This window comes from Heterocephalus glaber, unplaced genomic scaffold, assembly GCF_053883595.1.
Source record: "Heterocephalus glaber isolate CG9 unplaced genomic scaffold, H.glaber_assembly_v1.0 deba00000546, whole genome shotgun sequence".
NCBI classification, from domain to species: domain Eukaryota; kingdom Metazoa; phylum Chordata; class Mammalia; order Rodentia; family Bathyergidae; genus Heterocephalus; species Heterocephalus glaber.
The window spans coordinates 5,868,968-6,012,267 of NW_028258147.1; the positions used below are offsets into that span (position 1 = coordinate 5,868,968).

General features: G+C 42.1%; 4 protein-coding genes across 11 annotated transcripts; 1 reads left to right on the plus strand and 3 right to left on the minus strand.

Annotated features, from left to right (window-relative positions):
* The first annotated feature begins 2,280 nt into the window (after positions 1–2,280).
* Cep41 (centrosomal protein 41) lies at positions 2,281–46,866 on the plus strand. 8 transcript variants are annotated; one of them, XM_021237610.2, is made up of 13 exons: positions 2,710–2,724; positions 17,524–17,635; positions 18,518–18,581; positions 18,976–19,032; positions 28,568–28,615; positions 33,049–33,110; positions 34,307–34,376; positions 39,971–40,115; positions 41,970–42,121; positions 42,515–42,582; positions 43,822–43,936; positions 44,381–44,596; positions 45,282–46,866. In XM_021237610.2, exons 4-13 carry the CDS (start codon positions 19,014–19,016, stop codon positions 45,428–45,430), a joined length of 1,044 nt encoding a protein of 347 aa, XP_021093269.1. In that variant the 5' UTR covers positions 2,710–2,724; positions 17,524–17,635; positions 18,518–18,581; positions 18,976–19,013; the 3' UTR covers positions 45,431–46,866. The 8 variants fall into 8 exon arrangements, with proteins under 8 accessions (XP_004856385.1, XP_021093270.1, XP_004856386.1 ...); XM_021237609.2 differs by lacking the exon at positions 2,710–2,724 and adding an exon at positions 17,069–17,127; XM_021237611.2 differs by lacking the exons at positions 2,710–2,724; positions 17,524–17,635 and adding an exon at positions 2,311–2,484.
* An 8,055-nt stretch (positions 46,867–54,921) lies between these two features.
* Positions 54,922–61,022, minus strand: Cpa1 (carboxypeptidase A1). The gene is made up of 10 exons (XM_004856331.3): positions 60,886–61,022; positions 60,354–60,435; positions 59,671–59,910; positions 59,347–59,448; positions 58,733–58,834; positions 58,431–58,541; positions 57,930–58,020; positions 57,284–57,483; positions 56,765–56,849; positions 54,922–55,193 (listed from the first exon to the last, which is right to left on the minus strand). Exons 1-10 carry the CDS (start codon positions 60,948–60,950, stop codon positions 55,006–55,008), a joined length of 1,266 nt encoding a protein of 421 aa, XP_004856388.1. The 5' UTR covers positions 60,951–61,022; the 3' UTR covers positions 54,922–55,005.
* Positions 61,023–68,907: 7,885 nt separating this feature from the next.
* Positions 68,908–92,873, minus strand: Cpa5 (carboxypeptidase A5). Its single transcript, XM_004856332.3, is given in 12 exon segments — positions 68,908–70,811; positions 71,229–71,316; positions 71,635–71,834; positions 78,748–78,838; positions 79,227–79,337; positions 79,682–79,737; positions 79,740–79,779; positions 80,738–80,839; positions 82,120–82,218; positions 90,479–90,613; positions 91,588–91,669; positions 92,758–92,873. Coding segments are annotated over 12 exon segments (1,308 nt in total). The 3' UTR covers positions 68,908–70,623.
* Positions 92,874–119,653: 26,780 nt separating this feature from the next.
* On the minus strand, positions 119,654–142,278 carry Cpa4 (carboxypeptidase A4). Its single transcript, XM_013076474.3, has 11 exons — positions 142,125–142,278; positions 137,062–137,143; positions 136,520–136,654; positions 134,753–134,851; positions 132,079–132,180; positions 130,681–130,785; positions 129,860–129,970; positions 128,471–128,561; positions 126,526–126,725; positions 125,439–125,523; positions 119,654–121,083 (listed from the first exon to the last, which is right to left on the minus strand). Exons 1-11 carry the CDS (start codon positions 142,190–142,192, stop codon positions 120,896–120,898), a joined length of 1,266 nt encoding a protein of 421 aa, XP_012931928.2. The 5' UTR covers positions 142,193–142,278; the 3' UTR covers positions 119,654–120,895.
* Between the last annotated feature and the right edge of the window lie 1,022 nt (positions 142,279–143,300).

Below are 143,300 nucleotides of genomic sequence, written 5' to 3' on the forward strand. Positions count from 1 at the left end.
TATCTGTATGTCAAGTTCTTTTCCCCTCCTTGGGAAGTTTTCTGCCATCACTTCTGTCAACAGGTTTTTTATGTCATCTGCATTCTCTCCTCTTTCTTCATTGGCTCCAATCAGTCTTATGTTATTCTTCTTTGCATTGTCTAGCAGCTGCTGGATTGATTTCTCGTGTTCCTTTACAATTTTAAAGCAATTTTTCTTTTCCTCCTCACTAATTGCAATTTTATCTTCTATATGTGAAATTCTATCCTCACATTGGTTCATTCTGCTGTGCAGACTTTCAATGGAGTTTTTAATCTCTTGGAAATCTGTTTGTATCTGTTTTATGGATTCCATTTGTTTCCTATGTTGGGATTCCATCACGTTCCTCAGATCCTCTATTTTTTTTATCTGTGTCCTCTCTAGATTTATTAATCATGTCTTGCACCCTGAGCAAAATCTTTGCTGTTGTCTGAGTAATTATTTCTGATTTCATTTTTCCCAGATCCTCTTTTGTTGCCAGTTCAGAGAGTCCAGGTGGTTGAGTATCTGATTGTTCCATCTCGTTTCCCTTTGGGGTTGCTGTAGGTGATCCAGAAGTCTGTTTTTGAGACTTGTTTATGTGTCTTCTCATTTCCACTGGAGGGGGTACTTCTGGCGCCCACATGGCTCACCTTCTCTGCCCTAGGAGCTTAGGATGGCAGTGGGGGGAGCTTCCTTCCAGGTGCTGGGACCGGCTGAGCTTCTCTGCCCTAGGAGCCTGGGATGGAGGTGGGGAGCTTCCCGATATTCCCATATCTTCTGAAATAAAAGAGAAACAACCATACAAAGAAGTATGCCAAAACATGGAAGTATGAAAGTTGAATGGGCTGATGGATCTTATACTTTCAGTTTTGGCTTCTTGACCATCATGCTTTTACTTGATTAATGCATTATCATCCATCTACTCAGCTCTCCAAATTAGAAAAATTATAGTCACATCCTCAATACCTTCCTACTCCTTGCTGTCCTTCCCCTTATCTCTTTACATGTATAGAACTGTAAATTTACCTACACGTCTTTAAATCTTTGTGTCTTTTCCACCACTGTTGAGTTTAGTCCCTCTTTATCTTCCTCCTTCTGTTTATTCCATCAGAATCAGTATAGTTACCCTATCCCTAAGCTGCAGTAGGTAAGCATGTATCCTAAGTAGGAATGTGTTTAGAAGCTTCTGCTTGCTATGCAAAAGCTCCAGATAAATGTCTTCCCCATCACCCACTTTCCAATTTTTTTGCAGCCCCAAACTCTTATTCTAGTAGAAAAGTGACAGACTGGAAATTTTAGAGGGAAGAGTTAAAGAATTGGAAAACACTAAGGAAGTTAAGTAAAACTTGGTAAGTATGAAAGAATAAATGAAAGTGCAAGAGGCAGCTTTGGCTGTAGTTCAAGATCCTGGAGGTCAGGAACTCTGAGTGACAATATGACCCAAAGTGTGGCCATAAGAGTGGGTTGCTGAACTGTCTGAGAGGAGAGAGGCATGTGAGACCATGTGGCTGAATGGGTTACCTGCAAACTTCGACTCAGATATATGCTATTATTCACAAAGAGCTAGTGGGTATGAACACCTCAGGATAACCTTTCTCAGTTCTTGGAAAAACAATTTAGAGCAAAGGACAAAGGGTTACTGTGTTGTTCCTTCCATGTAAAAGGAAATAATAATTTTGATGGATTTGGTGGGACATTTAGGAGCCAAGTCAAACTGTGTGTGTAATTGTTTTGTAAAGGTGCTAGGACTTAATTTTCAGATCTGGAATGAGAACAGGTGGTGGCTGGTGGCAGGAGTCACAATAGTTTCCATGACAACTGGATTGAGTTTTAGTCATCTTCCCATCCTCCACAAAACCTACTGCAGCTTTTCTCCTAAGGTGCTTATTAAATACTTGTTAAATGAATGATGAACCACTGAATGCGGTGTATGCTTTGCAATTAAGGCTGCTGTTCTTTAGCTAGCCTAAAAGCTTTTAAAGCAACAATAATTACTGTATTTACACATGATGTTTTGCATAATTTGCATAATGACTTAACTTGAAAATTAACTATGTACTTTCATTCTTGCTAAACAACCTTGGCCCAATTCATATCCCCTATTGTGGAAGAAGTGGCCCAGGTGTTTGATTAGAATGGTCTTAAGAGAGGGGAAATGGGTTCGGGGTGTTGGGGGGGCGACCTGTACCGCGCTCCCGTATCAGCTGAAACTCCCTTTTCAGCCTCACTCTTGAGCCCCTCCCCCCATCTTGGGGTCTGCGCAGGCGCTAGCCTTCCCCTCCCCCCACGCCGCTCTTCGAGCTCTAAGGATGGAGCGGATTGCCGGCCCACTGCACAAAAGGCCACCCTAGCCGGCGTCCCGCGTTGCCCTTGGGAACCATTGATCAGCGTCTCGCTCTCCTGCGACCCTGTGCGGAGAGTAAACGACGGCCCCATTGGCTGGCCGGGTGAAGACAGGCCAATCGAAGAAGAGGTTATAGTGAGGTAGCTGAGGAAAGTTGTTGGGGGTTAGAAAGCTAGAGTTAGAGGCAACCCGTGAGACTAGAACCCCGAGTGTGGTCGGTTGGAGCAATATGTCTGTCCGGAGACACATTGGGAAACCTGAGGTGAGGGCCAGGTCCGAACCCGAGAGCCGGAGGGGGCGGGCGCACCGGAAAAGACGCCACGTGAGCAGGGACAAACAGCCAGCGACTTCCGCCGCCTGGAAGGCGGGAAGTGGCTGGAGTGAGGAGGGGTCGGATCGCTGGGCCAGGGGCGGGGCGGTCCTGGGGACGTTCAGCTTTGCCTGGTGACTGGCGAGCTTTCGCCTAATACAGGCGAGACGCCAATATTGTATTGTTGCTGCAAGGAGCGAAGTACTTAAAGACACGGCTCCTACCTTCAAAGGGCTTAGCGTTTAGGAGTGACAGTTGCAAACTGGTGAAAAATACAAAGGAAGCTGGGAACACTAAAGGAAGGAAAGAGCCCTCACTTCTGTTGGTGGGAGTACAAGAATTACAGGAATAAGCAGACCAAGCCACTGGAAGAGGGGCAAAATAGAATATTAGTTTCCCTGCCTTTCCATAGGACCTGCTACTTTCTGCATCTCTTTGACCCTTAGTACCCTGCTGCATTTGTGGCGATTTAAAGTCAACAGATACTGTACTCCTACCATGCTGTAGGTGCTAGACATACAGAGAATAAAACGAGGCCTCGGCCCTTCAAGTTCTGTCTAGTGAGGGAGATTCACAAGTAGGATTTGAATACAGTGTGGTTAGGGAGCAGAATGTTACATGAGGAAAGATAGGACCCAACTGAGGGAATGAGAGGAGGGCTGTGGAGAAGGGAGCGGGAGGGGGCGGGGGCGCAGACATGCCAAGGCCATGGATTAATCAGGTGAAGAAACATCCCAGGTAGAACAGTACAGTGTGAGCGAAAGTAGGAGTGTGTGAATTCTCAGAGTTCCCAATAGGAGTCTGTAAGAGCAAGGAGTACGGTTGGGTGGTTCCTTTGTGCTTTATACCCAACAGGAGTTACAATTACTTATCTCTTGGTGAATGCCTGGTACTGTGTTCAGAAAGCTATAAGGGCAAGGCTAGCCTGTCCAGGAGGGTGCCATCAGCAATAAGTAATGAATTCCACCAAAAAAGTCCAACTCAGAATTAGTAGAATGGTGGTCACCAGAAGATGGGAGATGTTCGTCAAAGGGTACAAAATTTCCGTTAGGATTATGTTTTTGAGATCTATTGCCCAACAGGATCACTACAGTGAGAACGTGGTATATTTTAAAATAGCGAAAAGTAAATTTCAACTGTTTTAACACATAAGTGAGGCGATGGATATGCTAATTAGCTTGCTTTAGTCATTTCACATAGTGTGTTTATCACATTGTACCCTATAAATAGAGTATATAAAATTGTGGTTTGTCTTATGGAGATGGAGGAGGTAGGTATAGAGAGTAGCATTTTTCTAGGTATTTATCTTACCTGCTAGTCAGAATTCAAGAAGCTTTTAAAGAGTTTTAGTAAGGGAATGACTTGGTCAGATTTGTGTTTTAGGCAGGTGACTAGCCACATTGTAGAGGCCAGGACTGGAGATAGGGGAGATTTGGTTAGGTAGTTATTTTGATACAGATCTAATCTGAGGCCATTGAATTAAGGACAGAACTGAGAAGAAATATTAAGGGGGTAAAATCATCAAGACTCCATGATTAGATTTTTGGTGTTTTTTGTGGTTTTTTTGGTACTGGGGATCAAACTTGGGACCTTGCGCTTGTGAGGCAGGCGGCGGAACCACTGAGCTAAATCCCTGGCCCAAAACTCCGTCATTAGTTTTGAGAGATGAGAGTATGATGGATGACTTAGGTTCCCAGATTGGATTTGCCATAACTACTCATTGATAAGGTCAAGACTATGGGAGGTAGAGGAAGAATGGTCTTAGGTGTGTAGGGAGAGGATCAGGGAAACCCTATGTGTTATATGTTGTGCCCTAGATGCCTAGCTTACTGTCATGGAGTACAACTTCCAGTAATTCTTGAGAAAGTTCATAAGTATTTTTTAATTTATGTCTAAAATATTAAGGATATCTAAAAATGTTATTCTACTTTCACATTTATCTATGGCATATGAGTTTGCCTGAGTATAGAATTCTTGGTTGGAAATCAACTTGAGAATATTGCTTTGTGGTTTTCTAGCAGCCAGTGTTGCTGTGGAGAAGTCAAAAGCCATTCTTATACTTGGCGACTTATCTCTCCTCTCACAAAGGTATTTCTTGCTACAGTCTATTATGACTTATTTGGTAGCACTAGAAACTTGTGCTTTTCTAGTCTGTAAAATTTTCTTAAATTATTTTGTTGATTTTTCCATCATACTTTCTCCATCCTCTTTCTTAAATTCATTATTCTGATGTTGCACTTGTATGGCTGGTTCTCTAATTTTCTTCACTTTTATCTCCAGTTTTCCTTACCTTTGTCTTTTTGCTTTCCTTGGGAGACTTAACTTTATTTCTAATTTTTCTATTACTTTTAATTTCTGCCACATTTTTAGTTTTTAAGAGCTGTGGTCTTTATCCTAATGTCCTTCAAAAAAACTTTATTTTGAAATAATACATTTGTAAGAAGTTGCAAATATTATACAAAGAGGTCCTGTGTACCTTTCACCCAGTTTTCCCCAATGATTATATTTTATACAAGTATAGTACAATATCAAAACTAGAAATTTGAAGTTTGAACAATGTGTGTATAATTCTATTTTATCATGTGTGTAGATTTAATATAATCACAGTTTATACAAATATAGATTTGCAATCAAGATAAAGAACTCTCCCATTGTCACAAATACCTCCTTCATGCTACCCTTTGTAGTTACATTCACTTTTTTCCCTTTCACCATCAGAACCCCTGAAAACCACAAATGTGTTCTTTGTCTCTACAATTTTTAAATATTGAGATTATTACATGAATGGAATCATGGTATCTGACTGTTTGAGATTGACTTTTTTCTACTCTGGATAGTATCTTTGAGATACATCCATGTAGCAGTAGTTTATTCTTTTCTTATTGCTCATTAGTATTTTATGGTGTGGATGTATAACTGTTCACTCATTCAACTAGCACAGGACATTTTGTTTGTTTTCAGTTTTATGGTATTACAAATAAAAATACAAGCATCTGGATGTAGCTCTTTATGTGGATGTTAATTTTCATGTCATTGGAATAGATACCCAAGAGTGTGGTTGCTGGGTTGTATGGTTTTATTGGAAACTGGAAAACTATTTTCCCGAGAACCTATACCATTTTACATTCCTACCAACAGTATATGAGAAATCCAGATTTTTCAAAATCTTGGCAACCAATCTTGGTATTGTTGATATTTAATTTTAGCTTTTTCTAATGAGTATGAAGTGCTGTCTTATTGTGGTTTTAATTTACCTTTGCCTAATGGACACCAAAGTGGAACATCTTTTTGTGTGATTATTTGCCATCCATTTATCCTCTTCAGTAAAATATTTTTTGTGTGTCTTTTCTTATTTCTTGAATTTTTAAAATAGTTTTTTTTGCTTTCTTTTGTTTCTGTTGTTGGTAACCATATAAATATTTATTGCACAAGTAATCATTAGAATTATATGTCCTTTCTTACTGCATTTTGTTTTTCCAGGAGTTTCTATTTGTCTTTATTTTTATTCTGCACTTTTTATGAATAATATAGGAAGAATTTTCTGTTGTAATTTTGTTTTACATAAATGTTATAGCACATATGATCCTTTGACTTGCTTTTTTTTTTTTTTTTTTTGGTAACAGGGATCGAACTCAGGTCCTTGTGCTTTCGAGGCAGGCGGCAGCACCACTGAGCTAAATCTCTGGCCCCTGACTTGCTTTTTTTCACTTAACAATATATCTTAGAGATATTTCCATGTCAGAAAAATATAACTCAACTTATTCTTTCAACTCTTACTCAAGTGTTTGCTCTAGTTACATCACAGTTTTGTTATTTATTTGTCTTTTGTTTTACTCACTGCATTAGATCCAGTTGTGCTAATGGATTGATATGATTTCACTATGCATACTCTTCAGTTACAGCCAGTTTTGTTTCTTACTACTTTTACCCCCGCCTTCTCCATTCACTGTAGTCATCTGCTCCCATATATTTAATGTGTAACTTTCCAATTCTCCTGCTGTATTTTTCTTATATAACATACATTATTTTGTATGCTTAAGTGTTTTACAAAAACAATATACTGTGTCTTTACAACTTGCTTTTATCATGCAAATTATGTCTGAGATTCAGCCATGTTGATATCTCTAGTTTAAACCTTTTAATTGCTGTAAAGTTAATGTAGCCTGTGACTGTACCACATTTTACTTATCATTCCACCATGGTATATCACTTAAGGTTTTTTTTGGTACTGTGGATCGAACTTGGGACCTTGTGCTTGTGAGGCAGGCGGCAGCACTCACTGAGCCAGATCCCCGGGTTGTTTTTAACTATTTGCTATTGTAGTGGACCTTTGACTAATGAATTTGATTGGTTCCCAAGGGCTGGTTGTAACTCAAGTTGGTTGTTAAGTCAATACAGCTGAGATCTGGATGTTTACCTGGGTACACACTATAGATAACAAGAGGCAGATGAATCTTCCATTAACCTAATTAACCAGTTGTTCATATGTCAGGCAAGTCATAGTTTGAGGGTCCACTGTATAAACACTGATGCAATGAACATTTTCACTCTTTTGACAGTTCTTTATAAGATAATAGTCCTTGGTTGGATAGGGGTTTTACATATAATTCCTCCAAATCTTCTTTTTATCCTATTAACAGTCTTCTGTAGACCAAAAAGTTTTAAATATATTTTAGTTTTTAGATTTTAATATTTTTGTAACAGCTTTACTGAGACGTAATTCACATATCATAAATTCACCTATTTAAAGTATATGATTTAATGATTTTAGTGTATTCACAGAGTTGTGCAATTATCACTACAATTGACTTCAGAAAATTCTCATCACTGCAGAACAAAGCCCAATAGCTATCACTTCCTTTTTTCCTACCCACCCTCAGTGGTGGCAGCCATTATTTTCTTTTAAAAAAATTTTTATTAAGTTTATTGGTACATTTTAGGTGTACATAATGATCACATTCATCATAGGGAATTTGTACCTGTACATGATATATCTTGAGTCTTATTTTTTTCCCATTCCCCTTCCCTCCCTTCAACCCCTCCACCCCTTCTTATTTATAAAAGCTTTGTTTCCATTTTTTCCTTCTTTTCTCATTTTTTTATTTCCCTCCTTTACCTCGCTCCCTTCCCTAGTTCCCCTTCCCCTTTGAACATTTTCTTCCTATTTCCATATTTCAAATATCTATTATACATTTTGGTTCTCATTTACGCTTTCAGTTTCTCACATGGTATTTACACATGTGTGTCCAATTTATTTCACTTACGAGTATGGTCTCCAGGTACATCCATTTAGTTATAAATGTCTCAGGTTTTTCTTTATGGCTGAGTAGTATTCTATTGTATAAAAGACTACATCTTTATCCATTCATCAGTTGATGGGCATTTGGGCTGTTTCCAAGATTTGACTATTACAAACTGTGCCGCTATAAACATGGGTGTGCATATATCACTGTGATATAATGCTTTTAATTCTTTTGGAAAGATACCAAGAAGGGGAAAACCTGAGTCAAATGGAACCTCTAGTTTTAGTTTTTTGAGAAATATCCACACTGATTTCCACAGTGGTTGCACCAGTCTACACTTCCACCAACAGTGGAGAAGGGTTCCTTTTTCCCCACAGCCCCACCAGCATTTGTTATTGGTTGATTTCTTGATAGCAGCCATTCTTTCTGGAGTGAGATGGAATCTCAGCATTGTTTTAATTTACATCTCTTGAATGACCAGTGATGTTGAGTATTTTTTCATATAATTTACTTGCTGTTTGTACTTTATCTGAGAAGTGTCTATTCATTTCAGATACCCAATTTTGGATTGGGTCTTTAAATTTGGGGGATCTGATTTTTTTGAGTTCTTTATATATTCTAGATATTAGTTCTTTGTCTGAGGAACAGCTGGTAAAAAATTTTTCCCACATTGTATGTTGTCTGTTCATTCTGTTGGTGGCTTCTCTTGCTGTGCAAAAGCTTTTTAATGAGATCCCAGTTGTCAATTCCTTATGATAGTTCCTGTGCAACCAAGGTTTTGTTCATAAAGTCTTTTCCTATGGCATTGTCTTCAAGAGATCTCCCTAACCTATCTTCCAGCACATTTAGTGTTTCTGTTTTTTGTGGTTTTTTTGGTACCAGGGATTGAACTTGGGACCTTGTGCTTGCAAGGCAGGCACTGGAACCACTGAGCTAAATCCCCGGCCCTTTCTGGTTTAATATTTAGATCTTTGATGCATTTTGATTTTAGTTTTAAGTGCATAATGAAAGATATGAGTCTAGTTTTAATCTTCAGCAAGTTGAAACCCAGTTTTTCCAGCACCTTGTATTAAAGAGGCTATCTTTCCTCCAGTGAAGGTGTTTGGCTCCTTTGTCAAAGATAAGGTGATTGAGTGTGTCTGGAGTTGTTTCTATATCTTCTAATCTGTTCTATTGATCCTTGGGTCTGGAGGGTTTTTTTGTTTTTTGTTTTTGGTACTGGGGAATGAACTCGGGTCCTTGCGCTTGCACAGCAGGCAGCGAAACCACTGAGCTAAATCCCCGGCCCGGGTCTGGAGTTTTTCTGTTTTTGTTTTTTTGCCAGTACCATGCTGCTTTTATCACAGTAGCTTTGTAGCATAATTTCAAGTCAGGAATTGTGTCCTCACCCCCCCCTTCCCACCTTGTCTTTGTTGCCTAGATTTGCCTTTGCTAGAGCAGATCTCTTCTGGTTCCAAATGAATTTTAGTAAGCAACCATTATTTTCTGACTCTATAGATCTGTATATTCCATAATCATTTCATATAAAAGGACTCAACAATGTGATATTTCACTTAATATTATAAATGTTCATCTGTGTTATTTCATGCATCAGTATTTAATTCCTTTATTGCTTAGTAATATCTGTCATAATGATATACCTCACTTTATCCACTTATCTATTGATGGACATTTGGGTTGTTTCCACTTTGGGACTGTTATAGATAATTCTACTATGAATATTCATATACAAGTTTTTGTGTGAGCATGTATTTTCATTTCTTTTTCTTTTGGTGCTGAGACTTGGAAATGAACTGACTGATGATAGTCCTTTTTTTTCTTTTTTCAGCATGATATCAATTCCTCCAAATGTCTGTTTTTCTTTTGGTTTTATTGGAGATGTTTCTGTTAATCAGCTTAGACTGTCATAACAAAATATAACAGACTAGATGCTTTATGCAACTGAAATTTATTTTTATAGTTCTGGAGCTGGAAGTCCAAGATCACTGTACCAGCTGATTCCATTTCTGGTGAGGGCTGTCTTCCTGGCTTGTAGATGGTACCCTTCTCACTGTCCTCACAGTACAGTGAGGGAAGGATTTCACTGGTGTCTCTTCTTCCAGGGACACAGGATCCAATATCCTATTGGATTAGAGGTAATGTTCTCAGACTTCTTTTAATCCTCAGGTGTTAATTTATGTTTTGGAGTAGGAGATTTTAAAAGATTACTGAGATCTCTGTTGATTGGGAAGAGGCCTGTGATGGTGAGCTTTATTATGGAGTGATCTCTGTAGGCCATGATTTAAGGATTCCCCCTCTCAAATATGTCCCTTCAGCTGTTTCCTTTCAGGCTAGTCATGTTCCTCATAGTAAAGGCCTTCTTAAACTTCTGGTTGGATTAGGCTTGATGGTTAAATATTAACATTAATGTGTATCACCCTCTTTTACCCCTGTCTTCAGTAATGATATATCTCTACCTTCTTCTGTGAGGAGACCTACTACTCCAGAAATGCTTTGGGGGATTTAATTTATAGACATCTGCCAGGATGGGCAAGGACAGTCAATCAGTGGCATAGAGAGGGAAGGGATCCAGAGAGCCATCTGGTTAAGGAACCTTCAACAAGCCACAGTTTTATTTTTGAAACAGGATCTTGCTATATAGTTCAGGCTGGCCTTGAACACATTATGTAACCCAGGCTGGCCTCAAACTGGCAGCAATCCTCCTGCCTCAGCCTCTCCCTGCTGAGATTATAGGCATGCACCACCACACCCGACCCAGCTTCTCCTTCTACTTCCCACTTCTAGAGTGCCTCACAGCATCAATTTCTCAGCCTTTTAAAAACTTTTCTTTTAGCTTTTCCTATTACTCGTTAGTCTTTGGCTGTCTTGAGTACATCAGGGCATTCTCACTTATTTTTCTTCTTTCTAGAGTTCAGGGATCTAGTATTCTGTTACTGTCACATCTCCCACTCTCCCTGTTTTGGGGGGGACTTTCTGTCCTTAAAGTGAATTTTTATTGAGATTTTTAGGAAGGAGCACATTAGATGGATTAGTTCAGTCTGTTCTCTTCACCAGGTAGATCCACAGTGATGGTGCACCTTTTTTGAGCTTTCAGTGATACAAACTGCTCATTGTAGCCCACATGCCATAAATTCACCGCTACTGATATAGTATTTTTTTTAACTTGTTTTCTGGCATACTTACAAGAACACAAGATAGGGACCTTGTCTGTGTTGTCCTACTGCCTGGCATACTGTAGTAGTTCCATAAATATTGGTTGAATGAATAGATAAATGTTATATCTGATAAATGTATATTCTTTCTTCTGAAAGAAGACAATGTGTTCACTGTTCACTCTTTGGAAATTAGAAGCCTACAAATGGAAATTAGCCTAAGTGTTTGGCTTACAGAGAACCTATTGATTGAGAAAATGGAATCCTGGGGAGCAGTTATTAAGTAGCTGACAGAGCATTGATCCCTATGTCATTGGAGAATCAGAGGAGAAAGATATCACTGAAGGCAATGGGGTGGAAACTAAAGACAGTAGGGTTGTATAACAGTGTTGCATGCCATAGGAAGGTCAAGTAAATTAAGGATTGAAAAGTATCATATTCAGCAAGTAGGGGATTTCTGATGTTGGGTAGCTGCCAGAGGAACCTCAGTAGAATAGTGGGGACAGCAACCATTGTAGCAGATCAGAGTAAGCTACAGAGAAGCAATGTGGGTTTGTTGTTCTTGCTCCTCAGGGTTTTACCTAGAAAGGAATAAAAGTGGGTGGTGCTCCAATTATATATTGACTTGTTATAAATCATTCCCATATTTTAATGGCTTAAACCAACAGAAAACATTATTATTTCTCATGGTTCTGAAAGTTAATTTGGTTTAGCTAGGTGGTCCTCACTTGAAATTTCTCATGTGGCTTTGCAGGCAGACAGGGCTGGGCAGGTTATCGTGAAGGCCTCTTTCAGATGTGTAGCTATGTTGGTTGAGACCTCAGCTGAGGTTGTTGGCCATACCATCTATAGATTGTCTTTTCCATGTAGGTTGGCTTTTCTCACACTCAGTGGCTGAGTTCCAAGAGAACCATGTGGAAGTGATATTACCTTTTACCTTCTGGCCTCAGAAGTCCCATCTGGTGTCACTTCCATCATAGTCGAGCCCATTCTGATTCTGGAGAGGGAACATAGATTCCACCCCTCAGTGGAAGGAGAGTAACATCACACTATAAATGGAATGGGAAATTTTCTTGTGACCATCTTAAAAAAATCTGCCACAAATGGTAGCTACTGACAAAGGAGGTTAATATAACTGGGCCAGGTCAAAACTCCCATTTTGAAAAGTTCCCCTTTAAAAGACTTATTTTAAATATAAGCTTCCCTTGAAGCTGGCACCCACTCCCTTTATCCCTTCATTTTTTGGACTGCTTTATAGATAAGTAGAGTGATTCTGAGCAAAAGATATAGTAACTTTAAAAAAATTCCTTTAAATGTAAATCTTATTACATATATTACAATGAAATACAACCTTGTGAGTCCTATTTTGAGAGAGATATGAAGTCAGAAAAGCTTATTCATTTTGAATGATTTGTGATTCAGACAATCTCACTTCTTTTTTAAAATTTTTCCTTCAGAAATCAAAAATCCCATCTTTGACTTTTTGTTCATTGTTCTCCAGTATTCATGTATTCACAAAGTCTTGTCTTTACATAATCTGCCAGAATGCAAATCTGCCAAAATACTGTCTTAGTCATGTAGCTCACAGCTCAATGCCTTCCGTTGTCACTAAGGCCTCATGTAGGCTCCTTGGTCTGCATTCAGGCTTCTCTACTTGGAACCCACCTCTCCATCTCCAGCCTTTACAGCACAGGATTCCACATACCAGGGATTCTGAACACTTGGGGGACTACATACCACTTTGAAAATTTGGTGCAAAACAAGACTCATTGCAGAGGGAAAAAGGCACATACATAAAATTTTGCATATAGTTTGAAGGGACTCATGGTCTTCCTAAAACCCGTCAGGACCCCATATGAAGAACTCTAGCTGAAGTGAGGATGTACAGTGGTTGTGAGGATTAAATGAAATAATGTAGACAAAATACTTAGTCAAATGCCTAACAGTGTAGTAAGTGCCCAATAAATGTTAGCAGCAATTGCCATTCTGTTGTTGTTAGATCTTCCCCAGCAAATAGAACAGTTTGTTTTTTAAATGTGGTGGGGTATTTTTTGTTTTGTTTTTGTGATACTGGGGATTAAACCCAGGGCCTTCAAACTGAGCTATATCCTCATCCCCTCCTTTTTTTTGAGACAGGGTCTCACTAAGGCAGTAGTGGTGGACCTGTGGCATGTGTGCTGCAGCAGACTGTATCATTGAGAGTTCTGAAAGGTTCGCCATCACTGCACTGAGGCACTAAGTTACTGAGGCCAGACTCAAACATGTGATCTTCCTGCCTTGGCCTCCCACAGTGCTGGGATCACAGGCATGTGCCACCATGCCTGCCTTAAACATGCTTTTAAAGTGTCTTTGCTACTAGAATTTTTTCCATTGGCAGTGCTTTTCCTATCCCTCTTCCCCATCTTTTATGAACAGAAGTTCAACCATTACAACACAGCCCAGTGCTTGCTCTCTCATGAATCCTCTCTTCTCACGCCCAGTATTTGAGAAATCTCCTTTCAGACTCCTAGAGCCTCTGAGATCTATGAGGCCCATGTGACACCAAGCATGCATGCTGCATGTTGCTCAGGTCTTTATCTGGCAGATACTTACTGCTGTTTTAGTAGCACTATAACTTGTAGCAGGAACAGAGAAGTATAGGGTAGTCCCCAAGTGCAGAGCATGAGAAGTGTGAATGACACAAAGAACAGTAAAAATCCAGGCAGGGAAGAGACTTTCTTCTCATAGGGCCCTGCAGAGGAGACTTCCTAGGAGATACTTGTTGCTGGGTCTTGAAAGTCAAGTAGTTGAGTAGCTGGAGTAAAGAGGGGAGACAGGGAGAGCATTGTCTTTTGACCTTCCCTAAAGATGTAGCCCTCAAATGGTTTGAACATTTTTGGTTTCTCAAAGAGCCTGTAATAATACCACATATCATAAATCTTTTTTTTAAATATATAGCTAAAGGTCTCCCCTTCCTCTTGGGTTCTAGGCCTCTGCCCATTAGCCCATAACCATTCTCAAATTTCTCTCTTATTTCAAAACAAAACAAAATAACAAAGATTCTTCCTTAACAGCACTCTTGGAAAAACAAAAAGACTATCCTCCCTCCCCATCCCTCCCCCCAGCCCCATGCAACCTGCTGTTTTTGCTTCTGCTGTCAGTTTACTATCACTGCATCTATCAGGGCTGTCAACAAAAGTCCTGATTTGCTCAATCCAAATTCATTTTTCTGTTGTTCTCTCTCTTGACCTGCATCCCCCTCCCCTCTTACCAGGGATCGAACTCAGGATCTTTTACTTGTGAGGCAGGCACGGCACCACTGAGGTAAATCTCTGGCCCTGGCCTGCATTCTTGTTTGCCTGCTCATGCTTTACTTCTTGTCCTCTGACCTGACAGCATTATTCCCTGCTGTCCATTCCCTTTTTCCTGCAGCTCCTCTTTAATTTTCATGACCCACTTTCTTATAGCCTTTTCTGAGTCTCAGCCAACATGCCTCTTCTCTACATGGTCTTCAGCATTGGGGGTTTTCTTCTCTTAGAGTGGTTTTGGCCAGTCCCATGACTTCATCTGTTATCCACATGCTGATAATTCCCACACTCTTTTTTGGTAGCCCAGATCTCTATCCTAATCTCCGTATAGCCAGCCGGGAACTTCTATTTTGGATAGCCTATAGATATTGCTACTCAACACTCCTGAACTGCACACATCATGTTTTTTCCAAATATGCTTCTTCCTTAACTCCTGTTTTGGAATCACGGTACCATCGTTCTCCTTAGGTTACATTGATCTTCCACTTAAAAGATTTCTTTAAACCATTTCTTCTTTTTCATTTCTATGGCCAATTTCTTGTGACTATAGATCCTCTTGATACAATAGCTTCTCAACTTATTATTGTGTCTTCCTTCTTGACTGCATTCATATTCTCCATTTGTTACCAGTGATCTTCCTAAAACAGAAATATAATCCTATTATTCCTTCCTAAACCTTTAATGACTTCCTATCATCTTCTCTGGAGTTCCTCAAATTCAGCACTGGTGACATTTGGGCTGGCTGTTTCTTTGTTGTAAGAGCTGTCTGTTCGTTACAGAATGTCCAACACCATGCCCCAAATTAAATGCCATTTGTGGCCAACCAAAATGGTTCCAGAAATTGACAAATGTCCCTGAGCCCAGAAGTGGCAAAATTGTACCTGTTTGAGACCCACTGATCTACTGGATAAAATTCAAGTTTCTCAGCATGTTTACAAGGCCCTTTGTGATCTGCCTCTGGCTTTCTGTCCTGCATCATTCATCCTCATATGCACCAATGCTCTAGGTCTCCAATTACTATTAGGTTCTTAATGCTGTCTCCTCATTCTCTTGTCTCCATACTTTGCCCATGATTTTCTTACTGCCAGGCCCTGTTGCTCCCATCCACTACTACTTTTGCTTGACTAACCTCCTGAATCCTTAGAATGTGGCTCAGAAGGCACCTTTAAGAATCAGTCTGTGACCTCAAATCTAGAATAGGTACCGCTCTTATGTGCTGCTGTCACTTCCCTGCTTCCCTCTCTATTCATTGTGCAGCTTGACATCTTCATATCCAGCAGTCAGTGAGAGCCATGGCAAAGACTGTTTTTACCTCTGTGTCCTTCCTAGTAGACACTCAGTAAATGTTGACTAATGAATGGTTGGTGCTCAATTAAGTCTTTGTTGAACAAATGAATACTCCTCCTTGAAACAGCTGCTTTTCAGGGCTCCTTCACTTTCCACCATTTCAACCTGTTTATGTCATTGAAAGAAAGCCAGTTGGTTAGTAGGTCAAGAAGCATTCATCCCAAAAGCAGGAATTTTAAAGAAAAAGATATGGCTCTTCCATAACATCTCTGGCGTTCTGCTGGTAGTGGAGCACAAAGAGCTTTATGTTGTGATTGTTACTAGAAAGTCAGGAATAAGAAATGGGACTGCAGTGGGGACAGGGAAAAGAAGCACTACATTTTTCTCTTGCAGCATGTGGATTTCTCATTAGTCCCATGTAAGGGAAAACCAGGGAGGGAAGGGCTCATGGCTGCAGCTGTCCACACTCTCCCCTCATCATTCTGCCGCCACCATACCTGGTCCCTAGAGACACCCTCACTTCTTAGCTATTTGGGTTCAGTATGGACAAATCCCCTTGGTTCAGCAGAGACTAGTCTGGAGTTTTTCAAAAGAAACTTTGCTAGGAAACTAGTGGAAAAACCAAAACAAAAGTAAAAACAGGAAATATAGTATAGAAATGATAAAAATGCAGAGTGCCTCCCCCCAGGTCCCTCAGTCTAAGATAACTGAAGTCTAATATTAGCTTTCCTTGACTCAGTTTACTGTTTGTTTGTTTGATTTTGCTGTGATATTGTTTCCCTCTGGGGAACTTCTCCTAAGTCTCCCTTTCCAGTCTATGTATTTTTCTTCTTTTACTTAACCTTTTCCATAGTCCTCTAGAAAAGGAATGGGAATTGGCATTGCAGTCAGTTTCTCTTAATAAACAGCAGGTTACTGCTTACAAGGAAAAATGAGCTTTCCAATTTTTCTAAGGGTAAAACAGTTAAAGGCTTGCAAACACAAACTGAGGACCAGTGCTGAGTATTCATAATATGGGTTTTACTTGCTAGTGTGAAGTGAAAAACACAGACACTGTCATGAGTTTTTAAAAGACAGTAAAGAACAGACCTTTTTACTTTAGGATTTTTTTTTTTTTTTTTTTTTACCTTTTTGGTATTAAAATAGCAGATGGTGAGGTTGGGGATATGGCTCAGTGTGGAGCACTTGCGTAGAATGCACATACCAAAAAAAAAAAAAAAAGCAGATGGCTTATGTTTTTATATATCAATTTAAAGAGAAATTTAATTTTAAATATATATAAATAATAAACTTCATCCTAACAAAATAGCAGATGGTAGTTGTGAGGTTTTGCTTGTTGTTGTTGTTTTTTAAATGTCCTTACTTGGCAAAATTAAAAGGTGATAACTCTGCAGGTGCCTCCAGTTTTTAAAAATTCTTCTTGGTCTTTGAAATCCAAAACTCTCGTCAAGAGATATTTTGTACAACCCAGAAGTATCTTATGCTGATTTTATGCTTTGAAAAGGTATTTATAATTTGAAGAGGTATTTTAATGTGAAAATGGTTTATTTTCTAGTCCCCCTGACAGGGCATACTGTAGTTAACTGTTTTCAAATGCAAGTGATGCAATTTTTTAAGTTTGATATTCTCTCCTAAGGGACCAGATAGTTACTGTGATGCAATCCTCATTCAGATATTCATTTATTAACTGAATATCAATAAATATACTTAGCATGTACTAGGTTCTGGGTAAATACAAATACGAGTAAGTTATTGTCCCTGTCTTCAAGTAAATCCTAGACTAGGGAAGAAGATCTAATTGTAGACAGTGGGACAGGGTGTCATACTCTGGAGATAGAGGGAAAGAAAGTACCTAATTCCACCATGGACAGCTTTACAGAGAAAATAAATTTTACTTAAGGACAAGATGAGGAAAAGCATTCTAGACAGACATCTGCCAGGACTGGAAACATTAAGGGAACATTCCTGACCACTTCAGCATAGGAACATGTGCAGAAGATGATGCTGGAAAGGTAGTACCCAGTTTTAATTTCCTATTCCACAGCTACCTGTACTGAACGTAAGGTTTTCATACTTATAGACCAGAATAAAGTTTAAGCGAGAAAGCTATGTTATGTCATGTCTTATTCCCTCCCTTAATGGCTTTTGCACTTGCTGTGGGAATTTAATGTGGGTGAATGTCTTCTGCTTGAATTCAAAGAGTTAACAATCAAAGCACAGCACAATGGAGACCTGACCTAGGCATTTTTATCAACTATAAACTTACCTTGAACCTGACATGAATCTCAGGTCCCACAAGAGCATATGTGATGGCAGTGACATCAATGGAGCCCTGGACTCAGGGAGACAGCATGAGAGTGTGCCAGAGGTGGCTGGCCTGACAACATCTGGAGCACTGTGCTCAACTCTAGATCCCACCTACTGTTTTTACATTTGCTATAGATAAAATGTAGAGAGTGTTCAGAGGAGATGGCCCAGAAGCCATTATACAAAGAGTGACATTACAAAGAAGAATTTATTGTAACAGATTTCTTGAAGCAGAGGCAGCTGTCTTATTCTCACTTGTAAGGGTGGATTGAAAGGAAATTGAGGGGTTTCCTTTGGCTCAATGTAAGAGATAATTTTTGAAGAGTTTTTCTTATCACAGTGCTCTTCAGTTATTTTGATAAAATGTGGAAATGTTTTGACAGAAACAAGATAAGTACATTCACCTGCCAAAATGCCATGGAAGAGACCTATTGTGAAAGGGACAGTTGGCTCTTTAGAGTTCTTTCCATCTTTAAAGTCTATGAAATATATCACTTGTTCTATTTTTTAAGTGTCTGACTCTTTACTGATTTTGCCACCCTTGCCTTTATATTAACCCAATTCATTTTGAATTTTCTTATTTTTAGTATTTGACCAAAAGGATACCACAGAATCCAAAGTATCGGCATATCAAGTCAAGACTGGACACTGGTGAGTAAAGATTAGAAAATTAGATGTTTAAAAAAATCCAATAACTAATTATTGTTAAGAAGCAGCCCATCAAACCTGGTATAATCACAGCTAGAAGTTTCTCACTATCTTACCTAATGTCTTTCTGGGCTTGGGATTTACCTTTGGAAGCTGGTTTTTTTGTTGTTTTTTTTTTTGGAGAAAATTTGCATTTACATAATTTATTTTTCCTTACCACATAAGAAATAATATAAATTGAAAAAATGAAATCCTAGAAATTGAAAAAATTGTTCAATAAGTTGCAAGGTTGATGATAAATAAATAGCAGGAGTCATGCTCTATTTTGGAGCACTTTAAATATATTCTTTCAAACTGGCAGTAATACATTATACATATGTATGTTTGTTCAATTCAGTGTTTGCAGAGTGCTGGCTACATGGAAAGCTGTGGATCATGGGAGAAAGGAAGATAGGTGTGGATTGTGGCTTCTGCAATCAAAGACCTTAGATTCAATTGGAGACAGGCAGACTTGATTGAGTAACCAAAATACCAGACAAAATTTAATCAGTGCTGTCCAGGTGAAATTCAATTTGAGTGTCTTCTTGCTTCTTTCCAGGCTGTTCCATCTTTCAATATAAGGACTTCTGCCCAAATTCTAGCAGATTTGTAGTCTTGTGAGGTTTGAGTTATTTATGATTTTTTCAATCTCTTAAAGCTTTCTGAAGAAAATCCACCTGAAGAAAAACCATTAAAATGGTTTTGCTAATGCTAGTATGCCTTTAGCAATACTGAATTTTCCACTATTGTACCTCACAACAATGGAGGACAGTAAAGGAGGTTGTTGATAGAGTTCTCTGCTAGATAAAATGGCCCCCACAACCCTGCATCCTAAAATGGCCCCTGCCTACAGGAAATGAGTCACTCCAGAGAGCACGAAGACCTGCTTTTTCCCACCTCGCCCCCAGTCATAGCCAATCATCTGTCACCTCCACACTCCCTCAGCCCTTACAAACCTCACCCCACCAACCCCTAGTTGCTGTTCTCGCCATTGTTCAAGATAGCCTGGCACCTCTGTCCCTTAATAAAAGCCCTGCTTTGGGTGTTTGTGTTTCGGCTCACTTTATTTCTCAGTTGTTGCCTTTGTTTAAATCATCTCATTTGCTTTCTTTCCCTTTCTCATTATCTTCTCAAAATCATTATCTTCCATTATGCATGTTACCTCAAATAACACAGACTTTAAATGTTTTGGATGCACCACATATGCAGTTACTATGTCTTGGTACCTTTCTTTCAAATATTTCTATGCCATACAGATATATATATTTATCCTTGTGAATATCCTGTTTGATGGGCAGGTGAAAATATTATCACTCTTTTAGAGAAGGAGGAAATTGTGGCCTGGAGATTTTGTGATTTACTTGGGAGTTCAATAAAGGAGATAAAACTAAGATTGTTTGCAGAGTGAGGAAGTCAGTAATGGTGAGTGGGTGCTGAGTCTTGTGTACTGTCTCTTAGACTATACTATACTTGTGTTTCCCTTAACCTTGTTTCTTCTGCCACAGATACCCTCAACTCCTCCAACTGTATCCAGCTCCCCTTAATAGGAGTGGTAACCCATCCTTCTGAAATAAGTTGTTCTGGGAGTTAAGCTCCTAGAATTGAAATGCCATGGTTTCTGAGGAGCTGGGATACAATTTTAAAGACAACTATATGGGAATGAATTTCTTTTGAAACCTTTATATTTTCTTAAAATTAAAAATCTCAAGAGCTGAGGTTTGTTTTAGATACCTAGATTTGTCTGTGCCTTTGTAATTTTTTTTCCAGGAAATTAAATTGGTATTTATGCACTCTCTTCATTCTTTTCAATTCCTCAATTTATAACCAAAACTTGACTCAATAATGATGTGTGAGACTAATTTCAATTTTTTAAATGTTGAGATACTTATATCTGCTTTTTATAATTCATGTTAAATACATTTATCCTCTTATATCCTGGGTCTTAAGCTACTTTTTTGTTAAACTTTTTATTTTGAGATAATTATAGATTCACATATATTTTGTAAAAAATGATAGAGAAAGGAATTAGGAGTGTAGCCCAGTGGTAGAGTGGTTGCCTAGTATGCCCAATTCCCAGCACCAGAGCGGGGAATAAAAATGAAAAATAGTGATACAGGGAAATTCCATATACCATTTGTCCATTTTTCCACAGTGGTAACATCTTGCAAAACTATACTGCATATCACAACCACAATAATTGACATGATACATACAGTCAAGATACAGAACATTCCCATTACCACAGAGATCTTTTACGTTGTCCTTTTCTATCATTTTATTGTTCACAAATGCTATATAAATGGAATCACATAGTATGCAGCCTTTTGGATTGAGATTTTTTACTCAGCATACTTCTCTGAAGAATCATTCAAATTGTGCTTATATCACTAGTTTGTTCCATTGTATTACCCACTAGTATTCCATAGCATGACTGAACTACAGTTTAACCATTTACCTGTTGAAGAGCATCTGTGCTATTTCCACTTTGGAGCTGTTCCAAATAACGATACTATAAACATTCATTATAGTTTTTTGTGTAAGGATATCTTCATTTCTTTGAAATAACTACCCAGAAGTATAATTGCTGGGTCGTGTGGTAGTTTACTTTTTTGTTGTTGTTGTTAAGAAACTGCCAAACCTTTTTCCAGAGTGGCCATCCCATTTTACATTCCCATCAGCAATAGTGGATGAGTAATCCATTTTCTCCACATCCTTGTTTGTTTGTTTATTTGTTTGTTTTGTCTTGTTCTGTTTAGCCATTCCACAAGGTTTCAGTGACATATCATTGTAGTTTTAAATTCTCCGATGGCTAGTGTTGAACATCTTTGTAAGTGAATATTTATTTTCTGTACATATCTTCTTTGGTGAAAAGCCTATTCAGTTATTTTAGCTGTTCTGATTGGGTTGTCTTTTTAATTGTTGAATTTTAAGAGCATTTTTAGTCCTTTGTCAGATATGTGGTTTGCAAGTATTTTTTTCCCCAGCCTATAACTTGTCTTTTCATCCTCCTAATAGGGTCTTTTGGAGAAAAAAAGTTTTTAATTTTAGTGAAGTCTTTTTATCAATTTTTCCTTTTATGGACCATGGTTCTGTTGTCAACTTTGAGAATTCTTTACCTACCCTATATCCAGGTGATTTATGTCTAAAAGTTTTATAGTTTTAGGCTTTACATTTAAGTCCATGGTATATTTTGAGGTGGTTTTTTTATATAAAATGATCAAGACTAACTTTTTTGATTATACAATTGGTCTAGCACCATGTTTTGAAAAGGGTTACTTTTCCTGCATTGAACTGGCCTGTTCATCTTTTTCAAAAGTCAGCTGGGCATATATATGTGGGTCTGTTTCTGGGTCTCTGTTATGTTCCCTTGATCTATATGTCCATTCCTCTGCCAGTACCACACAGTTTTGATTATTGTAGCCATATAATAAATAGGATACTTAAAATTGGTGAGACTAATTAGTCCCACTTTATTTTCCTTTCAAAAATTACTTTAGGTATTCTCATTCCTCTTGTTTTCACACACAAATTTTAGAATAATCTTATTTATGTTTACAAAAAATTGCTGATTTTGATAACAGTTGTCTATCAGAGGAAAACTGACATCTTTACTATGTTGACTAATCATTAATCTACTTTCCATATCTAATGATTTGCCTATTCTGAATTTTTTATATAAGTGGAATCACATAATATATAGCCTTTTATTATCCATCTTCTTTGACTTAGTAAATGTTTTATGTTGTAGCATTGCCAAATAATATTGTTATGTAGATAGTATATATTTTGTTTATGAACTTATCAATTGATGGTTGTATGGATTGTATACACTTTCTCACCATAGTGCTGCTGTTAACATCAATGTATACAAGTTTTTGTGTGAACATGTATTTTCTATTCTCTTGGGGTATGTGCCTAGGAATGAAACTTTTGGTCATGTAGTATGCTATGCTTAATTTTTTGAGGCACTACTAAACTGTTTTCCAAAGCAGCCACACCATTTTTCATTTCCATCAGCAATGTAGGAGGGCTCTATTTTCTCCACATCCTTGTTACTGTTCATCATTTTGATGATAGCCATCATTGTGGGCAGAAGGTAGTGTCTCATTATGGTTTTAATTTGCGTGCTCCTAATGATGTGAAGTACCTTTATATGTGCTTATTAGTATTTGTATGTCTCCTATAGAGAAATGTTCACTTAAATCATTTGCCCATTTTTAAATTGGCTTATTTTTCTTATTATTATAAGAGTTATTTATTCTAGCTACTAGACTTATCAGAAATATGATTTGCAAGTATTTTCTCCCATGCAGTGGGTTGTCCAGGGTTTTTGTTGTACTTAGCTGGAGGAATGGAAAAAGTACATCTGTCCATCTTCTTGGAACCAGAAGCCTTCCAAACTAGTTTTGTAATAGCTTTCGGAAGGGCCAAAATGTGCCTCATTGCTTAGAGCTCAAAGTATTTTTAAGTTGGTGTGGGAGAGAAATCTTGTTCTAGTGTTTGATTTGTGTGTGTGTTTCAATTTAGAAATTATTTTAAAGTTAACTTAGGAGACAAATCTTATATTTAATGTTTGTGTTTCCATGCATTTTTGTGACTTACCTCTCTTGTTTGGTTAGAGAAAGTTTTCCACTTGGTGTGCAGTGGCTATGGCTTATGCACTAAGATACAGAGCCCATCAGCTTTTGCTAGCTAGCATTTGTGCAAATATCATTGTTCTTTCTCTGTGCCACGTGGTGAAGAAGGCAAGGAGTCCTGCTTAAAAAAAAACACAAGAGAAACCTTACAGCTCAAGTAAGAGTAAGGAGTTCTCATCTATGGAATGTGTTTAAGCTCTGCATTCAGAGCAGTGGAAAAGGCACAGGAATGAGTGAACATTTCCCATTTCTACGCTAAACAAATGGGTCTTTTATCTTCTACCAAACAGAGAGCAATTCAGAGTTAATCATGAGAAATCAAGAATTTCATATTTCCAGTCTTGACCCAAATCACCTTTGGCTGAGTTCTTCAAAGATCGATACAGTATTATCCTCGTGGGTAAAGATTATTTTCATTTCTATACTTCTGACTCCTCTTCTCATAGGCTCTGCTGTACATTGATGTATAGCCGTGGCTAGAAATCTCAGAATTATTTTGAACTTCCAATATTTCTTTTGTTCCATAGGTGCCTGAGCACATCTTCTCACTCCCCAGCATTGCCAGACTGTGTCATGAGTGGATTATGAAGCCCCTACCAGTGTTTTGTTCAGGCACCACCGCAGGGTTCTTGTGTATTTTCAAGCACCCTCTCTGGATTTCTGTTCTGCTGCGCTGCAGGCTGATTAAGGGACACTTTTTGAAACCACAAGGCTCTCTCCTTTATTAGTGCCTTCAACTCTTTTGTCAGCTGCTTTTTCCTCTCACTTCAATCTAATTTTACATTTCTTTAATGTTCCAATTCTATAGATTTTCTCCACTCAATCTTTTCTAGCTTATTTTTATTTTTGTAAAATTTACCTTCCTTTTATCTCTACACAAACTAGTTATTTCCTGTTTTCTTCTTTAGTCTTGGCTTTTTCTGAATATTCCCTAATAGCCTTGATCTTAAGCACTCAAACTCATTACAGACTAGGTACATTTCATTTTTATTTGGTATTTGATTCTGTCTGTTACGTCAAAGGAAGGAATGTACGTGAAAGGCTTTTACAAACCAGAAAGCATTACACACACGTATAACTTATTGAGATTAACAAAGGACCACTATGCCTCCTTTCATGCTTTCTGCTTCTTCTGAGCCAAAAGAACTTCTTCATAGAGGAGGGAAATATTGAAGAAAAATAAAGCCGTGGAGTTGTTGCTTAGCAACGGAGTTCGTGCTGTATAAATCTTACCCACTTTATATTACTGCTGTTCAGAATTACTTGCTTTTTTTACAGACTCAGTACAAATAGTGTTATTAAATTATGGAAACACAATGGAAAAAACCTAATGAATGAGTCATGCAGTTAATCGATTGTACTCTATTTTTGCACAGAACTATTGATATAGTAGATTTATTTCTTTCTCTTGATTCTAATTGTAAAACTTTTGTTACATATCTTTCATTGCAATTTAAGTTATAAACACGGAAGAAACTAAAACCACCTTATATATGTCTAGGTTGCCTGTGTCAATATGGGTAGTCAGTAACATAACTACTTTGTTCATAGTTTAAAGAAAATCACATGTGTAGAAATTCAAGCCAAACATCATGTAATTATTTATGTTATAAAATAACTTGCTGTAAGGATTTTTTAAATAGTATGTTTCATTCAGCAAGTATTTTTGAATGTCACCTACACTAGACAGTGGGAGAGATAAAGATGGTATGTTTCTGTGTGTGAGTGTGCATGAACATGCATTTGCACAGATAAATAATCTTGGGCTTTTCACCAAATAAGGTAGCTAAGACAATCCAGTCTGGTAAATGCCTTGTGAATGGTAGCTGAGTGCTGTACGAGTTGGGAGAAGGGAAAGGTCACTTCCTGCTGGGTGAGCTAACATGGCGATATGTTAGAGAACCAAAGGCTAACGGAGTTTGTCAAGATGAGTAATTAAGGCAACACTGAAGTAGTAGGTAAGTTGTTGGCATCTTTAGTGCTAGAGCAAGGAGTTTAATTTGTAAGCAATGGAGAACCACTGAGTTTTTTTTCTTTTCAATCAGTCTTATCTAGGAAAATTTGGCAATAATGTTTAATTTCAAAAAATATCTTAAATTAATTCCCTGATAGTCTTTTAGTCAACTTTTGTATAAAACAAAGATGCTTATGAAGAAGTGAATTATTGACTTGTTTTAGTCTTTTTAAATGGTAGAAACTATTTTCTGCCTCAATTAGGTACAGTGAGATAAGGCACTTAACATATAAATGTGTAAATAGGATAAAATGTCACTTCTCATACTTTGTAAAATCATTTTTAGGGATTTTTTTGTGTTGATTGGGGTCAGTCATCCCACTGTCTTATTTCGCCAGTAGAAGCAATGGAGAAATCCTCCTCTCTTTTTCTCTTCCATATTTGGATAGAATCAATGTCTATAATGAAAAAAAGCTTATTAATCACCCTCTTTGGATTGTTCATAATTTTGCCAGATATGTCATAACTACAAAAGATTTTCTTTCTCTGACTTCTCCTGTAGTAGGAAAAACAAATAATAAGTGGTACAGCTTACCTCAGTGTCCTGTGAGGATCTCCTGATACGACATGGAATGCTGTGTCAATACATAGAAAATTCTGGTAGTTAATAAGATTAATTTTATGCACTGTTAGTAAAAACTGCTAATGCTTAGAACTGTAATATTTTAATAATGCAGATGTATAAAGTTGGCTGTTGTTTTTTATTCCTAAGGGAATTTACAGTATCATATGATCCCCAGTAGTTACAGTTAAAGAAGTAGTACTTCCTATGAATTTGCCTCATAATGAATCATGTTTTAAAGCAAGACAAGGGCTAAGGACATAACTCAGTGGTAAAGCGCTTCATTGCGTGCACAAGGGTTCAATTAGAAATAATTGTAATACAACTAGAAAAGCCAGGTGTTTTTTGCTTGGAGGAATGAAATCCTGGCTTATATACTCACTTGCTATATCATTGGACAAATCAGTAATCTTTTTTGTTATTGTTGTTATTGTTTTTCAGTTTTCTTTTTTTTTTGTTTTTTTGTTTTGTTTTTCAGTGTTCTGACTATACCATTTGAAGCTTCCCTAGCCAAAAGAAAATAATGGCCATGTCAACAGCATAAGGGACATAGGGAGGGACACATAACCAAACATTACTTAATTTTTAAAATTTTTTTTTTTTTTGAGACAGGGTCTTGCTTTATAGTTCAGGCTGGCCCTGAACTCATCATGTAGCCCAGGCTGGCCTCAAACTTGCAGTGATCTTCCTGCCTCAGCCTCCTGAGTGCTGAGATCACAGGTGTGCACCACCACGCCTGGCTCCAAATATTACTTTATAAATATTTTAAGAATAATATTGTGGGAAGCTGAATAGCATGCTAATTTGCTGTCTTCCCTCATTATATTGACCAGGCAAGTCTTGTGTGTCCAGGAAAAATTCATGGATTTTGCTGTAGATCTAGGATACAATGAATCTCCCTTTCTAGTCCTGATACAGAGAGTATAGAAGGTATAATAAAAAAAATGCAATGAATGTTAAAACTTTTATTACAGTAAAAGACACATTGTCATTAATGCTCTTCAGAATACTCCTCCTTGCTTCAAACACACGTACCTGTGATTCTTGTCACTTTCTGAAGCAGTTCTGGAAGTTCTCTTCCGTGAGTGTCTTTTTTTGTGCTGTTGTAGCTGCCTTGATGTCCTGAATTGAACCAAAACCTTTAGCTTTCCTGGTCATTTTGACTTGGGAAAAAAGCCAAAAGTCACAGTGCCAGATACAGCGAATAAGGTGGATGACGACACACCATAGTGTTTTCACAAGCCTGCCTTTCCGTCGGGTGGCACTTGGCAGCAGCACTCACTGTACTTTTTTTTTTTTAATCATGCCTCATAAAGACACAAAAGAGGACTTACAGAACCGCTTCAGAAAGTGACAAGAACGATGAGATAAGTGTGTTTGAAGAAGAGGGGAGTACTTTGAGGGGAATTAATGGCAATGTGTCTTTTACTGTGATAAATTTATTCACCATATATATATATATATATATATATATATATATATATATTTTTTTTTTTTTTTGGTACTGGGGATCAAACTCGGGTCCCTGCGCTTGCACAGCAGGCGGCGAAACCACTGAGCTAAATCCCTGGCCTATTCACCATATATTTTAATCACCCTTGTTTGTCTTAAAATGAAACAAACAAAACATCCAAACAGTACGTTTTCATTCCATGATGAATTCATGGTAAAAATTTAATAATGACAAAGCAAATGTTTTGTTTTCTTTTTGAAAATATATTTTGAGTTCAGAGAAAGTATTTTTCTTTCTCTGCTTCTGACCCAGACATGAAAAAAAGTTAATAGTCCTTGAAAACACCAGTTCATGCTATTAATAAGAAGCTTTTTTTTTTTTAATCCAAAATTGGGCTGAATCTAACTACAGCCTCTCAAGGCTTAAAGTTAGAAGCACAATTTTAGAAATGAGAAATTACTTTGAATGTTTTCCTTTGGCCATATGTTTAGGTGCCAGAGAGAGAACTGAGTCAGATTACAGCACGCCCAGTAAAATATAATAGCCCCTGCCTTGGGAAATAGAATTTAATTCTTTCGAAAACCAGAATGATCCTGGCCTAGTTTTAAAGTATGAAAACGCTCCAAACCACATTGGCTAGAACCTAGTATTGTAGAACCAGGCCACAAAACACGAGGGCTGGAGACTCTCCACAATGGTGGAAATCTGCTGTCATTTCCCAGCGATCAAGTCCATGGTGAATACTAGTGTCCAGATTGTGTGGTCTAGTTCAGGCTGCAACATCAGTATGAAGAGTGAAAGCCCACATTCAGGAAACAGGAGGGAACCACAAAGACAAAGTCAACAGGAAAGGGTTGCTTGTGTAGCCACAAAGGCACATTTTAAACATTCAAAGAGCTTTGCTTCTTTCTTCCTTTTCCTCTGTTATCTTTGACACAAAAAAATTATGGAGGTGGGGGAGGTATATGGAGGAAGAAAGCCTTGACTCAAAAAGGAGGGGGGATAAATCATTGGTATTGCCTGAGACTGCTAAATCATATTTTTATGCACCCCAGTTTAAACACATTTGACGGAAACATTTCTTCATTTCCACATCTTCTGATGATGCTGTCTAATCCCCAAAATTGTTTGTTATATGTGGCCCTTTTGCCTACAGTCCACAGTTTCATGGGAACATAGTGAGGAAGCTTAGGGATTATAGTACTTGTTCTCCAATCCATTTTCACGGTGGTGCTCATTTTCTTCCATTTAAAGCATATCTAAAATTCCCTATTTTCTTTTTAGGTAACAGTATGACGAAATATATTGAGAAGCTAGAAGAGATTAAAAAAAGTGAGTAACACCATTAATGGCTTGGGAAAGTGGAGTTCGGTAATATCCTATTAGTTGATTTTCAGCTAACCACCATACTCTACTACTGACATGCACAGAGAGCTGCGGGAGTCAGGTGAGCCTGGCAAGTGTCCAGAAGGATGTGAGAGACGGCACCCTCCTAGCCAGCTCCTAAGATTGTGGCCTGTGCATCTGAATTTTGCCCAACTTCTATCCCACAGGGGATTGATGTTGGAATGCAGAATGAGGTCTGGGAGAATGAACTCTGCTTAAGTGGTCAGAATCCAAGCTTTGAGTTTCCTTGTTCTATAGCCTTTGTGGCCTTTTTGAAGGTACTTAATCTTTCCTTTCTTCTTATTTGGTCTGTACTTGGATATGACAATAATATCTCTCTTCATAACATTCTTACGAGTATAAATTAGAGTGTATTCACAAAAGACTTAGAGGTATGAGGAAGAAAGAGCTTATTCTTAGTATTCTGTATTATCTATTCATTGCAGTCTGTTTTCTTTTAATTAAAAATAGTATTTCATGCAAATCCTTTTTAAAAACAAATCTTCTGTAGAGATACCTTACTAGTGACTGAGGGCATTGCCCTTACACAAAAATCATAATTTTTTAAGCTGTGTTCAAAATTGTGTAAAATGTACATACCAAGGCCAGGATTAAAGAAATAAAAACATCTGTTTTCTCAGATGGATTTGCTCCAGTGTTAAGTAGGAGAAACTAGTGCTAGGAGAGAGTTTAGCTAATGATAGTGAGGAGGTATTCTGATTATGGTTTAGGACTTGACTCTGGCAGTGTACACCTTCTTGGAAGAGAAAATTCTAAATCTAGAATATGCAAGAATTTTTTTTTTTTACACAGCATACTTTTCAATTTAAAATGATGTTTGTTTTGAATTGGTATGTGGGGAAACCCCATACAGTAGATATGCTATTTGCCACGTCCAGCTGTAAGAGTTAGTACCCTAGACACTTTTTAAAAAATGTGTAATATCACAGGCTCCTTCTCTTTTTATTATGTATTTTATATCATTATTATAAGTATGTATAAATTAAATGTATATGAAATATAAGAAATTTCCAAACTATGAAAAAAATCTGATTTACTTACCTACACTTTACTCTTGTCATCCTTCATTCATTCAAGGCAGGCAATATCCAGCCGGCCTGCTTCTGTTTAGGTTTGTGGTCTCTTTTGCCTCCTTTCTGTGTAGCTGAATATGAACTCACATTACCATCACCAGAAATTTGTTCCAAAAAAATATCCCATTCTACTCAGATTGGCGAAACCTTACATAAAACATTTCTTAAACATACAGTGTGATTTCTTGAATATCTAAACCTTAAGTGGAGATTATCTTCCAGAAGTACCACCCTTGGAATAGAATCCTTGGGAACACCACTCACCTTCCTTTTTTAGAAGTTGTGGGCTTCCTTGTAGGAAGGCAGGAGGTTCTCACCTTGATCACATACTTGTGCTCATTCTGACAGAATTACTTTATATTCTAGCTTGGCATCTGCATTTGTGGAGCCATTTCCTTCCCTTTCCCTGTTTTCTGGTATAAGTGTTCTTTTGGGTCAAAAGGGAGAAGAACATTGCCTTGTTTCATGACACCCTAGACCCATGACTTTGCTCGCATTACCTCAGATGCCACGTCTGTCTGTGAAATCACAAACCTTGTTGTGTTACTTCCTTTGATTTGTCTTCCACTGTGAGCCCAATTTCCCTTTTCTTTGCTAATAACACATTTTAACAGAACCTTGAAAATGCAGAAATCCTTTGTAATCTGAACATTCTTTCAACTCTACCTGGGGAAAATAGACACTCTATCTATTGACCATTTACAAAGCCTATTCTTGGTACCTGGTGGTTAGATGACACTAGTTGGACCAAGTATGAAACATCCTAGATAGTTAGGTCTCTGTCCTTCCAGTAACTCGAGAGAGGTAGGCTGAGACCCTAGGCTCACTGGAGAAGCAAACCTTGATAGCATATCTGAGCAGGGAGCCTCTGTCTCCTACAGAGTCTGAGAGAAGCACAGTAGCAGAAGCTCCATTCTTAAAGCTCTGTTTGCTCTTGCAGAGACAGACTGACAGAGCCTTCCAAGTCATCCTGTTTATAAAATTTAAAACTTGCTGTAAGACGTCTAGTTTAATCTTTTATCTCTTGAGTAATAATGTCAGAAAGTCCTACTGATGGCTGCCCTTCTAAACCAGAACCAGGTACGTGGTGTTCAGGTTGCGTTGTACAGGGGGCTGCAAGTGTTTGTGCAGAGGATAGAAGGAATGCCAATCCTTAGAATGTGAATGTAGCAAAGCCTGGTGTTTCTTATAATCTCTGTTTAGTTCAAAGGGATTTTAATCTGTGCATTTTATACTTAGAAGTATTTCAAATATGTAACCATACCACAAAAGAATATCAATGGATAACTGTCAAAGTACAAACTACGTGAAAGCTATCAACTGTTTCCATAGGCTGCTTCATTGCCATTTGAATTTACATAAGTGACTTTTGGTGGGCAAATTGATGGCACTTGAGGGGAACACTATAGTTATTCACTTGTACTTTTTGAAGCCTCTGCTTAGCCTACTTGGATCTATATCCTGACTCTGTTGTCTCTAAGTTTATTACGTTATTGTATCCAGAAGAAGCTGCTCTAAGAATTTTCTAGAAGTAATAGTTTATTTTGCAAATTGCTCTATTCAAGACATTGTAGGACAGAGAAATTTTAATTCCCTGCAAGAAGGGGACATGTATCAAATGAAAGTCTTGCCACATTTATAGAAGGGTAGTTTAGGGTAATATCATTTTCTGACTCTGAATATTAAGGTACTTGGTTAACCAAGCTTACATTATCCTCCAAAGTAACCATCAGGCTGGTGCTGGTTTTTTACAGGATTCATGGAACTGATTAGTAATACCAAGTAAATAATCTTAAATACCTTTAATCCTTTCTTTTGTTGCTAGGAGTCTTGGTTTATGAGACATTTATGCCATGAAGGCTGTAGCAATTATCCAGCTAACCTTTAGTAATTCTGAGATAATGAGCCAGTATTTTAAAGAGTGCTGGGCACCAGTATGCACCCTAACAGAGGAGGGAAGGATAAAGGTGAGCAGAGTTTAACATTGAAAACTCATTAAAATTGGCAGTCATCCTTAGAAAAGTTTAAAGAAGCTAATTTTGTTTTTGGTACTGGGGATCGAACTCAGGACCTTGCACTTTCGAGGCAAGTGTCGGCACCACTGAGCTAAATCCCTGGCCCTAAAGAAGTTAATTTTTAACATGCCTCTCTGAGACAGATTCTTGCTTAAGTGAGATTGGTTCAGTTTTTAATAACTTTTAATGTGACGTAAAGAATTATGAACATAAGTATAGACGTACCCCCCATTTGAATTATAACTCAAAACTGCAAAGATAGCATTTAATAAGTATTGGTGTTTTAGGTTTATTACCTTTTTAAAAATTGTAGTAAAAGCAGAAACAAAATTTGCCATCTGAACCATTTTTAAGTGTACAGCTCAGTAATAATGTGTTCTTAGCGTTAATATTCTTTCTTTTTTTTTACTTTTTTTGAGACAGGGTCTCACTGTGTAGTCCAGGCTAGTCTTGAACTTACTATGTACCCTAGGCTGTCCTTGAACTCACAGCAGTCTTCCTGCTTCAGCCTTCCAAGTGTTAGGATTACAGGTGTGCATCACCAAGCCCAGCTAGCATTAATATTCTTAATGTTAATATTCTTAACATTAAGTAATAGTGTTAAATATATTCTCATTGTTGTGCAACAGATTTTCAGAACTTTTTCATTTTGCAAAACTGATTTTTTGGAGAAGAAACTGATAAGAGATTATCAAAACCAATCAAGCCAATCATAATCTTGTGGCGAGCACACAGGCACACACACCCACTCCAACCCACCCACCCCCACACATATACACACATACACAGTATCCTATGTCTCTAGCACAGTTTGCAGTCACAGGAAAATTTTTGCTCTCTTTTGAAGCCAGCCAGAATAGTAGGGTGTAAACATCTTACCAGCTGTTTGGCCTGGAGCAACTCAGCTTCTCGGGTCTCTGTCCTCATTTGTAAAATGTAGACATTTATTCCCTGCTTTGTTCTGAAAAGGATTTGAGACAGCTTATAAAAATACATACCACACAAAATGTCCACAGTAGAGACAGCTGAGTAAAAGGAAAATGGCAGACAATGCTTCTGGATGGCCAAAATAAAGGGGAAAAATGAAGAGATGATACTACCTGCCTGCCTACTTTGAGCATGTCATGAAGATCAAATAAGTTAATACTGTGTGTATAAAAGCATATGAATGACTTGAAAGATATGCCATATAACTTGATGACTAGAAAATTAACAGCTCTAAGAAAGCAAAATAAATTCAGATAAATATCTGTCTTACCTTGCTTTTCAGATTATAGATATAAAAAAGATGAGCTTTTCAAGAGACTAAAAGTTACCACTTTTGCACAGTTGGTAAGTTAAATGTTCTTTCTATTGGATTAGAAACCATTTTATGCTGCTTTATGTTGACCATTTTTAAATTCAACTCCAAGAACTGTTTGCGGGTCTAGGGGGTTGCTTCTGGTTCTTTGCTTTTCACTTGTAGGAGGATTAATTGGTATGGGGTGTTTATGTTCATACAAGAATGGTGTAAAAAATAATTTTTTTGGCAGTACTAGGGATTGAACCCAGAGCCTTGACCATGCTTGGCAAGCATTCTACCACTGAGCTACACCTTCAGCCTACTCTTTTCTGTGATAAGAATTTGTAAATAAATATGCCCTCTACTTTTAATTCATCAAATTTATGGCTTAGGCTTTATTTTACTTTGTACTTTGTGTGTGCATATGTGTGTAGATTGAACTCAGCAATGGCCCTGGCACCAAGCTACATTCCCAGCCCTTTTTTAAACATTTTATTTTGAGACAGGATCTCACTGATTTGCTAAGCTGCCTAGGAAGTGATCCTCTTGTTTCAGCCTCCCAGAGTGCTGGTATTCTGGACCTAAGGTTATTTAGACACTTTTCTCTGTGGAAACCAAGTGCTTTCCCTTGTTCTAAAACTGGACTTTTTTCCAAATTGTTCTACTGTGAGTTATTTTGTTACTTTGGGCAAATCATTTTCTTCTTTCATTTTAAAATTATGCACAAGAAATCTTTGGCCTGCAAAAAAGAGTTCCACTAGCATAAAGTAGGTTAGATTTGGGGCTTTATGAGCTATGAGAAGTGCTTTAAAAATGAACACTGTATTTAGGTGTAAAATGCTGTCATCAGTATATTCATGGTTATATTTTTTTCTTCATTGCATAGAGAATTGCCAGTACCATTATGTTATTGTAGGTCAATACGGTGTTTTCAAGAAAAAACTGTTGTATTGGACCAGGATATACAAAATGTAGTATTAAACTCTTATTCATGTTTCTTGTCCTAAATTATCCTTTTGGTCTTTTAAGTTTCTGATGGAATGCTTTAAATTAATCTTTTCTTCTGGAATGATCATCTGGAGTATAATTACCACCCTGAAAGTAAAGGGACCTAAGATTCAGTCTCTAGGCAAGGACAATGGCAGTTAAAACAAGAGATCTCTAATGTTTGATGTTTGTAAAAGTGGAATTGCCTCATTAAAAACAAACCTGTACACGTATACACATTTCATTCTTTTTCTATCAGGTCATCCAAGTTGCCTCCCTATCTGATCAAACACTGGAAGTGACAGCTGAAGAGATTCAAAGGCTAGAAGGTAATGAGAATTGAAGGTGTGGGGAAAACAACAGATTGACCATTTGACTGAAGTAGTCACCTTGTGCATTTACTGGTATGTTCCCAGGGACTCAGGACTTTGATATGTCTATTTGTAGTTAGCTTGTTACTCTCAGCGAAATGCTCTCTGGTTCTTTAATTGTTAATTCTTAGTTCTTACCAAAAAAAGCCATGTGGTTTTCTGGCTCTTGAACACATTTAGATTTTAAATTTTTAGATGTGTTATTAGTATATTAATAGTATATTAATATTATTTACTTCTTTTAACAAATATTTTTTACAAATATACATACAAGTCACAGAATTCAGTACTTTGAATCTACAGAGATGAACAAAGCAGCACTGCTTATGTGGGATTTATAGTCATGTGTGTGCACATGCACAGGGGTATGTGTGTTGAGGAAGAAGAATAACAGTGTGACAAAATTACCAGTGCGGCAGAATCAAATAAGGCAAGAACAGAAGGCAGCCACTATTTGTTGAGTATATATTGCTAGGTACTTCATGTGTGCTTTATTTAATCTTCTTAACAACTCTGGAAGGAAGGTACCCTTTACAGGTGAGAAGCCTACACCACAAAAGCTAAATCCCCTTTTCAGCATGCTGTGGCAGTAAGAAATAGACTGGGACACTAGTCTGAGTGTCTCCCACAGTTACAGTGTCTTCTCCACTGCTTCATGAAGGGATTCTAGAAAGTTCTTTTGGAGAAATTCGGATGTTATGCGAATTCTAAGGGAGGAAAGTTGCTTTCCAGTTAGAAGACCAAGGCAGGCTTCCTCAAGGGATTTGAACTGAACCTCAAAGGAGCCTAAAGGAAGAGACTGTTGTAAACCCAGGAACAACCCTGGGAAAGGCACAGAGATGAAAGGACACTATGTATGTTCCGGGAATAGGCTAATCCAGTCTGGCTGAGATCTGAGGGAAGAGTAAGCGCTGGATAGGAGATAAGCCTAGGAAGATAAGTAGGCTCCAGATTTCCTTTCTAAAATACCAAGTGGAAAATAAAACCTCTGTAGTTGTACTCTCATAAAAAGAATACAGACTTCAGGTCTTGATTTTATCCTGAAGTACCTCACAATCAATGTGCGGCTGTTTACCGAAGGGGAGTGTGTTTGTAAGGTTGATGTAGGTCAGGAATTTAACTTCTGATTTCAAGACAAGTTTCTCAGGAAGTCTGAACACTGGTTTTATGGGGCTCAACTGTCATTTCCCTGGGCTGGTTTTTGTTAGGGAGGATAAAGAGAATCTGTAAATGACAGGAATTTATCTTTGACAGATGCCTCTCACACAGCAGAGAAATAAGGATTCTTTGTAACAGAGATAATTGAGTCCCCTCATACAAGTACTTCCAATTTTAACCGGGTTATATAAGCACCTAGATTTGGTTCTTTAATTCATTATTGAAATTGCAGCAACAGAACATATGGGCACATGCAATTTTCTCTTCTGAGATAAATTTGCACAGCAAAATAGGCTCTTGTAAAGTAGGACACCATAATGTGTGAGTAATATTAGTGTTTTTTCTAGTGCTCTACACAGATAATAACTCACTCAGGAGTGCCTGTAGAACAGATTGTATCTGTATACATATTGGCTATCATTGAAGACTTCAAAAATCTCCTTTTACAGTGTTTATCACTTTTCCCTGACTAGAAAGTAAATTAAGAAAACTGTATTAAAATAGGTAATGGAGAAAATTAAAATAAGTAATAATCATTGTTAACATTTTGGTCCATTTCCCCCATCTATCTCCTCACCCCTATCAAATCCATATTCTTTGTGTATAGTTTTGTATTATGCTGCTTTTAATTAACATCTTTTCATATATACTTTCCTGTGTCATTAAATAGACTTCAAAAGCATGATTGTAAAGGTTGTACTGTCATATAATGTACATCCTTGATATATACCATAATTTAATTATTCTCTATTGTTGGGCATCAAAATTTTTCTGATTTTTCACTTTAATAAAATAATGCTGCAATTTATATTCATAAATGCTTGTATGATTCTCATTATTCCCTAAAGATAAGTTACTGCAGATGGTCAAAGGATGGAACCATTATAGATGCTCAGTGCTATTTGCCGTGCTATCTCTAGCGTGGCTGTATCTAGTTGCATTTCCATTGGAAATGAGAGGGCAGAACTGCCTAGCTAATGCTGAATAATTATTATTTTTAAAAATATTTGCCAATTCAGTGGATGGAAAAAATGCTAATTATTTTATTTTTATTTCTTTGATAATGACATTGGGCTGTGTGTGTGCATGCACACGGGTGAATACCGGTTGCACACATTTCTTTCTCTAAAATACTTTTTCTTTTTAAAAAGAATTTACATGCCCTCATTTTTTTCTTATTCATTTGTAAGAGCTCCAAATAATTGTTATCTGTATATGCTGGACACCAATACAACCCTGAAAATGAATGACAAAATTCTTCACTTTTTCTTTCATTATTTGGGACAATTTCCAAGCAACATTATTAAGTAAAACTAAAATAACAAAACAAACAAAAACCCAAAATACAAAAAAAACCCCCAAAACCCCAAAATACAGAGCAGTATGAAAAGAGTTCTGGAAATGTAAAAAGGGAGGAAGTAAAATATATGGAAAATTTGTAATTGTTTTATTTCTGGAAGGGGACATAAATATGGAAGAGGGTCTTGGAGGAGGAGACCTAAGAGCCTGCAGGGAAGAAGACTTCCTTTCCATATGAACAACTTCATCTTGTTTTCATTTTTACCTTGTTCACATCATCTTTTTCCAGTTAAAACATTAATTTTTAAAAAACTGTAATATGGGGCCGGGGATTTAGCTCAGTGGTTTCGCCGCCTGTTGTGCAAGCGCAAGGACCCGAGTTCGATCCCCGGTACCAAAAAAAACAAAACAAAACTGTAGTGTGTTAACCTTTGTTACAGATATTTTCCCCAATTTTTTATTGTTTTTTAAATTTTCTGTTGATTTTTGACATATATGATTTTTCATCTTTACATGATCAAACTTATTAACCTTTACTGTTTTTTTAAAATTATTATTGCTTTAGACTCATAATATCCAAAATAAAGTAAAGTGTTCATCTGTGTTTTCTTCTACTGGTGTATTTGTTTGTTTGGATTTTTTCACATTTAAACCATCTGATATATTTTAGTGTACGATGTAAGGTGACTTTCTAAATTAGATTTTTCCAGATAATTGAGCAATAGTCCCAGCACCATTTATTCAGTAGCTCTGTCTCTACCCACTGATTTGTGATATGGGTCTATTAATGTTTTATTTATATTCTAGGATTTTTTTCCATACTCTATTATATTCCATTATTCTGATTGTAGTCCTGCACTGTTTTGATCACCTGCCTTTTCATTATGAGTACTATTTGATAAAGAAAGTTCTCCAAATTACTCTTTACTTATTTGTATGTGCATGTGTGTTCATGTTTAAACTTTTAAAAATCCTATTTGGATTAGTATTAAGGATAAAAGTCAAATTTGGAAAGAATTAACATCAATTTATTTTCAGTTTTAAAAAAAATTTATTTTCAGTTACTCAGTCAAGAATAAGCAAGGTGTGACACTCTTGTTCATTGAGATCTTCTCTAAGGCCCCTAAGTAGAACTTTTATATGTCCAATAAAGGACTTACATGTTTTTATAGGTCCTTTACAGTTGTATTAGGTTTATTTCTAGGAGGGTATATTTTATAGCTGCAGTTACTGTGTGCCACCACACCCAGCTGTAAAACCAGATTTTTATCATATTATTCTCTAATTGGTGTATAGGAAAAATGTTTTGTTTATTGTCCTTATAGCTTTTAGATATATTATCCCATCTGCAAAGTAAATTTTAATACCTTCTATAATAACTAGGCCTCTTCTATTTCTTTTTTTATTGTATTGGTTAGAACAGCAAAATCAAAATGTTTGATCTCAGTCTTCCTCTACACTTACAAATTATTGTTTTTTACACTTACAAATTATTGAGGAATCCAAAGAGCTTTGGTTTATGTGAATTATATCAATATTTAGCACATTAAAATTTTAAAGTGACAATTTAAACAACATTTATTTATTTGTATTTACTATTTCACTCAAAATTAACAATACTAAACTCATAAACATAAAGGTTGTTGTTGTTGTTGTTGTTGTTGTTTTTAAGGGTTTTTTTGGTGGTTGTACTGGAGGTTGAACCTAAGCCTCATGCATGCATTCTTCAATTGAGTTATATCCCCAGCCCATTAAAGCATATTTTTTTAAAAAATAGCTATATTTCCAAAACAAAATGTTATGGAGAGTGGCATTGTTTCACATATTTTGTGAATCTCTTTCATGCTTGATTTAATAGAAGACAGCTGATTTTGATATCTACTTTTGCATTCAGTCTGTTGCAATATGCTGTTTGGGTTGAAGTATATGAAGAAAATGTGGCTCACATGGACACATAGTTGAAAAGATGAGAAATATTTTAATAGCTATTTCAGATAATTGTGGATTTTTTCTTAGATACTACACTAAAACTTTATGACTAGTCATTTCTTAAAGCCTAGATATACTGTGGAATCTGAAACTATATCAAGGAACTTTTCATAGTCTGTTACATTAAAATCCATTGGTCTGTCTTGCACTTTTAGTGAATCTTCTTTAGCCATGCATGATTTTTTCATCATGCATTGGTCATTTTACTGAGTTATGTAGATCTTGTGTTGACACATTTCTTTATACACTATCAATAAAATCATTTATTCATTTTGGCATCTGTCTTATCAGAAACATCCATAAGTATGGGGAAGCAGCTCCTCATACTTCAGCTCCTGCTGGCAGATGCAGTTTTCAAGATTCTGATTTTTGCTCAAAATTTAATCATTGACAACAAATAACCATCAGATGTTTTCCTTAAAATGACGGGCTCATTTAATTCTATTTTTGAAAAAAAATCTCTGCCAAATGCACAGTCTTAGCAGTCAGTTTTTTTCTTCCAAGTAGAAAAGGTCAGCATCACAAGGGGCTGGCTCAGCTGCAGGCTCAGTAATCACACTAATACTTTTCTTTGTGATACTCACGGTGCTTAGGGATATAGCAAACATCACTGTGTGTGGACTCCTCATTCCATCACACAGAACATTATTAAATAGCCATGTGCTTCAAGGTAAGATCTAGTAAAATTATTAATTATTGTTGCTTTAACAGGGACATTTTAAATGTGACTGCCATATTTACTGTCAGTATATGGATGATGATGAAAAATATGATTTTTAAGAAAGTTTAGCGCCATGCCTTGATTCTTGCTAAGATGCTAGGAATTTTAAACATTATCTCTTTTGTGCTATTAGTGCAGTTATCAACGCAGTAAAAAAAACAAATAACATCTTACAAAAATAGTTTTCACCTTGCAGACCTCCCCCGAGGGAGTGCTTTAGGAACTCCTGGAACCCATTGCATTTTGACAACTTGTGCATTAGTACATCTAAAACAATTTACTTAATAATGGGAATAAGATTTCCTTTTCTTGACATCATTTCAATGAAACAACCTATTAAGTACAAATCCTAAGGTTCAATTTTTTCTTCATTTTGAAATTTTAGATAATAATTCTGCCCCTTCAGACCTGGATGCTGAACTCACTGCCAGGACCAATGGGAAAGGAAGCCCGGATGAGCAGTCACCCAGCCCTGTCCAATTCATCAACAATGCGGGAGCAGGGGACTCTAGCCGCTCCACTCTGCAGAGGTACCATCATCTGATTCAGACTGTCACTGCATTTTACCTTCAAATTAATTGAGAGACCAATTTCAGTGATTTAATTACTATGACAATAGAACTGGCAGTTGTGACATCCCACATTTTAATCCCAGCCTTTCTGCTTTCTCTTTTTATAAGTGTACCCCCTGAATCATTTTCACAGCATTCTTACTGAATTAACATAACAATATTTTAATAGATGAATATTAATTTTCACTCTTCATTTCCACTCTTTTGAGCCCTCCTATATGTAAGTTTATTAGGACTCAGCTTTACAAGCACAGCTTTTTTGTTCAGAGTATGATTTTTGCCCCCTTTTCTTTGTCTTGTGGAGCTCATAATTTCCTTGTCCAGAAACAGAAACTTAATTATGGTGCCACACAGAGTGCTGTGACATAGAACACGTGCAAAAGAGAGTGAAAACAATGACTGTTGCCATTCTTGTTTTCCCATGAACTTTATTCCATGTAGCACTTTCTCACAAATATTAGTTATAAGACTAATATGCTGATATTCAGCATACATCCATCCTTTCTACTTGTGAAATAGTTCTACCAGAGAAACTTGGTTCTACTAGAGAAAAAGTGGCAATTGTCATTACCATTGTACCACTGTATTATTTTTACAGCTACTTTTCTGAAAGGACTCTAAAAATGCATTCAAGAAGAGATCGGTAATAGGACTTCCACTGAGGATACAGTTTCATATCAAATAGATTTTCTTTTCCTTTGGTTCAATAAAATATGCACTCTGTAGCATAGGGTTATAGTGTTCATTGGATTTCAGTGCAGACTTTGATGTGCTGTGATAGGAGAGGAGCTATGGTACATATTAGTCTGAGGTTTAGCATATGTCTTAATATTTTCTAAGAAAGTAACCATCTTCTTATTCCATTTCAGATATTTTACTACCTGCTGTTTTGTTCATAACACCTAGACTTCTCAGTCTTCTGATTCTTGTGTTCCCCGCATTTTCCTAATAATACTAAGATGGTGACTAATATTAATAGTTTAAAGACTATAGGAACAGAACTATTGGTGAATTCCCTCATTTTAATCCTAACTCTTCCTCTGTCTCATTATCTGAGTGCCATTAAATATAAAAGCCTCTTCAGCCTCAACATTAGAATGTGTAAAATGGAAGTAAGTGCAGATAACTATCGAAAGTATTAAAGTTCAGTATCCATATTGAATAGGTCACTGTGTAAGTATAGTCACTTAATGATGGGACATTCTGTGAAATGTGTGTCATTAAATGATTTGGTTGTAGTAGGAACATTACAGAGTGCACTTACACAAACTAAGATGGCTACAATATTACTAGGCATTATAATCATATGGGGCCACCATCCCATATGCTGCCCTTTGTTGGCTAGAATGTCATTATGTGGTGTATGTCTGTTCAGGAGTTAATATAAAATATTATCATTGCTTTATATTGCATATAGTATATATATAGAAGCACCTTTAATTTTTCTTCTCCTATTAACCTTATTTTTTTCCCTTTGCTCTGTTGTCTTATTCTCCTCAAAATCCTATTGTATTGGTGATTTCCCCTCTTTCCCACTCTGAATGCTGGCCTTTCTGCCAGAGATAGGGAGTACCTTACACTTTCTATACCTGGGCCATGTAATGACCTGCACTGCCTGACATGCACTGCCTGAAGGTAAGTGGACATGCGGGTCCCTTCTTGGGGAAATAGGAACCCATCAGAGGAGAGGCAGAACTGAGACACTGTATCCATTTAGCTTTCCTTTTGAAGTGCCTTTTCTGGAGAACCACGTCTGACCTTTAAGCCACCAACCCCCGTCTGCTTTCTACTGACCTGCTTTTTCACTTCCAGTGTCATCAGTGGTGTTGGGGAACTGGATCTAGACAAAGGGCTCATGAAGAAAGCAGAGCCCAACACCAAAGACAAACCTTATCCTGACTGCCCCTTCCTGTTGCTAGATGTACGTGATAGAGACTCTTACCAGCAGGGCCACATTGTTGGAGGTAAGAGAGAAAAAGCTCTATAGTGCCTCACTCCAGGAACACAGCCTGCATATGGGGCAGGCAGGCTTAACCTCAGCCCAGGCTCAACTCTGTGTACTCTTTCCATTATGGAAACCTCTCAAGGTGGTTGCACCTTGTGTTCTGTGTTCTGAAACAGTCTGCTGTGTCCTCAGATGACTTAGGGTCTTAGCACTTAACTGTGTGCAGTAAAATGAAGGTTATCCTTTCTTCATAGTGTCCTGTTTCTTTTCATTCACTGAAGTATTTAGGTTTATGTATAGCTCATTGATTTTGAAAATATATTTACCTCTTAGATTTTAATCCAGCTAGGTATTGGGACCAAGTTGTACCATGAAAGCTAAGGGCTTCCTAAACCTTTTCTTCTCTTTGCAGCTTACAGTTACCCAATTGCAACTCTGTCTAGAACAATGAACCCCTATTCCAATGATATTCTTGAATATGTATCCTTTGTTTTATGTATATGTTAAGGAATTGGATGGCATGAGGATTGTAAGACTCAGACTTACTGGTAGAAAACCATGAAGGACCTTGGCTACTACCTGGGTTAGCATACTTGAGACTTTGTTGCTAAATATCCTGACTTTGAAGCGGATGCTTCCAAACCACACTGCAATGGGACCAAAAAAAACCATTTAGGTTAAGGATTATGATCTGTTGAGAGTCCTAAGACTTAAGTCCCCCAGAATGCTTACCCAAGTAGAATTTAAGTAAACTATTTTCTATTTTTTTCTTCATTTAAAACTTTAATGTTTTCCATTCATAAAATCCTACCTATAGGGCCTGGGATTTAGCTCAGTGGTGCTGCTGCCTGCCTCTCAAGTGCAAAGTCCTGAGTTTGATCCCGGTACCAGAAAAAAAAAATCCTACATGTAGAAAGTAATTTAAATCCTAGAAAAATATAAAAAAGAAAATTTAAATCTTGGGCTGGGGATTTAGCTCAGTGGTTCCACTGCCTGCCTTGCAAGTTCAAGGTCCCGAGTTTGATCCCCAGTACCAAAAAAAAGAAAGAAGTCTCCCATATTCACACAATTGAGCACAAACTCATATTATTGGTATATTTTATTCCAGACTCTCCTGTCTGTGTGTGTGCGTGTGTGTGTGTGTTTGTAAGAAAGTTAAACTCATACTGTATATGTAATTTAGTGTCTTGGTTTTCTTCACTTCATATTATAGTACATTTCCCCATGCTAATACAAGCTCTTTGTGAACTCCAATTTTGATACTCTGTAATAATATCTTAATTTTCAGATTTACTGTATTTTATTAAATCATTCCTTTATTTTGGACATTTAGGTAGTTCCATCTTTTTATTATTGTAAGGAAGATTTCAGCGGATGCATTGGACACGGAAGTTAGGATCTCTCTTTTGTCATTTGTAAAATGGAGATTGTAATATTTATTTTCCAGGATTGTAAGAATAAAAGAACTAAACAGTATAAAGTATGTAACTACTGCTGCCCTGGACCAGGGTATTACTAGTTCATAAATGGCAAGGATACCAGTTCATGTGGTTTCCATAATAGGAAAAATCCAGTACCTACTGGTGTAACCTATAAGAATGGGTCCTTGAGTTTTTCCTGAACTCAGAAGGATGAACCATGACAGCTTTTTGTTCCTTAGGGGTTTCTTATAGTCCAGGAGCATTAGCCCAGTGCCTAGAACCTTAACTCATCTCTTAGAAAAATGCCCACGGCAAGATCATCATTCTGTATGACGATGATGAGAGGCTGGCCAGCCAGGCAGCTACCACCATGTGTGAGCGGGGCTTTGAAAACCTCTTCATGCTTTCTGGAGGTGAGTAAGGTCTCTCTCTGTGTAGGACTTAAAAGACAGCCCTTTGGACACATAAGCCTTCAAACCATCCCATCATCTTTTCCTCTCAGTGCTTGGAATTTAGTGTTCTGGAAAGAGATAGCCATGCTGGCTGAAAGGAACCAGGAGTTATGGAAAACATCCATTAGCTCTATCAGTACATGTTCTTAATTCCTAAAATAACAGTGTTGCTTCAGAGCTCTGCAAGAAAGTTGAAGACTTAAGCAAATGGGACTCTCAGAATCCCATGTAACAACTCACGTTTTCTAGTATGATTTTCTTAATGGTGAAACAGTTAAGAAAATTTCACATCCTTGTGTTGGCCTCAACTTGGTGACCAAAGATTAGAAGACAGGCTTTTCTCCAGCTTTTGGTGTGGCCTTCAGTATATTAATCCTGCTTTTTCTAATGATCTTCTCTATCTAGGTCTAAAAGTCTTAGCTCAGAAATTCCCAGAAGGACTGATTACTGGTTCCCTGCCAGCGTCTTGCCAGCAGGCCTTTCCGCCTGGTTCTGCCCGCAAACGATCCAGCCCCAAGCTGCCACCCACACCAGCTGAGAACAAATGGAGATTTACCCCAGAAGACTTAAAAAAGATAGAATATTATCTGGAAGAAGACCAGGGTCCTGCAGATAATCCTAGTAAGATATTTTGACCTTTGTTTCCTGTGAGGCTTGAGATTTGCAGCTTTGAACATCACCTCATCATAAAGAAAAGCTTCATCTTTTATATTCAAAGCCTTAAAATATCTGAGACTATGTGTGACATAGGTGCAAGGGGCAGAGCTGATCCCTGGTCATGGCAAGATTTAGGCATTGAGCCCAGACATAGAGAAGAGAGTGTATCAATCAAAGTGTGTTTCAGGCAGAGTTAAGGAGCAAAGCATGTGACATTCAGATTCCTTCTTAGGAAGTTTCCTTTTCCTTCTACTGCTTTGCTACTTGTAAGATACTTCTCAGAGCATTCCTAATTTCTCTTCCTACTTATCTTTGGTCCCTTGATTTCTCATCTCTCTTTTTAATTGCCATTCACCCTGTACCCTTCTCTGCCAAGGAAGGGATGAAAGACAGACTAGATTTGTTGAGGATAATGGAGAGGAAGAAATAAAGTGATCTGGGCTTCCCTCCATCCTTTCTCCCTTCCCCAATTGCAAATTGGTCACAAGGATGAGGAGCAGATTAACACTGGCCCAAAGTAGATGCTGCACAGGACTTCATTAGCTTAAAAGTGGTTGTAGACTAGGACTTCATTAATTTAAAAGTTTACTTGGCCAATTGTCCCTGGAATCATTCGTGCACCTCTGCTCCTCTTTCTTGCTCCCTTCAGGCCGGCTGAACAAAACTAACTCCTCGGGGAGAGAATCCAAAGTACCTGGTTCCCGAAGCAGTCATCACCTGCCTGCAGGGGGCCCTGCCAGCCACTCCAACCCCCGCTCCCAGAGCAGTGGTCACCTGCAAGGCAAACCCTGGAAGTAAAAACTGCCTCATTTAGTCAAATAAATGTTTTCCTTCCCGTGGAATCCCTGAGCAGTCCCCAAGTTGGTCGTTTTCGCAAGCTGCTATAGAGGAAAGACCACAGCTGTGGGATAGGCCATCTTCCTTCTCCATGTTCAGCTCCTCTCCCTTTTATCCCTTTTATCTCCCCATCAAGGATTTTGACAGATGACCATGAAACCCAGAGGTGTGATAGGCTCTAGTGTCCTCCGTATTGTTTACAGAATATTTAAGTTTTTTGAAACTGAATAGGAACCCCCACCCCCCCCCCGCTTCCAATACCATCCAGCTTGTTTGCTCTATATCCAATGCTGTTTTGTAAATACTTCAGTCACATCTGCTGGTGTATTCTTCCCAATCAGTTTTTTCATTCACTGTGAATTTCATGAGAGCTGCCCCAGGTGGGCTTGGTGTGGGCAGCTGTCCGCAGGGATGCAGATGCATCTTTGTCCCATCAGCCCAAAGGCCTCGCACCAGGCACAGGCAGCTGTCTAAGGCATGCTCTGCTCAGCATGCTGCAGGCTCTGTTTGGAGTTTGGAAGTGGTGCCTGTGGGCAAGGCTCAGTTTTACAATTTAGTGGAGAAGCTCTACACTTCCTGAATGCTCCCCTTCATTAAATGGTTTCCTGGGGCCAGAAAGGTGTGTGTTCAACTGTCATCACTGCAGGAGAAGGGCCTCACCCAGGAGCACCCAGCCTGTGTTGAGAGCCCCCAGAAGCTCCCACAGCCGTGCCTCACTTGTGGTCAGTATAGCAGTTGTATATTTCCATTGCCCCACTCAGGTCCATCTGCATTAAATGGGTAGAAATTGTGGCCACTTGAAAACATTAGCTTCACTCAGGCAACTGGGGAACACACAAGGTGAGGAGGACTCGAGAGTCCTCTGTCAGGGCTGACAGCCCCTTAAACCCTTGCTTAAAAATACAGTATTAGTCTAATTGAGTAATTAGTGCAATTTCCTGCTTACTTTTCATTCTCATGACTGAGCTGTGATTAGGAGATTGTGATTATAGATTCTGGTTTTGGCCGGAATTTTGAATCAGCATTAATTGAATTGCTAGATAACTGACATTCATTCTGTTTAATTGGGGGAACAAAAGACCTCAGGTAAGGATGAGGAACTTTGAAATCATGCAAAAAGGAAAAGAGCCTTGTTAATTTTTATGGTCTATGATTGTGGCTGTGATAAGGGACTGAGGAATAAATTGTGCTCTTTGTCATGGCAACCAGCTTCTGAAAAGCCAACTGAAAATTGCCTGTCCTTAGGTGGTTACTGCTGCTGGGTAAGATTTGCCTTAACAGTACTATTTCTCACCACCAAAAGAAAAAAATGGCACCACAGTATTTCTAGCACGGGGGCTGTGTTTGTACAAGAAATAAACATAATAAATGTCTCATAGAGACATATGGAAAAATAACTCAGATTCAGCCCAGTTCTGTTTTACAGTGTGTTTATCCTTCTCTACTTGATTTCCAAAGTGCAACATTTTCCAGTGCTTTAGAATCAAACAAACCAGGGACATTGTTGAGAAGTCAAGACGTGCCCAATTTTCCACAAGATTCAAGAATCTTGTATAAAATTCAGCCAACATACACATAGCTTTAATGAGGAGCCTTTCGTGTTTCCCATAAATTTATTGCCTGAGAACTTAGTTCAGCCTTTTTGAGTGCTCTGGCTTTTTATTTTCTTTATGGCATATATAAAAAAAATGCAAACATTTCCACACTTCTCTGGACAAATTTTTAGCCATCTTTGATGCATATACATCTTTAAGGAAAAATGCTTCGCTCTATAACAATGTTCTGGTTATGCCATTTTAAAGTTGAGTAATCAGGAGATTAGACTTCCCTACTGGATTCTGTTTTCAAAGCAATGTCCCCCTTTTTCCTATTTTCCACTCCCATTATCACAGATTAGTGTTTGAAACTCCAGTATATAGAAAGACAGTTTAGCCAAACCTACAAGATTGCTGTGTATTTGCTAGAGAAATCTAGCAGGTTGAATATATTTATGTATGTTACTCCATAGTGCTTTGCCCAGTTGGTGAGGATTTTAAAATTCCAAAAGACCTGTTCTAATTCCACATTTTGTGTGTTAAATGTCACTATCAGACATTTTTTACATGCTCAAGGTATTTCTTTTAATATTCTACTTTACTAGTTTCTTCATTAGATTATTTGACATGTATTATTTAAATGATCACTGATATTTTGTGCAATTATGAATGTTGAAGATTAAAGAACATAGTTCCTAATTTGTCGTTTGCTATTAATGTGCTGAAACCTGCCAACTTTTCTCTTCCTCTCTGTCAAGGTGATTTGAAAGAGCCCCAGGAGACTGGGTGATGGGAAAAATACCTCTTTTTGCTGCTTCTCCCAGAAAGGCATATATATTCTTCGTGTAAATGAATCGGGAGATCCCCGTAGAACAAGAGACGCTGGCTCTCTAGTCAGAAGGCATGGGTTTTGTTTCAGGTCAGGCAGGGACCAATGGCCACCATGAGCAGATTGTATCGTGGATTTCTTGCCACTCTTTTGGGGATTCATCAGCTGCCTTTGTCTGGGGAAGGGAGGTGTTTTATCAAACTGTAACAATAGTCCACTATCCAACAGTGATGGCCAAAGTTTAGTAATATGTTAAATGCCTCAAAATGGTATGTATTTAAGAAAGAAAGGAGTGAAGGAAGGAAAGAGGCAAAGAAACAAGAAGGAAGGGAAGAGGGAAAAAGCTACATTACTCATTTGAAAACACAGAATATCCTGGGCTATAATGATGTCAGATTCAATTGTTGAAAAGTATGAGATGACTCAAAGGTCTCAAATTAATTTTCACTTTTTACTTGAAGGAGAAAGCCAGAACCAGTATGATTGTATTGAACTTGATATAAATCAGAATTAAAAGGGAACAGATAATGTTCATTAGTTGCTGAAGGATGTTTTTTTCCTATAGTACTATTTTTGTTATACAAAAATTCTTGACACTTTAAGCTACTCACCAAGAAAATAGAATAAAACAAAAACCTTCTCTTTTCTAATTCCCTTATGAAACATAAATGAAATCAAGAGTTCTGGGTTGGAAGAAATATGTAGGAGATTTTTGTTGTGTTGGTTTTGGTTTTTATCTTTTGTTTTTGTTGTTAGAGTCTGTCTTTCATGTTACCTGATTTTTTTTATGGGCAGTAACTAATTTCTGTCCACTTGGATTTAAATCCAAGACTACATTCTTGCTGTATTCTGAAGATAGTCATACAGAGCCTTTTGTTGATTCCAAATGTTCTCAGTATTTTTTTTTTAGTACCAGGAATCGAACTCGGGTCCTTGGGCTTGCGCAGCAGGTGGCAAAACCACTGAGCTAAATCCCCAGCCCCTGTTCTCAGTATTTTTAATGTGTGTTTATTATCAAAATTCTTTTAAAGTTGTAATTCCCATAATACTTTTTGTTTCCAGAACCATCAGAAATGGGCTGGGGATTTAGCTCAGTAGTTCTGGCACCTGACTCAAGTGCCCAAAGTCCCGAGTTCAATCCCCGGTACCAAAAAAAAAAAAAAAAAAAGAACCATCAGAAATGTAGATTATAATTTAGCACTTAATTATGTTGGGAACGTTGAATACTTATATGCAGTTCAATTAATTTTAATTAACAAACATGTTTTTCATATAAAAGTAATAAATAAGACATCCTGTGCCTCCAAATTGCTCAGAATACATTTGGGTAGTAATACTTCCTTAGATGGTAGTAATTATTGAAGTTATTACCATGGAGTCCATAAATTGGGACCTGGGCCAGTTATAAAATTTTTGAAAAGGTTATGGCAAAAATCTGTCTGTCTTGAATTCTGACAGAACAGGGCTCAGCGATATATTGTGTGTGTTCACAAAATGCATTTGTCACTCTGTCTCATTGTCTCTCACTCTCTGGTGCTGTTCTTCTTTGTTCTGAATGCAGAAGAAAATTCTCTTCACCTGCATAACCTCCTGCGGCACCTGGTAAAATGCGTGATACACAGAGGTCGCTTATTAAATCCTATTGACTGGTGGACTGTGTAGCTTATTTGTTTTTTTGTTTTGTTTCTTTGTTTGTTTTTTGAGACAGAGTCTTGCTATGTAATTTAGGCTGTACTTGAACTCACTGTGTAACCTAGGTTGGCCTGGAACTCATGGCAATACTCCTGCCTCAGCTTCCTCAGTGCTGAGATTACATATGCACTGCCACACCCAGCCTTCGTTGTTTCAGTATGTCTTCCTTTGAAACTGTTTAGACTAAAAGCTTCCAGACGATGCACATCACCAACTCTGTGACAGTGGCCTTAAATAAGTGTTCATGCATAAACGAACTGAACTGTCAAGACTGAAGTGTGGATATGATCCCGTTGCTGTGGCCACTCAGTGCCAGCCTGCCATTCTGGAAACTCAGAAAGCTTGTTATCTGGGGTACCCTTGTACATCCTGCTTTTTTGGTTAGACATTCACAGCTCTGAGGTTTTGGAGGGAGGTAGTCGGGATGTTACTACCCTAGCTGGCTGCCACCTGCCGGCCTGTCTTCACTATCCCCCTAGTAGCCTTCAGGATTCATCAAGTGCAGGTGGTCCGCAGTCCCCATCTGAGAGAGGCTTATTTTTCTCTTCTGTTTCATATCTTGAAAGTTTCCACATTATAATAGTAGCAAGCATTTAGGGAGAGCTTTCTGTGTGGTAGGCAGTGCTCCTAGATTTTCCATTGTATGTTTTGACTCATTTAATTCTCACAGCAGTCCTATGAGGCAGGCATCTCCATTTTCAGATGAGGAGACTGAGGTCTGGGTGGAAATGAAGCAGTCACCCTTAGACACTGAGTAGATGATGGGAAGCCCGGATCTGGTGGCTGCAGAGCGTGTTCCTGTAAGCACTCACTTCTTCCCTCTCTGGGTAGACACAGCTGTATTCGTTCTTCCTGGGTGAGGTCTCTACCAATGAAAATGTAACTTCCCCTTGCTTTTGGCTTCCATTACCCCCTAGTCACTGAGATTCCATTGAAAACCTTCCTGCTTCCACAAAAGGAAATGAAAATTCGGGAACTGAAGTACCTCTTCCCAGGAATATGTATTTCCACAGTCTGTGTCTGGTGTCCTTTCTTGAAGACAGCTGTTCCAGAGCTTCTGAGGCTAGTTTTGTTTGCCAGTGGACACTTCATGAGCTACTTAAAGAACGAGCATTACAGATTTTTTACTAGATCTAGGAAGGGAAATGTAGGCTGTTTTCCTGATAGGTTGAACATTCAATAAACCATTTTGCTATATGATTTTTGTCTGATCTCTTCTTTCCTGTGGGATGGTGTTTCTGATGTAGACTGAAACATAGATTGTGAGAATTGGCCACAAGCCTGGGTTTCGTGGGGAAATAGAGGCAAACCTCTTTGCCACAGCCCTTTCTCCACCAGGCCCTTCTGAAAATGGAGCTGACACATCTGTGGTTAAGCAGAGACTTTTAATCACAGCCCCCCCCCCCCCCCCGCCAATTTGCCAGTAAACACTCAGCACTCTCCATCCCTGGGATTGTTAGACAATGCTCACAGTTTTAGTTGCCAAATTAATGCAGATCCTGAAAGCTTTGAGAAAGGATTCAGTACCTTTTGAGGATTGTTCAGATTTGATGGGTGGTCTGTGTTTTTCTGATCTCTTCTTTGGCCTGTCCACTGTGAATGTTAAGGTTGACCATATCATTTTTCTCTAAGTAGTGTCTGGGTCTTCGTATGTTCACAGAATGATGTTCTGTAAACCTCCAAGCAAGAGCCCTCATGCATAGTCACATCCGCCTGGTCCCACCTGCCCTTGCAAAAGGATTGCCAGGATGATGACTGGCTGTGCACTGGATGAGGGGTAGGTGAGGTCATATCTGGATTGTATTTGATGGCATTTCAGTTTTAACCTCAGGCTAAAGCCAAAAGCTAGACACGCATAGCTGAGTGTTAATTTCAGAGTCTACCTGAGGATTGTCCTGGGTCACTAGTGGCCCCTTGGCCACATTGAACACCACCTGTGATGGTCTAAGAAAGAAGTAAAATGTGCTCATTTACAAATTAAGATCTTTTAGGCAGATCTTTTGCCAATGGGAGGGGAGCCAGAGATAGGGGGAGGGGAGCGGCAGGGGAATAAAAAAATTAAATATGTTAAGCACATGCATCTACCCTATAAGAGGAATGTAAACATTATGTACTGCAAACATGAACTAATAAAGTTGGAAGAAAAAAAAAAGATCTTTGAGGGCCCCTGGAGAATAGGTGTTGGCACAGTCGGTTCCCATTATTGCAGTGGGAAGTGCATGTGCACAGAAAGTGAGCAGAAAGGGCTCTCGGGAATTCCCACTACCAAGTGCTTAGGAACACCCCCACCAAGGACTGAGGAATCCCTACCCTGGTGGTAACACTGCTGTTTCCCGCAATCTGGAGCATAAATTTTTTTGAAGATAAACTACAGTGTTCTGGGAAAGATGGTGAAATAAGATGCCAGAACAGAAGATATAAGGTTAGACAAATTTTTTAGAAAAGAAGCTGAACAAAGATGGTTATTTAGATGTTTGATGCTGATAGAAAGCTGATGTTTAAAACTTTACAAGCACGTTCATCATCTGGTGTGTTTCAGCTAGCTGCCCCCCACCCCAAGAAAAAGCTGATAGAAAAGCTCATTGGAAGAAATTCTCAAATGTATAGAAAGCAAATCTACCCCCACTCCCCAAAGTAGCCATAGGTATTATTGGGGGATCTGTCCTTTCAGGTATTGGGGGGGGGGTGCGTGTGCGTGCGTGTGCGTGCGTGTGTGTGTGTGTGTTTTAAAAAATGGAATTCATACTATTTTGTAGCAAACTTTTTTTAAAAATTGATGTGTAAGTCCTGCTGTCAAATTTATCCACTTTAAGTGTACTATGAATGATTTTTAGTAAATTTATAGAATTATGCAAAGATTGCCACAATATAGTTGTAACCAGCTTCTTTCTCTTTATCTGCTGTGAACATTTTTCTGCGTGAACAAACCTTCATGGCTTCATGACATACCATCATGTGGATGTGTCCCATTGGTACCCTTGCTGATCATTTTTTAGGGTTTTTTTTCCTTTTTATTTATTTGGCTTTTTACTATTCCAATCTCATGCATACATGTTTTTTAAATTTGTCCAAATATTTTTATAAAATAAATTCTTCCAAGTGGATTTTCTGGGCCAAAGAGGCAATACATTTAAAATTTTGATTTATATTGCCAAATCTGCCTTCCAGAAAGATGGTACAATTTCCCTCCTAGCAGCAGTATATGACTGTTCTTATTCTTCATAGCCTTAATAACCTTGAGTCATTAGTTTATTATTCTTTGCTAATCTGATGAGAGAAAAATAATATTTGTTTTCCTTTAATATACAAGAAATCACTGAGGATCAATATCTTTCATACATTTATTGGCTTGTTCTGTTTCTTTGGTGGGAAAGATTGCCTATTTTTCTTTTAAAGTGTTAATCTTTTTCTTTAAACTTTTTACTTTTAAACCCCTCAAGGTACTAATACTTATTTTCATATAAATTGCAATATTTTCTAAAATTGTCTTTTAGCTATATGTATAAATTTTTAAAAATTTTCCCATAGATTGGGTAAAATATGTGTCTGCTATATGTATTGAAAAAATTTGTATCTACACACAAAATTAAAGCTCTTCCCACAGTTGGACATTTTTAAATAAGTATTAACTTCAGTATCTCCATTTAATATATTTATTATTATTGTTGTTATTACTAAATGTTATGGACTTTTCAAGCAGGGGAGATTAAGTGGTGAACAATGCAATCCTGTGGAAATATGGAACTTGCATTAGTCTTTATTAAACAAATGGTGATCAGCTTCCTACTATGCCAAACTAAGCAGTTAAAATTGGCTTCGCTTATCTATAATCTCTTGTTTTGTGGATGGAGAGGAAATGTTTTCCTAAAGATAACATGAAGAGAATGTTATCAACTCCTTAGTCCATCTTTCTGTTAAGTCCTTTTTATCATATCTCATAAATTTTGGTATGTGGAAGTTTATGTATACTCTGTATAATCGCCTCATAAATATGAGAAAAGGAAAAAAGAGAAACAAAGTCCTCATCCTTTTTATTTTTTAAAGTGTTTGGTAGTCATGGTGGCCATGCCTATAAACTCAGCACTTGGTGAGACAGGAGGATGGTAAGTTCAAGGCCAGCCTGGGCTACAGAGTTCACGGTCAGCCTAAACTACACAGGCAAGACCCTATCTCAATATAACAACAACAACAAATACTTTTGGTAGCAAAAATCACATTAAAATAAAACTCCAAGATGAAAACTCCCTCATGTCCCTTAAAAAGGGGTGGAATCATTTTTGACCTTGGGTCTATTTTAGGTGGAAAAGACAAGAGAGTCAGTAGAGCTGGAGACATCTGAAAATCTGAGCTGGCCAATACAGAGGAAGCCCCATGTTCACCCAGTCCCCCAAAGGGATGGTCAGTTCACCCTCTTCCGCTTTCCCAGCAACTTCCATGGCAGTGACCCCCTGCACCATTTTCATTCACATCCCAAGAAATACAGAAGAAGAAACAAAACGTAGACGTTTGCTTTAAAAAAAAAGTTGGGACACTGCATAGCCCACATATTGTGTTGTTAGCCACTGTGGTACTGTCACAGGCTCAGGATCACCAAGCCAAGGGAAGGAACCCATGGAAGGGGTGGACAGGAGAATGGGAAGGAAGGGGGGGTGTACACCAAGAGGAGCAGAGGAGATGTACTGGGGATGCTTGGAAGGATGTGACAAATGAAAAGGGAACCACTTCAACCCCTAAAGGTAAAGCCTTCATAACACAATTAATAAAATGTCCTGAGCTTGACATATATTCTTTATCTTCAGTAAATGATTTCATTTCACCCAATTATTTTCTGCCAATGTAATTCAGGAGTGGGGGGCCATATTTTGCTTTATAGTAATTTGTTTTATTTGGCAGCAACATCTATTTTGAACAGAGGTGGCCACTAGGATTATTATATTTCATACTCTCAGGTTATTGCTTTTAAAGATGACCAGATAGAACCAGTTGCTAGGCTATTGCACATGCTGAATTCCTTGCTGCCACTGGGGGCTGGGCATTCGATTTGCAGCTGTGGTTGCCGCCCGCTACTAAGATCTGAACAAATTGCCCCACTGGCCAGCTGAGCTCAGGATGGTCTAGCTAAAATAAATGCCACTTCGGGCCAGGGATTTAGCTCAGTGGTTGCACCGCCTGCCTCAAGCAGAAGGACCTGATCCCCGGTACCAAAAAAATAAAAAATAAAAATAAAATAAATGCCACTTGGATAGAACTTCACAGGAAAAGCTTCCAGGGAAGTTTAGGAGTGATCTAGCCCAGCCACCCACACATTTCCAGTGAGGCCTGTGGGAACTCAAACACTCCTGCCCCAGCATGAAAAGCTTGGACACACCACAGTTGTTCCATACACAAGCCCCAAGATTCTGCTCTTTGTGCACTCAAACTTTATTGGGTTGGCTGGGTGGGGCTAGAGAGGAGGAAGAGGAAGGTGCCAAAGGACTGGCTCAGTAGGGGTGATTCAGGGTGTGCTCCATGATGGTAAGAAGTGCCAGCCATGTCTCCTTAGCTGTGGGAATGATTTGTGAGGCTGGCAGCAGGAAGCCATAGCGCCCAGTATCCCGAAGCTCAAAGGTATAGGAGTACTTGATTCCCTGGCTGTAGGTCCAGTCCACAGTGCTTCCACTAGCTTGATCTAGGGCAGGAGTGAAAACAGAGAAAAGCAAGGGTCAACCACTTTGGAAGTATCTGCAGGGGCCAATTTAGAGGCCCAAAGCCTGGGGCCTTGTGTAACACCAAGTGGATTCGGTGTCTACCAAAGTCTGCTCTTGACCAAGCAGCCTGGTTTCCAAGAAACTCCCATGAATCTAAGGCCAAGAGGCCCAAAGAGGAAACCAGAGATGGTTGCCCTATTCACCGGAGGGTACCATTGGGAAAGGCTGTCCAAGTCACCTCAGTGACACCTGTGAATTACCAGAGTTCCCTGTTTGGGTGATAAGATTTGATACCCCCACCCCTACCCCGGGCTCTGGTCTACAGGGTAAAGTACAAAGATTCCATATCAAAGCAAAAGCCCTGTGTCTTTGTTCCATGAGGAAACTTTCCCAGGCTTGCAGGGAATAAGATGTAAAAAAGCCGAAGCCGTTTTCAAATTGAGTTGGGGACCGGGAGCCGGGCCCTATGTTAGAATTTAATTGAATGCAGCACAAAACATTTGAACCAGGGTTGAAACAGCTACTAAAGAAGGCCTAGGATCCAAAATGTGGTCATCTTTGGGTAAGATTGTGACCTTCGCATCCCCTAAAACCTGGCTGCATCAGCCAGGAAGTACACAAGGTAAGAATGCAGGGGTACCCCTCTGGTCACTATACCCACTCCTCCTTCCAGTATTCTGATGCAGCCACACTAGGTTTCTGGCTATTCCCAAACACAACAGGCCAGATCCACAAGGCTGCCTTTATTTTAGAAAGTTCCTTGGCCAAGAGGGCTCTTCCCTAGCTAGATAGCCTCTTGGCTCCCCCTTTAACACTGGCTCAAATTCCCATCTGTCATTGAGGCTGCCCTTCAACCTCCTGCCCCTTACTCCAATATTTAACCTGAACCTTGGTAACTCTGAGATCCCCTTGCTCTGTGCTGGTGTGAGCTTTTCCCCAGCATTTATCACCTAACATATTCTACCGTTTTCTTAAGCTCAGTGTCATACTCCCTCCCTCCTTCCCTCCCTTTCCTAATCTTTGCTTATTTCGTTTACAGCTGTATCTCAGGCACACAAAGCAGGGCCTGGTGCAGATTGGATGCTCAATAAACATTTGCTGATGAATTCCAATTTGATGTAGTAATGCTGTTCCCAGAGGTATCGAATGTACAGTGTAAGTAAGTGGGGAGAAGTTGAATAGTCTATTCCCCAATTAAAGGGCATTGAGAAGTGCTTGTTTGTTTGTTTGGTGGTCCACAAGTTCCAGCAGGATTTTCCACACTACCTGTGCATGAAGCTGAACTTGACCCCAAGATAAGAACAATGCTCAGAGGCTCACAGGCTCTTCAGAAAGTATCAAAAGGCAGAGTTCATGTCAAAAAAAGAGCCACTGCCCACCCCTCCGAATGGTCAAGCCAGCAGGTGCTACACACTGAGGGCCTTTCTGTACACCCATGCCACCAGGTCTGGCATCCTTGGTGACTTCCTTCCATGAGGAATTCTTCCTGTGGCAGGAAGAGCCACCTGGTGTTGGTCCTGGAACTACCCAGAGAGCCCATGTGGCTACTTACAAATTGTTTTGATGATGCTGCCATACTTGAACTTGGTCCCATACAGAGAAGCAAGGGCTGTCACAGCAGACTTGGCCAGCTGATCCTAGAGCAAACACCAAGCAAAAGTAGCCTGAGCTGGCAGGGTGGTCCAGCAGGAGGTACCTGCAGAAGTGCCCCCCTCCACTGCCAGCCCACTTGCCTGCAGGTCAGCCCTGGGCTCAAACAGTGCCATGGTGTTCTGTCCCTACAGGATAACTGGCTGGCACTTCCCTGCCCTTCAGTCATACCACATTTCCAAGTATAGTGCCACAAGTTCAGAATCTAGCCCCTTGTTCTGTCATGTGACAGAAGTGACTTTGTGCCTCAGTTTTCCAAAAAGAAAGTGTAGGTAGTTCACCCTGCCAGTCAGGAGGCCAAAGAAGAAAGGGCATGCCAGGCATACATAGGCTCTCAGCCCTCAAGCAGCTTGAGTGGCTAAAACCCCAAGCAGCCCAAAGCTGCCCTTGGGATGAAGGGCAAGCAGGGACCAGCACCCACCAGCTCTTCCTTGTCAGGGGCAGCTTCATTTTTGTAGCCATAGGGGTAGAGAAGGAGCTGAGAGTAGCTGTGGATGGAGATGAAGGCCTTGATATTTCCATGGTTCTGCACAAAGTCTACGATGGACTTGACCTCTGATTCGGAGTTGGCAAACTTGCCATGGTATGTCTCTGAGCAGGGGTTGCTGCTGGATCCACCATCTGTGGGAGGGGTGAAGGTATAGCTGACATTTCCTGACCCTAGGGTATGGCCTTTGTGGTTCCCATTTCTTTTCATGGAGTTGAGGGGAGGTAGAGCACTGGGAGACCCATCCCTGGATCAGGGAAAGGCCATATAACCTCTCATAATCCTGCCCCCCTCCCAACTAGATTTGTAAGATGGGTCTTTACAGTCTGTGGCCAAGGATGAGAGGAGCTGAAGTGAAGTCAAAAAAGCTTGACATGGGCTTTCCGACCTTAGTTCCATCTGGCTGAGGAACTTGCTCTTTACAGCCAAGGGCCCAGATCTTCGCATGCTGCCTCCAGCTCTGAAAGCCTCAGAGGCAAAGCTGTTTCCCTCTTCCCTCCCCTCACTGCTGGGGCAAAAGTGGATAAAAAGCCATTTTAGGTTGTCCCATCCCTGCCCACAAAGTCACACTGGGCCTTACTCCCAAAGCCAGCATCCCAGTTCCGGTTGGGGTCCACCCCAACACAGGAGGAGCCTGCTGTGAGGGATCGAGTCTTCCGCCACATGCGATTCTGCAGAAGGAAAGGTAACTAACTCAGCTAACTCACAGCACGAGTACCGAATCAGATGTGGTCTTTACTGCGAAAACAGAAGTAGGACTAGAAGGTAAAGTCTGCGGTGGTGAATCTCAAATAGGGCCAAGAATCTCCCTTTGAGACATTTTGCAGTGGTTGAAGACATTTTTGGTTGTCTCCACTGCAGAGTGGGTACTACTGGCATCTAATAGGTAGGAAGTCAAGATTCTGCTAAATACCCAACAGGCACAGGAAGTTCCCACAACAAAGAGTCAACCACATAAAGTGTTTCTAGTGCCCAGGTTGACAATCCCCAGGCCAGGAAGACAGTTGTGTTTGCCCCCGCTTGACCCTTTGCCCTCAGAGGCACATCCTGCTCTCCTTGAGGACAGAAGGGCTATCTAGACCTTGCTGTGGGTGAAGGCAAAACCATCAGGGTTGGTGACAATCTCCAGGAAGATGTCCATGTTGTCAAGAATGGCAGTGAAAGCTGGGTCCTGGCCATAGTCTTCAGTGATCTGGAAAGGGATGAGAGGAGAGTGGGCAGAGCAGGCCAGCCAGATGTCTGCCATGCTACAGCAAGGGATACCTTCCCTGGCTTCCCGCTGTGGTCACTGCTTTGAGGAGGGAAAGGGGAAGCCTGAGCTTCTGTGGGCCCTATACTCAGTGCCCCACCAAATGAGAGCTCTCCTCACCTTTCCAGCCTTACCTTCTTGGCAAACCAGACCCCACTGGCCTGGGTGACCCATTCCCGGGAATGGATGCCTGTGTCAATCCAGATGGCTGGACGATTGTTCCCTCCAGTGCTGAACTGGAGAAGAGGCAGGGAAATGGGCAAGTGGTAACTTCACAGCTGGGGCCTCATCTTACCTTCTGAAAGGGAACCAACCCAGGCCAGAGGCCAGCTGCTTTCTGAGCATCTCAGGTTGAGGATGTGTTTGTGGGGCCATCTCTCAGGTGGGCATGGGGCCAGGGGATAGACTTGGATCCCATAGAGCTTAGCCTCCTGCCCTTATCTCCCACTTGGGGTAAACATGACTCAGTTTGACTTCCAAGTTCCTGCCCCTGCTCAGTTCTCTGTAGAAGGTCACCAACAAAATGTTACACTGGGCTACCCAGGATACCTTTTATATTGTGATACTTGGTTAGAAGAACTTGGGTCCCCTCAAAGTTTAAATCATGTGTGTACATGTGTGCACACACCTAGGCCAGTGTGGATGTTTAGACCTTCAAATATATCCACACAGGAAGTCTGCATAGTTACGATCCTTGAGACTGGGATTTTGTACTTGGGTCCCTGTGTACACACAGGGTGCCCGTTACCTTCAGCACATAAATGGGACGGCCTTCATAAGTGTTGCCAATCTGGATCTTGCTGATGAACTGTGGGTTTTCAGCCACCAGCAGGTCTATGAAGCCATAGATCTGAGATGGGAAAGAAGGGAAGAATGACCTTAATGGCTTCCGGGCACCCAGATGCCTCCTGCAGCAGCTCTGTGTGTGATAGAGCTGTGATCTAGACCATGCTGGCCACCTGGAAACAGAGCAGGGGCCACCCACCCCTAGGCTGGGCCTGGCGCTGGCCTGCATTTGACTAGGCATGATGAAGAGTGTGGGACTTGGAAGTGGCCCCAAGGTCGCCCTCACCTCCTCCAGTGTGTGGTAGGTGGCATAGTTAAAGGTGTTGGTGGAGCGCGCCTGGGCCCGAGCCTTGGAGGTTAACATCTGCTCCTTTTCCTCATCCAGCAGTGACTGTACATCTTTGATCATGGTCTCGTACCTGATCCCAAGAGACTCCAGGAAGACCTTCACAGCCTGGACACTGGTGAAGGGCACTCGGACATCAATGGGGGAGCCAGGGTGGGCAGGGCCTTGCCAGAAGTCCAGCTGTGGAGGACAGGAGCCGGTACTGTCACAATGGGGTGGAGATGGCAGCTGGGACAGCAGGCTGGGACAAAGCCAGCCTTGGAGGTGGAGTTGGTGCCATACAGTCGGGGATGGGGCATGGGTATTGGGGACAGAGAAAGAAGGGGAAACTATGGGGACTGGACAAAGAGCAGTGTGGACAGGGAAATGGCCAGGAAGCAGAACAAAGAGTCTTTAAGACCATAAAACAGAGGAAATGGAAAGCAGGCCCAGCACTTTGTCAGAGGCTCAAGGGCAGCAAGATCTGGGTCTGCAGGGTTGAAGTCATTTCCTAATGGGAATCCATTCTGTGGCTCCTTGCTGGGAGGCTGGGACCCAAGCCAGGAACCAGGTGACTACAGGGAGTCTGGGAAGGGCCCAGCTGGCTCAGGAGGGTCCCCAGAGACCTCCTCCCCTCCTCTGACCTGCAGATGCTCCAAGTCCTCCAGCTCCTTCACCTTCTGCACCTGGGCTTCATCAACTGCAGAGATTCGGAGCACCTGGTGCCTGGCAGAGCGGGAAGGCATTGAGCATCTGAGTGCTCTGCCCTGCTGCCAATGCTCCCCAGGTCAGGGGCAAGCTGTGGCCTGCAACCCCAGGTTAGGCCTGGGTCCTCTGGGCTGAGTAGGTGGAACCACTAGAGGTCTCAGCAGTGGGAGGCCAGGCTCTCCCCAGCATGGAAATTTCTAGGTTTTGTTGCTATACTCATCACAGTGTAGACTACAGTATTTCTCTTTCCCAAGCCATCCAGGCCTCCTCCCTCCCTTCCGGAAAATTCCTCTTTAGAGCTCAGCTTTCTCCAGGGCTGAGGAGACTGTCCTGGGCCCCAACCCCTCCCAGCCTGGGCCCCAGCATGGTGCCAGCCCACATGTCTGTCTGTCTCCTCCAGACACAGTCCAGGGGTGAGTACTCCCCATTTCCCCCCAGGAACTCCCTCCACCTCTCCACACCCCCTACCCCACGAAGTCCTTATTGCCAAAGGCAGCCCCCAGCAGCACAGTCAAAACCAGCAGCCCCAGCATGCTGTAGCCGATCGGAAAGGCCAAACTGAGGCTGAGGCTGTGACTGAGGCCTAGGGCCTTTTAAACCCAGCATGGAGGTCTCCTGGCTGAGCCCGAATGTATTCTCCCTTGCACCTGGATCCGGTCCCATGGGGAGGGTGAGGTGGGAGTTGTAAGCTCTGTCGCTTTCTCACCATCCCTGATAACATGGCAGGGAACAGGGCAGCTGTAGAGAAAGATAAGCCAGGCCTGCCCCGGCCATGGTAGAAAGCAGGGCTGAGGCCTGACAGCTGGGTCTCAGCCTGCTGCCCACAGCTCCAGGCACCTGCAGCTGGACTGTGGTCCTGCTTGCTGCCTGGGCAGTAGAAAAGGGCCCAGAACTCCAAGAGGCCACACCAGCTGGTACCTTATGCAAGATGTCCCTCTCTCCCATGTTCTGAGCACCAGCCTTCTTATTTGTGGGGTAGAGCAAGCTGGTGCCCATTGGCCCCATCCAGCTCCTGTGGCCACTCAGCTCCTCCCTACCGTGGCTTTGTCTAGCCTACCTTGTACAGGGCAAATACTCCTCTAGGGTCCAGGCCATTGAAGGGGAGGGACTTCCAAAGGCCACAGGTGCCTTGTGGGAATCAGGCCATAGCAGCAGCAGCTAGGGCAGGAGCCAAGCTCTCGCCAGCCCCATCCTCCACCCCCACCACTGTAGGTCCCTGGGATCTAGGGTGCCTTTGGTGGGAACTGGAACCAGGTGTCAACTGAATGAAAGGGATGGTAGGAGCAAAGGCCAGACCCATTTGGAGACTGCACAGTGTACAACAGAAACAGGATCACACTGAGGGCAAGTCCCTCTGCTCTGGATGTGGATCTCATTACAAAGACATGTAACCCAAATCTGCCCTAATCCACAGGATTCCTGGCACCACCTGGGTACTCTCTGCTCTGTGTCCAATGACAACCCAGATGGCCTTTTCTGGTTTCCATCTGTCTCCTTACAGCACCCCCTACCTGGCCTACCTTCATATGCCAAACACAGTGACTCCATAATATATGCCCACAGCTCTTTTTGAGCATAACTCTAGGAAGCCATCAAACCCAGAATCCACATTTGGCAGAAGTGATGTTTTCCCTCTGCACCCTGGCTGCCTGTGCTCCAGGCTGGGCAGGGCTCTCTGTCCCCAGCACTTTTGCTGCTGCCTCTTTATCCATATGCTTCTCCTAGCAAGCTTGGCCCTTTGTTCCTTCATCTTTCTGGCCCAGGCATTGAGCTCCACACTACCATGACACCCAGACAGACAGACATTCTTGAACTCGGGGAGCTCATGAGCTAGCACAAGGACAGAGGAACAAGCCAACCTGTTGGTTTTCCATCAGATCACCACAGACCTGACCTCAACACGGGCTTAGATGTGCAAAGGACTTGGAGCTGCTCTCCTCATTGCAGGAGACCCAGACAGCACACTTTCTGTGAAGTGGTATATGGCAGTTAGGATAGAATGTCAACTTGATTGGCTTTGGGATCCACCTGAGGGATGGATAAAGCACATGTCTGGGCGGTTCTGGATGGGTTATGGAGATATGACCTAGGGATCTGTGTCTGATCCCTTGTCCCATCCTCTCTGATGCTGCACCCCTGTTTTGCTTCTGGCCATCATGAACTAAGCAACTTTGTTCAACCATGGTGTTTCTGCTTCTGAACCAGGTAACCATGGACTGAATCCTCTGAACTATTACCAAATTAAACCTCTCCTTCTTTAAGTTGTGGGTGTCTGGTATCATGTCCCAGCAATGGGAAAGCTGACTAAAATATGATATGATAATTGCCACTAGGGCTTCAGAGACACACCCTAGACACTAACAGTGGCTCTAAGGAAGGCTTTACCTTTCACCTGGTTCTTAATGGCAGGATTCTGTCAGGCAGGGAAGGAAAAGGCCACTTATACTACTAAATATCTGGACACAGAACTCACATTTATTTCTCCTCCATTGTTTCTGGAATCTCTAAATTTCCATAGGCCAAGAGCTATGTCCTACCCATTGCTCATACAGTACTTCGTCTCTCAATGCCTTGCAGGTCCTTGAAGTTTTCTCATCTGTTCCTCAGCAGGAATGAAAGTTTGGAAAGCCTCTCACCAGCTTGTGTTAGGAAAACAATATTTCTTTTCTCATTTCCAGATATAAAGCTGCCTTACAATTTTGAATCTCACACACACTTGTTGGGAGATGTCAGCTAGTTCTTGGGCTATCTGTGAATTCCTTCCAGAAAAAACAAGTCCTTCAACAAAGAGGGAGGCCAGGGAAGGGCACAACTCATCAAGAGAGTCTTATTCTGCCTCCAGGCTCAATCAAAGATGTTCAAATGTCATTTAATGTATTTTCTGTGAAGTTGGAAAAGATAAATTCAATACTGCAAGCTGAAACTAGGGTAGGTGCTGGCCAGAAGTTGATGCACAGTAGTGAAAGAACTGGGATCTTGGGTGGAAGCTAAGCCTAATCCCCTGGGCCCCTTCAGAGTACCCCAGGAAGCTGAAATTTACCTCTTAGTAAAGATTAATTTCTGCAGTGTAGCCTGAGCAGGGGCCATGGTTCTGCCTGCCCATCCTATGGGACTGTTTCACATTGGTCCAAAGTAAGAGTGAACACAGGGGCCGTTAGGCTGAAAGCTAGGAACACAATGCCCATGACCCTGAACAGGAACCAAAGCACATTGCTGGTAAATTAGAGGCCTGGTAGAGCAGGCTGACTGCCCACAGCATGCCTCCCTATTTCTTCTTTATCATTTCCCTTTGGCAAGTATGTTCAAGGTTGTGTGTGATACTGTTGTACAAACTGTAAGAGGAATCTGGGAGGATTTGGGGAGCCAAGTGGTAGACAGTTCTCATTTTTCCTGCCTAGTGGTAACAGCACTTCCATTTTCCTTTAGGGGCCACCCCTTCCCTGCTCAGAGGCCACATGATTCAAGAGCCAACAAATTCCATTTTTTCCTCAAACTTTTTCAAGTTGGTTTTCTGTTTCACATTACTGGAAAAAAAGTACACAGGTGATAAAGAGACATTCTTTAACTTCAGAGGAGAGCAAAGCAGGACAGGAAAGGCCTAAGTAGATTGCTACAAGCCCATCAGGTGACCCTGGGCAGGTCAGTTCACTTCCCAGGGCCTCAGTCTCCTGATCTACAAAATGGGGATCTTTCTGAAAGCTGTGATAACTTTGTGGTTCTAGACATTTGAGTTTTTACCCCAAAACAAATCAAACTGTGGATACAGGACTGGGAAGGGCAAAGACAGCCTTGGCACCTTTGTGCAAAAGTCAGAATCATGCTACCTAGTACCTGGGGCCACCCAGTACCTGGTATCCAGGGCAGTGCAGGCTGAGGTGGCCACATCTTGCTGAGACTGCAGTTGTTGTGGGGGCAGAGGTGGTTGCCAGGCTTAGGGGCATCATGGCAGGGGGATCAGGACATGAGTTTCAGTTGGTGGCCTCCTTCAGTTTTGCTTTTATTACTTAGTGCCCAGTACAGCCTATTGGCTTGTTTGCTTTGAGGTTGTAGAACTGTCTCTATAAGGTGGCTTTGTGGAGTTTGTCCTCAGAAGTAGAGGCAGAATTTCTGTCTGGAGGAAGAGCCACCTGAAAAGAGAAGCATTCTAGAATCCAAGGTCTTTAGGAAGTAGCAACCAGAGCCCACATCTCAGAAAGGAGGCCTGTGGCAGAGGGGAACAAATCAGGGACACATATTCATGAGGGCCGATGTGGAGTACTTTGGCTGAGCCTGAGAAAGGAGTGAGAGAAGGGAAATGGGCTGCCCCAGCAAGGTGGGAGCAGACAGAGGCATACTGGGGTCACCCCATGAAGAGATATGTACCACCAACTCCAACACCAGAGACAACCAGTGTTCCACTCAAGTTTTGCATTTTTTTATGTGTTTCCCTTCTGCATCCAGGTACAACTTTATGAAGTGTCCCTCCGGAGGGAGGTGGCTGGGGGCAGGATGGAGATCCACAGAGCTGGGTAGGACAGCAAGAGGCCAAATGCAGATCCCAGGGCAAGAGATTACCATCTGTAAGGATTGTCTCAGATACTCAGAGAAGTTTGGAAGGCCCAATGGGTTGGAGTTGTCCTTTGAAGCACCCACCTCCCCACTCAGAGAAGAATATTATTTACCCTCTAGGTTTGAGATGGAGCAGGCCTGTCCCATTTAGGCAGGCTAGCCAGGGACAAGCCAGGAGGAGGCTAACAGTGTGGCCACTGTGTTTGGGGACAGTTGACAGATCCAGGACGGCAGCCCAGGAAATGGATTTCCTGGCAGTATCCAGGCCTGGCTCTCAAACATCAACAAATGACAGAAACAAATATTTGGAGAGGTGTGGGTGATGTCCTGAAGGACAAATCCAGGTGGCTGCTGGACCTTCAAGGTTCTTAGACGCTTGGTATTTGGGAAGATCCTTGGAAATGATAACATGCCCCATAGATCCATCCCATGGGGTGGCACCTGGTGGCCTCTTGCTTTCTCCTGACACAGCATATCAGTCCAGCCTGTCCAGCTCCAAAGCATATAGAGGCCCCATGCGCCCTGGATCCTCTGATGGCCTGCTCCAGACTGGGCCTTCTTGTTTTTCTGAAGGAAACCTTGAAGTTTTAATATAACTTTTTAGTCAAAGCCATTTTCTTTCTCTCATTCTTCCTTTCTCTCATTGGAGTGGTCAGAGGGGAGACAGAGGAGGCTGGGAGAAGGGGCCAGCACCCCACCAGACTTCTGGATGGCTGCCTTTAGCTGTAACCCTGGGCCTCACTCAGCTGCCTCACGCAGGATGCTCACATTCCACACTGCCTGGCTGGCTTGTTTTCTTAAGAAAGCAGTAACTGCAGTGCATTCACTGTGGTTCTTTATGGCTTTCCATATGTGTAATCGCTCTTTCTCTCCTCAGTTTTTCCAACTTTTTTTTCTTTTAAATAAATGCTCATAAATTTCACTGGTGAAAACGATGAAAAAACATACCTAAAAAGAGCAGTTTGTTGGAAAGAAAGTGAGGGGGAGGGGATATGAAGCAGAATGCAGAAAAAACCCCTCTGCATTATGTACTTAATAGGAAAAAAAACCATTTCAAGTTTTAGGAGAAAGAGAAGATTCCTCTGTCATTTCTCAAACACTTGCCTAAGGCTTGACTGAGCTGGGGTTTGGTGTACTTGAAACCCAGCTATCCTCTCCTGCATCTCGCTGAGGAGACGTAGTAGAGGCCCCTCAGGCTGGGGGGCAGCAGCCAGCTGGCACTAGCTATGACCTCTGGCTTTCTCGATCTCTCAGCTGGTAGGAACATGGGCTTTGTGTAAGTCTCAGGATCCAGAAGCCCCAGGGGATTGGTCTCAAACATCTGGAAAGTTCTATGGCCTATGATTAAAGCAGAAACTGGTTCTGAGGCCCTTTTGGATCATGGTTCCCTGACCTTTAGAGAAGCAGCTGTCGACTCTGTTGGCTGCCTTCCCAATTCCATTCTTCCCTCCCTCCTTATCCACACAAGTCCACTTCTACCTGAGACAGCAATGTGCCCCAGAGTTTCTGTAGAGCAATTCCCCAGCTTCTCTTGCAACTGTGTGTGTGTGCATGACACAGTTCCAACCAATAAAATATAAATTTAAGCTAAACACAGTGGTGCACGCCTGTCATCCCACTATTCTGGGAGGCTGAGGCAGGAGGATCACCAGTTCAAGCCCAATCTGGGCAACTTAATGACTTAGCAAGACCTTGTTTCAAAATTTGAAAATTTAAGGGCTGAAGATGCAGTGAAAAGTCCTGGGTACAATCTACAGTACAGGCAAAAAGATAGATAGATAGATAGATAGATAGATAGATAGATAAAGTCTATAGACTAGGCAACTCAACTGGCTCATGTTTTTGTCTCTTGCTCTTCTTAACTGCCTGGAATTCAATCATAAAATGGAAGAGGAGCAGCTGTTTTGCAACTAGAGGGTCCAAATAATCATGTGTTACATAACAACCACTAACGAAGGTAGTCCCACAAGAAAATAATAGATCTGAAAACTTCCAATCACTTAGTGACCCTGTAGACACCATAAAGTCATTGTAGTACAACACATTATTCACATTTGTGGTGGTGCTAGTGTAAACAAACCTACTGCACTGCTAGTTGTATAAAAGTATAGTACAGGCAATTATGTATGGTGTGTAGTACTTGATAATGATAGTAAATGACTATGTTACTGATTTCTGTGTTTACTACACTATACTTTTCATTGCTGTTTTAGAACGCACTACTTCTACTTATAAAAAAAAGACGTTTACTGTGAACATTGTGCTGTGTTATGTCGGAAGTGGCCTCACACGCCTGTGTTCACAGTCTCTCTGGATTGCATCATTTTCTCTGCTCCATAGCCATGTGCCCTTTGGCTCCCATCCTCACTCAGCCAGCAGGAGTCCTACCTCACAGACTGAGTGAAGGCAATGTGATGAGCCCCATCGCATACCTGGAGACACCTCAGTCACAGTCAGTGCTAGGGAAGAGCTGTGTTCGCAGACAATAGGGAGCCGTCAGAGCCAAATACCCCTGCCTCGGGCCAGTGATTCTCCAGGCTGGCATGAGAATCAGCTACCCTCAATCCCACCAATGATTCTGGATCCTTGCAGGGATGGAATCCCCAAACCATCCTGTAAACAAGTCTCCATGGATGACCCTGTAAACAAGCCATCCGCTGCTGCAGATGGCTCACGATCCACGCTTAGCCAGGTGGTGACATAGTGGTTTTGGTGTTGAACAAACCCAGTCAAAAATCTCCCTCAATTTCTACCTATGTGGCTTTGTATGGCTCTTGAAATGTCTTAAGATCCTAAATAGGGAAGGGTGGAGGGGGAGAAGGGCGCACAGATAATGGGGAAAAAATAAGAACCAAGATACATCATGTACTGGTACAAGCACCCAATGATAAATGTAAATGTATTGTATACCTAAAATGTACCAAAATAAAAGAACTTAAGCAAAAAAAAAAAAAAGATCCTGCTTTCTTTATCTGAAAAATAATATCAGTAATACCCCGCCATGAGAGTGAATTAAAAATGTTTGTGTAGAGGACATAAAAGTTATAATCAGACTCCAGTGTGCAAAGGTACAGCTCCCTTTATTTATCCATAGCTTATATTAATAGCCCATGACCTTGAATTTCCACTAACAGCAGAAAAAGTTCAGACTGGAAATTCTAGCACAACTCATTCAGAAGATTTCCAGCTTAAAAAAAAAAAAAGAGTCTTTTGTGGGAAATGTTAACCAGAATGGGAATTCTTCTGCAGATGATCCAGGTTCTTCAGGGCTTCCACAAGCGCAGCTGGTCCTAGGCATTCACATGCCCAGAGGATGTCCACAGTGCCACCTCAGTGCTGGCTGCATGGCCCCGGGACTTGGCCTTCTTGCCTCCACTCGAGGCCTCCTCATCTGCCAAGCCCCTTGTATCTTTGCTCAGTGCTCTCCACAGCTGCACCACGTGCTGTGCCCGGCCATATGCCTGCCTCAAACATCTGTTGAGCATCTTTCCTCAGCCATTTAATCCGCTGTGTAGATACCATAGTGGATATACTCCTTCCCTGGGGCTTGATCATCTCAGACCACTTTCTTCCACCAACTGGCCCAATAGCTTCTCTCTTTATAGGCCGAATGGAAAGGGGGCCTCTTCTTGCCTCGTTCTGCTTTCTTCCCTGTCTCTCTGTGTCCTCCTAGCATTTGTAATGGGCATGCACAATCCTTTCACACACTCACACACACACACACACACAGTCTGACTCTTCTAAACCAAAGCCTTTCTCTTGAGACTAGTGTTTATTGTTTCCATCTCAGACTCACATAAACCCACTCAGCTCTTCCATTGATGTCTTGCTTCTAGAAGGTGTCTGGCTCCCCTGAGGACACAGCAGGCAGACCCACCATCCCTGCTCCCCCATGCTGGGGAAAGCTGGGGCAGGGAGAAGGCACCTCATCAGGATCTCAGAATAACACCCCTTTAACTCCTTTTCATTTGTTTGATTAATTTTATTGGTACCCTTTAGATTTGCATAATGATAGTATTCATCATAGGGAATTTGTACCTGTACATGATATATCTTGACTCTTCTTTTTTCCTCAATCCCTTCCCCTCCCTTCAATCCCTCTTCCCCTCCTTATTCACAAAAGCTTTTTTTCCATCCATTCTTTTTCTTGTTTTCCTTCCCTTTTCTTTCTCCCCTCCCTTTTCCCATGTTCCCCTTCCCATTTGAACATTTTCTTCCTATTTCCCAATATCTACTATACATTTTAGTCCACATTTATCCTTTCAGTTTCTCACACCAGAGAAACAATTGATATTTAAACATGAGTGTCTGATTTATTTCACTTAAGAGTAGGGTCTCAAGGTGCATCCGTTTAGCTATAAATGTCTCAAACTTCTCCTTCTTTATGGCAGGGTAGTACTCCATTGTATAAAAAAATCACATCTTCTTTATCCATTCATCTGTTGATGGGCATTTGGGCTGTTTCCAAGATTTAGCTATTACAAACTGTGCTGCTATAAACACAGATGTGCATGTATCATTCTGATATGATGCTTTTAACTCTTTCAGGAAAATACCAAAAAGGGGCATAGCTGGGTCAAATGGGACCTCTAGTTTTAGTTTCTTGAGGAAGCGCCACACTGAATCCCACAGTGGTTCCACCAGTCTACACTCCCACCAACAGTGGAGGAGGGTTCCTTTTTTCCCACAGCCCTGTCAATATTTCTTATTGGTTGATCTCTTGATGATAGCCATTCTTTCTAGAGTGAGACGGAATCTAAGTATTGTTTTAATTTGCATCTCTCGAATGACCAGTGATGTTGAACATTTTTTTATATATTTATTTCCGGTTTGTACTTCATCTGGGAAGTCTCTATTCATTTTAGATGCCCATCTTTGGATTGGGTCTTTAAATTTGAGGGGTGTGTGTGTGTGTGTGTGTGTGTGTGTGTTTATATTCTAGGAACAGCTGGCAAAAATTTTTCCCACTGTGTTTTCTTTTCACTCTGTTGGTGGTTGCTTTTGCTAGCACCCCTTTAACTCTCAAAGAGAGCATGCCTGTTTACCTATGGCCTGGCCTGGAGTGGGTGCTAGGTGGTCACAAACCAGTGACTTGGTCATATTCAGTTCTTGGATTAGTGGGGTCCTCTGAGTGGACACCTCGAAATGTGCCCCTGGCACCTCTCCAGCATGGGAAATGAGGCAAGTGGAGGTAGGGGCTGTTTGGACTCACTCCAGAAATGCCCCTACCAGGGGTCTCCCTCTTTAGATCAAACACTGTCCCCTGCAGGGTCATGTTAAATGTCAGTACTGCTGGGACAGTGTGTGTTTTAGTAGCTCCCCAGGGGTGAGATATCTATTCTGGCCCTAAAGACTCTGAAAATGGCAAGGCCTACAGGCCCCTCATTTTGCTGAAGGTAGATAAAGGGGGAGTGGAGAGGGTCCCCAGCATGTCAAGCTGCCTCTGGGGATGCAGAGAAACCCTCTGTCCTCTCTTCAATGCTGAGCCCACAAGGGTTGCAGCCAACACCAGAGGTAGCGGAGCCTGTTAAAACCTGCATTTATTTCCCCGGGGTCTGGGCAAGGGTGTGGGGAGAGCATGTATAACCTGGGTTTTAGGAGGAGCCCCAGGCCTTGAGAAGGAGGCAGGTTTCACCTGCTCTGCCCTCAGTAGTGTTGCTAGTAGGGGTGATTCAGGGTGTGCTCCATTATGGTCCGCATTGCTACCCACGTCTCCTGGGCCATGGGGATGATCTGTGCAGCTGGCAGCAGGAAGCCATAGCACCCTGTGTCCCGGAGCTCAAAGGTAAAGGCATACTTGATGCCACTGTCATAGGCCCAGTCCACAGTGACTCCGCTGGCCACATCTAGAAACAAAAGAGCCCCCAAAATTCCCCCAAAGGAAGGAAAGGATGGGGTCACATGGGTACAGAGGCATCACATGTGGAAAGTGGGCCTTGGGAGCCAAACCTCCACCCAGCCCAGACCACATCACACTTCTTGGCCCAGGTTTCGTCCCAGGACACACCCTACCTCCCATCCCACCTCTCCCCTTGCAGAGAGAAAGGCTGAGGCTCTTCCCCCTCAGGGAACTCTGCTGTAAGCCAGGCCTCAGGAGCTGTGCATTGATACCACCAAGTAGGAGGTGCCTGGGTGCCACCATCCACCCTGTTCTCCAGATGTGACAGGCAGATTTGGCCCAGCCGGGCCACCAATAAGCTCAGACCGCACCTGCCTGACCCCAGGTAGATGTGGCACCTGCAGCAGTAGCCAGGGAGGCTCACTCACAGAGTGAGTGCTGATGCTGCCAAAAATGTACTTGCTCCTGTGCACCTTGTACAGAGCTTTCACTGCATCCTTGGCAAGACTGTACTGCAAGACAACAGCAGAGAAGGAGTGGCTGGGGCTCAAAATAGTTTCCACACTCCCTGCACCCTCAGCAACTGGTGAGAAGTAGAAACTTAGTCCCAGAAGTTGATGATGCAGACAGCTCTTCTGAGAAGGGAAAACAACACCTCCAGCCTTGAACTTGATCTCAGAGAAAAACAAGCTTCCGGTCCTTCCTAGTATGGGATCTAGTGGTCAGACCTTCATTTTGAGGAGTTTGAGCCTGAACCCTCTGGAAATGTGTCAGATACAGATTTTCATAGGAAGAGGTCTCCTCCCCAAGCTCTAAGCAGCCTGTCTTACCAGTTCCTTTTGATTTGAAATAGGTTCCACAGAGTGGCCATATGGATACATGAGCATCTGAGAGTAGCTGTGGATGGAGATCAGAGCCTTGAAGTTCCCATGGCCTGTGACGAAGTCCACAATGGTGGCCACCTCTGGCTCTGACTGAGGCAAGAGCCTGTGGTAAGTCTCTGAGCAAGAGCTGCTGTTGGAACCATTTCCTAGAAGTAAAATAAAACCACTCAAAGGGTTGAAATTCCTGGGTGTGGCACAGACAGTCCTCATAAAATACCCATATGTTCCCTGATGTTTCCCAGCCTCCCTTGCAATTTGGTTCAGGTCATGTGACCACTTCTGACCAATGAAAATGAGCAGAAATGATGTATCATTTCTAGGCTGAGTCTGTTAAGAGCAAGAATGACTTCCCCACACTCTAATCAGTTTGTCTGGGCAGAAGCAAAATATTTTAGATAAAAGCAGCATCCTGGGTCCCTCTGCCACCACTGGAAGAGACCTGCCAAGGAGAGTCACCTGCCCACACTGGATTTTGCATTCATGAAAAAGAACTTTTGTTGTATTAAGCCATTGAAATTTGGAAGGGTATTTGTTACTGCTGCACACCTTAGTCTTATAGATCAGAGATGCACAACCACACTAAGCAACTCTATCCCAGCAAGGAGGCCCCTGGGCTTGTCCTTTGGGTACATCCTGACTGGGGTTCCACTGGAAAGGCAGGCCTGCCTCAGAAGCTACATCCATAGGGCATCTGAGGTCTCTGCCCCAATCCCAGCTTCCCCTACTGAGCAGCAGTGCCTTTGGCTGGCCCTTCTTGAGTTCATTGCTGAGTGCTCAGTCTTGGTGTCATTTAAGCTTTGCCACAGCCATGGCCACAGGAGCTCTATGGACTTGGGGGCTAGGAAAGGACAGAACACATCCCCATAGTTGCCTGAAGCTGATCTGAGAATAAGTGCAAGAAGTCTTTGAAAATTCTTCTTGGGGGGCTATGTGGAGGAAAGGGCAAAGAGGAAATGTGCTTCTAGTTTTTGACAAGTTTAAGTTGTTCCCATGCCCTCTTCATCTCCTTCTTCCCTCTTCCATTCTTCTTGTGGTCCCACCCCAAGGGCCATGTTGTGGAGGGCTGGGCAGGGCTGGTCAAGATTTGTGGGTTATAGACATATGGGGAAGGAGCCATCCCAGCCTCTCTTCCCCCTGCCCCTCCGAAATAACTGCATCTAAGCCTAGGTCAGAGGCTAGGGCTCTTCCCAAGTTCTGAAGCCACTTGATGATACCAGAGCACCCCTTTTTCCCTTGACCAGCAGACCAGCCCAGTGACCAGTTCAGATAAGGCTCAGCAATGCAGCAGACTGGTCCTCTCAAGAGTGCAGGTGAGGGCAGGTGTCGGCAGGTGTCGGAGGAAGGACAGCCTCTAGACTACTCCTGACACCGCAGTTAAACCCAGGCAATCATAAATCCATAAACAAAATGTTCCCACCTGAGTCACCAGCCCAGAGGCCATCCTGTCACTTGAGAGCACATCCCCTCTTGGTTGGCTGTCCTCGCCTGTGCCATAGGGGACTCTGATTAGAAGGGGAGACAAGCCTGCCGAGGACAAGAGGGTGAGGGGCAGCCCCCAGGCTGGTGTGGACCTGGCTAACAGTGGCCCTGTTTGTTGTGTCTGCCCTGAGCTCCTGCACCTGCTCCCCTTGATGAATGACAAATAGCAACAGATGAGCTGAGCAGGGAGGCTGAGAGCTTTGTCTGCATTTGCAGCCCACGCACAAGAACGGTTCCCCTGCCAACGACCAGGTGGCTTTGCCCAAATATGGAGAAACACTTCAGGCCATTAGTTCTGGTCTGAGCTAAGCAGAATAAACTAATCTTCCCCTAACCAAATGGGAATTAGCTGCCTGCCTCTCTGACGTTCACAGTCAAGGTCCTCTGAGCCTGCCTATTTCACAAGTACCTGCTAATGGATTCATTAGCTATTTATTTTTCCTTCTCTAAAAATGTAATTTGTAGCAAAGGGAAATCTCTGGAAGGACATAGTAAATTATTAAAAGCAGTAATCTTTGGGTAGTGGGATTATGGAGGTTTTTGGCCCCTCTGGGCTTTTTTTTCCATAATTGTTTTTTACATTGTATACGTACAGGGATTCCGCGCCCCCGCCCCTGTGGAGAAACCCACAAAAGTTATTTTCTTGTAGAGGTAATTTGTCTTTCTCTGAGCTAGGCTATCTGAAGATCTGTGGACACTGACTGTGGTTGGTGCTGTAGGGCCACCTGGATGCCTACCCAGGACAAACTTCTGGTCATATGAAGGCGGAAATGCCTGACAGTCCTACTCCTTATAGCAGTGGTCCGCAGAGCCCACTGTGTGGGCTAAGGGGGCCTCAATCCTAATGCTTTAGAACGGTACTTAATTTTCAATGAGCACAGGACCACAAGAAGCCAGGTTTTTAGAGCCATGAGGACCCAGATCTAGAACGTTCTTTGCCAACGGGTCTGACCATCAGCTTATGGATCTGCATGTCAATAGCAATAGCACTGTCCCCTCTGGGATCAAACTCCCCCACCCATCCCCACAAAGTGTGGACACCACATCTGGAGGCCAAGGATGGTATGTGTATTCTGGTGACTCTATCTCGGCTGGACCCAGCATCCCACCCATCCAACTATTGCATTTCTGGGGTCCATGTATTGTCTCTGGGCTTTGGGGGTGGAGGGGACATGCTCAGTTTCAACAACTAATCTCCCTTCCCATGGCATGGTGAGGAAGAGAGAATCACAGAAGAACAGCAATGAACTCAAGAGCAAGCTCCCCACACAGCCTCAGCAATGGGCTCATACAGCCCTGCAGACATGCACCATCCTGCCTATCCACCAGCTCAGGGTTGTCGGGAGCAATGCTACATAATTTTAGGGAAAAATCATTTGGTGAGCCTAGTTCTCTTGCCTATAGCACAGCTATGGAATTCCAAGACATAATTCACTTTGGCCTCCGGTCACAACTGAGACCTCAATGATCTGGTGATGCTGTGATTCTCCAGGACAAGAAACATCCTGGGAGCTGAGAACATCCTGGGAGGAACAAACATCTACTCAGTTCCTCATTGTTCTTGGACCTTTACCATCTTGTTTACCAGGATGTACTGAACTCTCCGCAAGTCATTTGTTACATTTGTTTCTCCCGATGTACTGAGTGCTGAATAAAAGGTGCAGTAAGGCGGGGGGGCTTTCGTCTTTGCTGCCCAGAGCAGCACTGATGAGACTGAAAGCTCAAGTTCTTCTCAGTCTCACTTTTCTACCTTTCCTGTAATTCGCCATGTGCTGTCGTGGCTCACAGGAGACTAGGACTTACTGCAGAGGTTCTGGTAACGTCCCCTTCCCTTGTTCCCTACATTTGGCGCCCAACTTGGATGTGAATCGGATCCAGGGTTGAACTCGCCTGTGAGACAAACTTGGAGTAAGAGTGACAGCAGACGGATCTCCCAGGACGATTTCCAGACTCAGACGAAGGACACTGGTGTTAAGTGTGTCCAGCTGGGGGTAATTTTCTATCTTTGCTGAGTTACAACTATGGGTCAGTCTCTGTCATCGGAGCAGCGTAACTTTGCCAACTTACTTAAGTCGCTGTTAAAGCAAGCTATGTACCCAGTACCTAAGGATGCTGTGATAGATTCGTTAAGAGACATACAAATGTACGTCCCATCTTTTCCCCAGGAAGTGACAACTAACTTAATAGCATGGGAACATGTGGGTACCGTTCTCTGTGAGGCCTGGCGAAGGGGTGATCATCTCTCCCCCAGAATGCTCTCCACTTGGGCCTTAGTCCACTCTGCTCAGGTCAGAGTTGCTAGCCATTATATTTGTGATTGAAAACTTTCCTCCCCAACCTCTTAATATTTTAAGTGAGTCCTCTTAGGCAGTTTGGTTGACTCAAAGACTGGAAGGAGCTATGGTCTGCTCTACCTTAGAACCTAAATTATTAAACTTTTTAAGATTACAAAAGGCCATATGTCAAAAAATTGCTCCTGCCTTAGTAACTTGGGGGAGAGGTTTTGCCTGTGTCCTGACAGATAATGATGAAACTTTGTGGCTGCCCTCCCGGAATGTGAGACCGTGGGTCACACTGGTGGAACCGCCAGCATCTTGGAGAATGGGTTATAGCACCCCAGCTAAGAGCGATGAGCCAGCTGCACCTGAGTGACCCATCTCACCAGCGACGACCAACACATCCACAGCGAGGCCCAGTACTGAGATGATGCCCCCAGAGGAATAATAATTATAGATTTATGGTAAAAAATTTATAAAGGGGGGGGACAACTTGAAAATGTTCTTTTTATATTTACAAGTATAAAAGCACTTTCATTCCTTCTGATTCTAATTTCAAGAGATCTGTTAATTGACTACTAAAGTTTTTGACTAGTCATATACAATTATAAATCTAATAATCATAAAAAGGATATTATAATTCAGTTTGGCCAAATATATTTGAGTGCACTCTAATTTTATAAATTGTCTTATATGTCTGTCTGTTGTCTGTTTGTCCATCTGTACAGTTGAGCTCAAATTTTTTTCTTTTCCTTTTCACCTTTTGAAAAAAAAAATTTTTTTCCTTAAAAGATATTCACCTATTATTGGGTTGGCTTACAGATAAATGTTATTAAATTAAAGGCATGCCCTTCTTCCCCCCAGGTTGCTAACTTATCAAAGTGCCACCAAGAAGTGCATAGAGACCGTGGGGACTCCCTTAAGTGAATAAAGAAGAGGCTGCCCAGAAAATAATTATTCTGGTCTTAATTCACTAAAGGGACCCCCTAGTAGTTTTCATAATCTTATGGGAGACACACCTCAATAAATACTATCTGTGTTATTATAAATTGATCACATTGATTATCATTGAAATTTAAATTCTACATATGTTATTATAAAATGTTTATATTGGTTAAGTTCTAAAAATGTTATTGTGATATGTCTACATTGGTTATTTTCAAAAGATTAATTTCTGTGGCATAAACAAAAGAGTGTTATTAGAAAGATATTTTTGGTACCAAACTACATTGAGGAACATAACTGTGATATTGATTACTGGTCCTTTTTTGGTGTACAAAATGTATTCATGCCCTCTAATTGTATGGGTCTTTCAATATATTGTTTATGGTAATAACCTTTTGATTCAGATATTTGCCTTTCTCTTACACTCCAGCCACCTATGATAATAAGCGCACTTGTAGGCTGATATATTTTCCTTAGATGACATCCTATAAAAAGATAGCTACTTAGGGATCCAACCACAAGAACAACCATAATTGGCAATAATAACAGTTTAACTATATTTTTATTCCAAAATGCTTAATATCCAGGTAAAATTATAATAGTTCAGTTCACTACTCCTCTTACAATGCTAACGTTATTGATCTTCTCTTCTGGGTGTTCAACAACCAAGTTTAGAGACCAGAACTAAAAAAGGAACCTGGGCTAAGAAGGCAACCAATATTTTGGCCCTGGCCCTCCAAGGTCAACAAGAATAGCAAAAAGATCCAGGTCATGAGGAACTTTCTCCAAGATCCTGCATCTTTGGTGAGTCACCCAACCTCCTGAGCAGCAGGGAGGTTGCTGAACACCAAAACAGTAAAGGTACAACAAAAAGTGTGCTAAAGGAATGGCACTTGGGGGAAAAAAATCTCCCATGCTTTCGCAGAAGGCAACATGGTCAAGCAAGGCCGTGACACATCCTGATGGCTGACACTGACAGAGGAGCTAAGAGGCTCTATGCATGGTTCCAAGACAGTGTCTGCGGAGACTCAATTGACCTTGTTAGAGAGCAAGAGGTTGATTTTTATTTACTATAGGTCTCACTGTAACTTGGTCTTAAACACCCAGTAGAAAAGTATAACTAAAGACAGTAGTTATTTGAGTTCAACAAAAGTTTTAAGTTTTTAAACCCAATGTTTAAAAAAAAATTGTTAGATTTTTAATCCTTTTACAGCCCCAATTAAGAGAAATTATGCTTATTATAGACAGCTAAGCCAGTCAAACACACTATAGATCCTCGCAATACATAGGGACAAGCCATTGTTGGGTGTGCTTGCTTTTCCTAAAACACCTTCACATAAAACAAAAAGAAAGGGAGAAATGTCGGGAGCAATGCTACATAATTTTAGGGAAAAATCATTTGGTGAGCCTAGTTCTCCTGCCTACAGCCCAGCTATGGAATTCCAAGACGTAATTCACTTTGGCCTTGGGTCACAACTGAGACCTCAATGATCCAGTGATGCTGTGATGCTCCAGGACAAGATTACACCAGCTGAAGACATCCTGGGAGGAACAAACATCTACTCAGTTCCTCACTGTTCTTGGATTGTTACACCTTGTTTACGTGGATGTACTGAACTCTCCCCAAGTCATTTGTTACATCTGTTTCTCCTGATGGACTGAATCAAAGGTGCGGTAAGCTGGGGGCTTTTGTCTTTGCTGCCCAGAGCAGCACTGATCAGACCCAAAGCTCAGCTTCTTCTCAGTCTCATTTGTCTACCTTTCCTGTAATTCGCCGTGTGCTGCCGTGGCTCGCAGGAGATTAGGACTCACTGCAGAGGCTCTGGTAACGTCCCCTTCCCCTGTTCCCTACACAGGGTCACAAAGTAACTGGCCCAAAATCAAAACTAGCTCCAGTGGTAGGAATCTGGCTCCTTCTATTTGGAACTATTACTCTGACCTTCCCACAGGGTAAATTTCAGGTCACAACTCTCAGGGAATAAGTTCAGGGACATTTCCTTGGGTTGTACTCCCTTTAGGGAAGGGCTAGGGACATTTTGGATGTACTGTAAACTCTGGGTTTTGAATGACTGGCAAGACTAGTTTGTACCTCCTGCTTGGTTCAGGATTTGGTCCTTGCAGTTGTCCTCATTTCAAGAGCTGGGAGCTCCCTTAATGATCCATGAAAGCTTGTATATGTGTATATTTGACACGCACATGCAACCCCTGCCATAGCCCAGGGCCAATGCTGGGCACATGTTTGCCTGCCCTGACCATGACGCACATATTTTAGCTAACAGTGTTGTCCTTGCCTCCCAAGTATGAGGCAACCTAACCTGACAGTGTGGGAGAGCCTGCCCAGGACCACAGCTCACGCCACCCCCAAAGCCTGATTTCCAGTTCCTGTTGAGATCCACACCGATACAGGGGACTCCCAGTCTGCTGGACTTGTTCTTTCGCCACAAGCAGTTCTAAGAAAGCCCAGGTCAAGTGACCTCATTCACTGGGTCCACTTCCCAGGGCATGGGAATGCTGGCACTCTGAGGAAAAGCGGTCTGGTGGGGCAGGGAGGAGCAGAGGGAAGAGCCCCCAGGACAGGATGGGGCTGGGCCACGGCTGCAGGTCGGATACACTGTGGTTGAAGTCAAGGTTTAGGGAGAGGCCAGAGTACAAGCTGCCAAGGTGTCCTCTGGGCAATGGGCAGGGGTTGGAGTGCAAGAGGCCATGCTTGCAGTACTGAGCAGTCCTCCTGCCCCCAGCGAGGCTCTATGCAGGGGCTGGCTCCAGAGGCCATGGAGACCTTTCCTTACCCCCTCCCCCGAACTGACTTCTGATCCCCAAGTTCCCACATGTCCTTACCATGCTGTGGGTAAAAGCAAACCCATCAGGATTGGTGACAAGCTCTATGAAGACGTCCATGACTTTCAGTATGTCTGTCAGGACTCGGTCTTTGCCGTACTTGCTAACAATCTGTAAGAAATCTTGAGAGGTATAGGGCCCTGCTAGGATCTCCTTGGAGGTAGAGCAGTACATTTGCACAGCCAGTAGCTGCAGGAAGAGGTGGCATTGGGCCATCCAAAATCAAAGGTTTGAATTTTAAGCAACTGGAAGGCAGAGGATGAACACGGACTCTGTGCTGCAAAAGGCCAGAGCTCCTGGTAGCTGTTCCAAAGGGCAGGCAGGGATAGAGCACCCTGAATTTGAGCGAATGAAGGTTAATTTTTCAACAGGAGGTGACTTAAATATTCAAGCAGGCCCCCCCAGCAATTCCAGCCCCCGTCATGGGTGCCCCTTCGCTGCAGGTCCCTGCTAACCTTTTTGGCAGTCTAGATGCCAGTGGCATGAATGATCCACTCCCGGGAGTGAATCCTGTTACCCAGATGGCGGGGCGCTGAGAGCCTCCAGTGCTGAACTGGGAAAAAGAAACTCTTGCTGGGCTTCCTGGAAGGAGGCCCCGGAGCCATGGACACTGCCTGGGATGGCTCCCTGTGCCAGATATGCTTAGCCCAAGGGGAGATTCTGATTCAGCAGGGCTGCCGGAGGGTCTGAGGCTTGGCATCTCTAACATGCACACTCCCAAGGGAAGGGGATGCTTCTGTGCAAGGACTACTTTCAGTAGCGACGTCCTAGACAACACTGCAGAGAGACTGTGACAGCGTCTGGTGGGGGGATGGAAGCAGAACAGGGGAGGCCAAGGGCCAAGTTAGATGAGGCCATGAGGCTGTTTAGGAGTGTCCAGCTGAGCATGGTTGAGGGCTGCAGGGCTTATCTTTCCTCAAATCTAGCATCAAGTGCCCTGCAGGGCCCAAGGATACCTTTTAAGGCACCTGCTAAGAACTGCTTTCTGGTGTGCTCATCCATCCTGCCTCCTTCATGCCAAGGGCCCTCTAGTTGCCAAGTTTGCTCAAGTTCTTTGTTGGGGGCCCCTGTCAAGGGTCGAGAGGTTTCTCCAGAGACTCAGGCCTATCTGTGGGATGCCCTGAGCCAGATGACCTCAGTCATCATCAAATGAACCCTCTATGTACCTAACTTTACCTATTTAGCAGGTGAAGCAACCAAGGCAACAGGAAGAGCACTGACTCACGCCCACACCCCCAGTCCAGGGAGACAACTGCCACTCTGTAGCTGGAACTCCTTAGCTGCAACTCCTTAGCAACCCTCCCACTACTTCCTGCCTGGTCACCACACTGTCACCTGTCCATACTACAAGGGTGGGTCCCTCAGTGTCACATTTCACTTCAATGTCGCCTGAGGACAGGGATGTACATGCCTTCCTTCTCCTCAAAACTCCCACCCACAACTGCCTCTGTGAGCTCAACCTTAGGCCACAGGCTGTCACTGTAGTCTCTGGGTCGTTCCTGAGCTTCTACCTTCAGGACAAGAATGGACTGGTTTTCAAAGCTGTTGCTAATGTGAATTTTGGAGATGATGTCTGAATGCTCAGTTACAAAGTTGTCGATCCAGCTGTAGATCTGGAAGAAATGAAGTCTGTCAGACTGGTAGGTAATCAGGGAGACAGGTGAACCCCAAGATGCCTCTGATATTCTCCTCCCTATCCTCATCTACTCTCTGCATTGCTTTCCACTCCCTTGGGAGTCTAAACCTTGAAGATGCCCTCGGTGCTCAGGGCAGTGAGTGTGATTGGCCAAATGGCCAGGCCCTCGAACCTGCACAGAAGCACTCACCTTTGCCTGGGAGATGAGCAGGAGCTGAGCCTGCTCAAGTCCCCAGCCAGGGCTTCCATGACTCTCTGTGGTTGGAAATTCTCACCTTCATTATTTGGCCCTTTCAGTCCATTTGACAGATTTACACACACCTTGCAGTGTTGTTTTCTTTATCGTTTTTTTTTTTTTTTTTTTTTTTAGTACCGGGTATAGAACTCAGGACCTTTCGCTTTTGAGGCAGGTGCTGGAACCACTGAGCTAAATCACCAGTCCTATCTTTTTTTTTTTTAATCCCTTTTAGACTGTAAGCCACTCGAAGGCAGAGTTCATGTTTTATTGATCTCTGGTATCAGTAATTAGGCAGCCATTTTAATTCATTCTCTTGTTCTTTCAATACACATAATTAAGCAATATAAGAAAATGGATCCCCTGGTATAGACCTTGTAAAATGGGAAAAATGATGATAATAACAGAGTGGACAATACTGACAATGTTATGTCCTTAACATAAAATTGAGACCTGTGCCTTGCGTTTCCTTCTGGAGTGGTTATCTCTGCTCCCTCCTTTATGTTTTCCTGCACACTGTCCTTTATAAACAAGTCACCATCTGTCATATCTGCCCTAGCTATCTCACTGTGATCATGAATTTTCTCCAAGTGAAGGCAACTCTGATTCTCTAATGTGCCTGGCTTCCTACCCCTTATATTATCAACCAACTACAGGTGAGGCCACCAAACACCAAAACTGGTCATGGAGAAGTCAGTGGATCCCTAACCAGAGGATGTGATATCAAGGTAGCTTCTGCTGACCCTGTTCTGGCCCATAATAGATCCCTGCCCAGTAGTTAGTGTTTTGCCCGATAGACTCTTTATTCTGCTCCATACCACCTAGGGCTGTACTGTTGAACTGAAGTCCCCTCTATCTGTGTGCTGGATTCTGGGCCACTTAAAGCTGAGTGCCTAACAGACTGTCTAATGTCTTCTCAAGTTCACAGCCTCCCATAGACCTCCACTGGTCTCTGTCAGAGTCTGGAATGTAAGGGGATCAGAGGCATGAGAGAGCTTGGAGCTTGACCCAGACAGGCTCACCTCTTCCAGGGTGTGGTAAGAAGAGTAGCTGAAGCTACTGGTGCTGCACTCCAGTCGGCAAGCCTTCACCATGGCTTCCCTCTCCTTATCCAGCAGCTCCTACGAGATGGAACATGCATCAGAAGGGCAGGCAAGGGCTGGATTGGCCTGCCACTTTGGACCCCAGCCTTGGTTGTCTGTGCATAAAGATGGCATTGACATGGGGGACCAAGACACTGTGAAAATGTGCCACATGATGAAAGACTAGTGCTAGGGACTCTTCTGCTGGCTGACTGGCATTCACACTGTCATTTTTCAAATAAGCACAAGATAAGGAGTCTGGACAGCCAGGTTCTAGGTCTGCTTCTGCTACCAACTCATTGTAGAACTAGCTGTGGGCTTAGTTTCCCTAGATTGAAATTTGGGGCAGCAATATCTGTCTTGTTACCTCATAGGACAGAACGTAATAATGGGTATGACGCCATTTTGGAAAGGACATTCTTGGTCTACTGCCAACATTCATTAACATTCTGTTGAATCAGGACCCAGGCTGATTCATGGGCACTGACCCCCAGGGGAGAGCAGAGGATTCCTCTGACTTCCAACACTCAACTCTACCACCTCTTAGAAAGTAGCCTAGACAACTGGTGTCCACACCATTTGGAAAGACAGGTATGGACAAACACAGTCTCAATCATGATTGGTGTCCCAGTGATCTTTCACGTACCATGTCAGCTGTCTTCTAAACACAAATATGAGGGAGCAAAATGCAGTGTTCTGTGTGCCAGTTTGGTGTTGGTAGTCAGCCCTCATATGCACTTCCCAGTGACCATAGAAACTCCCTACATCCTGGATACTTTCCTAGCTTTGGTCACGGTGAGTTGGGCAAGTGTTCTTCACCCAACCTTATAAACTTATCCTGGCACTCAGGGGCTAAGGCACCCCAGGATTCAGCACTGACTGTCCAGTGTGGGAAGTGTCACACAGGATGCTGATCAGCACCCTTGTCAACCCCAAAGTGTCTCTTGTTTACAGCTCCAGGTCACAAGTGAGTCTGGATGATCTTTCTTTTGGGCCAGAGCCTTCTTGTTTACAGAGCATCCTTCTGCTCATGATCTAACTTGATATGGTCAGATGACTAGATCCCAGGTGTTATGGTTTGTGTCTAGATGTACCCTCCAGAGCCTCATGCACTCATAGGTGGGGCTTTTTCAAAAGTGACTGAATCTGGAGTGTGTGACTGATTCATGGTGCAATGCTAGGATTAAGGGTGCTAGGATTAAGAGTAGGTGATTACTAAAACAGCTCACTGATTGGTTTGGCACCACCATAACCCCAGTAGCCTGGATAAAATATAAGGGACAGAAAGAGGTTTGTCTTGTCCTTTGCTTGCTTTGCTACCTTCTGCCTGCCATGAACTGCTTCTCCTTTGCGATGCCTCTTTGCCATGCCACCCTGCCTTGGAGCCAGTCAATTGTGGACTGAAAGCTCTACAAACTGTGGCCCAAATAAACCTTTCCTCCTTTAACTTTGGATGTCAGGTATTTTGTCTCAGCAACAAGAAAAGTAACTAAGACACCAATGCAGGGATTAATTCTTCTTATTTTAGGGATAAAAAGGAAACTAGAGAGATGATATGACTTAATGGCAAAGCTAACTAGTGACAAGTGACAGAGGCGAGATAAGAACCATGTATTCTAGTTTCTAGCCTTGGGTTCCTTGAGGCTAGCTATCAAAGCTAAAGGCCAACAGTGGTAATGTAAACACATAGATATACCTCTCTATATATGGACAGACAGACAGATATAGATATTTTAGAAACAGAGGACACAAATCTGCAAAATGTTAACAACAGCTGAAAAACACCATTGTAGTATTCTTGCAAGTAAAAAGTTTTTTAAGATAATGAAAACCAAGTACCCCTAGGCATAATGAAATAAGACACGAAAATGCCAAAAATATATACACCAAAATGCTAATAATACCTACTAGGATAGAAGAATACAACTTCAAGCAATTATTTTTTCTCTATTTTTTCAGTTTGACAATGTGCTTCACCTACTTCAATGAGTAAGGACTCATGAGTGAATAAATAATGCCAAACCCAAAAACCCTAATGGCTAATGTGAAGCAGCAGCAGTGGGCTTCGATCCTGAGACTGACAGAGTGGGTCCCCCCACCTCCTGCTACAGATGAGGGTCCATGACTAACACATCCCTGAAGGCCCAACCCACTTGCTCATGACTCTCAAGTTCATAGATTTCAAAATGGGACTAGAAATCAGTGTCTGAGGCTCATTTTATTTTATGTTTGAGCACCAATTACATGCTAAGCAATTTTAATTGCAATGTTTTCCATCTGACTGACTAGGCTGGGCATTCCCACTTGGGAAAAGCTGGGATTACTGGTTAAGTTAGACATGCTGGCCACCCCTGACAAGTACCACCCTGGGAAGCTCTACCAGAAGGAATGTGCCTTCTTCTCAGGAATACACTGAAATCTCAGCACCCCACCATGACCGATGTGCCCACCACTATGGGTTGGTTGATGACCAGCTGCGGTGAACAGCTGCAAATACAGCAGCTGGCCCAGGGCACTAGGTTCTGGTGGGGATCTGAGGCAGGGTGGAAGGCAGAGGGAAGAAACTGGGAAGGCAGGACCAGAGGACCCAGTTCTTCGCACATAGCCAGGGAAGCCACAGGAAGGGCTCCCAGGAGGCCATCCTGTGTTCAACAACAGCTTGGAAGCAAATGGAAGGTCTGGCACCACACTGAAAATAACTGCAAACACCCTCCCAAACTTGTGAATGGATATGACACCCTCTTATGAGTTGGGAATGCTTGGCCTCACAGCTGGGCCTCAATTCCAGGAACACTAATCTACTCTGGCTAGAACACTGCACAGATGTTTACTCCCTTCCCAGAGTCAATGGGGGGGGGGGGGGGCTAAGAATGCGGCCTTGCTGTGGGCTCAGGATACCTAATTACAGCCCTGTCAGGCTCCTCAGGAAAAAGCAAAAAAGACCAAGAAACTCAGAAGTTGACCAAGAAACTCAGAAGTTAACCATTTGCCTCCCTGGAAGGCATAACCTAACAGAGACAGTAATACTTTGGGGCCAATTAATTTATGACAAGGATAAGGAAGGAGGGGTGCACTAAGTAAAGAACAGTACTCCAGGGTAGAAGAGAGCAGGAGCCTGAGGGCCTGAAGGTGGAGCTGAGGCCTGGAGCAAGCCGGATATGTCAGCACCGAGCTTCCCAGAAACATAGTGGGGAGCTCCATGGTGCCAGTGTCCTGGCTCATCTCTGGCTTTCTCTTCCTCACCTCACATTTGCGCTGTAGGCAGAGGCAATGACAATGCACAGGCAGGGTTGTTCAGGGAGAGGGGCTGCAGACCTTTAGTTGTTAGAACGGAGCCCCTCAGAGGTCAAGGCTGAAAACCAATGGCTGCACTACCAAAGGGCAAAATTAAAACAACACAAAAACGACAAGGAAGGAGGCAGCTGGCACAAGAGCAGAGAGTGTGGGTCAGCCAGGCTGTCTCAAGTTAGGACACTGTCACTGACTCGGATAAATTACTAACTTCCCTGTGCCTCAGTTCCCCTCATGAAATGATGGTCATGTCATCGCATACTTTAGCACGTACTTTAAATTGTTCTCATGTGGACTGGAAGAACTAAGGCATGTTGCCTGACATGTAGTAAATGCTAACAAATGTTAGCTATGATGCTGATACCAGCGATGGCCACAGGGGCAACAGTGACTGTTGGGGTGACTCCAGGCCGCTGTGATGGAGCCTTACGAGGTATGACAAGGAGATCTGGATTCCTCCAGAGGGAATATGTGTTTGTCCGGTTTGGGTGACAAGTGATACCCCCTTGAGCACTGAGTTAGCACCTGTCCTCATATGGCCCAACCTAGGAACCTGGGTCCGCTTTAATTCTTTTTTTTTTTTTGGTACAGGGGATCGAACTTGGATCCTTGCTCTCGCTCAGCAGGCAGCAAAACCACTGAGCTAAATCCCCCGCTCCTGCCTTCCTGATGCAGCCAGACTCTGCCTCTCCCTTAAGGTCTTGCCCACAATTGCTCCCTTCTTGCCTGACTTCTCCTCCAAGCCTCCCTGCTTCTTCTCTTTAGGGCCAACATCCACCCACACCAGCCCACAGCATTTCTGCTTTAAAACCATTCCATCCAGCAAACAAGTATTTGTTGAGCACATACTTCGGGCACCAGGGCATTCAGCCAACAAACAAAACTGGTTGTGGAGCTCCCAGTCTAGTGGGAAAGGCAGGAAATCAACAAGGGAAAGCAGTAAATTGTATAGGGCATGAGAATGCGGAAAATGCCAAGAAGCGTGAAGCAGGGGGAGGAGTCAGAGAGTTAGGGAAGTAGTGGGGGAAAAGGAGGTGACACGTGAATGCAGTTGTAAAAGCAGTGAGAGAATAAGCCATGCAGATATCTGCAGGGAGGACACTCCAAGGATGGAGGGCCAGCAAGTGCAAGGGCCCTGAGGCAGGAATGGGTCAGGCAAGTTCAAGGAACATCATGGGTCCTTGTGTGTCAGCAGAATAATCAAGGGGTAGAATAGTCCACATTGTTGGACAGGGAATAGATCATATGGAGCCTTGTGATCATTTTAAGGACTTTGGCTTTTACTCTGAGTTGGAGAGAAGCCACTGAAGGGTTTCAGGCAGAGGAGGGACAGGACTGGACTTACAGATTTTCAAAGGATCACTGTAGCTAATCCAACTGAGGGAGAATGGCTTGCAGACTCAGGCTTGGTGTGCGGAGATATATTTTGAGGGGAGAACCTCAGGGATTTGCTGGTGGATTGCACGTGGGTGTAAGAAAAGAGTCAAGAACAACTCCAAGTTCCTTGCCTGGACGACTTGGGGGGATGGCATTGCCATTTCCTGAGCTGAGAAAGGCTGTGGAGGAGGAGATAGGAACTGGGGTGACCTGCAGTGTTTGAGATGCCCACTAGACACCCAGTGGAAATGGTGAGGAGGGGGCCAGATACAGAAATCTAGAGTTCAGGGAGAGGTGCAGGCTGGAGCCAGGAGAAAAAGCAAGTCATGAGGAGGTAGGATGTGTTTGTGCCACATCCCGGGTGAGGGAGCAGGAGAACTACAGGCAAAGGGGAAGCAGGGAGCCAGGACAACCCAGGATAGTGCAGGGTCCTAGAGAGCAGAGACGGGATTCGGGAGGAACAGGACAGCGTGATTATGAAAAGTGAACATGGGGAGTTGACAGCAGTTGGACTTAGCATTTTGTTGCCACTGTCAGTCAAGCGTAGCTTTGGAGAAATGGGGGGCAGGTGTCTTTCCAAGGTGAGCACCACCTTGGTAAAAAGTCAGTATTTCCAGGAGTTTTGCTTTACAAGAAGCAGAGAAATGGGGTGATGGCTGGAGGGGGGATAGGGATGGGGATCAAGAGAAGATTTCTTTAAGATGAGATAAATAACTATTTGTATGCAGGTGAGAATAATCCAAAAGAGAAGAGGGAATTGGTGAAGCAATATTTCTACCAAATTGTATTCTGCTCTGGATGGTCAGAGCGTGGGTGATTTTTGTTTTCTTCTTGTGATTTTCCCTTATTTTCCAAATTATCTAACATGAATATGTATTAATTTTGTAATCAGGAAAAAAAAGCCATTAAAATCCACAGTGCTGATTGCTCAAGTGAAGCTTTTCCATGGTGACTCATTCTAGGGAAAAAAAAAAAAGCACGAAAGGGCTGAAAAGAACGAGGAGGTGAAGAAAAATTAAATGCAAATAGAGCTCACTCAGAATCAGATAATTTCTTGCCTGGCCCACTGCAATTTCCTCACCATCCTCCTGCCTGTCTCTCCCCAGCCTGTCCCCAACTCAACATTGGCACTGTCTCAGTGCTTTTTCTGAAATGCAAATCTGATCAAAGCCCCTTACCGTCTTCCCCATGGTTTTGGGATAAAATCCTGACCTCTTCACAGGGCAGCAGGTGCCCTTCGTGGTGCACCCCAGCCTGGTCGCCACTCAGGGAGGGGGCTCCCTTCCCCTCCCCTCCCCCTCCCCACTCTGCAGCCGCCACACACCGTAATTACCACCTTTTCAGCACCAAGACATGCAGCGCCTCTAGTATTCTGCTCCCATAGCAACCTGCTCCCTCTCCATCAGTACACTCATCCACTCCATTGTAATCACCGATTGACTCCCTCCCTCCCCATCCCCCACACTCTCCAACTCCCCTGGATACAGCCCTGGATTTTTTTGTATCTTTGTGTTTCCAGTGCCTTGCCCTATCTCAGCACACAGTAGGCATCTCTGTGTCTGTGAGTGAGTAGACAGACCCACCTTATCTTTTCGCAAGCACCTGCTGATCACAGAACCAGGGGAACAGGCACTTCCTGTCCTAAAAATCTTCCAAGTCTCTGGCCAAAATGAAAGCCAAAAGCAAGGTTTTTCACCCTCTCTCAGCCTGGCCCCAGTGCCAAACACACCCTCTCTTCCTCCCTTTCCTTATCACATCCATTAATTCGACTAACATTTATTAAGCACCATCTAAGCCGCAGGGGTATCAAGATGGGTAAGGCCAGTGCAACCCGACCTTGAGGAGTAGAGGGAAGGGCCTAGGGAGAAAAGACTAGCACATCAGTAAGCACATGCCTGTCTCACAACAATAGGGTAATTCATTCTGGGAATAACTATTAAGGGTTCACTATATGGGGGCTACTGTGCCAAGTGTGGGGGCTGGGATGATCCACAGGACAGAGAAAAAATCAAGCCTGTTGCATCAATATCTGAAATAAGCCTGGTCCCCTCTGTCATGTAGAGCCCTTCCTATCCCTCAGCTGGTGCACCCGGAAGTCCTCTCCTGGGCCCTTACCCCACCATCATTGCAAACCCCCTGGGAACAATGGCTGCCGCCCACTTCCAGCACCCTGGAAGCCACAGCTTGGTCTCCAGGAAGCAGTCAGTGCCTGGTGCTCAGCAGATCACGACTTGTTTGGGAAAATCCTGCCTGTCACAGTTAGGACATTTTCCCGGGAGGGACTGCAAACCCCAGGAGGATGGGAGGGAAATCAAGAGAGGACCACTCCAGCAGAGCCAGTGGGAGAGGCTTGGAGGTGACTCTGGGACTGTCCCTGATGTGCAGAATTCAATAGAAAGTTTTTAAGATTTCTGCATATCTGTTTGCCAAATGCTGCAGGGTTCCCAGAGTGCAGCAGAAGCAAGGAAATACAAACTTCAAAATAGAGGCATGAACTAAAAATGAGAATTAAATTCTATTTCTTTTGATGTGGTAGCCTCTTTTGTCTGTGGAAGTTTCTCCATTTTTGTTTGTGGGGGATTTAATTAGAGAAACATCCCACCCCCACATGTTGAGCAGGGAAACAGATGTGCCTGATGAGGGATAAAGGACTTTGAATGGACCAAGTGCCCCAGCCCTATGCTCACATGGGAAAGGAATGCTGTCTAATGCGTTTATCCCTTGGCATTCGATGTTAAGTGTGTGTACTCTGGGAGGCTCTGTGTTCCCACACTCGGAGCCCTTAGAAGAGATTAGTGCTGAACATCATGGTCGGGAATGAATCTCTGTGGATACAATTCCACAGGTACATGGCCAGCAACAGCATCAGAGAAAGGATGCAGTGGAAGGCTGAATGGCTAAGTGGTGCCCAAAAGAATCATTTCCAAAGGAAGCTGGGCTGCCAGCACCTTTCAGAGGATCTTTGAATATCACTAAAGACAAGACGGTTGAAACAGAATATCCTGGTGCTCAGAGAAGGTGCTGGACTGCGCAGTGTCAGGTGGGGTGAAGGCCAGAGGTTAGGGTGCTGAGATGCAGGGCCAGGTCTGCAGGCTTCCTCCAGAGCCATCCCTCTGGCATAGTCCTGCCTGTGGGAGAAGCCCACCGCAGACAGCCCTGCATCAGAGGAGGAAAGTGTAGCGAGGGTCCCACTAGGCTTCTTTTACTACCTCTAGCTTCTCTAGAGAAAATGAATCCCACCAACACCACCACCGGGGCAGTGCATGGCTGAAACAGAAGGGAGACAGGAGGGAGCAGTCAAAAACAAAGTCCATCAGAGGGGCCTAGGAAAGACCTGAGAGCTTTCCTCCTGTCTGCATTCTTCCTGTCTCCTGCTTTGCTGTTAGCTCCAAACCCCTCCCTGAGAGAATTCATTGCAGCATCCTACCACTGCCCCACTGTGAGTACCCCCAGCCCCATGAGCCCTGTGCTTAGGTTTAAATGTCCTCTGAGAGATGTGCGATCTAGTTCCTTCCATGGCGAATTTATAAACACACAGATGGAGATCCAAAAGCAAAGTGTGCACTTTCAGCCTGGGTGTAAGGAATGTGGAAGGTGAGACCCCTGCCTGTGGGCCAGGGTGAGACCTCACCTGGATGTTCTTAATCATAATGCTGTAAACAAGGCCATGAGACTCCAGGTAAGCTCTGATGTCATCCAGTTCAGGAAAAGAAACTCTCATGTCCACGGGAAGGCTGGGTCTGGCTGGGCCACGCCAGAAGTCCAGCTTGTTCACAAAGAAAAGAAAAATGATGCACTTATTGCCTTTCCTTTGGCATTCCTGGAGTCACCCTGGAGAGCCAAATGGTTCCTTGTTATACTTAAAAGGGCTCCAGTTCCATAATGAAAACACTATAGTGAATGGAAAGACCAGGGTAAATAAACAAAAACCCCAAGTCACCAAGTGCCCCCCCTACTTTGTCTCCTTATTTGCCCTTTGCTACTTGGCCTAGATCTAAAGACCCCAAAGAATTCCTAAAGGTGAGAACGTTCATCATCTGGGACAAACCCAGGTCAGAGAAAGAGGCATCATTGCTCCTAACTGCTGGAGAAGTAGGAAAGGCCTAATCTTGAGCCCATGTCCTACATGTATCTCAATTTGTAAAATGCAGAAACCTAGAAAGTGTGATGAGTCTTCACTGATAGGGATACTCAGGAACAAGGACCTTGGACCACCTGCAGATGTATCTGATTGCTTTAACAGCCTTCAAACAAAACCTTCTATTAAAACTCAAAGAAAATGTTTTCCCTTGTAAAAACTTGTAAAGGACAAATGTTGTCAGAAACAAATGCTTGGGCTGGCAGAGATGAACCCAAGTAAAACACAGGTTGCCAAGCTGAGCCATCCCAATGGGAAGCAGATGTGTCCATTCTTGGTGCTATGTAGATCCCTCCAGGGACATGTGCCTCCGATTCAATTTTAGGAACTTTGATCCATTTTCAGGGTCCATTCAGCAGCCCCCTACCTTCGATGCAGGACTGAGGGAGAACTGGAGAAGCCACACCCTAAAAAGCCCTCCCAACTTTGTGGGCAAGTGTGCCCAGGCTTTCCTGAAGGGGAGCCACATTTGACTTTTCTATAGTTTTGTGACTGTTGGCAGAGACCTCAGGAGGGCAGGTTTGGTGGGGAGGAAGACAGGGAACCAAGGTGCAGGACACTGGGCGGGGTAAGGGTGTCCTCAAGACCTGAGCAGTCCTCACCTTCTGGGTCTTCAGGTTCTCCAGATCTCTGAAAAGTGACAGCTGCTTTTCATCTTTGGCCAGGATTCGAAGAACCTGGTCTCTGAAAAAACACAGCAAAAGCAGACAAATCTGTGGAGATGGCTTTCTGTGGACTGTGTCACTCAGAAGAGTCAGAGTGAACAGGAGGCCAGCTAAGGGCCTGGAAGGAAGGACTTGGAGCTCTAGGAGACAGGCAGCTCTTCAGCCTAAAGCCAGGGGTCTCTCCAGCCCCCAGGCCAGACCACCCAGGAGACTAACTAAAGCCTGTCAGTGTTACTGATGAACCTAAAGCTGAGACAGGGAAAGGGTAGGAAAGGACTATGAGGACTGACATGTTTGGGTGTGCGCATCCACACACACATACAGAACAAAAGGAATAGATACAGGGGCTGGAGGAACCAATGGCAGCCCCAACTGCTCTTCATACTAGGCCACGGTGTACCCAAACCCCATGGAAGAGGAGATCAGACAACTCCATCCCACTTTAGTGGGAGAACCTGAGCTCCTCCTTCCCTTCCAGCTGGGTGGATAGGATACCAAAAACCAGCACCTGCAGTGTGCCCACCAGCACCTGATGCCTGGGGTGGTATTAGTTCTCTCCTTGACTCTCTGAGACCATGGGTAACGAACCTCCTCTCTGAGCTGTGTCTCCTCTTCTCCACCACGGAGAATCTGTGGGGTATCTACCTTCTGGGATCTTTGGGAGGCTCATGTTCACAGAGGGCCCAGGATATGTACATACTAAAACTTTCTGTTACTCAAAGGAGGACAATACCACACCATTTTTGGTAGGAGTACATAGTTTTGTGGGAGTTTACTAACTTCCTTAAGAATCTAAGGGAAAATATGAACTTTTCATCTGCCAAAGAAATACATATACTATTACATGTGATTTCAGGGTATTCTTAGAACCCTGAAAATTATCCCTGCATCCCAGATTTGGGAAGAGATAGTAACACCACCAAGGGGCATGGAGCAAAAGAGTGAGACGCTAGGAAGCCCAAAGTGGGTTCTAGATGGGGATAGATGTCCTAACTTCTCTGCTTTGATCCAGTCCCAGCAAGACAGCCACACACATATAGCTGTTGGGACAGCCAGGTGCCCTTGCTCTGAGTCCATCCTCCCTCTCGCTGAGGAGTGATCACTTACCCTGTGAAATTCATTTGACCCCAAGCTGCTGCCAGGATAAAGCTGCAGAGCAGAGGCATCCACCTGTCCACAGGGGGCAGCCTGGGGCCTGGGCCTCGTCTTTCATTGCCCTGCATGCTTCTTACTCCAGGTGAGCTTCCAGAGCTTTCCACACGCCCAGGAATGGCCCAGGCCTCAGAGCAGCACAGTACCTAAAAATAGCTGGCAGCCCTGGCCTGAGAAGGGCATTAGGCTCTGTCAGGGGGAGGCACCCAGCATGCCTCCGACGTGCCAGGACTTGGGAGAACCAGGCCAACCGCCCACCCTTCCCTCCCCAGGTGAATCTCCTGCAAAAGGGAAGAGGAAGAGAGAAAGAGGACAAAAGGCCCTCAGCTTTTCTTTCCTCTGTGGGGGGGTGTGGACAGTGACTGGGTCAGCCTCATTGTGAGCCTCAAGTCCTCCATCTCCAGGAAAAGAGGAGCAGCTAGCGGCCCCAGAACGTCACTCCTTTCTTCCCTTCTCTACCAAATTGGCTCCTTTGCACTCTTTCTCCTTCCCTGTCCACGCACACTGTCCCCAGGCCACATCCTCCTAACATAATAAGGGCGTGCGTGTCTTTGAAAGGTTCCTGGGCTCAGAGACAGAGAACTGGGGGCTCAGCTCCTGTCTAAAACATCTGGGGCTGCTGATCTCATTTCTCTAAATCTTAGTAAACTAATTTGTCCGTCAGGTGAGGTTAATAACACCTCTCCTCCCTACCTCTGAGGCTTTGGGGGGTATTAGATGAGACAACCTGGGTGAACTGGCTTGGCAAAGCCTAGAAAACATAATGTATTATTATTTCAAAGGCATTAACTCTTAATCTCAGCTGCCTTTCATGTCCCTACTCTGTAGCCAGGAGAAGGAGAAGAGACAAGAAGAGAAGAGAAAAGAAGAGGAGAGGAGAGGAGAGGGGAGGGGAGGGGAGGGGAGGGGAGGAGATATATATTCTATGAGAAGCAATTTGCCCGAGATCCCTGTCTCTGTCTTCAGGGAATCACCATTCTGTCGGGACAGGCAGTGTGTTTTGCACAGGATATGAAGACCACGGCAGTCGTTATTACAGACCGTTTCTCCATCCTGCTGGAGCCCCACACAGTCCACTTTATAGTCTGGAAATAGCAAGAATAAAGCAGCACACAAAGCCGTCATATTGGAAGGATAAAGGAAAAGATGATGCCTGAATGGAAATGATGAATCTAACAGAAAATCCACAGGAGGTAGAGGAAAGGCAGAGACAAATGCAACAAAGTTGTCCCATAGAAGACATCAACAAAAGGCCACTTAACTGTCACTGGTGATTCTCAGACGCCCCTTCCCCATGCATCCCTTCCCAGAATGGCCAATTAACCGGCCATGTGTGCGGAGAGGGAAGCTCGTCTATTGACAGAATGCCCTGCTCACTCCCCACTTCTGCTCCCTTATTCCATTATTTCATGGGTCAGCTGTTCAGATGCACTGAAGTCTCCTAGAACCCCAGCTTCGGGAACTCTCGCAGACAGTAACATTAGCGAAGGGTTTAAGGACCTAGAAAAGAAAGCAATTATGCCTTCCACTCAAGGAACAAGCTGCTTTAGTAGCAATGGGAATAAAAGATCGTGCTGGTAAACAATAGCTTAGGAATTGAAAAGAAAAAGGTGGGGATGGTACTAGTCACTGAAAGCGCCCAGCATCGTCTTGTTCAAAAGCATCATTTTAAGTTACTAACAATGAGACAACTGTCTGTGTACTTGGTTTAGGGATGGGAGAGAGAGAGAGGGAAAAAAAGAGTGAGAGCAAGAACACAAGAGAGAGAGAGAAGAAAAGAGAGAAGGAGAGAGACAGAGAGAAGCAGTTTTAGGAATTCTTGAGAATTCTACAGCAGCACTTCCAATAGAATGTTCAGTGATGATGGAAATATTCCATGCTCAGGCTGTCCAATAAGGTAGTCACTAGACACCTGACACGTGGCTAGTGTGACTGAGGAATTGAACTTTAAATGTTATCTAATTTTAATTCATTAAAAATTTAAATAGCCACATGTGGTGAATGGCTATCGTGTTGCACAGCAGAGTTCAAAGGGAATTCACCAGCGTTAAATGCACTGCCTCTGATAGCTGGAGTTGATGCAGAGACCCACAGATGTGTTTTGGGGGGGCTCGTATTGATTTTTCACTCATAGTTAACTGCTCATTAATCATTTACTCAATAAATATCTACTCAACACCTACTATGTGCCAGGGCCTTACACAGGTCTGAGAGTAAATAGAGAACAACATAGCCCTGGCCTTGATATTTCTAACGTAGTAAGTAGGTAATTAAAGAGCATACAGGTAGATGTAAAAATAGAGCTGCTCTATGTGCTAAAAGAGCGGGTGCGTGTGAACAGAGAATCTGAACACTGTCCACATGGACTGAGGGAAGGTTTCCCTAAAGACATTTTGTTGGAGGACTTTTATTTCCTGTGGGTGGGCAAGTTAGATATCGACACACTACTGTCCAAATGAGACAACTTAAGTGCAGGATTTTTAAAAATTAGATAACATATTTTTAATAACTTTTAAAAAATGCATCACTGGTTCAGCACAAAAACAAGCATTTACAAATTCCCCAAAAGTCATAAAAACTGACAGACACCTGAGAGGTAAGCAAGCTTTCCTCTGAGGATTTTCTCAGAATGCCAGAGTTCTGCATTTTCTTCCTAAATGTACACCTCATATCTAGAATCATTTTCTTCTGCTTGAAGTCTGTCTTTTAAAACTTTTCTTGAACAGAATATTTGTCCCTGTTTTTATTTATTTGAAAATTTTCATTTCTCTCTCATTCTTGAAAGAATTTTACTGGGTATAAGTTATTGTTTTCATCTCAGCACACTGAAAATATTATCCCACAGTCTCTGGCTTCCAGTTTTGCTGTTTAATCAGTTAGTTTACTTTTGTGTTCTTTAGAAAGCGATCTTTTCCATTCCCATTTGCTTTAAAGATTGCTTTGCCTTTGATGCTTTGTAGTTTTATTATCATGTAGTCTTCAGAACTCCATAATATATGTAGGTAGGGATTTCTTTGTTCTATCCACCTTGAGGATGATTTAGTTTCCTGTATTTGGATATTGCTCTGTTTCCATTGTTTTCAAACTTTCTCAGCCATTATATTTTTAATGTACTCTTGCACTCTCCATTACCTTCTTTTAGAACTTTTGATTAGACAGATGTTAGGCCTTCTCATGCTATCCTCCAAGTCTTTGAACCATTCTGTTATATTTCCATCTCATTTTCTCTCTGGACTACATTCTAGATCACTTATTTATATCAAATATTTGTTTTTTTATTCCTGTTGACTGATTTTTTTATCAGCCAAATGTAATCTGCAGTCTCATTGATCTGCTAAGTTTTAATTTTCAGTTGCCACAGTGCATCCATGCTGAAACAAATTTCCCCCGCATTCTCACATCTTGTAATAAGTGGCAGTATTTCTGGTGGCACATAAAACTGTGGTGCATCTTATAATCAATCCTGTTTTACAATCAACACAATATGGTATTTATTTTTTCCCTTTTGGAAGTTCCATCTGATTCTTTTCTGAGTCAAAATTACCAAAATTTCTTATCTATTTTAGAACTTCTTGCTTGTTTCTTTAAATTTATGGAACATAGTTGTTTTTTTATTCTGTGTGATATAATTACAATACTAGAAGACTTTGTAAGTCTTTTTCTGCTGTGCATTGTTTCTGTTGATTCTTGCTCGTGTTGCCTTGTGGGGATTTTGTGCCATTTGTCCATGAACCGATTATTTTCTTTGAACATTTATCTGTGGGAATGCTTTGAGGCCTGGGTTCAAATCATGTTCCTCTAGAGATGATACACATTTATTTCTCTGAGCTGCTTTGAGGGCACTATCAACCTGAGACTGTTCTACATTAAATTAGTTGTTTAATCATTTTTGGACTGCATAGTTAGCATAAATGTAAAACACGTTTTACACAAACGCATGTCAGTCTAATATATGGCTATGAATTCTCAGATGTTTTTCCCAGAATCACTTAATGCCAAGGTTTAAATCCTGGACAACAATAGCATATTATTTGCAAGCAGGTAATCAAAGTTGAAGAATTTTTTTTTTCTTTTTTTGGTATCAGGGATTGAACTCAGGACCCTGTGTTTACAAGGCAGGAGCAGCACCACTGAGCTAAATCTCCAGCCCAAAGATAAAGAACTTTTAAGGCCTTGGAATTTTTGGAAGAAAAGATAACTATTGATAATTTTTCAGACTCTGGTAAGCATGCATGTTTAAATAGCTAAATAACAACTAAAAGAATGGGCACAGAGCGTATAACTTCCAAACAGAAAAGACTAAAGATGATAAAAAAAGAAGTTGGCAAAAAATAAACCAAAAGAAGGTAAGAAAGATTTCAAAAAGGAATTTTAAATTTTTTATTTTTATTTTTGGTGCTGGGGATTAAACCAAAGAAGCACACATTTTACCACTGGGCTATCCCGCTAGGCTCCCCCTCCAAAAAAGGACTTTAAAAAAGTGCAACAAATTGAAAGCACAATAAAAGAAGAAGCTTACTTAAATATATTTACAATAATACTAAAGATAAATGAACTTAACTCTCCAGCAAAAGATGAAAACAATTGGAATAAATTTTTAAAAATCTAATTATATGTATTCAAAAGAGATACTCTTAAAACATAAGAACAAAGAAAAACAAAAAGTCAAGGGTGGAAAAAATAATCCAGGGAAATGCTAATAAAAGAAAGCACCTATAGTGAGAAACTGAAAGTGTAAATAAGGATTAAAATGATTAAAATGAATAATTGATAATTTAAAAAAGGAAGAAAAGGTCCAAAAGGGTAGGGGAAGTGGAAGGGGAAGGGGAAAGGAAAGAAAGGAAAGGAAAAATTATAAGAAAAGGAAAAAATGGAAACAAAGTCTTTGTAAATAGGGAAGGGAGGAGGGGGTGAAGGGAGAGCAGGGGAATGGGGAAAAAATAAGAACCATGATACATAATGTACAGGTACAAGCACCCAGTGATAAATGTAAATGTATTGTATACCTAAAATGTACCAATAGAAGAATTTAAGCAAAAACAAACAAAAAAAGAAAGCACCTATAGCTTTATTAATATAAATAAAATAAACTTTAAGGCAAGAGACATTATTGGAAATAAGATTATTACTAATGATGCTACTTTCAAGTTCCCAAAAATATTTAGTGTATAAAAATACTCAGGAATAATTCTAACAAATAATGAGAACTCCTTCCTGGAGATAATTATAAAATGTTTTTGAGAAATGCTAAAGTTCTAAACAATTCTAAAGATATTCTATATTCTTGGATAAGAAAACTCAGTCATAAAATTATCTGTTCTTCCCAAGTAGATCCAGACATTCAGTGTAATTTCAGCCAAAAGCCCAATAGTTCCACAAAATGTCACAAGTTGATAAAAATGTACATGAAAAAACAAAGATCCTAAGGGGAGGCAAGTCAGTCCCACACCAGGGTCTTGCTAAGTCACTTTGTTGCCCAGGTTGGATTTGAACTTGTACTTCTGTGTTGGGATCCCAGAGCACTGGGATTATAGGTGTATGCCACCACCATGCTCACTTAAAGCTATAATTATTGAGACAATGTAGGACTGTAGAGAGACAGACAGATCATAGCACAGAAACAAATCCAAGCATACTTTTCAGACTTGGCACAGCAGATTTATTTGATACACAAATACATTGTTGCTACATCAATAATTGTTGCTGGGAAAATTACAGATCTGTATAGGGAAATGAAATTAAATGCCTATCATACCACATACAAAAATTCCAGGCAGATTAAATTCTTGAATGTAAAAGGCAAAACTATAAACCAGGAATGATGACACACGCCTATAATCCCAGCACTCAGGAGGCTGAGGCAGGAGGATTGCCATGAGTTTGTGGCCAACCTGGGCTACATAATGAGTTCAAGACCAGCCTGAGAGAGAGAGAGAGAGAGAGAGAGAGAGAGAGAGAGCAAAACTATAAAACCCTTAGAAGGCAAGATAGAGGATATCTTTATGACATTGTGATAAGGAACAATTTTTCCAGACAAGACATAAAAGGCAAAACTAAAAAGTAAAGAACCCACAACAATTCCCATAAAGAGAAAGATGGATAAAAATTAACCACATCAAAGTCAAGAACTTGTAGTTGGGAATGTCTATACTCTCACCTGTTTGGGAGGCTGAAACAGGAGATCCCTTGAGCCCAGGACTTAGAGGCCAGCCTGAGCAATGTAGTGAGACTGTGTGTCTTTAAAGAAAATAAAACTAAAAATTAAGTAAAATACTTCTGTCCTTAAGACTCTTTACTGAGAGTAGAAAGCAGACCTCAAACTGAGAGGATATATTTGTAACATATAAAACTGGTAAAGAATTAATATCCAGGATATATAGAGAACATCTGTGAACAACTTTCTATAATGGGCAAAACCCATGAAATGCTATGTCATCAAATAAGACTCACAAATAATCTGTAATCATATAAAAATTTGTAATTAGGGAAAAGCAAATTAAAACCACAATGAAATTACCAAATCTCACCACCAAATAGGCAGGAGTTAAGAAATCATTTAATACTAAAAGTTAACAAGGATGTGGGACAATCGATCTTTCATCCCTCCTGGTGGAGCTTTAAATTGATGAAATCACTTAGGAAAGTTGGTGGAATCACTTTACCTATGAAAGTACTTCCACCACTATGCCCTAAAGTACTTCCACCCCTGTCCAGATGCCCTGAAGATACTCTTGGACATGTGCATTAGAATATATGTACAAGACTGGACAAACAAGCAGAAATGTAGTCATAGAACAGGAAACCACAAAGCAGAGAAAATGAATTAACCACAAGTACATGCACCTACATGGATGAACCTCAAAATTTAAAGTGCAAGAAGTCAAGTCAGGGCCTGAGGAGATAGCTCAGTGGTAAAACACTTGCCTAGCATGTGTGAGGCCCTGGGTTCAATCCCCAGCAGAAGAAAAGAAGGAGGGAGGGAGGGAGGAGACCAAGTTAGAATACACACTGTATGTTTCCATTTCTATATGTCCACAAAACAGTATATTATTTAGCAATATGTACAAACATCATAATGTATGAAATCAATAGCATGAATTTAGTGGTTTTATCTGGGGAAGAAATCTGTATGCATTTGAAGGGCACGTGAAAGTTACTCTGGTAATGTTCTTTGTTCTAAAGCTGAATGGTGGATAAGAAGAGCGTTAATTTCATTTTTGACATACCGTGAAGGTATGTCAGGTCCATGTATTCATGATATACTTCAAAATGAAGCACATTTTAAAGGGAATATGGGAAAGTTCAATTCTTGTCACAGTGAAGAAATCAATAGAAAATGCCTGAAACTGAAAAATCAGGAAGTAGCGATGTAAGCACTTTATCTAGGCTTATGAATGTGAACACAAGGCTGAAAGAATTTGAGATGGAAGCAAGACATGGGAAGAGGGACTGTGCTGCCTTTTGCAACAAGATTCTTCAAACAATGTGCTGTGTAACAGATTAAAACAAAAGTGAAGTTTAAAAGGAGGCACTGGATAGCTAGTTTTCAAATTCCCAGAGGCAAAGCAGAGGGGTGGGTGTAGGAAGAAGGGAAGGGGGAATGGAGTTGTCATTTAGTGGGTAGAGCTTCAGTTCAGGAAGATGGAAAAGCCTTGGAAATGAATGGTGCTGATGGTTGCACAAAAATGTGAATGTGCTTGATGCCACAAAACTGAACACTTAAAAATGACTGAAATGGTCGATTTATGGTATGTATATTTTAACACCCCTCCCCATTAAAAAAAAATAAAGGTAAAAAACCATAAGCAGTTGCATTTGAGCTGTTGGGTAAGTTAGGAAAGAGTTAACCAGCTAGGGCAAGGTGGGGACATGGTAGGAAACCTGACTCTGGCCCTGAATCCCTTTCTCATTAAAGGTATTAATTCCCTCTTCTGCCGTGGACCACCCTGAGGGGCTCCAGAGATCCGTGAGCCACTCCAGTGTTCACAAATAAAACTCCCAAAATAAATTATGTTTAATCTCCAGTAGTCCCCTTTGGGTGCTTTATGGAAATAAATATATCAAGTGTAATCTTTAAAACAACAGAAAAACAAAGAATGCTGTCATTCACATTGGATTCTTTGATTAACAAGAGGATTTACCACAGGTCCTTAAAATAGCATTTCTCCCAGTGCACTTGAAATGTGATTGAACTAACTAAAAAAAAAAAAAAAAAAAAAGGCTTAGACTACCCTCCAGAAATAATCCAAAGAGGTGCTTTTAGAGAAAATTGTGTATTGAAAGCCCGAGAAAACAATGCCCCACCAAAAGGTGGGATAATGTTGCTCAAATGAAAGGTTCCAAATCTACTTCCTCACCCAAGATTTCCCACCCCTGAGAGAATTCATAGCCACTAATCATGTCTTCCCAATTTAGCTAATCATGCTTTGGGCCACCCTCTAATGGTGCACCTTAGATTCTAATTCTAATTCCTCCTGGGCTAGGACTGTCATTTTCATCTAGATGACCCCCACTATTCATCTATGTGACAGCCCAGTACACTGTCACCCTGGCTGTCTCTCTCTACTGTACTACACCCACCCACCCACCCCCTTCCTGTTTATCCAGCCACCTACAAGGGGAACCCCAGGTCCAGCCCACCTCCATCCAGTCTGCCCTCTGATAACCCCTGGCTCTCCATCCCACAACACTCACCGCTCTGGGGCTGGGTGCCTGTCCACCCAGGATCCAACCAATGACCACCATGAGGTGCCCAAGACCACAAGCTAAGGGCCTGCTCCCACCAAGTCAGCCACCACAGAGAAATCACTTCCTCTTCTGACAAGGAAAGGCACCTACCTGCAAAAGGATACAGCTGCAGCCAGGGACAGCTCCTGGGACCCACAGAGCCACCTGCACAGCCTGAGAGAAGCTCATGAAGTCCCTGCTGTGTGGAGGAAAGGCAAGGGTGACCCACATACTTTCCCTGTCCAGGCACCAGCAAGCTGTTTCTGGAAAGGGCCGAAGAATAAATATTTCAGGCTTTGGGGGGCCACAAGGTAAGCTAGAGTAGCTATTCACAATGAAGAGTCTTTTTTATACAGTATTTAAAAATGTAAAAATTATTCTCAGTTTGAAGGCTGTACAAAACAGGTAGAAGTTGGATTTGATCTTTAGGCTGAAGTCTGCCTACCCCTTGTTAGTTGAAGAGCAAACATTCATTTATGACCCTATTCACAACTGTTCAAGGGTTCAAAGTGATTTAGAGCCAAGAGTTAGAAGTGTTCTTCAGTTCAGTGATCTCCAGAGTGAAGCATTTGTTCCTACTGGGGGTAAAGGAAGAAATGATTAAGGTTTTATGCTATATTTTTATTTTCTCATTTTTATTTCTATTTTTGTTTATATTTTGCAAAATATAAGTACAATGGTATTCTTGCAGAATTTATAAGTAACATAATTACATAGGCTGGGTGTGACGTGCTAATTTTTTTAATTATAGGGGTGCAGTATAAAAACATCAAGAACACTAGGCTAATCTCACATCAGTTAATTTTGAAAGGCTTCACACTGTCATGTCTTTGTTTCTATAAACATCTCTTCTCTCACAGAGCATTGGGTGGCAAAAATCTGATTTTTAAGTTAAAATTTATTTAAATGGATGTTGACAGATACCGAAGAACTTTAGTATCTTGAAGTTCATTGTATTATAAAAGAAAAAAACATTGAGCAGTGCTATGAGCAAGGTTAAGCCTTTGGAACCTGGTGTCTTCTTGGGATTTTGCATCTTTGCTGCTCCTTGTCATGTGGAGTCAGAACCTTCTTCTCCCAAGGCAGGCCTTTCGGATCAATACTTTTCAAACTCCTGCAGAGGCCATGTTGACATCAGGCTGGGCTCCAGCTACGTAAATTACCTAGTAACACTCTATATATGCTGGATTCAGTCTCCTGTACAAAGCAGACTTTTGTGTAAGAATAGGACAAAAGAATGGGACGGGGCAGTGCTGCTTCACAATTGAGCTCATTTTCCCTGTTTCATCTAACAGTGATGTCTGTGCACGTTTTGTTTAACAAAAAAATGGGCAATGGAAATCTAAAATTATTAGTGCCAGTGATTATATAGCTGGTACGATAAACTGGACGTAACTGAAATAAAGATGGAAATATACCTACTAGCGGTAAATGACTGGAAAATGTGGAGTCCATTTTGGAGTGATTTTTATCTAAAATGGTTAATCTAAGAAAAGTTCCTGTACTTAGAAGGACAAACATGAACTATTTATGTAGCACATCCCAGAACCCCTGTGGCTAGGTATTGTGTTATTACACAAGTGATTTATTGGATTAACCCAGATATCTGGATATTGGTTTGGATAGGAAAAAATTAAAACCATAGAAGATGTAGTGAAGAACTGTGATGGGTTGGAGATTTTTTCTCTACTTGTAAGTCAACAAGCTGGTCTGTGCCAATTTCATAGATACTAGCAGAAGACATACAACCCTGGGTCAGAGACAAAGAACTTTATCACTCAGGCCATGTCTTAGCTTTCCTATGGCTGGGACACAGCACCCAACACCCACAATTTAAATAAAGAGAGGAGTTTTTTTTGGCTCACAGTTTCAGTCCATGGTTGGCTGGCTCCAAGGCAGAAACAAGATGGCAGAAGAGCATGACAGAATAAAATGTGTTCAACTCATGGCAGGCAGGAAGCAAAGAGCATGAAGGGAGGAGCTGGGGAGGGAGATCTTCCCTTCCAGGTCACTCACTGGTGACCCATCTCCCACCAGGCCCCACCTCCTAAAAGGAAGTCAGCCATGAACTCATCAGTGGACTGATCCTCTGGCAAGTACAGTGCCCCCATGATCCCCCATGATTCCAAACCCATGAGGCTTTTGGAGGACATCTTGAATCTAAACCATAACATGGCAATATTAGCATTTGTGCCTGTTCTTTGAGGCCCATTTTTCACAGGGCAACACAAAAAGGACCAGCTGACACCTACAAAAATACCAGCTTGAATTACAGGGCAGGAATCCTGAGCATAGAGAACCTGAAGTCTTGTAAGATTTCTGTTCATTTTAAATGTATTAATATTTTTATGACTCAGAATGTGGATGGTCTTAGTGAATGTTCCATGTAAGCTTGGGAAGAATGTGTGCTCTATTGTCGTTGATGGATTAATCCATAAGTATCAATTAGATCAAGCTGATTGATGGTGCTGTTCAGGTCAACTATATTCTTACTGATTTTCTGTTGGCTTCGTGTATAATTACTAAAAGAGGAGTTTTGAATTTGCTTTTCCCTCCTTGAAATTCTATCAGGTTTGGCCTCATGTAATACTATGTATGGTACTCTTAACCCAGTAGCTTCTCTAGAGTTTGCAATACACTTTTAACTAATCTAAATCCATCTTCAAATACTACTATTCCACTTCACAGGTAAGACCGGTACCTCATAACAGAGTATTTCTGATTCCTTCTTCTTGTCCCATGACATTGCTGAAATTTATTTCACTTGTTCATAGGCTATGATCTTGTCATACGTTGTCACTATTAAAAACAATAATAAGAAAAATAAAATATTTTATTTTACCTTAATTTATTCTTTTCTCCTCCCCTTTTTCTTTATATAGATCTGAATTTCTGACCTATATTCTTTTCCTATTCCCTAAAGCACTTTTTTTTTCTTGGTACTGGAGATCGAACTCGGGACCTTGCACTTGCAAGGCAGGCACCAGAACAACTGAGCTAAATCCCTGGCCCCTAAAGCACTTCTTTTAATATTGCTTGCAATTTCAAATCTGTTGGTGATAAATTCCCTCCAATTTTGCTTATCTGAGAAAGTACTGATCCTTTACTCTTACAGGATAATCTCCCTGGACATAGAATCCTACGTTAGCAGATTTTTGTTCCAACCCCATAAATGTTTATTTCACTCTATTCCCTTCTTGCTTGCATAATTTCTAACAAGAAGTCTGCTATAATTCTTATATTTAAATCTATAGAGGTAGGGTGGAGCCCCCACACACACACCCTGGTTTCTTTCAGGAATTTTTGTTTCAGTTTATGATATGCCTAGGTATAGCTTTTGTCATGCTTGGTGTTCTCTGGGCTTCCAAATATCTAGTTTGCGGTCTATTAATTTTTGAAAATTCTCAGCCATATTATTTCAAAAATTTCTTCTTGTGCTGTTCTTTCTTTTCCTCTTGGTACTTCAGTATATGTATGTTATACCTTTTGAAATTGTCTCCCAATTCTTCGATGTTCTGTTTTATTTCTCTCTCTCTCTCTCTCTCTCTCTCTTCTCTCTCTCTCTCCTCTCATTTAACTTGAGTAGATTCTATTGAATATATCTTCAGTATCACTGATTCTTTCCCTGGCCATGTCCAATCTACTCATAATGAACCTAGCAAAGGCATTCTTCATTTTTGTTACAATGTTTCTCATTCCTACCACGTCCCCTTTTCTTAAATTCTTTTATTGGTACATTGTAGGTATACAACACAATTACATTTCTCATTGGAAACTTGTACCGTTACATGATGCATCTTGGTTCTTATTTTTTCCCCATTCCTAGCCCTCCCTTCATCCCCTCCACCCTTCCCTATTTACAAAGACTTTATTTCCATTTTTTCCATTTCTCAGCATTTTTCCTTTCCCTTCTTTCCTTTCCCCTGCCCCTCCCACTACCCCTACCCCTATGAACATTTTCTTCCTATTTTGCATTATCAATTATTCATTCTAATCATCGGTACATTTCAGGTATACAATATAATGACATTCATCATTAGAAATTTGCACCTTTACATAATCTCTCTTGGTTCTTATTTTTCACCCTTGCCCAGCCCTCCCTTCAACCCCTCCATTCCTCCCTATTTACAAAGATTTTGTTCCTATTTTTCCATTTTCTCATATTAATCCCATACCCTTCTTTCCTTTCCCCTACCCCTCCCACTTCCTTCCCCTTTGCCCCTTTTCTTCCTATTTCACATTACCTATTATAACTTTTAGTCCTTATTTACACTTTCAGTTTCTCACACCAGAGAAACTATTTGGTATTTATACATGTGTGTCCTATTTATTTCACTTAAGAGTATCGCCTCAATGTGCATCCATTTAGCTATAAATGTCTCTAATTTCTCATTTTTTATGGCTGAGCAGTACTCCATTTTATTTTTAAAAACCACATTTTCTTTATCCAGTCTCCAGTTGATGGGCATTTGGGCTGTTTCCAAGTTTTAGCTATCACAAACTGTGCTGCTATGAACATGGGTGCACATATATCATTGTGGTATGATTCTTTTAATCCTTGGGGAAGATCCCCAGCAGTGGAATAGCGGGGTCAAATGGGACTTCCAGTCCTAGTTCTTTGAGGTATCTCCATACTGATTTCCACAGTGGTTGCACCAGTCTACACTCCCACCAGCAGTGGAGCAGTGCTCCTCTTTAACCACAGCCCCGCCAGCATTTGTTATTGGTTGATTTCATGATAGCAGCCATTCTTTCTGGGGTGAGGTGGAATCTCAGCATTGTTTTCATTTGCATCTCTCGAATGACCAATGATGTTGAACATTTTTTCATGTATTTATTTGCTATTTCTACTTTCTTGTCTGAGAAATGTCTGTTCATTTCAGATGCCCACTTTTGGATTGGGTCTTTAAATTTGGGAGGTCTGATCTTTTTAAGTTCTTTATAGATTCAAGATAGTAGACCTTTGTCTGAGGAAAAACAGGTGAAGATTTTTTTCCCACATTGTGGGTTGTCTCTTCACACTGCTGGTGGTTTCTCTTGCTGTCCAGAAGCTTTTTAATGAGAAGAGATCCCACTTGTTGATTGTTTGTGCTAGTTCACGGGCAACTGAGGTTTTGTTCATGAAATCTTTTCCTACACCGATGTCTTCAAGAGTTCTACCTAACCTCTGTTCCAACTGGTTCAGAGTTTCTATTTTAATATTTAGATCTTTAATCCATTTCAATTTTAGTTTAGTGCATGGTGACAGATATAGGTGTAGTTTTAATCTTTGGCAAGTTGAAACCCAATTTTTCCAGCACCATTTATTAAAGAGGCTATTTTTCCTCCAGTGAGGGTGTTTAACTCCTTTGTCGAAGATGAGATGGCTGAGTGTGTCTGGCATTGTTTCTGCATCTTCTAATCTGTTTCACTGGTCCTCAGGTCTGTTCCTTTGCCAGTACCATGCTGTTTTTAATCACAGTAGCTTTGTAGTAGAGTTGCAGGTTGGGGATTGTGATACCCCCTGCCATGTCTCTGTTACCTAGGATTGCTTTTGCTATTCTGGGTCTCTTCTTGTTCCAAATGAATTTTTGGATTGTTTTCTCAAGGTCCCTGAAGTATGCTGCTGGAATCTCAATTGGAATTGCATTGAATCTATATAGCAGTTTTGGAAGTATGGTCATTTTCACTATATTAATCCTTCCTACCCAGGAGCAGGGGATGTCTGTCCATTTTCTGATATCATCTTCAATCTCTCTTTTCAGAGTGCTATAGTTTTCAGAGAAGAGGTCTTTGATTTCTTTTGTTAGGATGATTCCTAGGTATTTCAGTTTTTTGGATGCTATTGTGAAAGGAATTATTTGCCCCATTTCTCTCTCAGTGAGTCTGTCATTGGTGTAGAGGAAAGCTATTGATTTTTGTGTGTTGACCTTGTAACCAGCTACTTGACTGAATTTGGTTATTTAGTCTAGAAGACTTTTAGTGGAGTTCTTGAGGTCTTCTATATAGAGTATCATGTCATCTGCAAATAATGACAATTTGACTTCTTCATTACCTACCTTTATTCCTTTTATTTCTTTCTTTTGTCTAATTGCTGTGGCTAATGTTTCCAGAACTATATTGAACAAGAGTGGTGATAGTGGACATCCTTGTCTTGTTCCTGATTTGAGTGTGAAGGATTTCAGTTTTTGACCATTTAGTATGCTATTGGCTGTTGGTTTTTCATAGATGGCTTCTATCAGTTTGAGGTAGAGACCATCTATTCCAATTTTTTGTAGGGTTTTTATCATAAATGCATGTTGGATTTTGTCAAATGCTTTTTGTGCGTCTATGGAGATAATCATATGGCTTTTGTCCTTGGCTCTATTGATATAGTGTATTACATTGATTGATTTTCATATATTGAACCATCCCTGCATCCCTGGGAGGAATCCCACTTGATCAGGGTGTATGATCTTCTTGATGATCTTCTGCATTCTGTTTGTCATTATCTTATTAAGGATTTTTGCATCTATGTTCGTTAGTGAGATTGGCCAATAGTTCTCTTTTTCAGTTGGGTCTTTCTCTGCTTTGGGGATCAAGGTGATGCTTGCTTCCAGGAATGAATTTGGGAGTATTGCTTCCCTTTCAATTTCATTGAGAGTATAAACAGTAGTAGCAGCAGTTCCTCTCTAAATGTCTTGTAGAATTCAGCAGTGAAGCCATCAGGGCCCGGGCTTTTCTTAATTGTTAAGTTTTTAATTACATTTTCAATTTCATTGGTTGATATTGGGTTGTTCAGAATTTTGAGGTCTTCTTCGTTCAACTTTGGTAATTCATATGTATCTAAGAATCTGTCCATTTCTTCTGTGTTGTCCATCTTATTGGCGTATAGGTTCTGGAAAGTAGGTATTTATGATCCTCTGGATTTCTGCTGGGTCTGTTGTGATTTCACCCTTTTCATTCCTAATTGCATGGATTTGGGCCTTTTCTTTCCTTCTTCTGACAAGGTTGGCTAAGGGTTTGTCAATTTTGTTGATTCTTTCAAACAACCAACTCTTGGCTTCATTGATTTTTTTTGTATCATTCTCTTAGTCTCCATTGCATTGATTTCTCCTCTGATCTTTATAATTTCCTCCCTTGTATGAGCTTTTGGGTTGTCCTGCTCTTCTTTTTCTAGAAGCTTGAGGTTCAGGATCAGGTTATTTAATTGGGCTCATTCTGTTTTCCTAATATGCGTGTTCACTGCTATGAATTGTGTCATAAGACTGAATTTGGTTATTTAGTCTAGAAGACTTTTGGTGGAGTTCTTGGGGTCTTCTATATACAGTGTCATGTCATCTGCAAATAATGACAATTTGACACCCTCATAAGACTGCTTTCATTGTGTCCCATAGATTCCGATATGTTGTATTGTCATTGTCATTTAATTGAAGGAACTGTCTGATTTCTTCTTTAATTTCCTCTGTGACCCATTGGTTATTCAGAAGTGTGTGGTTCAATTTCCATGTGTTTATGAAATTTTTTGAGTTTCTTTTGCTATGGGTCTCCAATTTCATCACAATATGGTCTGATAATATACAGGGGAAAACTTCAATTCCTTTGCACTTACTAAAACATGTTCTGTGTGTGAGTATGTGGTCTATTTTGGAGAATGACCCATGTGCAGCTGAGAAGAATGTGTATTCTGATTTTGTGGAGTGGAAGACTCTGTAAACATCTGTTAAGTTCATTTGTTCAAGAGTTCGATTGAGTTCTAGTATTTTATTACTTATTTTTAGTCTAGTTGATCTATCTATTTGTGACAGTGGGGTGTTGAGGTCCCCCACTACAATTGTATTAGTGCATATATGACTTTTCATGTCCATTAGTATTTGTTTTATATAGTTGGGCGCACTAGTGTTCGGTGCATAGATATTTATGATTGTCATCTTTTCCTCTTGGATTCTTCCCTTTACAAGGATGTAGTGTCCTTCTTCGTCTCTCTTAATCAGTGTTGGTTTGAAATCTACTTGATCTGCAAAGAGGATAGCTACTCCTGCTCTCTTTTTGGTTCCTGTCGCATGGAGTATTGTTTTCTACCCTTTAACTTTCAGTCTATGAGTTTCCTTTTAAATTAAGTGTGTTTCTTGTATGAAGCACATTGTTGGATTTTGCTTCTTGACCCATTCTGCCAGTCTATTTCTTTTGATTGGTGAATTGAGACCATTAACATTGATGGTTATAACTGAAACGTATTGACTTGTCATTGCCATGAGTTTTTCTTTTTGTTGGGTTCTCCCCCTTCCCATTTAATTTCTTGTCATGCCAGATGGGTTCATTCTGCTTTGCTTCCTGGGGTTGTGTTCCTCAATGTCTGTTCCTAGGATATTGTGTCAAATTCTTTGGAGTGCTGGTTTAGTATTCACGAAGTTCCTAAGGTGCTCTTTGTCATGAAAGTATCTTATTTCTCCATCCATTTTGAAAGATAGTTTTGCAGGGTACATCAATCTGGGTTGGAAGCTGTTTTCTTTTTTTGGTACCAGGGATCAAACTCTGGTCCTTGTGCTTGGGAGGCAGGCGGCAGAACCACTGAGCTAAATCCCTGGCCCAAGGAGGCTGTTTTCTTTTAGGGCTTGGAATATGTCACTCCAAGCTCTTCTTGCCTTGATGGTTTGTGTTGAGAAGTCTGCTGGGATTCTGATGGGCTTTCCTTTGTATGTGATTTGTTTCTTTTCTCTAACTGCTTGTAGAACTTTGTTCTTCTGTTGAGTTTCTGGAATCTTAACAATTATATGCCTATGTGTAGATTTTTTTTTTTATCAAGACTATTTGGAGTCCTATATGCCTCACTTATCTGAATGTCAAGTTCTTTTCCCCTGCTTAGGAAGTTTTCTGCCATTACTTCTGTGAAGAGTTTTTTTTATGTCATCTGCACTCTCTCCTGTTTCTTCATTGACTCCAATCAGTCTTATGTTATTCTTCTTTGCATCATGTAGCAGCTGCTGGACTGATTTCTCATGTTCCCGTATAATTTTGAAACAATTTTTCTTTTCCTGGTCATTAATTACAATCTTATCTTCTATATCTGAAATTCTGTCCTCACATTGGCTCATTCTGCTGTGTAGACTTTCAATGGAGTTTTTCATCTCCTGGAAATCTATTTGCATCTGTTTTATGGATTCCATTTGTATCCTATATTGGGATTCCATCATGTTCCTGAGCTCCTCTCTAGATTTATTAATCATGTCTTGCACTAGGAGCACAATTTCTCTTGTTATCTGAGAAATTATTTCTGATTTCATTTTTTCCAGATCCCCTTTTACTGCCAGTTGAGTGGGTCCAGGTGGTTGAGTATCAGAGTGTTCCATCTCATTTCCCTTTGGGGTTGCTGTAGGTGAACTGGAAGTCTGGTTTTGAGACTTATTTACATATTTTCTCATTTCGACTGGGGCAGTAGGGGTCGTGCTGTTGGCGTCCACGCAGCTCACCTCCTCTGAGCTGGGAGAAGTGGGTTGGCCAGGGGCCGGGAGCAGCGGTAGGGATGGTGGCCTGAAAGCCCCCTCCTCTGGGCCAGCAGCAGCGGGAAGGATGGTGGCTGGGAAGCCCCTTCCTCTGGACCAGGAGCAGTGGCACAGCGGCTCAGAAGCCCCTACCTCTGGGCAGGAACTCTTTAAAAGCTGAGAACTTGATTAGCTCCAGTACAGTGGTCTGGTGGTCCGGTGTCCTCTGTGTCTTTGTAGTGTGGAACCAGGTGACTGTACAGAGAAGATTTGGTGTTTTCCAAGAGACTGGCGACCTTGGGACCGCGTCCACAGACCTGCCTGTCTGCAGCGGGCTGATTCGGTGTTTTCTGCGCAACCTACCACTTCCTTTTGATTCTTTCTTAGAATTTCCATTTTTCTGCTCCTTATATTAACCATCTGCTCGTGCATATTGTCTACTTTTTCCATTAGAACTCTTAACGTATTGATTATTGTTATTTTAAATTCCCTGTGATAATTCCCAAATGTGAATTATATCTGACTGGTGCTGGTGCTTGCCTCATCCCCTTAGTGTTTTGTTTTGTTTTGTTTTTTTCATTAAGTTTATTGGTACATTTTAGGTATATAATACAATTACATTCATCATTGGGAACTTGTACCTTTACATGATGTATCTTGGTTCTGATTTTTCCCCCAATCCCCTGCCCTCCCTTCAACCTCTCCACCCCTCCATATTTATAGAGATTTTGTTTCCATTTTTTCCTTTTCTCATATTTTTTTTCCTTTACTTTCTTACCTTTCCCTTAGTGTTTTTTCATGCTTTTTAGCATGACTTGTAGCTGTTTGTTGAAAGATAGACATGACATATTGAGTAATAGGAACTGAGGTGAATAGGACTTTGGCATGAGGTTTTATATTAAATCTGGCCAGGGGCTGGGCTATTTAATGTTTGCTGTAGGTATGGGAGCCAGAGGCTCAAAATTTCTTTTTGGGGGGCTGGGGGTTCTGAACATTGAGCCCATGGCCTGACACAAATGCTCTACCACGGAACTCCTTTATTAGCCCATCAAGTGTCCTCATTTTTATCTCTCCTGTCATCTTTGGGTTTTCCTAAGTATCTGAGGTCAGTATCTTGTAGCTCTTTTACTTTTAGTCCACAGTGATTATCCTAGAATTCTGTTGGTGTGGTGGGAAGGTGGGGGAAAGAAAATGTTCTATAATCTTATGACTTTTGGTGGAGCCCGGGACTATAAACTTCACAAGTATTCTTAGCTTCTTCTTTCAATCCCCTACCTTCAGTGAGAGAGGAAGATGTCGAGGAAGCTGGATTTGGCTAATTTCCCTTCCCCCAAGTCTGATAAGTCTTCTCCCAGCAGAATAGGCTTTTTTTTTCTTTAATTGACACAATCATTATATATATTCATGAAGTACAATGTGATATTTCAACATAAGTATATAACATGAGATGATCAAATCAGAGTAATTAGCAAATCCATCACCTCAAACATTTATCATTTCTTTTGTGTTAGAAACATTCAAAATGCTCTCTTCTCCATATTAATGCTTTGTTATGGAGAATTCTCTGAGAATATTCAGAATGGTTACCTTTATCCTCCCCCTGCCACCCACATCAGAGAATTTTTGTTGTTTCTTTATGAGGAGAACCTCTAGGGTTCCTAGAGATGAGATCCAGCACAGTGGGTGGGGGACTAAACTGCAGCCCCCAGGACTCTCTCATTCTCATTCAAGTCCACATTCAGCCTCCAATTTCATCAAAATTACTATATAAGTCTTCCTCTCAGTATGGCTCCATCAGCTTCTACTCGAGGTAAATAGAGCACAACTGTGACTCTGGATTTGTTGTCTCTAGATTTCAGGACATTAGTTTGCCCTGTGACATCAGTTTTCTAGTAGGTCCAAGAAAAGTCATTCATTTTCAGTTTCAACTTCCTACTTGTTGAAAAAGCAGGACTGACAAGTTTCTAAGAGTTTCCAAGCTCTTTACATGTCAGAGCTGAAACCAGAAGTCACTCAGCTTTTTTACTTCCATTTTCCCTTGTATTTTCACTTTTTTTCTAGTCCCTTCCTTTCTCCCTCCCTCCTCCCTTGTTCCCCTTTCCATTTGAACACTTTCTTCCCATTTCCCAACATCCATTATACATCTCAGTCCTTATTTCCACATTCAGTTTCTCATACCAGAGAAACAATGTGGTATTTAAACATGTGTGTCAGATTTATTTCACTTAAGAGTATGGTCTCAAGGTCCATCCATTTAGCTATGAATGTCTGAAGCTCATTCTTCTTTATGGCAGAGTAGTATTCCATTGTATAAAAAACCCACATCTTCTTTACCCACTCATCAGTTGATGGGCATTTGGGCTGTTTACAAGATTTAGCTAGTACAAACTGTGGTGCTGTAAACATGGGTGTGCATATATCACTGTGGTGTGATGCTTTTAATTCTTTCGGGAAGATACCAAGAAAGGGTATAGCTGGGTCAAATGGAACCTTTAATTTTAGTTTTTTGAGAAATCTCCACACTGATTTCCACAGTGGTTGCACCAGTCTACACTCCCACCAGCAGTGGAGAAGGGTTCCTTTTTCCCCACAGCCCTGGCAACATTTGTTATTGGTTGATTTCTTGATAGCAGCCATTCTTTCAGGAGTGAGGTGGCATCTCAGCATTGTTTTAATTTGCATCTCTCAAATGGCCAGTGATATTGAACATTTTTTCATATATTTATTTGCTGCTTCTAATTCCTTATCTGAGAAGTGTCTTTTTATTTCAGATGCCCATTTTTGCATTGGGTCTTTAAATTTGGCGGGGGGGGGGGCGTCTGATTATTTTTTAGTTCTTTATATATTCCAGATAATAGTCCTTTATCTGAATAGCTGGTAAAAAAAATTTCCCACTCTGTGGGCTGTCTCTTCACTGTTGGTTTCTCTTGCTGTGCAAAAGCTTTTTAATAAGATGAGGTCCCAGTTGTTGATTCTTTGTAGTACTTCCCATGTGGTCTGGGTTTTGTTCATGAAGCCTTTGCCTACTCCTATGTCCTCAAGCATTCTACCTTTTCAGTCTTCCAGTAGATTTAGCATTTCTGTTGTAATATTTAGATCTTTGATCCATTTCAATTTTAGGTTTCACTGGGCTTTTTAAAAAGGCAGTGAACTTAACTGTTCTTTGCTTTAGAAGGAAACATCATTTTTATTATACTGGACAGTAAATAAATCTGTCCTTCACTCCAGAGGAAAGCAATAGCTACATCTTCCAAGGCTGTGTATTGTTCTAACATCCTTGAAAAGGCAACCTAGATATGCAGAAATGTAAAAGATCTATGGAGAATTGTCTGCCAGCTGATGTATAAATCATTGGGAAAATGGCACTAGAAACTGGATTTAAAACAGTGGGTCTAGGGCCGGGGATTTAGCTCAGTGGTTTCACCGTCGGCTGCACAAGCGCAAGGAACAGAGTTCAATCCCTGGTACCAAAAAAAAACCAAAAAAAAAAAACCAGTGGGTCTCAACATTGGCTATCCAGTAGCACCACCTGTGCAGATTTTTACAAAACCAAGTCCAGAGATTCTGTTTTCATGGGTGTGTGTTAAGAGACCCAAGCATCAGTAGTATCTGTAGTTTGTCAAAGCTCCTAGTGATTCTAATGTAAAGACTGGGTGGAGACCACCTACCTAAAAGATAATGAGGTGAAGTATAAATATAGATATATTTACATATATATTTATACTTCACCATATATGTATATGTGTGTGTGTGTGTGTGTGTGTGTGTGTCCTTAGCGCTTTCCAAACTTTGCTGCATATTTGAATTACTTAGGATTCATATTCAATGCAGATTCTGATTCACTTGGTCTGGTGTGGTGCCAGAGATTGTTTCTGACAACCTCCTTATGTTCCTTGATGTTGTCCTTCCACTTTGAGCACAAGGTTTTGGCTCACTGGAAGTAGACTTCTCATTATAATCTGTGTCTAGTGCTAGATTTTCATACTTTAGGCTTTGTATTCATGTTCGGGCATTTATTATATAGGAAAGGAGCAGGTAGCCTGATTCTGGAAGATGGTTCTTGCAAAAGAGTGGGACCTATCCTTTCCCAGGACCACATAAGTACTTTGGCCATTGAAATTATGAGAGTTTTGAGATATACTTCACGATGTTTTTTTAAAAAAAACAAAGATTTGGAACACTGGGCATGAATTCCTAAGTAACAACTTCACTCTTCACATTGCTCAAGAGTTAATGGTAGCAACTGAGGAAGATCTACAAGTTTGGATCCAAGTGTTAGAGAAATAAAAAGTAAAATCTTATACTTCTGGAGTAAAAGCTCCATCAGATATGAACACCCACCACCACCAAGTGATCAATTTGTTTTTATTTCTCCTTCTATTGGGAGTAAGGGAGATCTGCTACCTCCTCCACCCCATCTCCTGGTTTAATTTCCAAAGATCATAATACCATTGACATCGGTAACAGCAGAGCTGGCACCTGGTCCCTTCCACCTCTCTGCAGTACTGGCAGTGAGTGGATGGAAACAGTGCTGCCCATTAACAGGGCTTCCCCAGCCTACCAATCTTGCCCCTTTCCAGCTTGAATGAATATCCTCCAGGCTACACACCTTCATTTGTTTTCCAATATAAACTGAAGACTTCTAGATGGGAGCCACGTGCTAGGGAGCCCAAAGGACATATAGAGACATGCCTGTTAAATATTGATCCTATTGATGGCCCTGGAGCAGGCAGATCTGGTGCCTGCTTCTTTGATATGCCTCCTTAACTAAGTTAATACCTGTCTACCCACCAGCTGCCTCTGGGAATATTTTAGAAATACCACTTTACAATGATGAGATTGGTAATCCTTTCCCACTGGGCCTGGTTTCTCTGGGTTTTCTAATACAGGTCTGCTTAAATTGAAACAGAAGGTCTTTGCTTTCCCTGACCTTTTTGTTTCTCACATCCATCAGAAAAGAACAATGCCACAGTGAAGAACGCAGAGCTGAGGAAGGAAGATTGCTGAAGACAGATAGCTAAGTGGAAAGAAAACATTGGGCTTCTTTTGCATTGGCTGTGGAATTGACTGTTGCTACAGGTGTTTATTCAATATATCTTTATGATGTGCTATTATGTGCATAGGTGCTAGGGATCCAAACTAAATAAAACCTTGGCTCTGCCCTTGAAGGGCTTACAAGCTCCAAACCTAGGTTAATGGTTTTCTAAGTCTAGGCCAAATTGTTTAAATATCTAAACAGAATACATCTATTTGCTTGTTGAGAGAAGTGGACATTTTGTCTTCCAAGGCTGAGGGAGGCTGGGTAGGTACAAGTTGGGGAGGAGGTCCTACAGTCTGTGCAAACCTTATAAAAAGGCATAATTCCAGAAAGGATGGAAATAGAGTCTTCAGCCTATGCCAGGTATTTCATAGGAAAACATTACCCATAATTCTCCCTGGATAGCCATCCTCAGCATAGGCCCAAAGTGGCAGAAGAACTTGTGGGAACCACACAATGGCCTCAATCAGTGTATTTCTTCAGCCAGCAATAGTAGCCAGCAAGGGAGACCTGGCTCTTTTCCTCCCTAAATTCCCTCTTATAACTGCAAAACTGAAAAGTCAAAGATATCAAGAGCCAAGCAAATAACACAGAGCTGTGAGACTGGAGGGACTATAAGAACTACGTATATTTTTAAAGTATTCAAATTTAAAAACAAAGTCAATGACACACTGCTGGCCTCTATGTTTTCTCAGTAACAGTCTGGACCAGGTCTTAAGATACATTCATTATTTCCATCCATGTAAGTTTAGGCACATTACTTTGCTTCTTTTAGCATTTCATCTCCTTAACAGTTAAAAGGGGATAATAATACCCATCCTGCGTATATCACCAGGTGGCTATGGTAATTTAATTATCCAATATCTATAAAGCATTTTAAAACTATAAATCATTACAAAACTGCAAGCAATTTAACCAATATCAAGCCTTTCTTATCTCCACATTTAATTTATATTGTCTCCCTTGGAACTTTGAGACATGCATTCCAAGCTGTTTTCCAGAATTTCATATCATATTTTTTGGAAAAAGTACTCTTTTCCTCTTGTCCTTAGCTAGTTGAGAGTATAGCTTATGTGATTGTTAATTTGCCTGCAGCAAATCAAATCTACAAATATTTACTAGCTAATGAGCTTGGTGTTGTAGGTCATAACACACACACACACACACACACACACACACACAGACAGGATTCACTTTCTGCATTAACAGAGTGAATTCCCTAGCTGCACCACAATACCCATATATGTGCTAGAGAAGAATAAGAACAGCCTATGCTCCCTGGCTCCCTTCATGGCTCCAATACACCTGGAGTTTTATTCAAATACAAGAAACAGCTGGTGTCCATGATTTAAAGCTCAATATAAATAGCAAAGAGAATTTATTTTATAAGCTTCCTAGGTTGGCAAAATTCCAAAGTTCACCAAACAGAAAATAAGGATGATGATGATGATGATGATGATGATGATGATGATGATGATGATAAAAATTATTCCATATAGTTGGTCTTTATATAGTAACTTAAACAACGTGCAATCTACATAGGAGATTCCAGAGTTGGGATATACCCTTAACTTCACCCAAAATAGATTCATAGCAGGAACTTCCCAGGACCTGTGACTCTCAGAGTTGACCCTATATGCTCGAAAGGGTTGTGCTTGGAAGCTGAGCCTATGAAGGCTTCAGGCAGTGGTCTCATTTTAATCTTGTACAGGGGCACTGGTATCTACATAGCATACGAAAGCTCTCTATAAAACCAATATTCAAAACCCAAATAATACTAAAAATGACTAAATATCCAGCTAATGTTTTTCTGCAAACCATTGAAATCTTTATAATAAGTCTCATGAAAGTCTGGAGCAAGTAAGTCTCTACTTTGGGAAAATGCCAACAATCTGATTCATAAATGAATTTCCATCACTCGGTGAGAGTACCACTCCTAACACATACTGAGTGCTTCTACAGCCAGTTAAGGTACTGAGTACTTTAATATATCAGTTCATTTAGTTCTCTTGATAAGTCACTGTGGATACTATCATTATTCTCATTATTAATGGGAAGGGCTGGGGGTTTAGCTCAGGGACAGAGTGCTTGCCTAGCATCTGCAAAACCCTGGGTTTAACCCCTGGCACCACAAAAAAAAAAAAAAAAAAAAAAGGGGGGGAAAAAAACCCAGATTCCCAGAGGTTTCATCATGGCACACACATCAAGGTCACACAGCTAAATGAAAGAGTTGAGCCACTCTGCTGCTCCCCGCAGTCTGTGACCCTGAGGACAGAAGTGGAGATGGTCAGATTGTTGGTATCCAGATCACTGCAGCGCAATAAGTGACCCATGGATGGCAGCTAATCCCGTCCACAGCCACAGACTGTCTTCCTCACCCTGCCAGCTGCTTCACAAAGGTCTTCTTTCAGTCCAGCAGAGCCAGGTGTAAGACCTAGAGATGGGGATTCAGAGAACCCCCTTCCCAGTACTCCAGTTGCTGGATTGTAAGGTTTACACTTTAGAAGTTAGTGCGAAACCGTTTTCCAAAGTGATTTTCTAATCCACCTCCCCAGTAATCTGAGACCCGTCATCCACATCCTCTCTACACATATCTTCTTGATATGTGTAAATTAAATGAGTATAACATGGGTTTCACTGTAGTCTGGTTTTGCATGTCCTCAATCACTAGTCATCCTTCATACATTTATCAGACATACCCACTTTCTCTTATGTGAAATTCTTGCTCATATATTTTCCCCACTTTTCTGTTGGGTTATTTGTGCTTGTGTTGATTTGTAGATCTTCATACATTCTTTGTTTGTGGTATGTATTAGGAACATTGTAGATACCTTCTACCAATTGACTTGTTTTCTCACTTTCTTTATGGCAGGTTTTAATGAACTAAGGTTCTTGATTTTACTATGCTCACAGGTAATATTCCTTTTCTTTTTATGATTTTTTTATGTCCTAAATCCTTGCTTCAAGGGCAGAAGTCACAGGTTCCAGGCATGTCAGAGGGAAGCACTGTCACACCTACCAAGGCATTGTCCTAACTGTGTGGGACAGCCTTGACTAGCCAGCACAAGTGATGAGCTGACTGGCTGGCAAGTGTGTTCTGTTTATAGAACTAGATATATCATGCTATTAGAGATGGGTGCCATTAAAAATTCTAATCATAGACTGTAATTAACTTTCCTTGCTCTGACGCCTGCTCACTAAGCAACCTTCTGATTATAATTTGGCTTCCCATGTATCTTGCCTACGGGGAGAGAATGTACTGAGAATGTACTGTTCAGGCCAACGTGAGGATCCAATCCATTAAATAGTTACATGCCATGATGTAAATTAATAAATTCGTATTCTGATTATATCATCTGCCTCATCTGTGCTCTGAAGATGTGACTCAGCATCCCCAGAACTAATCAACATGGACAATGAGAATATCAAGCTTGTGGGCTGAAAATCTCAAATCTAGACCCAAAACAGAGTTAAATCACCAAGGTAACATTGCCCTGGAGGCCCCTGGGCCTGATGAAGAAGGCCGTCCTACATGGCATGCGATCCGGATAGGGATTACAATTGACTTTTGACATTATCAAGAGCTGCATATTCAAAACCAGGGCTTGGTTCCATTCAGGTGAAGGCAAAGAATAGAGGATGATCATGAGACTTGTACTGAATATTTATTGGCTTATAAGCACACACCAGATGCTGCACAAATCCTAGGCAGAAGGTTAAGATTTACAGACATGCATGAAAAAGAAAAAAGGACAGATGGTAGGTGCTGAGGAGAAATAGTGGAAGAGGTGTGTGACTGATGAATTTGTGTTCCATGTAGGTACTCAGGGTCCAGGACGCACAATAGAGGAAGGTAACTTTAAAGGCAAAAAAAAAAAAAGAAGAAGAAGAAGAAGAAGCAAACAGGAATGTGCCAAGGCCGTGAGATTATTCAGACCAGAGGAAGATTTAGGGTCTATGGGGTGAGGGCAAGATCTTCAAAGTGAGTTCAAAAGGCAAAGTGGAGATGAGCCTGTTCGGACAGATGGGGACAATTGTGCAATCCTGCTACATAGCCTGCCACTTCCTCTGTGATCTCGGGGGAGCAGCAACTACAGTGACACTAATCTCCTTCTGAGAACCCAGCTATACTGGATATAAAAGAGAAGAAAAAGATAAGAACTGTAGTATCTGGAAATTCTTTAGCTTAGTGGTGGGCAGAGAGCTTCTACTTTGTACTCAGGCCAAAAAAGAAGGGGGATGAATGTGACCCACACTGACGACCCTACAGGATTTGTTGCTCAAAGAAAAATATGTCCCTGAGCTTCGTGCCATGGTGCACTACTTATATTCCCAGCTACTCAAGAGACAAGATGGGAGGATCACTCGAGCCCAAGAGTTCAAAACCAATCTGGGCAACAGAGTGAGACCCTCATCTCAAGAAAGAAAAAGAAAAATGAAGTCCAGAAAGAGTGAAATAAATTAAAGGAAGCTCTGTCTGTGTCATCTTTGTGACCCAACTAAAGATAAATATTGTCTCATACAGTGCTTTCTGTGGGCCCCACAAGAGCCTACCTGGCTACATGTGGAGGAGGGTACAGAACCATCAGAAGTACTCTTTGGTTCTAAAAATGAGGTAGAGCTATGTCATCCAGGAAGGGATGACCCTGACTATGGTCTTCCCAACCAGCTGTGTGGAAGGAGGGGTATACCAAAGGCTCAGCAAAGCAACAGGACCAAACAGGGCAGGCTGGGGAAGCGTTCCTCACAGGGAACTCCAGGGAACGGCCCAACCATGCACTCTAACCTAGAGGGTCTGGCTCAAGCATGAAGGAATGAGCTCCTTTAATAGTAGCCTCAGTGAGTGTGCACAAGGATACATATCCACATAGACAGAAGGGCCCCCTCATTAGTAAAGATTGTCCCGCACATGCTCCATGATGGTCTTCAGGCCCAACCAGGTCTCCTCCGCAGTAGGGATGATCTGGCTGGCAGGCAGAAGGAAGCCGTAATGCCCTGTATCTCTCAACTCAAATGTGAATGCATACTTTATGCCGTTGTCATATGCCCAGTCAATGCTGCTCCCACTTGCGGGATCTGTAAGTGAAAAGAGCAAACACTATTTTAGCTCAGTTCCCTTCAGAGTACCAGGAAGTCCACCTGCTTAGGCTTCCGTTACAATCCAGAGTTCTTACCGGAAGTCACTGAAAACATTGACTCCATTCACACACCTCTGGTCCCTGCACCAGGAGGGTTGGCACTAGTATCCAACCAGGAGATCTGAAATCCCCACTCCCACCTCACCACTAACTCTGTGTCCAATCCTGAAAGTAATTCAAACTAACCTTCACGGAGACGGAGTGTAGTAGACAGGCTCTGAGAGAGACCCAAGGCCCTGTCTCCCAGAAACCATGTCCTTGTGTGGTCCTCTCCTATGTGGGATAGAACTGGCCTCCCCTGCATGCCTAACAGGATACTTCAGAGACGAAGCTGTCAAGAAATACACTCTGGCTTCTGCCTTGGTCGCTCTTGGGTCCCTCACTCTGGGGAAAGCCAGCCACCATGTTGTAGGAATACTCAAGAGCTGCATGTGGTAAAGAACTGTGACCTCCTGCCACTAATCAGCATGAACTCACCAATAAGTCACCCGACAAGCAGATCCTCCAGCCTTGCTTCTCCTTTAGTGACTAGACCTGCAGGATACCTTGACTGTAACCCCACGTGAGGCCTTGGACCAGAGTCACCGCCTAACTGAGCTATTCCTGAATTCCTGATCCCCAGAAACAGTGTAAGAAAATAAATGTTTATTGTGTTAAACTGCTAAGTTTGGGGGTTTATTTTATATACAGCAAGAGATAACTGATACATAGAGAGGAGAAAGGGAAGCACATTGCCAAAAGGCTTGAGAGAGGTAGCCAGGTGGTGTGGTGCACAGCTGTAATCCTATCACTCTGGGAGGATGAAGCAGGAGGAGCTAAAGTTCAAGGTCATTGTGGGCAACTTAGTGACTTAGCAAGGTGCTGTCTCAAAATAAAAGATAATAAAGGGCTGAGGATGTAGCTCAAGAAGGCCCTAGGTTCAATTCTAAGAAACACACACACGCGCACGTGCACACACAGATTGAGACTTTAGAGTGGCAAGAGGCTTATTTTTCTCCTCCGTCAAACTCTACTAGAGCAGAAAATGGCTAAAAGGACAAAAGGTAGGTGATCTTGAATCTTGAACAATAAAATAATTATGTCAATAGCAGCTATTATTCACTCAGCATCTATCATGAGCCAGTCATTATATTAGAAACTTTATATTTATAACCCCATAATCTTTTTAAAACAAGGGAGAAGTTGGGCATAGTGGTGCACACCTGTAATCACAGCACTCAGGAGACTGAGGCAGGAGGATTACCCAGTTTGAGGCCAGCCTGAGCTAGTGAGTCCAAGGCCAGGCTGAACCACAGCAAGACACTGTCTCAAAAAACAGAAAACAAAACAAAACAAAAACCAGGAAGGTAAGTATTACAGATGAGGAGCTCCAGGCTCCAAATGGGTAATTTATCTAAGGAAAAAACAGATAAAAAATGGCAGAGCTGGAGTTTTAACCCAGGTCCATCTGATGATAAAGCCTAAGCCTTTTTTCAGTGGACCTGGGGTCCATCCTGGGTCTTAATGCGTCTGTTAAGTGAAGATTTGAGCACCTTTGCCTTCCCACTGTTCCCAAGAGTTGTTTCTCAAGATAGCATTATGATTTTTCTAGAGCTATTGCTGCTTCATGAGAGTTCGTGCACCTTGAGAGTATGGAACAGGCTCTTCTGTATGATTCCCATAGCCTTTCTCTACCCTGAGAAAAAGCTTCAGTGAGAATAGACAATGGTACCAGAAGTTTCTAGAGGTGCTTTACGAGGGCAAACTCAAGTATGGTATTTCTGAACACACTTAAGATTCTGGAAGGAGGCAAAAAGGCTTCCTCTCAGCAGTTAGAGTGATGGAGTTCATGAACTTCACTTTATTTAGATCCCTGTTCAACATCTGCTTTTTTTCTTTCCTTTTAACACTCATAGGAACATACTACCAACACTGTTTTACATATTGTGTCTTTCAGTTAACAATTGAAGACTATCCATCCCCTATTAGCATATATAGATGCACCACATTCACTGAAAAGCCATGTAGTATTTCTCCAAATGCACCAAGTATGCTCTTATCACTCTCCTGGTGGACATTTTTTTTGGGGGGGGGACCGGGATCGAACTCGGGACCTTGCACTTGCGAGGCAGGTGGTGGAACCACTGAGCTAAATCCCCAGCCCCTCTGGTGGACATTTTAGATGTTCACCAATCTTCTGTGATGGTAAATAATACTGTAATGAATATCTTTAATATTCATGATTTAGGGGCGGGGATTTAGCTCAGTGGTTCTGCCACCTGCCTCGCAAGTGCAAGGTCCTGAGTTCGATCCCCGGTACCAAAAAAGAAAAAAAAAATTCATGATTTAGCCACCAGTCAGATGAGCTCAAAGAACTTATTTCCAAGCGTGTAGCCAACCAGAATCAATGAAGAGAAGAGGAAAGGGTTGCTAGAGGTAGCCGGCCTGAAAACAGTACAAGTTACTCCTAACAGAGGACTGAAGAAGGCCACATAAAACCTATAAAAAGCAGAAACAGGAGGAGAAGCAAAATAGGCTGGGGCTGTTTAGCAGAGGGGTCCAACAGTACAATAATAGGTCTTCAGGACATAGTAACGTCCAGAAAGCCACTCAGTCACAAAGAAAGGGACTCAAATCTTTTCCACATGCTGTGTTTAGGAAGCAGGAAATTGCAGGGTCCATCTTAGAATTATTTTCATCTACATGGTTAATCTAAGAAAAGGTCTGGTACTCGAAAAGAGAAATACTATCTATTTACATGGCACATCCCAGACTCCTGGGGTCAGATAGAGTGCCATTATACAAAATTTGATTGCTGTTTTGGAAAGCAAGGACAGAAGACAGGCTCTTAAAAGAGGTAGGAAATGTCACAGCTTCTGGACGCACTCAAGAGAGCCTTCCCTCCTCTGCTGGAGGCATCTGGTGAGGATCCCTTGGTCTGGGCACAGCTCATGCTGGGCAAAAGAGTGTGCTTGATGTGAGAGGAAAAGGCCATTATTTAAACTGGTGTTTGACCCAAAAGCCAGAACCATGGTGACCCACGAAGCTCTTCAGGAAGATGCATTACAGGCTCCTAGCAAGCCTCCTCTCTCTTTGGTCTCTGGCTGGGTTCTGACTAATTAGGCAGAGGGTGGAGAAAGTCTCCAGATGTGTCCTCTGAAGAGTTCCCATTTAATAACACTAATAGCAATAAACCATGAATAATTAATGGATTGTTGCTGCAATTAGCAACTCAAATACCAGCATCATGCTAACTGCTTTATGCAGCTCAGTGGCGGATGAAACAGAGACAAGGGTGGCGAGATCAGAGCGCAGAGGAGCACCCAGGAGGCGGACTGGAGATTTCCCCAGAAGAGGAGGTCTGACAGGAAAGCTGGGGAGACAGAATCAGTAGTGAAGTCCAGGGCTGAGGAGAAAAGAAACACCAGCCGCCTGCAGGAACTCTGAGGTGGCCCGGTGGTCAAGACACAACAGTGTGTACAGAAAAGGCACTGTGCGAGGCTGAGAGGAACACTGCCTACAGGGCTAGAGCTGGGCTTCTCAGGTTCATACTTGGAATACGGTATTTTTACCAACGGAAAATCAGAAGACAGACTCAGAATAAGAGAACTGGCAGATTCTTGGTAGGAATTGAGTGCATTGCTCAGATGAAATATTTCATTGAGAAACCACATAAAAGGGATTTCTTCAAAGTGAGGTTATGGGTGGTGAACCTTAAGACCAGGTTCAGATTTGGATCTCAGTAGTTTCTGTTGCTGTTCGTTTTTTTATTTTGGGGTGGTTTTTTTGAGACAGGTTCTCCCTAAGTTGCTGAGTCACCCAAGTGCATTTGAACTTGCATTCCTCCCATCTCAGCCTCCCAGAGTGCTGGGGTTTGTGATTTTTTTGTTTTTTGTGTTTTGCTAGATACTAACCATTGCTGGGAGGACCCCTAACCCTTGTTCATTTCTGACAGGAAGGTGAGGGAGTCTCTCCCACACCACAAGCACTGCCATCCATTTGCCAAAGCCAAGGTGGTATGCCTTTGAAAATGGAATAACGGGCTTGAGGAAGTTTTGGTAAACTATGTCAGGATCCTTTATGTAAGGTGAGGAATGGAGATTCTATCCTGCGGACAGAACCTAACTCATCGAAGGCAAGTGACAAATAGCACGAGAGGCAAAGAGACTGCAACAGCTTCTGTCCCACAGGCTTGCCATATATTCGGTCTATCATGAACAATCAGGTGACAACTTTGGAACTCTGACTTGCAGCTCTCCCCCCACTCCATTCCAAGGCACCTTCTAAATACTAGCTCACTCAGTGGGTACTCACAGACGGTGGTGCATGTCGGGCCCACTTCGTATTCTGTACCTGACAGGGAAGCCAGGGCTTTGGCTGCACGTTTTGCCACCTCATCCTGGGAAAGGAAACAACAGAGTGAGAGGAATGGATCCTGGAGGCTGGAATTCCTCAGCTCTCCTGCACTGGGGGCCGGGGAGCATCGTGGCCCCACCTCCACTTTCCCCTGCTGGTCTCTTCTTCCTCCCCACCAAACAGAGCTGAGGCCTGATAAAGGCAGACTAGGTCCTCCAGCACTTCTCCTGCCCCATCCCCTGTTCCTATGCCCACTTTGGGTAAGAAGAGAGTGATAAGCACTCTGAAAGCAGGTGTGACACACACTCAAATTGGAAGAGCTGCTTTGAAGCTCTCCAACGGGCTGGTGCACTGCTCACCAACCCGTTAGGAACATAGTAAGCCCCCATCTTCCTGTATCCCCAGGAAGAGGACTCTCTACTTAGGACCAGGAGGGAAGACCAAGTGTGTTCCTGAAAAAACCCTTGAGGGGCTGGGGGTGCTGTCAGGGCAGCTATAGACAAAGAGGGCAAGAAGTTTTGTAGCCTGGCTATGGGCTGGGCAGAGCAGTGCCCTTCAGCAGACCTCCACAGAAGTGGTGGCCTGCAGTCACCAGCAAATGCCAATCCCACTCCTCCTAGTCCACCTCTAAGTTCCCCTCCATTCGGGGGTGGATCACAGAACATGACACAGAGCACCCTAGGCTGTGGGTCACAGCATCCTTCACCTCTTCCTTAGCCAGAATGAGAGTACCTCCCCCTTGCACACCACAGTGCCAACCTCGGTCTTTGGTGAGTAGTGGGGCTATGACACGCTCCACTAGGAAAAACTAGTGAGAAGGCAAGGCAATGTCACAGTTGGCCTAGAAGTAAGAAGCCCTGTCCTCCTCCAGTCCCCAGTATGTCTGCTGGCACATCCCATCCCAAAGGGCAGGGAGAGAATTCTGGCCCTTTGATGAGACCCACTTGTGCTCCTGGATTTTCCCTCTAACGGTGTAGATTGACACCCTGGCAGCATCCGGAAGTCAAGCCAACCTAGAACTGGGGGGAAGTCAGCTGTCACTCACCAGCTCCTTGCCATCTGGGGCCTTCTTGACTGTGTACCCATAGGGATACATCAGCAACTGTGAGTAGCTATGCAGGTCAATGAAGCTCTTGAAATTCCCATGTTTTTCAATGAAATCTACTACCGATTTCACCTCTACTTCAGAATTGGCACGCGAGCCATGGTACACTTCAGAGCAAGGGTTATCACTGGTTCCTTTTCCTGTTGGGGACAGTCCAACCAGAAACAGTAACCCACAGGCCAAGATGACGGAATTGAGGGCAGTTAACCCTGAGGAGGGGCTGGAGGTATTGGCAATTGGCAGGCTATTTCCAGATATCCCTAAAAACCTGTCCATGGTATGTGCAGACTGTTAGGAAGGGAACAGAGACGGGGGGGGGGGGGGGTGTTGGATCTGCCACAACTAGGAAGGGAAATTATTATGATTTTTGTTTTTCTTTTTTTGCCATACAAGAGATCAAACCCAGGGATGCTCTACCACTGAGCTGTTTCCCCAGCACTTTTTATTTTTATTTTGAGATAGGGTCTCAATAAGTTGTCCAGGCAGGATTTGAACTTGCAGTCCTCTTGCCTCAGCCTCACTCAATGCTGGGATTAGAGGTGTGCTGCACCACCACATCCAGCTTGTTGGGACTTCTTTAAGTGGGTAGAGCTGACCTTATATTATGTCAGTAGTGGCTGTCATAAATAATTAATATCGTGCTTGAAAATGAGTTGTAATTAACAAGTATTTTAGATAATTAATATGAATACCAATAAATAATGAAAACGACTCGATTTATTCTGGTGTCAACTTATTCTCTGGGTTCAGATCTTAACAGCCAGCTGCTGCCAAAAATAATCTATTGTTGTGGCTAACATCTCTTGATTGTCTGACAGGTATTTAGAAATATGGCCTTCTGTCTTATTTCACAATACAGCTGCCTAAGGTATCTGGTGTGTGTGTGTGTAATCACTTCAATTATGGAACTATCTGCCTTAACTTTGATGCCCTCAGTCCCCATGTTTGTGTCAGCTCCTTTCCCACAACCATTATTTTGTGGTGTTTTTATACAAGTAAGAAAAATCCACTAACAACAAAACATCGGTGCAGCTGTGGAATAGTGAAAGAGGTTGGATTCTGATTTAGAATTAGAAAGTGAGTTTAGATCCTAGTTCTTATCAGCCATACAACCTTAGAGGGTCTTGTCTCATTTCAGATAATAATAATTACTCACTAGGGAAAAAGAATAAGGTACATGGGAAAGTACTTGGCACACAACTGGCACTTTTGTGGGGGAGGATTTTTAAATAGTTGGAACTCAGAACCCTGGCCACCTAATTTCCATTCTTTCTCCATGACATTAAACTGCTGGCACTCATACTTGCATATGGAAAAATAACTACTGGAATTTACTTTTCACAACATATAATCAAGGTTTTATTGCTCTTACCTATTAGAGTAACAGTGCTAATTGGTCTTTTTTGAGTTGCCACAGGAGCCCCTTCTGCCCACCCACAATTTGCCCAACAAAGCTGCCATGGGCAGTGATAAGGAAGGCCCTGGGGTTCATACTTCTAAGATGAGAGTGGTTTTAAAATATTAGCATACGGACTGGGACAAAGGATGCACAAGGGCCTGGATTTGATCTTCAGCACCACTATAAATAAATAAATATGTATTAAACAAAATATGAACATAGTTATAATCATAATGCAATGATACTCTGTCCTACCATTCTTTCAGGTGGACAGGAATTATTGAGTTATTCTTGTTCAAAATTACAATTTAAACAATTTTCTAAAACAAAAAACAGAACAAATTGACATAGCCTAAGTGATGCCCCTAATTCTCTCAGTGAGTAGAGCAATGAAAACAGTAGAAACTCACTCCCCCCTACCACCTCAGGGCACAAGAGGACAGGCTAACCAAGAGCAGCAGAATCTGAAATTGTCTCCCCACCTACCTGCAAAACTCACATTCCAGTTTCTGTTTGGATCAGTGCCAATGCAGTGGCTTCCAGGATTCAGGGACCGTGTCTTCCTCCATAACCGGTTCTGAAACAAGTCATAAAATACCTAGAGGTGAGTCAGGGCCCAGGAGCAGTGAAAGATTTTTCTGGGTGCTAAAATGGAGACAAGCATAAGAGATGAGACAAGCTGCTTGTGGGCCTGCCTGGGGCATTTGCTTTCATCCCTCAGAGAAAGAAGAGTTCACTCCCCTGGCTTTAAGAGAGGGACCCCTCTAAAATGCCACTTGAGAACTTTATATGTAAGAAATAAGCCAGTGGTGGTGAATCTATGGCATGCACGCCACAGCAGGCAGAGAGAGCCCTCCTTGTTACCACATAAACCAAGGCAGCTCAGTAGCTAAGCACTGGATGGCAGGGTTTTTTTTTCTAAATTAAAACCTCAGTATTCAGGTTTAATTGCAGTGTTGGCATTTTGCAATAAATAAGTGGGTCTGGGGTTGCAGTTTGGGCACTTGGTATTGAAAAGGTTCACCATCACTGAACTAGGCTGATCCCAACTGAATGCACTGAATAATTATTGGCTTTGGTAGCAGTGGGACCAATGGCCATCATGCCTTGATGATCACTGATGCACTTGAAGTGCACCGCACATATTTTATTCCAGCTTTTAAAAATCCACCTGAATCCAGTCACGCTCCAGCCTGGGGAATAAAAGAGCAAATTAAATGGCACAACCAAGAAGCCATCAGCCAAATTCAGAATGTGAGACATTACACAGGAAATTACTTGGTTTCTCCAACAAATGAATGACAGTTTAAAAGGATGTGTGGGGGGTGCTGTTGTAAAATAAAAGACTGCTGAGACCCAGCAGCCAGATGCAGTGCACAGACCTTGTTAGATCCAGACTTCAACAAATTGACTCCTTAGAGACATTTTAAAGATAATTGAGGGTGTTAGATGATATTAAAGAACTTCCATTAATTTTTCAAAGGTGACAGAAGTGTAGTGGATTTGAAGTTTTTATCAGTATTATCATCAGCTGGAGGTGCATGCTAAGGTAGTAGTTTTGGGTGAAATATCATGATTTCTGAGATTTGCTTTAAAATACATCAAGAAAGGATTGTGTGGGAGAGAAAAAATGAATAAGATTGGTAAAATGATGATAATCGTTCAAGACCCATAATAGGGAGTTCCTGAGACTATTCTCTTCAGAAAAAAAAAAAAATCCCTGCTGATTCTCAGCTCTGAAAATGACTAGAAAATGAAATCCCAAGGAAACTCATAATATACATATTGGTGGAAGTTCTCTCTAAAGGCACCAGCAAAGGAAAAAAGTTCAATAAGACAGGTGCACACCAAGCCAGCCCGTTCAGGATTACTCACTTTGGTTTGCGTGTACACATATCCATCAGGATTGGCCACAGGCAACAAGAAAATATCCACTTTCTTCAAGATAGAGGTTACAGCTGGGTCTTTCCCATACTCAGATACAATCTAAGCAGAGACAAGGTGCTTGTCAGCTATACCACACCAGCCTGGGTCACTAGGTCTAAGTCCCAGAGATGCCCCGCACCCACGAAGAATGGCAACTCCTAGAATAGCATCCACCCTTGACATCTCCTGGTGTCCCCATGGGCATGGCTCTCTGCAGAGCCCTCTGAGTCCCTCAAACCCTGGGTACACAGCTTCATGACAGTATCTGCAGTGAGTCCTGTGGCACATGCTTTGTTCATTCCTTCCAGCAGTGGGGAGTCACATATTTGTAGGAACTTAAGCCTCAGTGAAGGGGCTCCCAGGCTTTAATGCAGACTTAAAACACCCCTCCCTTTCAATATAAGTTTAAAATGGACTTTTTCAAAGGCTCTGAGCTTGCTGGAGGCCTGGCAGGGATCGGAAGGGGCTGAAGGGAAAGCTGACTTGAGCGTGGTGCTAGTGTTGCTCTCCCCCTTTGAGAGATCCATTATGGGTGAGTGTCTTAGGTCCACCTCTGTGGCTCATGAGCTTGCTCACTGCCACTCTGTCACTCAGCCACAGTAGACGGGCTGAGAGGCTTTGACCATTTACTTCTCTGACCCAAAAAGACCCCAGCCTCCTGGGTCTGTAAAGAGTGCCTTTCAACTTTGTCCCCTGGGTCCAGCCACATGGAACGCTTCAGGGCCCCCCTAGGCCCACCAGAATCCTTGGCTAATACCGGGCGACATGACCTTCCTTGCTGTCCAGATGGCAGTGGCTTGCGAGATCCACTCTCGGGAATGAATGCCTGCGTTCAGCCAAATGGCCGGCCTCCGTTTGCCTCCTCCCATGCTGAACTACAGAAAGAAAGGAGGCCAGAAAATGACCCACCTGCCCGCATCTCTGCTCACCTCTCCTCTCCCCAGCTCACTCCTATTCATTTAATTCATTTAGGATAATTCAGAGACCAAATGTTCCTGAGGGCACCATCTATTTATCAGGCTTATCTGTGACCAGGGAACTTAATTGGTTGGCTGCAGCTCCAGGCAGCCTGAACCTCTCCAGCATTGGGAGCAAATGGGAAGGAGAAACAATTGTTATTGTGGATTAGAATGCTGCTGCGATTAGAGATAATAGTATGTCTCTTGAAAGACCTCAAATGGTATCCCAATAGAGACAGACTCGAGGTGCATGAACCAGGCTGTTTTGCTGATGCAATAAATGAATTTGGTTTTAAATTAGGAGGAAGAGGGCTTGACTATAGTTCTTTGTAAATGGCAGTAATGAATTCTAACTCCAGCCTTGGCATAGTGTTGGGGCCCCTTGGGTCAGAGCTTGGTGCTAATGAAGCCAGGGTCTCCATCAGATGGGCAAATAATCTAAGTGTAATTATTTTAAAGCAACCAGCTCAGTGGCAGGTCTCCCCTCCTGCTGGTAATTTGCTGTAAACCGGGGTTCTTCAGTGTTTATATGAAGCTAAGGATTTGGCAAATTTTTAGCTCAATCAATTGTTCCATGGTTTATATGCCCAAATTTTTTTTATTCACTCAGCTGGATTATTTATGTAATTTATGTCATTGTTATAGTTCTCTATCTCTTTTGCCAATACAGACCTGAATCTGTTAGAAATATCTGGAAATTAAGCTTTGTGTAGCCCAGGATCAGAGCTGGGCTTAACACGTCATCTGAATGTTATCGTTATGTATATCTAAAATGTACCAATAAAATCAATATTTTTAAAAAAGAATAAAATACTTATCAACCCTGAAATTAGCTTCCTACGTTGCTTTGCCAGAAAGTAGCCCTAAAAACAGAATAGACTGGTTGGTAGGCCTATCCCAACTTCCCTTGCCACTAACAGACGGTGGGAATGTAGTCAGGACCACAGCCTCCCATCTCACCCCCAGCTAGAATTCTAGCATTCTAACTGCCTATCCTCTGATCCCTCCTTCCATCAAAACAGGAAATAGGTTTGCTCTTTTGGCAGCCTTACATTACATAAAAGTAGGTAACTCTCGTCAGATCAAATTTGAGCCCACAGAAGATGCCTCCCAAATTCACGCTCCTCCCTGAAGTCACAGAATCTAAACAGGTGCCTCCCTCGGTGATCTGAGGCTGGATCCTGAACACAAGGAACTACAAGGCCTCACCTTCAGTACATACATCGGCCGCTTTTCAAACGTCTGTCCAATCTTCACTCTACTTGCCAGTTTAGGAAAATCGGTGGCAATGCTGTCCATCTCATGGTAAATCTGAAATATGAAACAGTAAGCCCATGGGCATTTTTAAAATTTGTTCAGCTCAGGGTGGGTATCTGAACTTTACCTTATTGGTCTTCATGATTTTTTTCTGGGCCCCTAATCGCGGAGTTGACCATATTATGGGGTGATTATTACAAAAAACTGGCTGAAGAGCCTAACTTTTCAGTTTTCTACAGAATAACACACTTCATTGGTCCGCAAAATGATAATCCACTCAGCTTGAGTAGAAAGACCGACACAGATATTGTCCTTTGTACCACTCTGAGCTGGACAGTCAGAACAGCCCCCTTTAGCCAAGGCTCTTTGGGGTCACCTTCTACATCAGCAAGAAAGAGCCGAACATTTACCAAGTACCTATATATACTACCATACAAATATGTTATGAACATTGTGAAACAAAAAAAGACATAGAAATGGTTGTATAAGATGTAAGTATAAATAGAGGGTGTAACAGTTTCCTCCATCCCAGTGGGCAATCTTCTGTTACAGGCACCCCACTTTGAAGATGATTTTTCTAAAAGCTTTAGCAGAACAAATGATGAGGAGTTGTAAATAGTGACTAAGTCTATTCCCAATTCCTTTGGGAGTGGGAGAAGACTAATTTAAATAGTTTATCCATTTTAGTTCCTCTAATCATTTGAAGACCAAAAGAAGGTTAAAAATACATTTGTTTAATCCTTAAGATTGGAAGAAGAAGCTATACACAGAAGGAAAATTGCAATCAATATGGGATAAAATCAAGCTTACAATTTATAGACTGGCAGTCAATGTGGCAGACTGAAAGGCAAGAAGCCACCCCCAAATACATGGGCAAGCCAGATAAAGTACAATGAAAGTAATTCACTCACAAAAGGTGCCAGCAATGAAGAGGGGACTAACTCATAGGGAAGAGGGCAGGAGAGGAAGCCTCAGGTGCTGAGGGTTTAGAACCCATCCTGGGGCAAAAAGCTAGAACTGGAAATTGGCTCACTTAGCCACAGAAAGGGGTTACAAATTCTCCTCTACCCACTGACCTTAGAGTGAAGAAAAACAGGGGAATTCCCAGAGTCATGTGAGGAAAGAGCCACCCAGGAAAAGTGAAAGCACCTGTCTTCACACACAGGTCTAGGTTCACACCACCAAGCCACCACCACAATACACACATAGGATCTGGAATCAGAAACCCTGGCAGAGACACACATGACATTTCCACTAGAGACCTAAGAGACTCTAAGTGGTTGTAGAATATGAGCTCTTCCAAGAATGGAAAATGAGAAGTTAGGAGGGAGATGGTACACCAATCTATGGCAAAGGGCCTCCCAGTGAACAAGAGAGCTAGCTTCCTTATAGATGGAAACTAAATCGCAAAGGGACATAAGCCAGAGACACCAGAGCTGAGTGGATGAGAGAGAGGCTAGGATAGCCAGCAGGTTGAGGGGATGGCCCTCTGGGTCCTTGGGTGACATTTGCAACTGATTAGCTCAGCTGGGGAGGGCCTCGTGATAATGTGGCTAATGTCATGGGTTCGATCCCCGTGTGGGTCCTGAGGCTTTGCTTTTGTCCGTGACCTGAGAATGAACTCCTAACTTTATTCAGCTGTTTTCCAGATGTATGACATTGGTCACAAGAAGGATCAAGGGGCAGTGCAGTTGAAAGTGTATACAATAAACAAAGCTACTAACAATCATGGAAAAGATAGATGGTCAGCCTTTGAAAATAATTCCTCATCTAGAAAAAAAACATATGTCTCATGAAAAGCATGCCAGGAACATTATGTTTGCACGTAAATAATGACATGTACAAAGGTACATGAGGGAGAATACCGATTTGGATTTGTTTAATCCTTAAGATTGCAAGAAGCAGCTATACACACAAGGAAAATTGCAATCAATATAGAATAAAATCAAGCTTACAGAGTTGACCTGAGCTAGTAGAATGAGGGAGATCCTGGGGATCATAAGAGAATTATACTACTCATGATGCAGTTCCGTCCTATAGTCCCTCTTGATTTCTCAAGTTCCAATATTATATGAAATTATTTTGTTCCAAGTTTTCATTAGAAAGTTTGGCTTATCTTAAAAGGCAGTCATCTATATAAAGTGGTTTCTAACTAAACACAGCATCAAAAAATGCATTATGGAACAAATATACATTGTAAGAAGTCATGACGAATGAGTGGAAATAGTTGGTTAACCTTGGAAATAACCACTTGTCTACTTGCCTGGCACCAATAACATTTTATTCTCAGTGAGGGATTATAGTGGGGGAGAAGAAGGTTGAGTTATAAGTACTAGAAATGATTGCAATTATTTCATGGTTTTCTTTAAGTGGTTGCTTAAGAAAAAAAGCATTAAAAAAAGAAAATATATGTGTGTTGGGGGAGGTGTCCAGGTTGTTTTTCAATATGCTCTTAGGTGCAGATAGGAATTAATTCAAGAAATGGAAAGGAATTATAGTGTTACACTCTAGCTCCTCCGTGAAGTGATATTACGCTGAAGATGAATACCTCCTGGAAGTAAGGAGCAAGGCTACAAAATCCAGGAGACAAAGGACCTTGGCCTTAAATCTGCTCTGAAACACTTACAGCTTCCAGAGAATGGTATGCCCCATAGTTGAAGTTATTATCGCTCCGCTCTTGCCCTTCATTGAGTTGCATTTCTTCATCTTCAATATCTAAAAGGTCCTAAAAGAAAACACAGCAACATGATGAAGTGATCCACTGGAAATGCAGGTTCACGGTTTTCCTGCCATGTCTTGGTACATGGGTGGACCAAGATGGTGGCACCTTCAGTGTGAAAAGCAACACAAATGTCCATGACTCAGCAGGGTCAGATAGCTTAAATTATACAAACTAAAGATTAAAGTGCAAGAAATGGTAAGCTCAAGCTGTCTACTTCTAAAAGAACGTTTGTTCTGCATAGCTACATGATGCCCCTGATTTAGAAGTAGTTTAAATGGTAGAACAACAGAATTATTGGTGTTCATTTCTTCTAAGATCTTTAATCTCCTAAATTCTTGGTTCTACTGAACCATGTCAGTGAAAATGAGAAAAGAAGAATAAAATGGAAATAAAGTTTTGTAAATAAGGAGGGGAAAGGGGGATGAAGGTAGGGGAGGGGAATGGGAAAGAAAGAAGAATCAAGATATATCATGTTCAGGTACAAATTCCCTATGATGGGGCCAGGGATTTAGCTCAGTGGTTTCACCGCCTGCTGCGCAAGCACAAGGACCTGAGTTCGATCCCCGGTACCCCCCAAAAAAATTCCCTATGATGAATGTGTTCATTATGTATATCAAATTGTATCAATAACAATAAAAAAAAGTCAGTGTACAAAAACACTGCAAAGGAGAAAAGCCATTAACATGTGTACGTTGGTCATCATGATCAGTGTGGTACAACTTTTAAAAATAAACTGTCACACCCTCATGACAAAAAAAGAAGGAATCAGATTTCTTTCATGTATCTCTATGTATCATATATCTAACTTTACTTCTTTGTGTCAAATTTATTTACACCACCCCATTCAAAACCCACTTACTCTCTGGAAGAAACTTATGTGCTATTTGGTTATTCTATGGTATGAAATCTCTAGACATCAGCCTGCATCTGGTATCCAGCACCTCTGAAATACATGGCTTGGGAAACTATTCAGAAACGAAGAAATTCTTACAACCACTCATACTTTGAAGGTTCCTGGCAGATGTCTGTGACATGTGAGGATGATTAATAAGCTCACAGCTGCTCACGCCATCAGGAAACTCCCAGGCCAAATCACCAATTAATCTATAACCCACCTCGGTGAAGGAGAGAGCGTGAGCCAGACACCGTCCTGCTGTTCAGCACAGGTCGTGGGATGGATGGTGATGTTCCCTCTGCTGGGGACTGTTGGTGACATCCTCCCTTTCTCAAAGGGCACTTCTTACAACTGGTCTCCAATACCCCCACCCACCCCTCCTTTCTTGCCTCCTAACTGCAAATAAGAAAAAGAGAGGCATTTATTACTTACTGGGATGTCTATGATGTATCAACTACTGTTGGACATTTTACATTAATTAAAGAATCTTCTTAGTAAACTGCATGGAAAAGAAAGGCATTCCTACTGCCATTTTACTGATGAAGAAACAGAGGCTCAAGAGGGTAAAAGCTTTTCCAAGACACAGCACTAGTAGTTAACTAGTAGTTAGTAGATCCCTATCTACTATAACATGCTGTTCCTCTAACAAGTCACTGGACTTTACTTCAATTTGCCTCAGTTTCTTCATCTGTGAAATGAGAAAGGGTGACAGCAGAAAATCTCTCAGGTCCACTTTGGATTGGCTGTTTGGTCCAAGGTGGGTATGGCCTACCCACCTGCAGGTCATCAATTGTCACTGAGTACTCCAAGCCCTGGGTCTTCAAGAAGGATTTGACTGACTGCAGACTGACAGATGGGACCAGGACATCCACAGGCCGACTGAAGGAGGAAGGAGACTTCCAGAAATTGAGCTGAAGGGAACAGAAATAAAACCAGGCTAAAGGACAGTTCAGGTAAAACACACAATAGCTCATTCTCTGAGCCACTGTCAAAAGCCAGGGTGATCCCTGAGGGACTGAGTCCCACTGAGGGAAGACATTTGTCTATACACAATCACAAGTGGTCAGAACTGCCCAGCCAGCTGTATCTGCCAGAGTTCAAGATATATTATGTCAATGGCAGTTAGCAGGAAGGAGTCCATTGCTCAGGCCTTCCATGCTCCGGAACTGAACTGCTGTCACCCTCAACTGTATAAATGGCACATTGACTAATACAGGACAGTACAGAGAAAATCCTCAGGAATAAAAATAATACCACCTGTAATAAAAGTGTCTTCTCCCACCAGAGTCAGAAAACAAGAGGACTAAGAACCACGTACCTTAAAATTGTCCAAATTCATTAGCTGAGTCAGTTTGCTGATCTCGTCTCCATTTCTGACATTAACCCTAAAAACTTGGTCCCTGGAGAAGAAGTGGGGGAGAAAGCAGAAGGTAATGGTGAGCTTTCCGCTGGAAAATAAACCCCAAACCCACTGTCCCAGACAGAACTGGGCCTGGTGGTCTAGTCTTTGGTTATAATGTATAGCCATTAAAAATAAGACTTCGTGGCAAGTATGAAAAAGTGCTTATGTATAACTTTAAGGGAAATAGTGAGTGAAAAAGCAGGACACAAAACTGTATATATGCCATGATTACAAGTATGGAAAAAGCAGATGCATTGAAAGAAAAACAGACAACGGAAATATACCAAATGCTGACAGTGCTCAAGTTCGGGCCGTGGGATTATGGATGACTTACTTTTTTCTCTCTTGTATCTGTTTTCTGTAATGTGGCCATATTACTTTATAATGAAAAACATACATATTTTTACATAAAGGAATGTTCCTGAGTTACACGCAAAGCTAACTCAAGACACAAAGAAGCATTTCTTCACTGTCAGGGGCAAGGGCTGAACTCCTGGCAGGACCTCCACACCAGGAAGAGCTGGAAAAGGGAGCAACCCCCAATCCAGGGAAGGCCAGCTGCTGTCCTCTTAGAGAAGAGGGGAGAGGCTGGGTGCTAGCCTACCCATCTAGCCCCAGTGCCCCATACACATGTGCATTACCATGGAAACAAATAGGGCCCCAGGTGTGAGGCTGAACTTGGGATTCACTGCTGCCCGCAGCCTCTGAGAGGGCCCAGAAGGGGCCTGCCAGTCGCAGCCCCCCTCATTATTTGTCCTGCACTTGCTTCGTATACATTATTTAGCTTCCGAAGCAGCAGGGGAAGAAGGCCTGAAGTCCTGTGTGGGTGGGAAAAGGCCAAGCCTGAAAAGCGTGCTTTGTGCTCTCAGCCCGCTCAGGGAGCCAGGGGAGCCATTAGTCTGTTGCTAGGTGACGGCCCAAATGAATCCGCACTCAATGCTGTCACATGCGTCATCCCTTTGACATGAGTGAATGCAGGAAGAGCTGCTAGAGAGGGCTGTGGGCTGAAGGACTTGTTGACAGAGAAAATGGTTCTGTCACAGGGAGCTAAATGTGCAACCTCACGTGGCAGCTCCTTATCAGAAAACTGGTTCACTCCAGATAGATTCTCAGGGTTTCACTTGGTTCTAGAAGGTTCTGTGGGCTCTGGGCCAGCCCCAGGAAGATAAGGTCTACTGCAGAGTGGTCCCTGCCATGATTGTGTGGCTGGTCTAGAGAAGATCCCAATTCGGGAGGCTTGCTTTCCCCCACCCAGTTGGTCCCATAGGGTCCTGGAGGTTGGCAACGAACTAACTGCACCCCCAAGAGCTGGGGTCCTGGTGCAGAAGTTCTGACTGGGCAGGTCTCAGTCTGAATTTCTATGGTTTGGATATGGTTTGTGTGTGTGCCCCAGGGGCACATGTGCTGAAGCCTGGCTCCCCATGTAGTGATGTTGGGGGTGGAAGGAGCTTTAAGAGGTGGGATCCAGTGGGCCCTGAAAAATGATTCATGTTGATCTCTCAGCCTTAGTTCCCAAGAATGGATTATTATAAAAAGAGTGAGCCTAGCCCCTGAATCTCTCTAGCTTCCTGTCTTGTCATGTGCTGTCTCTCTTGTGAATATGCTCCAACTGTGATGCCATTTGCCATGTTGTAGTGCAGGCAGGAGGGCCTCACAAGAGGCTGAACATGTAAGACTACCCACCCAGTCCTGAACTTTCAGCCTCCAACACTAAGCTAACTAAACCTGTTTTCTTTATACATTATCCCCCTCAGGTATTTTGTTATAACAACAGAATATGAACTAATACAGAGCCCAACCAGCTGCTAAGAGGTGGACAGCAGCCCTGGGAAGATGGAGAATCAAACTACCATTTCCCCGATACAGGCAAGAAGCCTTGAGGGGGTGGGGAAAGATGGGTTTTAAACAGAAGGAAAATCCTCACTCCTGCTTGAGGACCAGGACCAGTCTGCCAAACTTATGCTCTGTCACAACCTACCCCCAAACACTCCAGTAAAAGGGGTGTCTTAAAATGGGTTTCTAGGAAGAGCCTAGTACATATCTCTAGTGGCATTTCTTTGGTGTGCATATCTCTAGTGGCAAAATCAGGCATTTGTAAAACAGCACTGGCTAGAGAAATCACCAAGAAGGAGACAGAGGAGGAACAGTAAGAAAAAAAAAAAAAAAGAGGGACATCAAAACAAGAAGCTCTTTGGACTGTGAAAATTTTATTGTACATTCATCCATGATAAAGCGCATCATACTTTTTCCAAAGTGGTGGCTTCCATACTCCTGGGCACTGTTCACAACAGGAGAACACAGTGGCTCGGATTGGCCTAATGGTGATTAAGTACACAGCCCCTTTCATCATGCTCACAATAGACAGGCTACAGAGGTTAAAGAAATTTCTGTAGTGTGCAGGAGGCAGGGCAGCGGGGCTGGTGCCAAATGGAACCTCTTCCATTGCACTCTCCTCCACCTTTCTCTTCCATGCCCCTTAGCTCCAGCTCCACTGAAACCCCAAATGCACCATATACTTTCCTTGGTATGCCTTTGCATGCACTGTTATGTCTGCCTGCAATCCCAGCCCTTTTCCTTAACTGCCTGGCAATCTCCCACCCACTCTTCAGGACCAGCTTGTATCACCCACGAAGATTCCCCTTACCAGAGGAGGCAAATTTGGTACGATCTTCAAATAGTGCTAAAAATCAGCAGCACTGATAGTGTCCAACATTCTTATGAACACCTGCACATCAGTACCTGAAGGCGCAGAGGACGTAAGTGAGGTGCCATGCATAAGGCAGTCTTTCTCTTGCCCTCACTGTCCTTGTCTCTATTTGGAAAATGCCCTACCCAGGTCACTGTCCAGATATGCACTCAAACATCTTGGCCTGAGCGCTTTCGGAACATGGAAGACTACCTGAGAGGAGGACTTACAGGGATTTACAGGTGGCTGTGTCTACCTCTCTTGCCTACACAACAAGTATTCTGATAGCTCTTCTGGTCCTCTTCAATACCCAGTGCTATCCAGTTGCTGCCAGCCATGGTTGCCACCTTCACACTTGTCCTGTATCCTGGACAGTCAGAAACTGCCTCCCCCATTGCTAAGCCAATGTTCAAATGTCCCATTCTTTTGTGCCTCTCTCACCTGCTCCCCCAGCCAGGCTTAGCAAGCACAGTGAATGATATTCAGAGATGGCTTCCCAGAACTCGTAGATGCCTGCCAGCTATCGCTGACACTACAACCAGTTCCACAACCACTAACCACGTCCTGTTCTCTGCCTGCCTAGCACTCCAGGCTTCCTGGCCATTGTTTCATCCCTAAAATCTCTGAAAACCAGGGCAGAAAATACCAGCAGACAAAGGGGAAAGGAGGAGAGGGGAGGCAAGGGAGCCAAGTGGAAGGAGTAAAGGGGAGAAACTGTCATTCTCCGCTCCGACTGCCAATCTCTGTCCTGGCTTCACAACCATGCAAATGATTCCCTACCTTTTCTGGGTTCCCTTCTATGGAGTGAGAACAGATTTAGGGGTGAGGATGACACTGTTGGTTAAACCCACTTGCAATCAGCTCAGGCACGCAGCCCTTTCTGTGCAAAACTCTGGCTCTAGTGAGTGCTCTAGGGCCCGGGCCAGCTGTCTCAGCCCAGTGCCCACTGCACTGGAAGAGAGTTCTGTATCCTGAGAAATAGAGATTTTGCAGCCACATGAATAGCTGTAGTGGAAGCCTGACAGCTCCATGTGTTAGCCCACATAGCAGCAAATGTAGTTGCGACACACCTACTGCTGAGCTGCCTTGGAAAAATCTCCCTGCCCAGCCACCTGCTATGCCTAACCCCTCCGAGCTATTTGGCAGTAGAAACACAGGTATGAACAAGTCATCACCATAAAAATTACTCAATCTCACACAAGTAATTACCTCAATAAACAACCCCAAAATTGTCTCTAACTAGATAGTATAATAGAGAGTAAGCTAATAGATGCAGGAATGCATAAAGGATTCTATTTGAAGACTAACTTGTCCTAGGAAAAAGGTATGGGTTTTTGCATTCAGAGTTTCAACTCCCCTGCTTACCAGCTAAGTGGCCTGGGGGTGGGGGTGGGGGTCCTTAACCTTTCTAAGGCTGCTTTTTCATGTTTAAATTGAGGAAAATAACACCCCTGCCTGGCAGAGTTGCATGATCCAAACGATAATGTACATAAGAGCTCTTTGCAAATGGCAAAGCATTCTGCAGTAATGAGTTATTATCACCCAATCTTCTAGCAGGGTACCATGGCATGTCCTTTCATCTCTCCTGTCTCCCAAATCTCTTCTCCCTTGCAAACCTCAGAGCATTCTGTAAGGAGTGAGTTGTGTAGCATACACACACATTTGCACACACAGCACAAGTGTGTGTCCGTGTGTCAATTTTCAGAGCTGTAATTAGGCAAGACCTATTAAAGCTTGGAGAAGTTGAGGAGAAAGCACTGAGTCTACATGGCCTTCACCGCTAACAGAGAGGTGAAGCCAAAAAGCATAAGCGCCAGGTTTTTCCCTTTAAGCATGGCAGAAATTAAAAATAAGGGCTAGGGATTTAGCTCAGTGGTTCTGCCGCCTGCCTTGCAAGCGCAAGGACCCAAGTTCGATCCCCAAAGGAACAAAAACAAAAGCAAACCACGTCTGGTCTTTCTTAGTAATTAATAATGTAGGAGTAAGAAAGTAGGAGATGATTGGAACTGACCTTACAAATAAGAATGAGGAAGAAAAAGAATTAACAAGAGATTAGGAGGGAGCTGAGGAGGGACTGTGAGGACCAGTAATCCCAATTTCACCAACAAACTCAGGTCTCAGAGAGAAGTAACTTGTTCAGGATGGCACAAGGGCAAAGATGGGACAAAAGCTCAGGTCCTCTTCGTCCAATGACCTACGACCTCAGGTACAGCCAGCCATTCCTTTTCAATTCTATTTGCCTCCCAAATTGTTGAAACAACCAAATGTATCAATAGGTCCAAAAGGAACTTACCCACGAAATGTTTGTTGGCTGCAGATGCCTGACCCAATAAGGGCTCCCAAAAACAGTATCCACCTCATGTCCCAAAGGTATCAGTCACAGAGAAGCTGGATCGAGCTGCATTTATAAGAAGCGTGAGACACTCATATCCTTACAATGCAAAGGTGAGTCCCAAGCACCTTTGCAACTCTGACAGAGTGACAGGCGGGTCCCTGCTTCTGCCTCTTCCATTCCTTTCAAGTGATAAAGGCTGAGCCACTCTATTTACATGATCAGGAACTTGCTGCACAGGCTGAAAAGTCTGTGCCAAAGGTACCATGTTGCTCGTGGTTTGGCATCTAACTAGCGCTTTTAGTACCAGGGATCGAACTCAGGACCTTGTGCTTTCGAGGCAGGAGGCAGAACCACTGAGCTAAATCCCCAGCCCTAGCTAGTGCTTCTTGAATAAACCGAAAAGTCCCACAGTGCTGGATGGAATTTACACTGATAGGAGAGGCCAGATTGTAAACCTGGGATGGAGTTACCTCTAAAGTTAAAAAAAAAAAAAAAAAAGTGAAGACTATAAACTAACCTCCAGCCAGCTCTGAGACTACATGCTTTACAAGCCCTGTCAGAGAATTTCACCAGAGCAGGTTAGAATGAGGAGAGTTTGTGGCCCTTTTTAGATCTGAGACCTAATTCTTTTGACTCCACTAAAAGAAATATATATGGTAAAAGGTATAGGAAGGATGCATTATCCTGAATAAATTATCAGCTTTTCTTAGGTTCTGAATGATATGTAAGGCTTAATGAATTAGTAATAATAAGACTTTCTTAGGCTTTGCTAGTTGCCATCCTTACTACCAAGTCTCAGAGGAATAAATGCAGAACACTTATGATCTCCATGACCTCTTAATGGGCTCTGGTGCCTTTGGGTCATCTTGGGAGCCCCAATTCCCACAAACATTCTCTCCAGCCCACCATATCCATGGACTATTCTCTTTCCACATCTTACAAGGGAAGAGGATCTAAGTCAGAGCTGTAGTTGGAAGTATTATGGGAAAATTATGCTGACACTTAAACCAGTAAAGACTATTCAAGATTATTGCATTAGAGGTCATGATTTTCACAATAGGAGAGGTTAACTGTACTCAACTCCAACTACAGCAAAGACACCAGAGTAAGGGTATCAGTGGATGGAAAATTACT

Bases quoted from the DNA above. Each gene is read 5' to 3' on its own strand.
- Cep41 (XM_021237608.2), top strand. From the start codon at position 2,574: ATGTCTGTCCGGAGACACATTGGGAAACCTGAG. The intron at 2,607-18,517 runs GTGAGGGCCAGG...TCTTATTTTTAG, and splicing joins GACACATTGGGAAACCTGAG to TATTTGACCAAAAGGATACC. The intron at 40,116-41,969 runs GTACCATCATCT...TTTCACTTCCAG, and splicing joins AGCCGCTCCACTCTGCAGAG to TGTCATCAGTGGTGTTGGGG.
- Cpa1 (XM_004856331.3), bottom strand. From the start codon at position 60,950: ATGCTGGGGCTGCTGGTTTTGACTGTGCTGCTGGGGGCTGCCTTTGGC. The intron at 59,449-59,670 runs GTGAGGGCGACC...TTCCCATCTCAG, and splicing joins CCTACCACACACTGGAGGAG to ATCTATGGCTTCATAGACCT. The intron at 55,194-56,764 runs GTAAGTAGCCAC...CTCCTGCCCTAG, and splicing joins CAGCATCATCAAAACAATTT to ATCAAGCTAGTGGAAGCACT.
- Cpa4 (XM_013076474.3), bottom strand. From the start codon at position 142,192: ATGAGGTGGATACTGTTTTTGGGAGCCCTTATTGGGTCAGGCATCTGC. The intron at 134,852-136,519 runs GTGGGTAGGCCA...GTTTTCTTTTAG, and splicing joins TGACAATTGATGACCTGCAG to GACCTTTTAGATATTGAAGA. The intron at 128,562-129,859 runs GTGAGTAATCCT...GACTTGTTTCAG, and splicing joins ATGTGTACACGCAAACCAAA to AACCGGTTATGGAGGAAGAC.